This window comes from Leucoraja erinacea, chromosome 22 (assembly GCF_028641065.1).
Source record: "Leucoraja erinacea ecotype New England chromosome 22, Leri_hhj_1, whole genome shotgun sequence".
In the NCBI taxonomy this organism is placed as follows: domain Eukaryota; kingdom Metazoa; phylum Chordata; class Chondrichthyes; order Rajiformes; family Rajidae; genus Leucoraja; species Leucoraja erinaceus.
In genome coordinates this window covers 10968582-11112760 of record NC_073398.1, presented here as the reverse complement: position 1 = coordinate 11112760, position 144179 = coordinate 10968582, and the positions used below count along the sequence as shown (strand labels likewise).

At 42.9% G+C, this 144179-nt stretch overlaps 1 protein-coding gene across 1 annotated transcript; it reads left to right on the top strand.

The window, feature by feature from the left end:
- The first annotated feature begins 23450 nt into the window (after window positions 1–23450).
- On the top strand, window positions 23451–132792 carry LOC129708036 (potassium voltage-gated channel subfamily A member 3-like). Its single transcript, XM_055653578.1, has 4 exons — window positions 23451–26383; window positions 84275–84405; window positions 112275–112342; window positions 128238–132792. Exon 1 carries the CDS (start codon window positions 23451–23453, stop codon window positions 24975–24977), a length of 1527 nt encoding a protein of 508 aa, XP_055509553.1. The 3' UTR covers window positions 24978–26383; window positions 84275–84405; window positions 112275–112342; window positions 128238–132792.
- The last annotated feature ends 11387 nt before the right edge of the window (window positions 132793–144179 follow it).

The window sequence follows — 144179 nt, the reverse complement described above, 5'->3', positions numbered from 1 at the left end:
AAGATCCCATCGAGGGAAGGGAGTTAGTTAAACACCTCTGGCTCATCCTTGGTTCCATCACCATTGCTCCACCCTTTGACTGTTTGTGTGACTACTCCAATTCTAGACCTAGTGCTGACACTAGCACATTTCTAGAGCATCAAAAATAGGTGCTAATATGTAAGCATGTATATCTCTTAACTTATCATTTTTAGTGGCAATTAACGGCAGCAACATGTTAAAATGACACTTGCAAAGGGATGGACAATCGCCAATTTCTGTTGGCAGTTTTGACATATGTGTGTGGCTTGCTGTTTGGCGTGTGAAAATGTGAATCTAATGGATTGATGGTGATTGGATAATTTTTGGAGGTGCTCATTCTGAGGATAGTAACTGTCAAATTTCTACTTTTCAAGCCAAGTCTAGTTTATCGTACTGTGCACGGGCTCTGGCGAGGTACAGATACAACAAAAATCTTGCTCGCAGCAACATTACAAGCACATCAACTCAGACAGCACATAAGAGAGAAAGACTGTGTTAGAACAAGATATTAGTGCAAAACACAATTAGAAACACAAGTCCATGGTAGTGCATGGGTTGGTCCCTAGTGTTCCGTTGCCGAGGTTGGATTAGGGTGATGCAGGTTATTTCAAGAACCTGATGCTTGTTGGAAAGTTGCTATTCCTGAACCTGGTGGTGTGAGACTTCGCGCTTCTGTACCTTCTGCCCAAAAGTAGCAGTGAGAAGTACAGGATCTCCACCAGATGGTGGAGATCTTTGGCGATAGATGCTCCCTTCTTGATTGATAGAACCACTTAACTATACAAGTAGATTAACTGGAAATTGCTATGCATTTTTCACACAAATAATAGCAAATTACTTTAGAGCGGGGATAATTATTCTGGGCCTAACTTTCTTTCCCTCTTTTGTTGAACTCAAGTCCAAATGTTCTGAGACACTTCTGCAGGAGAGTCAAACTTCAAGCCAGATCACAAGCACTGAGTTTTTTTTTCGCAGTCAGGCCAATATGCTAACAGATGGCAGTGTGACTTACAGTCATTTCAATGAAGGACCCAAACTGAACACAACAAAAATGAATATTATCTTTAGGCTTTAAGACAGATATCAGGAAATATTAGCTCTTGGCCTTGGAGACTGCACCTTAAAAAAACGTGATAATAGCCAACTTTGCACGCAAAATCTTGGATTATTTCAATTCTCCAGGATTGTCGGGATAACAATAAGACTGGAATGGCACTTAATCCAACCCTGTTCATATCAGAAGCACAAGAAGACCCAAGGCCATGTTTAAACCCTCTGCATCTATCTATAAAATCCATACAGATGGCTGTCGTTGAGATTCAGAGGCACCTTCTTGCACAGTCATTTTCCTCTCAGACATTGTCATCTTCTGGCGCTGAAATGTAAGTGCGGATCTCATTCATTGGATTATATTCTGTGTGGCAATAGGAAATGAGTTCCCTGTTGACATTCTGCATAACTTGACAAGTTGCTGAATTTTTAGCAATCATTAACGCCAACTATTTGAGGCGTTAGTCTTTGTTACTATGCCTCTCACCATATCCTACGCCATCCAAAATCTGGGCCAAGCAGCCTGGCTACACGTACTTTCTCACGAACCAGAGGCAGTTTAAAAATATTTCAACAGCACTATTCCCATCCTCTCTCTCACTGAGTGGAAACTGTAACCATGGCAACTTCGTTACAGTGTGCATGGAATTTCAACAATACAAATAAAATGCAATGATGTTGCATAGCTGACCCCAGCAATCTATACAAGCCATTCAAATAACCCAGGTGTCATCCACACAACCGAGTGATTGCAATAATTCTCTCCACACATGCACTCACTCACACATCTTCATCACTGTACACCCACACATATTTATATACAGACATGACTTGAAATTCATAGAACCTCCAGACTCATGATATTTCTGAGGTGCTCAGCAGGAGGATGATCAAATGTTACAAAACGACAATTTTATGGAGGAAGACTGTTCAAGGAATTGAAAACCAGCACAATCAGGTTATAGTTGAGACCTTGTCATAGTAAATGTTGGTGTATGTTGGGCAAGATACAAGCACTATATACAGCAGATTTGTATGAGTACACACGCGTATATTCTAACTCACAGCACACAAAAACAAACCTGAATTTGAAAAGCACTAGAGGATACATATCTGACCATTCAGAACATGTACACACAGAAAGCACTAAAATGTCTGTGGCACGCATACTCAGGCACATGCCCGTGTATGCACACATGCATATGCATTCATAAATCTGTCACTTTAAAAATGAATGTTTTCGGTTTCATGTTTTTTGGACAGAAGGAAAAATAATAACGATGAGTTCATGGAAGGTGATTGAGCTGGGTGCAGAAAGCCTGCCTCTGGCAGCTGGTTGACTTTCCTCTCTGGCAGACCACTCTCTGCTGATGTTGACGGCAAGGTACAACTCACTGTATTATTCCAGTAAACTGCTGGAATTAACAGGTTCTGCAGTAAACTCGGATCTCATCAGCAGCAGTCAAATAATGCTCATTTGGCAATTGTAGATTCTGTCCTCAGCTGGATTGTCACACACCCAGGTCTCAGTCTAATAAACAGATGAATAAACTAGGAGGTTTAGGTGCCTTCAAAATAGTCTCTGTTGCTTTCTGGCCTGAAGTTTGCAAAAAAATGAACTGCAAAAATTAAGCTAGTGAATTGTTAAAATGCGCAAGCACCCAAATATTTAGCAATATTACAACTGGAAATATTCTAAATCCCATATTCGCCTTGTGATTTATTTATTTCAACTCAGACAGCTAATTTAGTTATAAAATTAGAAGTTAATCCTAACATCGAATTATATTTAGTGAAAACTTACAATATTACAATGTTGGACCTAACAGTAAAGGCAAGGTTATCATATTGCTGCTTAGCTGTTAACCTGAAGTCTGAATGAAGCTGAGTGGCCAGAATCAGAGGAGTTGTTCGTTTGTACGGTAATTATTTGCACCCTATTTGACATTGAACACCCATGTCAAGTGCTCCTTATTTGTGCATTACTACTCTGTGGGAAAATCAAACCTCCTTATCTTCTGCCACTAGATGGGGCTGCAGAGGCAATAGATGCCAATTCCCAGAACTACAATACAGAAGCTCCAATAATCTGGCAGACACTAGATGCTGGAATCTGCAGCAACAAACAACCTGCTGGAGGAGACAAAGCGTCGAACAGCATCAGTGTGCACTCCAACACACTGCGTTCCTCCAGCAGATAGTTGCTCCAATAACCTGGCACCCATGGGGTTTTGCTGATGCTGGAGTGGCAGATTTGCCAGACTATTGGATGTTATTCCTATTATTATTATTATTATTATTATTATTATTATTATTATTATTATTATTATTGAATGTGTACTGAGAGACAGACAACATTTTGCTTTGTGTGCTATCCAAGCAGACCATATCATACATGAGTACATCAGATAGTGCAAAAGAGAAAATAAACTAAGGGCAGAGTATGGTTTTAAAGCTACGGAGAAAGTGCATATTTTTTAAAAAACTGCAAGGGCTGCAACGAGGTAGATTGGAAGATCGGGAATTCATCCTTAGCATATGAGGTTCGTTTATAAGTCTGATAACACCGAGGAAGAAGCTGTTCTTTCAAGCCTTTGCATCTTCCCCCTGATGGAAGAGAAGAGGGTATGAGCAGAGTGTGAGTAGTCGTTCATCATATAGGCAGTTTTGCCCCGAGGCAGCGTGCAATGTAGATGAGTCCAAGGGAGGGGAAGGGGGCTGGGGGGAAGGGGGGGGGGCGGGCGGGGGATGGGGTTGGGGGGTGGAGGGAAGGGGAAGAAGGTTGGTCTCTGTGATGAATTGTGCTGATTCTTGCACAGGGAGTTTGATTAGTATGGGTGTCAGGGATTATGGGGAGAAGGCAGGAGAATACGGTTAGGAGGGAGAGATAGATCAGCTATGATTGAATGGCGGAGAAGACTTGATGGGCTGAATGGCCTAATTCTGCTCCTATCATTTATGAACTTGCGATTCCACAACTATTTGCAATTTCTTGTGGTCTTGGGCAGAACAGCATCTCGGTACATGTGACAATAAATAAACTAAACTAAACAGCTACCATACCAAGGTGTGAACATCCCAATAGGATGCTTTCAATTGTGCATCTGTAGAAATTAGTAAGATTCGCTGTAGACATGCCAAACTTCCTTAATCTTCTGAGGGAAGTGGAGGTGTTTGTGTGTAGTCCATGTGCTTGGACCAGGACAAATTGTGGTTAAGGAATTCCTTTTTTAAAATGTCATAATGCAATAGATTTTCCAACTGGTGAGTTTAAAGGGAGCTTGGGATAAGAACCCTCATGAAGTTAAAGGGAGTGACTTGTCAGCCAAGTGGTAAACTATCAGCGAACAATGGACCAGCCGTCCATCAGAGGTTTACTGTGTAATCGATGCACTATACACTTATCTTCAGACACACAGAGATTCCACCAGTTTATTCATTGTGAATCTGAATTTAATATGTCAAGAATAGTATAAACACTGTCATTTTAAAATAATGACAATTTTGACATCGCTGAATCCTTAAACCAATGGAAAGGAAGTGAAATGTAAATAAGGATGTGAGCAACCTGTGTTCCTGAGTTGTGGCAGTTCTCCGTTGCCCTGCACTGTTTTCCCCATGTACCTGTCCAAATGTCTTTGAGAGGCTGGTATAGTACCTGCCTTAACTACCTCCTCTGGCAGCTAATTCAATTTACCCTCAGAGCACAGGTTGGCCGCGTATGAAAAAGTTGCCCCTCAGGCTCCTATTAAGTCTTTCCCCTCTCCCCTTAAGTCTATGTCCTCCTGTTCTTGATCATCCTACTCTGTGTAAAAGACTCTGTGCATTTACACTATCTATTCCCCCCCCCCCCCCATGATTTTATGCACCTCTATAAGATCACCCCCTCAGCCTCCTGCACTCCAGGGAATAAAGTCCTAGCCTGCCCGACCTCTCCCTGTATCCAAGTTGTAATCCATCAGTAAGGAAATACAAATAGAAGTTGGTAATAGCATTTCAATAGTGAGCTGCTTAACACTGTGAAAGATAATGATTTTTTCTTTAAAGGTTCTCATAGGCTCTTTGCTGGAGGCTCCAATATTTTCAGAATGTGTATCGCTCTCCCTTATAAATCAAAAATAATGTAATCAGGTTCAACAACAACAACCCCTGAAGCAACCTGTTCTGGTTAGCTTCACCAGAGTCATCGGTTCTGGCATGCCTGTTGTTTTTTTGACTTATTAGGATATCTTATTTTTTCCACTTGACAAGAGTCTGGAAACAATGTGGTGGTGTTACACAGGGATGTCCTTAGAAGGGGGTTGCTAGGGAATTCCACCCAAACACAACCTACATTGTCCTAGAGACCAGGAGCTGGAGTTTCCCTGGTTTATAATTGCTCTGGTTCATCGGCTTGGCACGCATTGACGTGGAGATTAAATGGAAATCGCACAAACATGGAATGTTTCAGCCGACAGGGCAGAACAACTCTGCAAAATCTGCATTGTAGCCAGCAGACCACCCTTCCTTGATAATACACAGCTTTCCACCACCTTCAGGTTGGGTGCTTCCTCTGACTTGGGTAATGGTGCTGAAGGTTTCTGCGTATTGTATTGTGGTACTGTAAGGTTTAAGACCCTATGTCATGTCCAAGATTGGAGAGGGAAGATAGTCAGTATAGAGGGGAGAGGGAAGTGGGGGAGTAACGAGGCAGGGGGTAGTAGATGATGGTAGACCAATGGAGGATGATGAGAAGGAGGAGATGGGAGGGTTGGGAAACAGAGGGAGGTGAGTGTGAGGTGGAGACAGCCAAAAGCAAAGGCGGAGGCAAAGGAGGGTGAAGGGGGGGAGGGAGAGGAGACAGCTAGGGGGGTGATAGTGGGAACACGGGGGCTACCACTCCAGCTCCCACTCAGTACAGAGATTTTTGTGCCTAATATTTCTTTCATGCCTAATATTTATCTTCTTTTATGCAGTGACGGAGTAATAATTCAGTAAATTAAGCACATTGGCCCGCAGTAGGGAGAAGGAGCGGGGAACAATATACACTAGTATGGTCCACACAATATTGACCCAGTCACTGGTGAATCGGACAATAATAGTTTTCCTTGCCCTGAGGGGAAAAGTGTTTATTCCATTTCAAAATTCATTTTCTCACTTGTGATATTGCCAATCATTCCGGATAAAATGTATGTTTGTTCCCGTATATTGGAACGTGCCGGCAGTAAGCAATGTGGCCCCAGGAAATGCCTGGGATCTCGTTGTAAGATGACTAATGAGAGCATATGGATTTCCAGAAACATCCAAAGTGGCCTTAAACCAATAAGCTTACAAACAATGCCCTTGATATTTGCCTCTGAAGAGACTTCTTTGTATTTTTATTTTGCGTTTCTGTGTAGCAGAATGGAAATGGAACCGACAGAATGGAAATGGCAAGTGATGAGGCATCAGGCAGTATTGGAGGCCCTCGCAAGCCACTAACTGAGGAGGTTGTTGAAAGGACTGTGCTAACTCCAGAAGCCTCTCTGACTCCCAGGTAGAACCACTCTAACATTAAACCTTGCTTTTTGCTTTGTATTGGGTACAAGACCCATACATACGTGCGCTCTTCAAAATGTATGTAGATTATGCAATTATGCATGATTGTATTATTTATATCATTTGATCCTATGTTTGAAATTGCATCTGAGGTATATGTGAGTCTTAACGAGCTACGTGTAGCATGCCATACATTTTTTGAATTATACAGGGTACTGTATGCTTTTTACTGTCATATCAGAGGTGCAATGTTGGCAGTAGAAATAATATATTCTATTTAAAATAAATTTGGAAATATTACATAAACTACTTAACTTCAAAATTGATGCAACTCTCTCCCAGATAGACTGAATCTCCCTATTACCCAAAGTTGCCTCACAGCTTCAGTGACCTGAACTTCATTCCCATCCTCGGGTGCAGTCCTTGAAGAGTTTGCATATTCACCGTTGTAAATTCACTAGTTTCCCCCAGATGCTCGTTCCTTCACACATCCCAAAGATGCATTGACTGAAGTAAATTACTCTCAGCGTAGATGCTTTGTCAAAGGGAATTTCATGCGCATGTGACACAGAAAGTGCTACGGAAAATAAGTGGGGGAATTGCATTGATGCGATTGCTCTGAGAACCAGCATACACTCGAAGTGCTGAATGGTCTCCTATGTCATAAGGAAGCATGAGTCAGAGAGTCATACAGTGTGGCTGCCCAACTTGCCCACACCGACCAACATGTCTCATCTACACTAGTCCTACTTTCCTGCATGTGGCCCATATCCCTCTGAACCTGTCCTACCCATGTACCTGTCTTATTGCTTTGCGATAGTCCTTGCCTCAACTACCTCCTCATTCCATACACCCACCACCCTTTGCATGAAAAGGTTACCCCTCAGATTCCAATAAAGCCTTTCCCCCTTCACCTATAACCTATGCACTCTGGTTCTCGACTCACCCACTCTGGGCAAGAGACTCTATGCAACCACCTGATCTATTCTTCTCATGGTTTTATACACCTCACCTTATTATAGAACCCAGGCGGAGGTTCTGTTATATATATTTAATCATTCTATCAAAAGGAGATGTGCTGCCAGAGCAGATCACAAACTTCACATTCAATGTTTTGGTGGTGGATATATTCTAAACAACTTTGCACCCATGGTGTAATGTCACGGTGTAAATGTAATGGAATCTCTACTATGCAAGAGAATACAAAGCAGAATGTGAGTATAACCATGAATTGTCAGCTTGGAATTCAAAGAGGCTAGTCACACTTGACCAAAGACTGAATTGTGTAAAGAAGGAACAGTGAGTGCAGTCAAGGATTATGTGGTGATTTCCACAAGGTACTGTATAATAGAACAAGGAACAACATGAGTGCACGTAGCACTTAGGGAACAAGCAGCATAACTGGATTAAAAATGAAAGATATGGAAACACTCAGTTGGTCGGGCAGCATGTGTGGAAAGAGGAACAGTGTCAATATTTCAGTCAAAGAACCTTCCCCAGAACCCTCTGACAAAGTGCTGTGGACTGAACTATTAGCTGTTTCTTTCCCAAAGGATGCTGCTTGACTTGTTGAATGCTCCCAACATTGTTTTTTTTTTTAAATCTAGATTTCCAGCATCTACAGATTTTTGATTTTTAGCATGGCTGGATATTTGAGAGGCTGTTTGAACGAGAGAGGGTGGATTGTGGATGTAATGGTAGCGCATCAGGAGGGCCAGTGGTGAATGGCACCCACATGAATCAGTGCTAAAACCACACTTTCTGAAACTTATGTGTAGGAAGGAACTGCAGATACTAGTTTAAAGCAGATATAGACCCAAAAAGCTCGAGTAACTCAGCAGGATTGGCAGCATCTCTGGAGAGAAGTAATGGGTGACATTTCGGATCGAGACAATTCTTAAGGGTCTCGACCCGAAATGTTACCCATTCGTTCTCTCCAGAGATGCTGCCTGTCCTTTCTGAAACTTATATTACCATCTTAGAGGCTAGAAATTATCAAAATAAGATTGTTACCAAGAAATCAAAGATGAGATTTTAGAATAAACATCTCTGTCTAAAGCAAGTCAAGACTATTGGGTTTGGGTGTGCTTTCTCAAGTGGTAATCATTCAAGGAAAGCTGGATAAAACATAGTAAAGAGCAATGGCAGTAGGGTCAGGGGCAGGAGAGTGAGAGTGGTTTGAATGTTGCTTTGGACATTTAGGTCTGGATGTGTAATGTCTGATCTATATTGTAGTTGACCCCTAGTGATAACTCGGGGTGTGTCACATATCATTTGATGATTTATACAAGGTGGCTACAGGTTCGTTATGAATTATATATGGACTGCTGCATACCTGATTGAATTATACAGGAAGTGCTGCCTAATCTTACTAGGGCATGCTGTATACCGTTTGCCGTGTTGTTCAGAGTTTGCTCCATAACCTTTAATGGATTTTGGAGGATTTGCTGCTTAGCACACCTTCCTCCAGGCAGGGCGTATTTCATATGGCACACTGGAAAGCAGAGAGGTTACACATCTCACTGAATTAGAAGACACACTAACAGTGTTGATGACATACTAATTCTGGCAGCAGACTGATTGCGATGTTTTAACTTGCAAATGTTGTTTTCATTGTCATTGAAAAGCTGCTTATCAGGAGCTGGTTACTCTGTTGCTAATCAAGTGATTACAGACCATGAACAGCAATCTGTATGTCACTCTGGAATAATGTTCAGGGGAAATATATTTCTTTGGAAGGAGGCAAGACAAATGATTTATATTTTTAACCGTAAGTCTGCAATTCATTTGACGGGCTCCAAAAGTATTATAAGCTGTGAGAATAAAACACAAAGTGCTGGAGTAATTCAGCGGATCAGACAGCATCTCTGGAGGACACGGATAGGTGACGTTTGGGGCCGGGATCCTTCTTCAGACTCCAGAGATGTCTGACCCACTGGGTTACTCTTGCACTTTGCGTTTTATATGAGATTCCAGCTTCTACAGTTCCTTGTGTCCCCATAAGCTGTAAGAATTCTGTCTTTTACTTTATTTGTAATATTTTGTAATTTTGGAAAACTTATTCTTAAGTTGAATATGACTGCAGTTTTGTGGCCTTGTCCGCAATAGTCAGCAATGTGTTTCTCTATCACCGACGCAAATTTTATCTAAAGCCTACACTTGTAGATTTTTAATAGACACAAAAAGCTCGAGTAATGCCCCTGTCCCACATGCCGATTTTTTAGTATAGGCGACTAGGCTGTAACCACATGGTCACTGGGGTGTCGCCTGTATGGCCATGAGTCGTCTCCTCAGTCACCCAAAGAATCGTAGCATTTTTCTAGTCGCCGCTGGTTTTGAAATGTTCAAAACTTTTCGCCAACCGTGTGCTTGCCGTAGCTTGTCAACTCGTAGCTTGTCTTCTCCTGACGTAGGTGCTGTCGTAGGATGTTGCCAGGATGACATAGGTTGGCGCCAGGTGCCGACAGGGTCGTAGCTTGTGGAAGCTTGTCGAGGGTGCACCATCTCCACAATCATCTTCCGACTACAACCTCCAGCCCCCCATCCATTCATCTGACTAGCTTATTATGTCATTAGGGAAGCTCACTGTGCTGTCTACAATCTTCCCCCCCCCCCCCCCACCCCATTCCACCTCAACACCCAATTTAGGTTAGAGATACTGCACAGAAACAGGCCCTTCGGCCCCATCAAGTCCACACAGACCATAGATCACCCATTCACACTAGTTCTATGTTATCCTACTTTCTCATCAATTCCCTATACAATTTTACAGAGGCCAATTAACCTACAAACTTGCACATCTTTGGGATGTGGAAGGAAACTGGAGCACCTTGAGGAAACCCACATGGTCACAGGGAGAACATGCAAACTTCACACGGACAGCACCGAAGGTCCGAATCAAACCCGGATCTCTGTCGCTGTGAGGCAGCGGTTCTACCAGCTGCGCCATTGTTACTGATTGGCTCTCTTTCTGAGTTTTCTGCTCTCTGTAAAGGGGATATATAGGTGGAGAATTTTTTTTCATGTATTGAAGAATTTCCTACCTGATGTGATCAATATTTCAGGTTAATCAGAACTTTAGTTATGTCACAGGCAATTAAAAATAATAATATAATTCCCAGTTACAAAACTATGGACAATTTAGATGAATTTCGAATTGTAGGATATTTATTGTGAGGCAGTTTGTTCCAAGTTATTTCTACTGTAGAACACTCCTCTACTATTTCAGAGACTTATACAGAATGCTGAATAAGATATAAGGTCACACAGAAGCACACTCATTTGGTAGAAGTTCAGATACCAGATAATATGATACTATCCAATGAGTTTATAACCAAAGCTATATTGTGATGGTGTACAGCGTACAAGCACCTCTAAAAAGTTTTTTTTTTTTTTAATATCAAATATTTATTATTTTTTATATTGCAAAGGATTACTGAAGTTTAAAAAATAGAATTATGCAGTCAGTCCCTCACACAGCTTGTTAAACAACAATCTGCCATAGACACTGATTACAACAATCCTTTACTTCTGGATCTAGCAGATAACAGTTTACAAACGTTAGTAAGAGACAGAATAACAAATGTACACAAGGCGACACAAAATGCTGGAATAACTCATCGGCTCAGGCAGCATCTTTGGAGAACATGGATAGGTGATGTTTCGGGTGAGGACCCTCCCTGACCTGAAAAGTCACCTATCCATGTTCTCCAGGGATCCTGCCTGACCTGCTCAGCTACTCCAGCACTTTGTGTCATTTTGTGTAAACCAACATTTGCAATTCCTTGTTTCTACTAATTACAAATGTAAATAGATACAGGAAAATGAATACTCTCCATTTGTAGAAATTGGTTAAGATTTAAAATAGCTGGAAGTATTTAGATGCTGACAGTGAAAATTCAATGTATTTAGATTTAGCCTTAAAACTACTTGCAAAATTAAACCCAGGCGATTATTTGGAATGAAAGAATGCAATTCTGAGCATAAAGTATCTCAACGTGGGAAGAGTTACATGATCCTTTTAAGGTGTAAAGGCATAAGATGTGAAAAGACGCAGAGACCTGACAGCGTTTGTGGAAATAGAGTGAGCATTCCAGGTCAGAAATCCTTTATCGTCTCTCTGTTATGCATTCAACATTCCTACTCAGTGGCTAGAATAATAAGCAATGAACAGATTCATCAAGAATAAAACATCTCTTTCCCATGCACCTATCTTTAGACAAGTAAGGGTTGAATAACTACTCAGTAAGAAACTTCCATCGAGCTAAACATTTTGTAATCTAGTCTACGTTTTCACGTTTCCAGTCACAGATGGCGGTCATTAATCTAGTTTTTAACTCCAAGCAGACTCTATCCCCTATTCCCAATTCCTCTTGTCCTCACCTTCCAACCCATCACCCATCGCATACAGCATTTAATCCTCCAACATTTTCGACACCTCCAACGGGATCCCTCTACTGGCCACATCTACCCATCTCCACCCCTTTCTGATTTTTGCAGGGAACGTTTCCTCTGAAACTCCCTGGTCAACCCCCCCCCCCCCCCCCCCCCCCCCCCCAGGTACTTTCCCGTGCAACCGCAGGAGATGTAACTCCTGTCTCTTTACCTCCCCCCTCGACTCCATCCAAGGACCCAAACAGTCTTTCCAGGTGAGGCAGAGGTTCACTTGTGCCTCGTCCAATCTCATCTACTGTATCCTCAGTTCCAGGTGGCAACTTCTCTACATCGGCACGACCAAGCGCAGGCTCGGCGATCGTTTCGCTGAACACCTCCGCTCGGTCCGTCTTAACCTAACCAGTCCGTCATAGCCACCTCCCGGTTGCTCAGCACTTCAACTCCCCCTCCCATTCCCAATCTGACCTTTCTGCCCTGGGCCTCCTCCATTGTCAGAGTGAGGCCCAGCGCAAAGTGGAGGAACAGCACCTCATATTTCGCTTGGGTAGTTTACGCCCCAGCTGTAGGAACATTGACTTCTCTAACTTCAGGTAGCCCTTGCCTTCCCTCTCTATCCCCTCCCCCTTCCTAGTTCTCCCACTAGTCTTAATGTCTCCGACTACATTCTATCTTTGTCCCGCCCTCTCTCCTGACATCAGTCTGAAGAAGGGTCTCGAAAGGAAACGTCACCCATTCCTTCTCTCCACTGTTGCCTGACATGCTGAGTTATTCCAGTATTTTGCGTCTACCTATGCCAACCAAAAAGCCCAATCTACACTAGTCCCACCTGCCTGCATTTAGCCCATATCCCTCTAAATCATTCTTTTCCATGTACCTCTGCAAATGTCTTTTAAATGCTGTTATTAGACCCGTCTCAACGACCTCTTCTGGCATCATATTCCATATACCTACCACACTCAGTGTGAAAAAGTTGCCCCTCAGGTTCCTATTAAATCTTTCCCCTCCCATCTTCAACCTATGTCCTCTGGTTCTTGATTTCCAGATAAAAGATAAAAGAATAAAAAGGATAAAAAGAATCACCCATCTGTGATCTGCGCTCCAAGGAATAAAGTCCTTACCTGCCCAATGTTTCCCTATAGCTCAGGCACTCCAATCCTGGCAACACCCTTGTAAACATTCTCTGCACTCTAGTTTGTGTCTATAAACAGCCTAATAGCCCTGTCCCACTGTACGAGTTCATTCAAGAGTTCTCCTGAGTTTGCCCAGATTCAAACTCGGAGATTTACGGTAATTGTCGCTCATAAGTACTCGGGGCTCTCGTGGACATTTTTCAACGTTGAAAAATCTTCATGAGTCTTCCCGAGCTTACCACGTTTCCCGAGTACCTGCCGTTAGCGTTACGAGCCGCTAAGAGACGTCCCTGAGCTCCGACGTACCTGCTACGTTCATTCTACGTGCTCACCACGAGTTTATTTTTTTTTAAACTCGGGAGAGCACTTGAATGAACTCGTACAGTGGGACAGAGCTTTAACGCTGCAGATCAAGAGTGTTTTATTGTCATATGTCCCGCTATGGAACAATGAAATTCTTACTAGCAGCAGCAGCACAACAGATTTGTAAACATAGTACTCTGTAAACACCATAATAAACAACAAAATAGTTCAGTTTATATATATATATATTTATGCGCCCAAGTCTATGTAGTTCAGAGCTAATTGGAGGTTGTGGTGTTTAATAGCCTGATGGTTGTAGGGAAGAGGCTGCTCCTGAAACTGGAGCAGTTTTCAGTTTCTATACATTCTTCCCGATGATAGGAGTGAAATGAGAGCGTAGCCAGCAGGGTGACAAGTATTCCAAAGATCTCTTCAAAAATGGAACATGAAACCCTTGTTGGAGGAACTCAACCGGTCAAACAGCGTCTGTGGAGGCAAAAGGTGTAGGTGGAGACCTGATATCAGGACTGAGAGAGAACAGGAAAGATTGCCAGTTTTTGCCAGTTTATAGCAGTATAAAGGAGGATCAGATAGAGGTTACAGGTGGACCAGATGGGGAGGGGGGTACGGGCAGATGGAATGAGGGAGGGAGGGGATGGGAAAGGTGAACAAAGGGAGAAGAAAACTGGGCGGTCAGTTGAGTGTGTGTGGGAGAAGAGCACTGGAGGTGAAATTGGAAAATTAATTATTCATATTGTTGCGTTATGGGCTATAAAAGCAGAATATGAGACATTCTTCCAATTTGTATTTGGCTTTCCAATAAAAAATGATGAGGGTTGAGGAGAGACAGGTCGGTATGGGAGTGGGAAGAGAGTTAAAATGATATGCAGCTGGCCAAGCTAGGTGGCCTTTGTGGACAGAGCACAGGTCCTCTGCAAAACCGTTATATAGTCTGTGCCTGGTCTTGCCAATGTCCAGTAAGCTACACCGTGAGAACCAAATGCATGTAGACCAGGTTGGAAAAATACAGGTCAACCACTGCCTGACCTGGAAAGGCTGTATGGGTCCACGGAAGATAGTGAAGGATAGGCATGACATCTCTTACAGTTGCAGGGAGAGGCGCTGGGGTGGGTGGGAAAAGGCAAATGGAACAGAGAGTCCCGAAGAGAGCAGAAAGAGGAGAAGAGGGGAACATGTAACTGATGGTGGGATTGATTGGAGCTGGTGGAAATGATGGCAGATAAGTGTTGCATGCAGAGGCAAGTAGCTTCAAAGGCGAACACCAAGGAATGTCTATTAGATTAGTATTGTATTGTATTCAAATTTATTGTCATTGTCTCAATTAGAGGTAACAAAATGAATTTCCCTTTACAGTCAGTATCATAAAAATAAATAAATAATAAATAATAAAACATATTAAAAATAAAATAGAATTTAAAAAAAAGCACAACCACAGAAAGTCCACGACACAACATAACACAATGGCACCAAGGTGAGGAAGGCACCATAGTCCAGCCAGCCTCCCCTCCGATCTTCCCAGATGTTCACCCGTGGTTGGGGCCTTCTGAGCACCCGCAGTCGCCACCCCGGGCGGCCCGATGCTCAGGCCCTCTCGCCGGGCTGATGGAACGCCAACGCCGAACCCCGACGGTGAAAATCCTCCTCAGCGGCCCGGACCTCCTAATTAGATAGATCTAATCTAATCTAATCAGATTACATTCCTTTATTGTCATTCAGACCTATCGGTCTGAACGAAATTTCGCTGCCTGCAGTCATACATATAATAATAAATAACAAAACATACAATAAACACAAATTAAGATCCACCACAGTGAGTTCACCAAGCACCTCCTCACTGTGATGGAGGCAAAAGTCTTAGTCTCTGCTATTATGCTATTATTGCTATTATGTCAGGGGAAGGGGTTGGGGTGTGGTCAGAGCAGAGGTGCAGATAATGGAGGACATGTGTGTGATGGAGCCATCAAGCAGAGGATGGGGGGGGGGGGGGTCCATGTTCCGGAAGGGGGAAAGCATTTCAGAAGCTCTAAAGGAGAAGGCCTGGTCTTGAGAGCAGATGTAGTGGAGATGGAGAATTTGAGTGAAAAGCATCCTTAAAGGAGTCAGAATGGAGGCAGATTTCGTCAAAGCAGTTGTGGGAGGCAGTGGGTTTATAGAAAATGTCAGTGGCAAGTCTGTCTCCTGGGATGAGCCAGAGAGGTCCAGAAGAAGAAGTGAAGTGTACATGTATCCAGCATACAGGTATATTTCCATTTCCAGCCACGCGTATCCAGAAATTGTGACAGAGCATCAGAGAAACGGTGATCTACATCCAGACTTTAGAAAAGTAAAATAGTTTAATTCAAAAAACACGAACACAAACTAAAATATGAAATGCAAAGAAACTTTTACCTTTTTGGGTCAATTTCTTTACTTTGAGTTCCCTGGTGACTTCTGAGAGAACATGAGGCCACATACCACGTGGCCTGGGAGTTTACCATTAATAGCCCACTGTCCATTAGCCACAGCTGTTTATAACTGCAAGCTGTCCCATGAGAATGGTAACATTTACCATAAGAAGCTGCCTTCTCCAGGTTAACACTGTCTCGGGTCGGCGACAATGTTGAGAGACGTTTTTGGAGTTCAGCGGGGACAGATGAGCTTGCAGTGGAAGCATCATTCAATGAATAACACCAGCTGATCTCTGATTCTTACAGCCAACAAAACTAACGACAAGAAATTGACATTTAACTTTTGATGTTAGATTAGTGACAGAAAACTGAAGGTGCCTTGCTTTGCAAAAATGGTTATTTTACTATCACTATGGCCAATTTCATTTGTTCAATGAATTAAATGCCTTTTTTTGCATACAGATGGGTAAGATCATTGCTATACACCAGGACAATCTCACATTAAGTACCAAATGCAACAAAACAGCTCACCAAGTCCATATGCAAGAGTCGCCAGGTTTTTCTGCCATCTTCGTTATGGCTGGCCCTAATGGCTTGTTGCAGCAGTTGTCTCCATCCAGATCGCCAGCGAACCATCGTTGACCTTAGGATTATTATTGTCACGTCCACCGAAATGCAGTAAAAAGCTTTGTTTTGCATGTTATCCAAACAAATCAGATATACCACACATTGATAAAATCTGTTCAAACTCAAGTATAGTAGGTAGCGCAAAGTAGGAGATACAGAGTGCAGAATATAGTTCTCAGCATTGTAATGCATCAGTTCCTTAGACAAATTTCAATGTTCTCAATGGGGTATAAGTGAACCTAGCTAATGGAAGGACCATTCAGAAGCCTGAAAATAGAGGGGAAGAAGCTGTTCCTCAGTCTGTTGGTGCGCACTTTCTAGCTTCTGTACCTTCCGCAAGATGGGAGAAGGGAGATGAAGGAATGATTGTTGTGGGACAAGTCTTATCCTAGGCAGCATCCTGGGCAGCATGAAGTGTAGATGGAGACAACGGTGCAAAGAGTCGTCTGTGTAATGGACTTGGCCACGTCATCAATTCTCTGCTATTTTTTATGGTCTTGGCCAAAGATATTCCCGAATTAAGTTTTGATGCAACCTGACTGACGTGTGCTGCAACCTGCAGAAGTTTGTAAGATATGTTGCTCAAAGGTTTCCCTCCTTTGTGTCTACTTTGAAAGATGAAACAGGTGGGAAAATAAGAACTATACAATAACAGAAACAAAATACAAAGATAGAAAGCAAGTCTACAAACCAATCACGATTCAGATTTTACAATAGAGAAATTATTAGGATATAACATGTGATCTTTAGCTTCTCATGAATCTCCAGGCGCCCTAATAACTGGGACATAAATTATTCTTGAGTGACAATTTGTTGACATCATAGACAGACTTCCCCTCAGAATTGGTCCATATCACTCCAAACCTGTCCCATCCATGTACCTGCCTATCTGTCTCTTAAATATTGCGATAGTTACTGCCTCAACCATCTCCTCCGGCAGCTTGTTCCATACACCAACCACCCTTTGTGTGAAGAAGCTACCCCTCAGATTCCTATTAAATCTTTACCCCTTCACATTAAACCTATGTTGTCTGGTTCTTGATTCACCTATTCTGGGCATGAGATAATTTTAACCCTATTATGCGAGAAATGGGGAGGAGAACATGGGGAACTACGGAGATACAAGAAATAGCAGATGCTGGAATCATGAGAAAAATACAAAATGCTTGAGGAGCTCAGTGGGTCAGGCAGCAATATCTCCAATTAGGTAGATGGGAGGTCAGGACCATATTGCAGCTGATAAGAGGATAGTGCAATTACCTGATACTGCTGGGAAGAAATTGTCCCTGGAGATATACATTTTCAAACTTCTAGCCTAATGGGAGAGGGGAAAAGGGGGAGTGACTGAGTGAGACCGGTCCTTGATTACGCTGGTAGCCTTGCCGAGGCAGCAGGAAGTGTAGATGGAGTCAATGTAAGGGAGGTTGGTTTGCATGATGGACTGGGCTACGTCCACAACTCTCTGTAATTTCTCGTGGCCTTGGATGGAGCTGTTCCCAAACCAGACTATGATGCATCTCGATAAAATACTTTCTACAGCGCATCTGTAGAAGTCAGTGAGGGTTGTTGGGGACATACCCGATTTTCTAAGCCTTCTAAGGAAGTAGAAGCATTAGTGTGCTTTCTTGGCCATAGCTAATGTAGCTGGACCAGGATAAATCGCTGCTGATATTTATTCCCAGGAACTTGAAGCTTTCGACCATCTTTAATTCAGCACCAACAAAGTCTTGCGGGGATGTATACTGCTTTGCCTCCTGACGTCAATCATAATCTCTTTTGTCTTGCAGACATTGAGGGCGAGGTTGTAGCCTTGGCACCAGGTTATCAGGTTCTCAATCTCCTTTCTGTTTTCCGTCTCGTAATTGTTACAGTATTTGAAATCCAGCACTCTACGGTGGTGTCATCTGTGAACATAAATTTAGTCGGATTAGTATTTGGATTTATGAAAAGAAAATCATATTTGGAAAATCCAGTTGAGGTATATGTGGTGTATCTGTAGTTTATCTGAACAATCAGAAGGTCGTTGATAGGTGCTACACAAGACATTGGGGGCAATACCTTGCTTGAACTGAGGTTCGATTAGCAGATGAATATAGAATAGGAATAAATAGACCAGGAGTCTGCGAAAAGTCATCACTGCTGAGATTGGTGTTGGACCCCGGCTGTTTACACTCCATATCAACATATTCAATGAAGGCATCAAGTATAATATATCCAAGTTTACTCATTTTACAAAGCTGTGTAGCAGGATTGGCTGGGAGGAGAGTGCAGAGAGGCTGCAAGGGAATATAGACTGGAATAAGTGAACAGGTGAGGACATTGCAGATGGTATATAATGGTACTTTTTAAATGGTGAGAGATTCAAAGTTGTTGGTGTTCAGGGAGACCTGGGTGCCCTTGTACTTGTAGGATCAACAAACAATTAGGAATGCAAAGTTAGGTTAACTTTTATTGGAAGGGGATTTGAACACAAGACAAAGTCTTTCTGGAATTATATTGGGCCCTGGTGGGACCACATCAGGAATATTATGTACTTCTGGTCACCCCATTTAAGGAAGAAGATACTTATGATAGAAGGAAGGGAATGACGAGTCACTAGATTGATTGCTTGGATGAGGAAAGGTAAAGAAAGAATGGGAAATTATCTCATTCAAACATTCAAAAATAGAATTCCTAATAGAATAGATGCATGGATGATGCTTCACCTGGCTGGGCTATCTAGGACCTGGGATTATACTTAATAAGAGATTAATAAGGGATGACCCATTTATGAAAGAAGTGAGAAGGAAGTTCTTCATCGAAAGAGTAAGTGAAATTTTGGGATTCACTACTCAAGATATAGAAGAGGCTTGGACACTCAATATATTTAAGACAGATATGGGTGGATTTTTTTGGATGTTAAGGGAATTAAAACAGAAGATCAGTGCAGTAAATGATTATTCAGACTCTTATTGAATAGTGGAGTCAGCATGAAGAACCAAACTACCTTCTCTTCTATTTCTTGTGTTCCTTTGTAGTAAGGCAAGGTGTGCGGATTTACACATTCCGCGCCGGTAGTTCACAGCTTGCTGCACTGGTTTCCTTAAGTAAGTCAGAAGACTACTATGGAAACAGGCATTGGTTCCTTTGTTGGGTCCAGTAGGAAGCTGGCTCTTTGAATCTTCTTTCCCAATATTGTTTGTGACTGATTGAATGTGAAATAAATGCTGCTTATAGCAGACCAAGATTCAAGATTCAAGATTCAAGAAATTTATTGCCATGTCAACAAGTTGATAGGAATGTGTCTTGGTTCGCTCTCAGACAGATACAAAACAGTACAATACAACCACCACATACACCACAATAGATAATACAGACAATACCGTACGAAGGACAATATATACAGGAAGGACAGTACCCAGCAGCGTCATATTAAGCATAAGTGCAAGTGCAAAAGAAAGTGCAAAGTGATTAGTGCAAATTCAAATATCTGATGGCTTGGAGGTAGGTGCTGTCTCTGAAGCGAGATGTTTTACTTTTAATGCTTCTATATCTCCTTCCTGATGGGAGGAGATTAAAGAGGTAATGTGCCGGGTGAAAGTGATCTGCTATGATTTTTTTGGCCTTTCTGGTGAGTCTTGTTGAGTAAAGTGATGTCACTGAGGGAAGTCTGCTGCAACCGATGATCTTAGAAGCTCGGCGCACTATTCTCTCCAGCCGAATCTTATCTTGCGAGGTTGTGTGACCATACCTGACAAGCATAGAGAATGTGACTATGCTTTCTCTGGTAGACCTATAGAAGTGGGTCATGGCTGGTCGACTGACCCTGAATTTTTTAAGCTGCCGCAAGAAGTAGAGTCGCTGGTGGCAGCTAACAAACCCAGGAGCTGCTGAAAGCCACCTCATCTAAGATTATTATTTTTTGTATAACTTGTCTTATTAGTCTCTGTGAGTACTTCCCATCTGTGCTCTGTTCACTATCTCAGCCAGAATCCTACTTCTCTTCATTCACTTTTAAGTGATGAGGTACCTCTAGGCTGTAGCATGTTCTGCTCACTGATAGCAAGAATGATGCAGTGGACAGAACAGTTCTACTGATGTAGACACAAGGAATTGCAGATGCTGGTTTACCAAAGAAGACACAAAGTTCCGGAGGAACTCAGCCACAGGCAGCATCTCTGGAGAACATAGAGAAGCGACCATTTGGTCTGGACCCTTCTTCAGACTGATTGCTTTGGTGTAGAGAAAGCAGGAAGAGAGGTGGGGGAAGGACATTGCCCAGCGGGTGATAGGTGGATACAGGTGAGGGGGGTATATGTTTGGCAGATGGTTGGACAAAGGCCATCGACGAAAAGACAATAAGTGTAATGTATAGAATATGCATGATGTGCAAAGCCAGAGGAAGGAATTGGAAAGATGGGTCACGTCCAGGTGGGGCACAGGGAAGGGAGGTAAAGAAGGGTGCGGGGGTGATGACAGAAGTTGTTCACCTAATGTACACACCACTGGGTGGTAAGCTACCCAAGTAAAATATGAGGATCTGCCTGCTATTATGGGTTTCACCAATGATGTGTGTATGAAGAAGGACAAGGCAGCAGGATGATGGGGGGAGTGGGAGATAGTGGGAGTAATGTGTGTGCACTGAGTAGGAGCATGGGAAACAAAAGGTGCATAGGGGATGGTATTACTTGAATGTTTAGATGTTTATACTATTGGCTGTGAGTTACCCAGGTGGAATATGAGGTGCTGTTCCTCCAGCTTGTGTGTGGCCTCACTCTCACATTGTTGAGATGCCAGACAATGGGTATGAGTATGGGAATGGGAAACAGAGTTAAAATGGCTAGCATCCAGGAGATCCAGTTGCAGGTGGGAGGTGACATGAAAACAGGAGGAACAGCTCTTCATCTTCTGCTTGGGTAGCTTACAACATATTTTCCAACTAGCCCCCACCACCCCATCCTACCAACCTAGTCCAGTCCTGAAACATCATTAGTCTATTCCCTCTGCAGCTGCAGCCTGACCCATTTTGTTCCTCCTGCACTTTGCATTTCTGCTTAATATTCCAGCATCTGCAGTTTCTTGTGCTTTCCCTTCTCCACGTTGATCCTTGGTATCCTCGTCGTTATAAGGTATACCTATACTTCCATCTCAGGTGGTACTAGTCCTCCATTATAAGTTCACAAACTCCCAGGGTTCTCCCGGAAACAACTTCTCATTACTTACTTCCTGAAATGATTCCATTACATTCTCTTTGACTCCCTCAAATCCGTTCTGGCAACAACATCCTCCTATTTCAAAGTGTTTCTTGTTCCTTATGGATGGTTTCTCAGCCACCATCATTGACAGAGCTCTCACTCATAACTGTTCCAAATCCACTCCTCGGTTGCACTCCGTACTTGTTGGGTGAAGTCCTCCGCTAGCATGTTGGAAAAATCAGTAAAATCTGTCCATCATTTCCGGGTTATTTACTCTCTCCACTGGAAACGCGATGTTTACGAAAACGGTTCTTTATTCCACGAATGTCCTCAGTCTGATACGTTAATATTATTCATGCGATTGGTCGTTTTAGGAGGCTGATACATATTGCCTCGCAATAATGCACGGCGTCTGTGCCCTACAGAATAGAGAATGGAGGATCATTGGGTAACAATGTCTAAACCATACTGTGTGCGGATCTGGAGCGTGCCAGATAGCCTTTGAAGAATCTTTGCTGAGCCGGGGATGTAAGCAGGAATTTGCTCTGCAAAGCCAAGCCTGCAGCTTGTCGGAATCTCATGCCACATAGATTCTACTTTCTAAAGCCCCCAGGCTTAAAAGCTGTCAACTATGTAATCTTACCAGGAAGTAGCCGTGTTTATCTGTTTTCTGCAGAGGGGAAGGCTGGTTTGAACTGAACTGGTCCAGCGACAGTGTGCTTAGAAACACCTAGTGACATTATAAATAGCAGTGGGTCAGGGAATTGAGTATTTTGCTCCAGCTTTGGACAGTTCTGTTTCATGAATCATCACGAGACGGTGGCACATTAATAACAATCTACCCCCCCCCCCCCCCCCCCCCCCCCCCTTCAATCAGCGTGCTAAGCAAACACAGTAATAGTTTGGTGCGCAGGAAGGAATTGCAGGTGCCGGCTTAAACCGAAGATAGACACAAAAAGCTGGAGTAAGACAGGCAGCATCTCTGGAGTAAAGGAATGGGTGATGTTTCGGGTCGAGACCCTTCAGACTCGAGCTCGACCCGAAACGTCATTTCGTCCCTCTCTCCAGAGATGCTGTCTGACCCGCTGAGTTACTCGAGCGTTTTGTGTCTGACACAGTTTGATTCCTGGGTATTGCGGTCGGGCTGTTCGTGCTGTCATTTGAATTATTCCACACTGACAAGTAGCAGGAAGGTTGGCTCCTGGAAATGCAACGCTGCTGATTTTGCTCGTTGCTACTAGCAGGGTCCGGGATTTGGACAAGGGAGGCGAGGAGATTGGGGAGCTGGCGGGCTGATTGAAGTCGGGGTTAACAGCGAGCGGAGGTAGGGTTCGGGAGGAACAGGCTACAGGAACGGGGTGGCTTCAGCCAGGGAGCAAGTGCTGTGTTCAAGCTGCGGGAAGGGGGAGAGAGGCTGCACCTTGTGGGACGGGACAGGTGTCGTGTCGAGGAGAGGACGTGGACGTGGGGTGGATGATTGGCCGGGAGACAGTGAGAGAAGTGGACCAGGTTTCTGTCAAACTCATCTCGTGTGTTTACATCGCCGGGCACTGGGATAGCCCGTGAGTTTGTCTCGTCCTGGCTGGGAGCCGGTTCTCAATCCTCCGTCTCTCTCTCTCCCTGTCGCATCTCTCCACCTGTCTCCATCCCCTCCCTCTCTCCATCCCCCCCCCCCCCCCCCCTCTCCTCCCCTCCCCCTCCTCCTCTCCCTCCCCCCCCTCTCTCTCTCTACCCCTCTCACCCACCTCTCTCCTGCCTCTTGCCGACCATTCGCTGCGGCGGATTGAGCGAGGCGGCGCCGCCGATGAATATTTAATGTGTCGAGCATGGAGATCGCCTTGCTGAGGTTGGAGGAGGGCGAGGCGGCGGCGGCGGCGGCGGGCGGCAGGTGTGCGGGCAGCGGCGGAGGAGGAGGGATCTGGTGGGAGCAGGAGGGCGGCATGGGCGAGCCAGGGGCTGGGGCTGGGGCTGGGGGGCGGCCGGACGAGTGCAGCGAGCGGGTGGTGATTAACGTGGCGGGGCTGCGCTACGAGACCCGGCTCGCTACCCTCAGCCAGTTCCCGGACAGCCTCCTGGGCGACCCGCTGCAGCGGCTGCGCTACTTCGACCCGCTGCGCAACGAGTACTTCTTCGACCGCAGCCGTCCCTGCTTCGACGGCATCCTCTACTTCTACCAGTCGGGCGGCCGAGTCCGCAGACCCGTCAACGTCTCCATCGACATGTTCGCCGACGAGATCCGCTTCTACCGCCTGGGACCCGAGGCCATGGAGCGCTTCGGGGAGGACGAGGGCTTCATCAAGGAGAAGGAGCGGCAGCTTCCTCGCCGCGAGTTCCAGAAGCAGTTGTGGCTCCTGTTCGAGTATCCCGAGAGCTCCAACCCGGCCCGCTGCATCGCCATCGTGTCCGTGTTGGTCATCGTCATCTCCATCATCATCTTCTGCCTGGAGACCCTGCCCGAGTTCCGCGACGACAGGCACAACAACTACAACCGCACGGCCAACGGAACCAGGGGCTCGACGGGGGACAGCCTCAGCGACCCCTTCTTCATCGTGGAGACCACCTGCGTGGTGTGGTTCACCATGGAGCTGCTGGTGCGCTTCTTCTCCTGCCCCAGCAAGCCGGTCTTCGCCAGGGACATCATGAACATCATTGACATCGTGGCCATCATCCCCTACTTCATCACCCTGGGCACCGAGATGGCTGAGCAACAAGCCAACGGGCAACAAGCCATGTCCTTGGCCATCCTCAGGGTCATCCGGCTGGTCCGAGTGTTCCGCATCTTCAAGCTCTCCAGGCACTCCAAGGGTCTCCAGATCCTGGGCCAGACCCTCAAGGCCAGCATGAGGGAGCTGGGTCTTCTCATCTTCTTCCTCTTCATCGGGGTCATCCTCTTCTCCAGCGCTGTCTACTTCGCCGAGGCCGATGACCCCAGGTCAAATTTCTCCAGCATCCCCGACGCCTTCTGGTGGGCAGTGGTCACCATGACCACCGTGGGCTATGGGGACATGAAGCCCATCACCGTGGCGGGCAAAATCGTGGGGTCCATGTGCGCCATCGCCGGGGTGTTGACCATCGCGCTGCCCGTGCCCGTCATCGTGTCCAACTTCAACTACTTCTACCACCGGGAGAACGACAATGAAGAACAAGCCAAGTACCTTATCGACAAAGTCGAAGTTGAGAGCAGCATCTCAGAAGATCTGAAGAAGAGCAGAAACTCCATTGGCAACCATTTAGAGAACGGCGATGGGGTGAATCATGGCCCAGGGACACACTGCAAAGCCAACAGCACCCCGGACATCAGGAAGTCATTATACGCACTTTGTATGATTCCCAACACTGAAACAGACTTGTAGTCACAGCAAATTGTTTGAACATTACAGATTAGTTTTATCCATAGAAGGACTTATTTTGAATTAAAGACATATCATTTGTACAAACTACAAAAGTTAGGTTAGTTGGGTCGGAAGAGAAACTAATTTTATACAACATACTTTATTCTACAAAAGAAAATATCAAGAAGATTGGGTGTATGTCTTGGCACTACAGCCTTAACTTGGGGGGGAAGAGATTGATGGCCAGCTATTTTCTCCAGGAGCCCATCAATATTTGCATATTTAACAGTTCTGTGTTGCATTTGCAGTGTCTTCAAATAATAGAAAGCAAACGTGGTCTTCAAATTCCATAAGTATTTTTTGATTTGTTATTTCAGAAGGGAAGTGCGTGAAGTACTTTGTTTAACTTTGCAGTGAAGACAGAGGCTGTGGACTGTTTGTACTTGGGTTTTCTGCTTTATGTCCTCAAAGTATTCAAAACAATGTAGCAGGTGAAAGGGGAAGCTAGAAGATGGCGAAATGCAGAGTGATACATGCAGTGAAAGGGTTTTGCAGTAGTGTTTCTATTGTTTGTTTGTGAGCAACCGTTCTAGAATTGAGCAGGGAAACAATCTAGGTGTTCGTTTTATGAATCTGTTGGTAACGAAAACAAAAACGGGTTACGGATTTGGTCGATGTTACGGCATATACATCTATTTACAATATATTTTTTCAAACAAAGCATAAAATATTCATGCATTAATCACTGAACAGAATATTTAGATAATCATTTTGCTCCAGTGTACTGGAAACTGAGACCAGCAAATTTAGCTTTTTGTATAGAATATACTCAATCGGCGAAGCGCTAGACTGTCTTGTTCCTGGTAGAGTTGGAAAACAGTTTGTGGAAATACAAACCAATTTTATGTGCTACCCCCACGGAATTCAATGGACGATGTCCGTCCTACACATTTGTACAAAGACCTAAATGAACGCACTTTTACATTACTGCTGTAAGAAACTAATTTTAAGTCCGCCTATTCATCCTGAACATTAAATCAGAAAACTGGCTACAACAAATGAAGCTTGAGATAAAGTACCACTAACTGTTGAATGATAACAGTTGTCACAAAAAAAATGCATTGAATAAAGAAAAAAACTAAAAATTACCATTTCATCGTTGAACTGGAATGCTCCTTTTAGATAATCTCAGCAAAATATTCTGGATTGGTATTTACTGGGACTCCTCATTTACCTTTTGAAAATGCATTGAGAAAGTTGATTTTTGGACCACATGGTAAATCAGGGACTTCAGACTACCCATATCCATGAAACAAAAAGTCCTGAGATGGAAATGATTCTGAATCGATTACAAGAACATCTGTATCTTCAATTGGACAACATCCTAGACTTGTGCGAGTGACACAGTAACAAGCGAAGGATCAAAGGTGAGTCTTTCACATTATTTTTTGCTGGTGAGTTTACCTTTGTTTTAAGCAGATAAGTAGATAAAGCAATACAACTGATTCTGTTTAACAGATTACCCTAAAAGTGAATAGATCCGTTGAGCTACAGAATTTAGAAACTAATTTTATACAACATACTTTATTGTTAACATACAAAGTTAAAACATTTCTCACTACACTATTTACATGCATGACATCCACTGTATGCACAACCTTGCATTTGCAGCTGTTTTCTTGACATTTAAAGTGCAGATGATCACTGGATTTGTCATGAGAATCAGCAAAGAGCTACTGTGTAATGCCAACTTCACTGTGATCTCAATGTAGAGGGTATTCCTTTACTGAATGACATTCCTTTGATTTGCATGTAGCCCTCTGTTGATTAAAAAGGCATTGCATTGGGCCTGAAACACCTTTTTGTTATTTTCCAGTTTTGGTTACATGGTATGAATGGTTTTTCATGTCAAGTTCATAAATGGTTCATAATGCCTTTGAGTCTGATATTAACTTTTGAAATTTTCTGCAGCCATATGTACAGAAATGGGATTGATGATTTTTGTTAACTGGTCCGTGACAACATCTTAAAACCTATTTGGGAACGACTTACAAACACACGTGTGATATAGAATGAATATCCAATTACTACCAGTAATAACTTTCTTAGTGTTCAGAAAGTCAAACTTTGGAACATTGTCTTAACCTGAACTGAAATTCACCAAACATCAAAGCTCCTAGTTGTTGGAGTTTCTTTCTAATTATATGAGCCAAATACATGGTTCATAATAAAGATTTTCTCTGGATTTCACCAACTCTAATCCCTGTATGTACCCTTAAATCCCATTTGGCTTGCAGCAATGTATTAATATAAATGTCCACTCTGCACCAAGCTCAGATCCGTTACCTCAGCTTTCATATCGATCCAGGTTACTTAAACATTGCAGGACAAAGCTGCTTTGAACCTGATGAGATTGTAATATCATTGTCACAGCATGAACAGATTTTCTGTCCTTCACTGAAACCATACATCAACTTTAAAATAACGCACCTCACATTTTGTTTGGAATATTAATCAAAAGAAGATAAGATAAGATAAGATATAATTTATTGCCACACAACCAGGGTCGGTGGAAATTTGGGTTGTCAGCAGCAGTACAATAATAAAGAACACACAACCACAATAAAACTAACACAAACATCCACCACAGCATTCATCACTGTGGTGGAAGGCACAACATTTGGCCAGTCCTCCTCCATTTCCCCCCCGTGGGCAGGACCAGAGTCCAGAGTCAGTCCAGGATCGGCTCTTCCTCACCGGAGACCGCGGCTTTAAGATGGTGTAGGCCGATCGGTCGAGATTTAAAGACTCTGCCGCAGCCAGAAGCACCGTAGACTGCAGGGCCGGCGGTCGAAGCTCCCCTCCAGGGGTGATGGTGAGTCCATGCCGGACCCGCGGTAGAAGTTGGCCGCGGGCCGGCAGTGATGGCTTCTTCTTCCCCCGGGTCCCCCACGAGGGATCCCGGGCTGTAGACGCCGCGCCAGCTGGAACTCTGCAGACCGCGGCTTCAGGCTGCCGGCAGCCCCGGGCCAGCGATACGGAGCGCTGCCCTCCAGCGAGCCCCAGCGAGGGCTCACCCGCTCCACAACGAGAGTCCACGCTGCGCCCGCCGCTGAAGCCCCGGGCGTGTCTCCGGGAAAGGCCGCGCCGATCCTTGATGTTAGGCCACGGGGGAGGCGACCTGGAAAAACTCGCCTCTCCATGGAGGAGGCGACCAAAGCGGTTTCCCCCTTACCCCCCCACACCACCCCCCACACAAAACACACGAAGGAACATTAAATACATACTTTAAAACATACTAAAAAATAAAAAAAGGTTGAAAAAAACTGACGCACTGCTGACATGGCTGCTGCCAGAGCAATGTTGTAATTTCTTTATGATTTGGAAGTTATATCCCAATTTCCAGTCAATCTAGATTGTAAGTTTGTGTTCCGTTGTTACATATTCCAGACACATTTATTAAATATACTTTTCATTACTGATGTGCTGAATTCAACTGGATTTCATTATTTGTCAATATTTGTCTTTAAAATGTTGCTGATGGTTTATTAATTGATACAATTTATTTATTTAGAGCAATTGATGTGTTTTATCCCCCAAATTAAATTTTAATTCAAAACAAAATTATATGTAGAATGTTCCATGTCAACATATAGCTTCAAAATATTTGTTAACAAGTAGATCAAGTACCTAGATGGTGTTAGAAACACAAAAACATAGAAAAATAGGTGCAGGAGTAGGCCATTCTGCCCTTCGAGCCAGCATCGCCATTCAGTATGGTCATGGCTGATCATCTAAAATCAGTACCCCACTCCTGTTTTTTCCCCATATCTCATAATTCCTTTAGCCCTAAGAGCTAAATCTAACTCTCCCTTGAAAACATCCAGTGAATTGGTCTACTCTGCCTTCTGTGGCAGATAATTCCACAGATTCACAACTCTCTCGGTGAAGAAGATTTTGCTCATATCAGTCCATCAGATCAATTGGCTAGATGGTGTTGTTGCCCGTTCAATTCATGCATCCCAAACCCAGCTCAGACATCTTTGGTTACAAGGGTCACAATTTTGGACCTTTTTAATGCAACTTCTGAATCTTCAGATTTTCCGTTAATCATGGGGAGTTTATGAATGAACAATCTGTAATACGACAATCAAATCTCTGTTATCATTAAACAGAAACAATTAGAGCCTATCTCTTACCTACCTTCCCCCAATTCACCCCCAAGGTTAAAGTCCGCAGCGCAAACAGTCTGAGTCTGTTACTAAACTTGCATTTGCTCTGCAGTAGATGGAGAAATTTACTGTGTGAGATATTAACAGAAAGTGTGTAATAACACAAAGCATACTGATGTTAAGGCCTGCTCAGGAAGTAGGCTAAATGGGCTAATGTATGCACTAGTGAATCATATTGGTAACTTTGGGAATGTTCGATGATGCTTTTGGATACCTAAACCGGAAAATGTGTTCCATTTTCCAGCACTGAAACCTTTGACAGTCAAGGCTTCTTTAAAATAACATTTCATCAGACTCACAGGGAAATGCCATAATCTCACAGCAGGGTGGTCCATTGAAAAAGCTATACATGCAATGCCTACCATATTATGACTAGTACTGATTGTGTAAAGTCATTCATTGTAATCTGGACAGCGCTTTCCTTGTTTGCTTTTGCTTTTATACTTATCTCTAAGGCATAAAGATTATAGCATTTCATAATGCAATTGACATTCTGCTAGATTGCTGCTAAAGTGAAAATATGGTATTAAAAGATGACAGTGTTAAATTACTATTAAGTAAACATTGGGTTCAATATATTGGCTAAGATCAGACTATACATAGTATTCAGAGTACATTTCATTACTTTAACTCTTGCTAATTGCTTTAGTAAACCCAGTGGGAGTTTATTAAGATTCTGGTTTCTGTATTTGGTAAACAACCAACTCGGTTGGATTATACTTCCTGTATAAATTCTTTTTAAAGAGATTGCCTTTTTATAGGCTTACAGAAAATGTGATCAGGATGTGCAGATGTGTGGTGGATATGAATTCTACAGGGATGTGTAGCACTGTTTCAGATGGCAGAATGTATTATGAAGAAGTTATTCTAACCGGAAAGTAATTGCCGAATGAAACCATTTGGCATGTTAAAATTCTGTGTAAAAAAAACAACAAATTACTGATCAGAGGAATAAAAAGCCCAATACCAGTGAACAAGACAGAAAGACTGCAGATTATACCTAAAATTCTGAGGCTGTAATTGTCCAGGTGAAGCATTCTACACTCACTGCTCTCTGGCCACTGATTCTAAGCCTCCTCTAGTTGCTACTGGAAGTTGAATCAGACTATTTACAACTTTAGTAATACTTGATTCTGAGGTGAACATATAACTGTGTATTTTCACAATCAGTACAACTGCTTATTTTCTCCTTCAATGTATGCCAGGCTCCAACCTACTTTTTATCATTAGCTGGTGAAACCCTAGTCCGCATGTTATCTCCAGACCTGATCTTGGTAAAACCCTCCTGGCTGGTCTTGCTGACTTACTCTGTGTGAGTGTTTCGGATTGGGACCCTTCAGACTGTTTCGCTAGTCTAAAGAAGGGTACTGACCCAAAGCATCACCTATCCATGTCTTGCAGAGATGCTGCCTGACCTGCTGAGTTACTCCAGTGCTTTGTACCTTCTTTTGTAAACCTGCATCTGCAGTTCCTTGTTTCTACACTGGAATTACCTCCCTAAACTTCTCGTTTTTAGAGGTTTACCTCTTTGACCAATGTGTGGCTATCTGCCCTAATGTGGTTTTATGTGACTGGTTGTTTGATAAACAAACTTTGTGGGTGCCTTGGGGTGATTATATATAAAGGTGTCATAGAACCAAAAAAAATGTTTTATTTTGTTGTAAAATATGAAAGCCAAACAAAACATTAGCTCCACATGCAGCTGAAGTCTCGCCGCAGGGGCAATCTCATTCTTCTAAACTAAAGACAGTTTGGGCCAGTATTCACAGACTGTTGGAATTTGCTGTAATTGATCCCACTAACAAACCCCTTGGGCTTCTAGTCCTTGTCTTATCGACTCTGCAATCTTCTCTGTAACACCTGTTGATGGCCAATGCCTGTTTCAAAGTAGCCAAGTAAGGTTGCAAGCTATGATTTATGTCTTTTTCCACATCTCGCTCCCAGGAATTTTAGCCATACTCGTCAGGTGGAACAAATGGCCAGCCAGAATTCCTACTGTGAATTCCCCTTCCAGCAACCTCCACAGTGGGCTGGTATACTGTCTTGAGTTTAGATAAATGGGGGCCGACCTCATTTAAACATACAAAATTCTTCTTAAATTGAGACAGTGTTTCACCTGGCAGTAGTGGGAATCTCACAATAAGCGATTCAGGACTAAAACAAAATGAGTTTAAGAAGGAATTGCAGATGCTGGAAAATCTTAGGTACACAAAAAAGCTGAAGAAACTCAGCGGATGCAGCAGCATCTATGGAGCAAAGGAAATAGGCAACGTTTCGGGCCGAAACGTTGCCTATTTCCTTCGCTCCATAGATGTTGCTGCACCCGCTGAGTTTCTCCAGCTTTTTTGTGTACCTAAAACAGAAAGAAATGTCCTCACTCAGAGGGTGGTGAATCTTTGAAACTTTGGTACAAAGAAAGAGCTGTCAGCAGAGGTAGTTGAGGCAGGTATAATAAATAACAACATGTATATGACATAAGTCAGGTGCATGGATAGGAAAGGTTTCAAGGGATATTGGAAAATGCAGGCACATGGGTCGTGTATAGATGGGGCATCGTGTTAGGCTTGGATGAGTTGGGGCTGAATGATCTGTTTCCGTGCTGTGTGACTGATTATGAAAAGGGATTTGTTTAGCAGGTGCAGAACTGCAGCTCATTTACCATTCTCAGATCAGACGTTGTTTTCAAGTACTTTAAATTCCTATATCTGCCTACTCCTCTAATTGAAATTGCCATTACAAATGTGTCATTTGATGCAATCGCTGCTTTGGCAAGATGATTTATTTGAAGATTTTACCAACGATAGGAAAAGGAGCAAGCTGAACGCTGCTCCAATGCCTAGACTGAGGATTAAAACAGAAGTCAAAGATGTGAGCTGAAGCAGTGGGCAGAAATAGGTAAAAGATGAAAAGTTGAAAGTGAAATGGAGATAGCTCTCCAACGAACTGATATTCATCCTCACAAAGATTAGGAGATTGTTAGACACAAATAGCTGGAATAACTCAGTAGATCAGGCAGCATCTCATGCAAAAAGGAATAGGTGACATTTCGGGTCTCCAGAGATGCTGCCTGACCCGCTGAGTTACTCCAGTTTTTTCTATCTATCTTTGGTATAAATCTGCAGTTCCTTCCTACACATTTTGGGAGATTGGTACATGCCTTTGTCTTTGCCATCACTTTTACCACCATGATTATTCTTCCAACATTAGTGTACTCTAGCACATTCAATGGGAGTTAGTTGCACTGCAAAAATTATAAACAGGCTATCTTCATTGAAAACTCATGTAAATATTTAGAGCAAAAAGGTGTTGAACATGAATGAGCAATGCAAGTTTCAAATATTATCAGATTTTCATTTTGTTTAATTTTTCCCTCATCTATTTATAATATACTATTTATTTTTCTTCCTTTCCTATTTTTCTTAAGTTTGACAATTACATTCTTGCATTTGTTTTGCTAAACATTTTTATTATTTTGTTTTTCGCCTGGATGGTTCCTGTATTTGCTCATATTCTCCATTCCTCTCCCTTCCTGCTTTCTCAGCCCCTGACATCTGGTCATTGCCATCACAAGGAGATGTCCCATGAGTGTTACTGCTGTATATTTATACAGTGAGTGCTTCTGGTTATATTGAAGGATGAAGTCATATTTGTATTATCCTCGGCTGAGTTCACAACTCGTGTAAATTCTATATCACATTGTGTTCTTTATTTACAACTTTGAATTGATGAACATTTTTAAATGAAGTGAATACATTAACATTTTGATCATCTGCTCTATATGCAAAACGATATATTGAAATATAATATGAGTGCTTTATGTATAATGAGCTGTTCAGATTATGAAGGGAATCATGAGCTAGCATATGCAAGCATAATTCACAGGAACTTCTCCATTGATAAGTTGATAAGTCTCTGAAGGACAATATTAGGTCAGTACTTACGGTCAGACCCCGAATGGAACTTTACTTTATTTACTTTAGATTTCCAGCACTATTTTTGTGCCAATAAGTAGCTGTAACCAGGAGTTGTAGCTGATTGTTCTCCTGCACGGATACAGGCAAGCAGCATCTGAGCTCTCCGTGGGGAATATGGTGCATGATGTATAAGGCAATATAAAGCTTTGATCAGTGGAACATTCTTCTTTTGGCTTTTATTGTTTTTAAGATAACAAGACTAGAATGTGTTAATAGTTTATTGTTTTAGTTTTAGAGATACAGCACGGAAACAGGCCCTTCGGCCCACTGGGTCCGCTCCAACCCACGATCCCCGCACATTAATATACCAACTAGGGACAATTTTTACATTTACCAAGCCAATTAACCTACAAACCTGTACGTCTTCGGAGAAAACCCACGAAGGTCACGAGGGGGAACGTACAAACCCGCACGGGATCGAACCCGGGTTCTCTGGCACTGCTTTATTACCGTTGCGCCACCGTGACCCTTGTTGAATACTATTGGGGACTAAGCAAGATAAATTAATAAAATAAACCTACTTTTACATTTCAGGCCAATAGCCAATAGAGGAATAACCTTCAACTGATCTGGTACGTCATCCTCATCGGATGAACAAAACCATCACGGTAAAGGGGAACGTAATAATCACTAAAAAACTCCGTATCCATTTATAATATTCTTCATCCTATTTAAATCGGGATCGAACTACTCAGGGTCTCTGGTGGCTGCTGTGGCATGGCTGTATTAGGCAGCAACCTCAAAGGGATCCTGCATTTGCGCCATTCCAACCGTGGGGAAAAAAAAAAAAACTTTAGTCTTGTTCATAGATACTGCAAAAATGTATTGGTCACAATTTAAAACCTTGCAATTCTAAGCAAGATAAATTAATAAATAAACCTACTTTTGCACTAATTTATCAGGCGTTATAATAGCGAATAGAGGAATATCATTCGAAATGCAGATGATCTGGTTACCAAAATGCTAACAGCGGCTCAGGCAGCATCGAGGTGGCGTTTCTGGTCGTGACCCTTCTTCAGAATGATGCTGGGGTGGGAGGAACTCCTCAAGCTTTCTTTCCCCCCCATCTCTGCCTGACCCGCTGAGTTACTCCAGCACTATGTGCCTGTCCATTCTAATATTTGTACTTCATTGTAAACTCGCTTGCTGCTGCAAATACACATAACATTTTCAGTCGATCTTGCAGTGAAAGTAGTTTCCAAATCCCTACACGTCTTGTTAGTCACTGAATTCTTTTGATTACACTGGGAAAGATGTGGGGAGACACTGAGTTGCTTGCCGAATATTTGGGAATTGCCCGGATCCTAAATCCAAAGTCTTTATCGTTTCTTGATGTAACATTGACGGAGGCGGGCAGTTCCAAGGTCATTAACAAGCATATAATGAGGCCCCAATTAAACAGTAAAATCCTTGGCTTGGTGGCCTCAAGTGAGTGTGGGAAATGATCCACCATACTGAGATACCATTCCAGAGTAATAGAATGGAATAGTCCTTCAGGACCTGGGGACAAGGAACGTGCATTTCTGATAGTATGCTCAGCACCACTTCCTTGGTGAATCTCTCCACCCCTTCCAATTTTTAATTTACAATTGTTTATGGGATACTACATATTTCCTCTGAGGTGAGGACTGATGTGAAATACCTGCTTAATTTATCTACCATCTCCTTCCCTGCCAGCATTAATTCCCCAGAACTCACTGTCTACCACAACCCACTTTGCTGTCTCCCGAAACTGTTACTCTCTGTTTAACAGGCTGGTTTTGTCTTGTGCTCTGATTTTTACATCCATATTAATCATATATTCAGCTTTGCTTTTAGATTTTAATTTTAATTTGATTTGAAACAGCAATCAAACAAATGAAAGGATGTTGATTTTGGTTATTGTTGAGGATCTTATAATTTGTTCTGTAGAATATTCAAATAGTTCATTTTAATTGGGGTGTTTAGAATAACTGTACAAGAAATGTTAATTTAACAATTTAATGTTCACTCTATACTTTGCTTTCGTTCTGTTGTTAACTCCTGGATTGGTTTGGGTGCTGGACACTAAACATAAGGAGTAAGCTGAGGTTAGTTTAGTCCAGGCTTTGGTAGCACACGGACCTTTGGTTTTTCAATGTTGCTCTAGGATAAGCAGGTTTTGGGAAATTAGGTTATTGGGTTGAAAGTTCTAAAAGTTGGATGCTTCCAAAATCAAATATTCAGTTCTTATGTTTTAGGATATCATTTGTGCATATCAAAAATCATTGGTGCAGGATGCTGGTTTAAATTGAAGATAGACGCAAAATGCTGGAGTAACTCAGCGGGCCAGGCAGCATCTCTGGAGAGTAGGAATGGGTGACATTTCGGGTCGAGACCCTTCAGACTGAAGAAGTGTCTCGATCTGAAACGTCACCTTTTCTTCTCTCCGGAGATGCTGCCTGTCCCACTGAGTTACTCCAGCATTTTTCGTCTATCTTCAAAAATCATTGGTATCCTTTAGAGTTTTCACCTTGTTTACTGATGCATTTAATTGTAAAATTCCTTTGATAGAATGATCTGACTACACCCAATGTCCTGCTCTATCTCTAAAGCCTTGCTTTGTTTCCCCCTACAAATGCTAGTTCTCTTTGAAAATTATAATGACTTCTGCCCCCACACCCAATTAAAGAGTTAAATGGAGAACACTCTCATAAAGTAGCACAGTAGTTTCCTCATTTCTCTCAGATTATTTGAATGATATCCATAAATGTGATTCCTTTGGTGGTGACCAATCTGATCTTGAAAATTATTTTGCTTTACGTCTGAGGAAGGGTCCCCTTCCTAAAATGTCACCGGCCTATGTTCTCCGGAGATGCTCCCTGATCCATTGAGTTACTCCAGGACTGTGTCATTTTTTTGTAAACCAGCATCTGCAATTCCTTATTTCTACATTCTGCTTCATGTACACGCTCAAAGATGTTCATGCTTTGAACCAGTCGCGCAGTGGTAGAGCTGCTGCCTTACAGCACTAGAGATGCAGGTTTGATCCTGACTACAAGTGCTGTCTTTACAGAGTTTACATGGTCTCCCTGTGACCGTGTGGGTTTTCTCTGGGTGTTCCGGTTTGCTGCACACTCCAACGATGTACAGGTTTGCAGGTTATTGACACTGGTAAAAATTGTAAATTGTCCCTCATGTGTATGATTGTATTTGTGTTTGGGATGATCGCTGGTCGGCGCAGACTCTGTGGGCCGAAGGGCCTGTTTCCACACTGCATCTCTAACGTTTAAGGTCCAAAGCTAGTTTAAGGCCGTTATGCACATTACAAAAAAGAGCAATAAGAATTATCAATAACGTTGGATATCTTGAACATACCAATTTATTATTCTTAAAGTCACATACACTGAAGTTCACTGATCTGGTTAAATTTAAGACTACGCAAATCATATGCAAAGCAAGAAATAATTTACTTCCAAGAAATATACAAAAACTGTTTATGGAAAGACAGGGTGGGTATAATTTGAGAGGGGAACATAATTAAAAAAAACTCAATGTCAGAACAACTCTTAAAAGTATGTGCATAGCAATCTGTGGTGTGAATTTGTGGAATGGTCTGGAACAGGAGATACAATTTAGCACAAGCATAATTCAGTTTAAAAAGATGTACAAAAACACTTGTTTAAAAGGATATTGGGATGAGGATAGGTGATTGTGAGTGGGATATTTGTTATACTGATTGTATTGGGAAGGGTGATTATAGAGTGGGGTTGTATGTATATAGTATATGAGGGTTTTTTTCTTTTCTGTATGGCTTTGTAAATATTTGATTAGTGTTTAAATGTAAATAATTTGGTGTACATATAGTGGCTGGTGTACATATGGTGTACATATAGCTGCTAAATTTGTATAAGATAATTACAAGCAGTTGAATAAGGGGTGGGAATTAATAAGCTTTGGCTTCTTCCTGCTCCTTTTCGGACACATACGATTTAATTTATTTATAGATATTGTTTATGACACTTTATAAATATTTTTGTTTCCTTTTTTGTATGCTGTTTCACACTTGCTTTTTATTCTTTTATTTTGTTCAAAATAAATAATAAAATTAAAATAAAATAAAAAGGTCTAACTTGAACAAAAAACAGCCTCTGATCTTTCCACATAACCAGCCTTTCATTCTTAGTATTGCTGCAATGTGTCTTGAAACATGTAATATTGCAGTATACAATATACCTAGTCAGTCCTTTAAAAGCTCTGAACCTGAGTGTGAGCAACTGGAGGTATTCCTACTTTTTGGTCATTCAGATGCAGGAAGAATCTTGGAGTAACTACACAACACAGGCTGTAGGTCTCAGTTGTCCCATCATTATATTTTATTTACATATATGTTTTAGTATGGCCTTCTATCTGTTGCTCAATTAGTTATCACGATAATATTGTAATACAAGAACATCCTTTTCATCAATGTTAAATTCCCAGTGTCACCAATTTCAGTCACGACTATCTCCCTGCACTCTCTTTTAAGCACAGTCTATTAAATGTAGACCTCACAGTGAAGGACAAACTTCAGCTGCCCATTATACATAAGTACCATGAAAGCAGCCAAGGTTTTGCCCTACTTAAATTATCATTTAAATGAACACATAAGTGGCCCTTTTAATGAAGGCATAGTCAGTAAAAAAAATAAAGGCATGATTCATGTAGATACATTAAAAGGGAATATATAAAATAACTCTCATTGCCTGTTATTTTGGATGATTTTGAGATATTGGTGTGGATCTATGCTAAACTCCATGAGTACATTCAGTCCCAATGGCTTCAAAAGACTAATTATCAACCAGGTTGTTTGACAGGTGACTGCACAATAATGATTACTGTATTTGGTGCTGTCCCCATGGGCACATTTCTTTCTCTTTTTATTCTTTATGGTGCAGTGAGGGTTGGACCTTCTCTTGCTGTCGCCAACCTTAGTGATGGTGAGTTAATGCCCCTGTCCCACTTAGGAAACCTGAACGGAAACCTCTGGAGACTTTGCGCCCCACCCAAGGTTTCCGTGCGGTTCCCGGAGCTTGCAGGTGGTTGCCGGAGGTTGCAGGTAGTGGAAGCAGGTAGGGAGACTGACAAAAACCTCCGGGAACCTCCGGGAACTGCACGGAAACCTTGGGTGGGACGCAAAGTCTCCAGAGGTTTCCATTCAGGTTTCCTAAGTGGGACAGGGGCATTACAGAACAAAGCAGCCTGTACCTTAACCCAAACAGATTTCCAGGACCCATTCTCAGGAGCAGAGTTTTACATAATCTGCCATAATTTTACATCATGAATCATTCTTAAAATTGAGTTATAAGCATTCATTGTCCATCAGGGAATGCACGTTGTATCTCATCTAAGTGCTCAATCTTAATCTTTGTACCTTTAACGTATGTAAATCTTTCTAGAACTTTGGGCCAATGTAGACCTATTCTGAAAGGGTTGTTAATCATATTGTATGAATTTTCCCTTCTGTGTTACAAATGATCAAATGTAGATACAAATGATCAAATGTAGTCGAGACCAGTTCATTGGCTTCATTGGCTATATTTAAGAGGGAGTTAGATGTGGCTAAGGGGATCAGAGGGTATGGAGAGAAGGCAGGTACGGGATACTGAGTTGGATGATCAGCCATGATCATATTGAATGGCGGTGCAGGCTCGAAGGGCCGAATGGCCTACTCCTGCACCTAATTTCTATGTTTCTATGATACAAATCCCCCAATTTAGTGCTTTGAGGACCTTGTATCTCACCCATTGTAGAAAAGTGTTTGCCTGGAATATTTGGAATTGTCTGGTAGTAATAACAAGCATCAGTGCTCACTGTTGCCTTTTCTTCAGTTAATACTCATAGTTTCTTTGTGAAACATCAACATTCACTGATTTTGACTCGTGCTTTAGCAGTGGGATCAAGCGTAAAAATTATTTGTTGATGTTTTTGTATTTATTGCACCTTCTTGATGTATTACTTTCTCTGCAAAAGCATTATATTCATTCTCCTTACCTTGCGCCTGCTTGCTATTGTTCACTCTCAGTCTAGTAATCAATTCTCATTGCTATTGTGCTATGCTCAACATCTTGGTGCTTTATCCTCCTTACTAATTTATTGCATTTGTATAATTGGTTTTAGTGTCCATCGTACCCGCATAATAATAGCAATTACAATTCTCAAACGGTGCATGGTTTTACCAGATGATATTGAATGATAATACTTCAATATAAACACGTTGCTTATTATTGAAATTTGAGAATGACTGAATCAATGGTTAAGGTTATGACTTTTAAAACAAATGTTGAATAATAATAATGCAGCAGTTGTCTTCATGTCTAAATCAAATTCTCACACATTAGGAAATGAGAACATTATTTCTGGAAATGAAAGCTGAAGTCTAAATTGTGGTAACTTTAAAGATTACTCATTCCAAGGTCACTGTATCATCTCCATAGTAACCAAATAAAAGTAATGGAAAATCATGATACAAGTTAATTATGCTTTCTTTTGATAAATGTATTCACATATTTATTACTGCCCAATTAAATTTAATTGAAACCATCTAGCTACTTAGGCATTAATTATTACAAATGTTAATTCTCCCATTTATTACAATTTTAGTTTGTCAATAATTAATTTGAAATTCCTGGAAATCCATTACTATAGGCTATTCCAGATTTGAATGTTAATATTTTTTTAAATGGGGATATCTCTTCCGTAATTTGGTGGGATGCAGAAATGAATGCCATCATTTTACCCATGTAAAGTAGACCACATGAGCGGAATTTGGTACAATAGTGTAAAACAGATTGACCAACCGATGGCCCCTTTCATATCTGCTCAACTCAAGTCAGAGGAAACAAAGATCCACAAAGATGTAAAACTAGCGGCCGGTGTTTCTGCACGCTATCATCAAAAATCAAAAGCCAGCCCTGACTCATAATACAAAACATTTTGAATCCGTTTCATGCCTAAGCTTTGCCTCTTGCCTGAATAATAGATGCTGTTTAAAGAGTAAAAAGGTCTCTTCACAAGGCTTGTCGACTGGCCAACATGCTGGGGCCAATTCTTCACATCTGTTTATCATGGGAAATAATACAACCATTCATGTCTATATGGAGGAATTAAGTGATGTTTCAGCGAGCTCCCTGGCAAGGGGTGGCGCAGTAGCACACCAGTACGGTTGCTGCCTTCCAGCACTTGCAGCGCCGGTGACCCGGGTTCAATCCTGGCTACGGAGCTTGCACATTCTTCCCGTGACCTGCGTGGATTTTTCAGAGATCTGCGGTTTCCTCCCACACTCCAAAGATGTACAGGTTTGCAGGTTAATTGGCTTGGTAAATGTAAAAATTGTCCCTAGTGTGTGTAGGATATTTGCTAATATGCGGGATCGCTGGTCGGCAAGGACCCAGGGGGCCGAAGGGGCTATTTCTGCGCTATATCTCTAAACTAAACTAAAATAAAATATGCAGTCCAGAAATGCCATACATAACCTTGCAACAAGAGATGTCGCTCAATGTTCATCAGGTGAGAAATGACCAAGAACCAGTAGAACGATATCTGGTAAAAGCAGTGGTTCTAAAACCCTTCTTCACCCCGGTTTCACAGGAAGCCACACTCCAATCAAGTGTAGAAGAAATAACTAACTGAGCTATCCTGAGACCATTGCAAAGCTCAAGTAGAATCCAAAATAATGACTGTGCTGCCCTCAAACTCAGGACCACCCGCTGTCTCTGAACCCTGCCCTCAAACTCAGTACCATTCTTGCCCTCTGAACTCTGCTCTCAAGCTCACTACCAACCGCACCCTCACCCTCTGATCTCTTGCTTCAATGTCCCTGCAGACTGTATTTACAGATGTATGAAGCAAGGCCTGGGATACGCCAGCCATCGTCTTACTGAATGATGGGACTGACCAAGTAACCATCTCCTGCTGCTATTATCTTATGTCCGTAAGCTGCAATCCTCAGGAAGTATTGTGATCAAACTGATGTTGTTCCATAGCAATGAAGAATTAAATATAGAAAATAATGTTTTAACTGATTTAAAATTTATCCTACAATTTCCTGTATCAAATAATTGGTGGCAAACTATGACATGTTGCAAATACCACCAGGTTCATGCTAGAATTCCTGGAGTAGGACATATATCCAAATGTTATTTCTCATTAAGGTTCCAGAAACTAGAATTGCTTCTTGAACATCTGTATCCATCGTATCTGTATCTGTTTCTGCATTGTATCTAAATTACTTGCCAGGCTTTGTCCCGCTCCACACCTTTCTTCTGGGTTTCTCCCCCCTGCTACAGTGTCCAAACCCAAAACATCACCTATCCATGTATAGGAAGGAACTACAGATGCTGGTTTACACTGAAGCTAGACACAAAAGCTGGAGTAACTCAGCGGGTCAGGCAGAAACTCTAGAAAAAAGGAATAGATTCTTCAAACTCATGAAGTAGGGTCTCGACCCGAAACATCCATGTTCTCCAGTCCTAACCATGTTCTCCAGAAATGGTGGACCCGCTGAGTTACCCCATCTCTTGAACTCGCTGGGATGAGTGTGGCATCCTTCCCAGTGGTCCTATCTGTGCCCCGTTGCCTGGGGCTCCTGCTCTGCCTTCCTTCTCCTTATTTTCCCAGTCATGCCATTGGTCAAGTAATTGTCCTCTTATACACTCATGTCTGGAAGCAACTGGTCTGTGCAGTAACCTGGATGATGGATATCTGTCAGTATCTGACACATGCTTCCCTGTAGAGAAGCAATTTCAAAGAACTTCAGAAGACAACTTATCGCATTGCTACCCTTTTTCACACAAAGGGTGGTGGATGTATGGAATAAGCTGCCAGAGGAGGTAGTTGAGGCATGGACTATCCCAACATTTAAGAAGCAGTTAGACAGGTATATATACAAGAAAGGTTTGGAGGGATATGGACCAAATGCTAGTGTAGCTGGCACATGTTGGCCGGTGTGGGCAAATTGGGCCGAAGAGCCTGTTTCCACACTGTATCATTCTATGACTATGGCTCTAATAGCCGCTAGAAATCTATCAAGAACTATCCTGAAAATAGCTGATGATCACCCTACTTGCTGTTAAGAGTCCTTCAAGCAGCTAAGTGCAAATTCAGCTGTACAAATGTATCGGATAATGTCGGCTGTAGCAGGGAGCCTTACTTTAGCACCATTGAACTTAATACCACACTAGATAATGAATGTCAGCATTATCTGCTTACTTTAGGGGTGCATAAGTGCTAAATGCATAAATATCCTTCACAACATGTTGCCAGAACACCTCGGGCTGTATGTGAGCTTCAGTCGAGCATTGTTTGGCTCCCACATGGAGTGATTTCCTCATGAACTGGTGAATGATTTAAAAGTAAAGCAGTTTTTTTTAAAGGGCAGCTGATGCGGGCTATATTCACAGATTGACCATTCCATTATTGTAAGTTATTTAGGAACTTCTTGATCTTCTTGATTAGTACAGGCGTCAGGGACAATGTGGAGGAGGCAGGAGAATGGCGTTGGGAGGGCGTTAGATCAGCCGTGATTGAATGGAGGAGTAGACTTGATGGACCGAATGGCCTAATTCTAACCCTATCTCTTATGATTTTATGAAGACTGAAGGAAGTTAGCATATTTGGTTATTTTTAAGTAGAAAGTTATTAGGAATTAAAGGTTGCTGAGGTAAGATCTGTAACATCATTTCACAACCAATTGTTGCACTATATGAAGCTGAGAAGTGCGGGGGACAGTACTGGTGGACAGGAGTGAATGAACATTTCCGATTCGAGGTAATGCTGGCACTGGTTCAATGCCCAGTGGCCTACTTGGGTGCTCTAATTTTATGATCTAGTAAGCAAACAGGAAATTAAACCAAAGTTCCTATTTCTATCCTATAAATAGACTCATGGTCGCATCATTCCATGCTGCAGAATCATGACATTATTAGAAATATCCTCTTTTTTAATCCTGTTCCTTCCTGGTTTTCCTGCTTTTTCCTTGGCCATCTTGTTTGTGGTTACATCCCCCCCCCCCCACCCGTCCCTGTCCAGGGTTGGTGAGTCTGTGTGTGGGTACCAGCTGTCCTGCACCATCATCACAGTGGCCATTTCTCTCACTTTAGGCCTGACAAAGGGCATTAATGAGTCGTTCAGATGTGGATGGAGGGTGTTACATGCCAGCTCGGTCCTGCTCTCATTGGAGGTCCAATTTCACCATTTGGTAGCAGCCACTTTCCAAGATTGGGGTTGGATGGCTGACTTTCCCATCACCGCAGAGCCAAGGATATTAGTTGTAACAGGATATCAGCCACTGAAAGTAAGCATGCAGGTACAGCAGGCAGCGAAGAAAGCAAATGGCATGTCGGCCTTCATACCAAGAAGAGTTGAGTTTAGGAGCAAAGAGGTCCTTCTGCAGTTGTACAGGGCCCTAGTGAGACCACACCTGGAGTATTGTGTGCAGTTTTGGTCTCCAAATTTGAGGAAGGACATTCTTGCTATTGAGGGAGTGCAGCCTACTCCTGCACCTATTGGCTATTGTCTATTGTAAGTAGATTCCTTTTTCCAGGCGGCACAGTTCTGCACATTCTCTCTGTGACCATGTGGGTTTTCCCCGGGTGCTCCTGTTTCCTCATACATTCCAAAGACGCAGAGGTTTGTAGGTTAATTGGCTTCTGGAAATTATAAACTGTACCTGGTATGTAGGATTGTGCTAGTGTACGGGGCGATCGCTGGTCGGCGCAGACACATTGGGCCAAAGGACATTTTCCACCACTGTACCTTTAACGTTTAAAGTCTAGCTTCTTTTTACTAGGTGAGATAACTAATTCAGCTATAAACCTTCCATTGAGCATAAACAATTTAGACCATGTACAGAAACATCCATCATTTCTCACCTCCTACTCTTTTCACTCCTCTGTCCTACCTTCTGAGTTCATATGGCTACTAAGGTGATTGCACAGTGAAGAATGAATTATCTTGTTCAGAACATGCTACACAGTACATGTGCCAGGTTTCTGTAGCTTCTTATCATTATCAAATGCTGTTAGATATTTGAGGTGGATTTTATGTCTATATCCTCCAGCTTGCTATGACCTTGTCTTGTCTGTTGAATTAATGGTGAGTATATATCCGTAGCAGGCTCCTAATGATGGTTTTAATCAGCAGTGGTGTGCCTACTGGTGATTCTGAGTGTTTGGGGAGATGGGAGCCAAAGATAGTACCCACAGATTCATGCAAAGCTCCATTGCAGGCAACAGCTCTATTGAGGAAGGTAGACGAAAATGTTGGGAGAAACTCAGCCGGTGCGGCAGCATCTATGGAGCGAAGGAAATAGGCGACCTTTCGGGTCGAGACCCTTCTTCGGAAAGACGCACAGGTTCGCAGGAGATCCTTTGGAAGAAGGGTCTCGACCCGAAACATCGCCTATTTCTTTTGCTCCATAGATGTTGCCTCACCCGCTGAGTTTCTCCAGCATTTTTGTCTACCTTCGATTTTCCAGCACCTGCAGTTCCTTCTTAAACAGCTCAATTGAGGAGGCTAGCATTGAAGGGAAGCATTGAGATAAAGCCCCTCAGGGGTCATTAGGTCCTTCCCGTTGCTATATGTGGGAGGCTACCATGTTCGGCCAATGGGAATGTAATTTATTGATTCGTGGGGATCTGACAAAGAGGGATTCATTTGACCGCTACCATCCTGCAGGTTTCAGGAAATATCGGTGAGGAGGGGGGTTTAGAAGACATGGGAGAGGACAATGAGGCCCTTATATTAGTCGTTAATTCGGGAGATGATATATGTGCACCTGATCAGATGTAGGATGCAGCTCGAACTGCTCTGAATCCAAGTGCATTGCCCTCAAGCTCTGATCTAACAACATCACCGAGAACCTTTCTTCATTTTGCATAATGACAGTTGTGTACACCTCTCTGACAATTGTTAACGTTGCATCAATTTGCCCAAACTTCATACTTCATATGTCCAAAGTACTGTTCCAATAGTGAATATAGTTTTCAGAGTCTGAAGTGAATTCACATAGAGATCAATGAATAACATATATTCCATTGCAATTTTGTTTTCATATGAATGATTCAATGATTCAACGATACTTTATTGTCACATGTACCTACTGTAGGTACAGTGAAATGCTTTGTTTTGCACAGAACCCGGTAAAATCATGTTTCTGCGGAATAGCCTTGTCAATATAGAATAAATCAAAGCTGCATATACATATAGTTCACAGGCACTCCTTAGGTTACGAATGACCCAACTTCTGGAAAGCCAATGATGCAAATTGCTCTGTACATTTTTGAAGTATTTTTAAGCTAGTAATAGCAATAATAAAATATTGGCACAAAGAACTACAGATAATGGAGTTTGAGCAAAACACAAAATGCCAGAATAATTCAGCAGGTCAGGCAGCATCTGTGGAAGAAATGGATAGATGTTCTTTTGGATCAGGACCCTTCTTCAAACCGATTGGACTGAATTGATCTGAAGAAAGGTCCCGACTTGAAAAGTTGCCTATCTATTCCCTCCATAGATGGTGCCTTACCGCCAAGTTGGCACCTGGATAGACTTGGTTTACTGGATAGACTTGGTTTATACTCTCTAGAATTTAGGAGATTGAGAGGGGATCTTATAGAAACTTACAAAATTCTTAAGGGGTTGGACAGGCTAGATGCAGGAAGATTGTTCCCGATGTTTGGGAAGTCCAGGACAAGGGGTCACAGCTTAAGGATAAGGGGGAAATCCTTTAAAACCGAGATGAGGAGAACTTTTTTCACACAGAGAGTGGTGAATCTCTGGAACTCTCTGCCACAGAGGGTAGTTGAGGCCAGTTCATTGGCTATATTTAAGAGGGAGTTAGATGTGGCCCTTGTGGCTAAGGGGATCAGAGGGTATGGAGAGAAGGCAGGTACGGGATACTGAGTTGGATGATCAGCCATGATCATATTAAATGGCGGTGCAGGCTCGAAGGGCCGAATGGCCTACTCCTGCACCTAATTTCTATGTTTCTATGTTTCTAAGTTACCCCAGCACTTTGTATTTTGCTCAGTAATAAATTGTTTTGTGGTATTCATTAATGACTGGATACAGTATCACTTCCAGTAGTTTAATTTACACATAGTTTTCGGGTGAGTAATGAATGAAATGGAAAGTTCCAGCAAGTGTATGTAGAGTGATACAACATGGATCACAGTAGAAAATAGACTTTCGTGAACTGGGGAGAACTAAGCTCATAGACAGCTCTCAGAAACAGTACTCTTCCATAACATGGGGTCTGTGTATATACTTATGACATTAGTTTAGTTTTAGTTTCATTTAGAGATGTTGCACAAATACAGGCCGTGCCGATCAGCGATGCCCGCACATTAATGCTATCCTACACACTAGGGACAATTTACAATTTTTATTGAAGCCAATTAACCTACAAACCTGTACATCTTTGGTGTGTGGGAGGAATCCGGAGATCCCAGAGAAAACCCATGCAGGTCACTTGGAGAGCGTACAAACTCCGCACTCCAGATAGTACGGTCCCTGGCTCTATAAGGCAGCAACTCTACCGCTGCGCCAGTGTGCTGCCCATACATAAAAGCTCTATCAAGGGATGCAGTGGGGAAGGGTTAAAATTGCATTAATTACATGCCCTGGGAGATTCTATCCTGCATTTGCCTTGGCCATTAATATTGTCTGTGACCTCCATGCTGTCAGACATGATGGGTGTGCATTTTTTATTTGTTGATGGAACTCCGTTGGTGTATCTGTCCAGAAAATGTCTCCCCTAGCTGTGATGTGCTGCCAGTTCTGAAACTCACTTCAGCTGACACCATAACTTGTCAAGGAAGTATTTTGCTAAGCATAAAACACATACCAAACTAAAATTTATTGTTCACACAATGTGGTGTGCTGAAATCTATTTTAGTTTATGGTTTCTTGGAAACTCTGATTTTTTTTTTTTGTGCAGTAATTTGCAACATTTCTCATCTTAAAACACAGTTAGCTGTAATTAGCTGACTAGATGGTTTTGCAGTGTTAAATTAATGGAATAATATCCATTAAGGAGACAATTTTTCACTCTTGTCAAATGTAGATCTAGTCTTACATATACGAGCTGTTTGCATAATGAAAAGTTTCAAATAGGCCGGAGTAATCTGGTCGCTCCAATATCACAGTGTCAACTTCTAGAATAAATGGGTGGCTGATTTTTCCAGCCTATTTGTTGCCATGAGAAGTTGGTTTGCAGCAATGCTTTTATTCTGACTGCAGTGGTAACCGGTTAACCGGCCTGGGCATGTATGGCTGCTGAAGTCACCAATTCACACCAGTCATAGTTACAATGGTAAACTGTATCAATGAAAGTGTCACAAAGTGCTGTGTTCCATCGTTAGATGTGATCTTTTTTGCTGTATCATTGATTATTTGAGTTGGCAGGTAAGAAGTCTAATTGCTTCACCCATTAGTTTCAGCATAAAGCCAATTACTATAAAGCCCAAGAAAAAGAGTTGCATACAGCGGTGCAGATATTATAACTTGCTAAACCTACATTCATATTCACCGAAGAAAGACACAAAATGCTGGAGTAACTCAGCGGGACAGGCAGCATCTCTGGAGAGAAGGAATTCAGATTCCTTCAGATTCACCAGTTTGAAAATGAATATGATGGCTAAGTCAAATCTTTATATCCAATGTGGTAAGGAAGATCAGTAGGATCATTTCCAAAATAACTTGTGGAAAAAGTAAGAAATTAGACGTTAGCTTCTATTGCAATGATTTTTGTGCCACTGTTTTTAAATATGCATTACAATGTCAACGTTAGTCAGTGTTGTCTGCCAAGCATCAGAGTGGTTGAAGTTTGAAGTTGCTCAGGTCAATGTGAGGCGTACTGGCTATTTCTGTGGGTTCATAGTAACGTCAAGAGTCAAGAGTGTTTAATTGTTGCATGCACTGGGAACATTGCAATAACACCTTGACGTGCTACAGCTTTCGAGGCACATGAGTGCAACAACACAACAAATAGATAGGCAACGATCAATAATCTGTAATGCTAGGTACGTACATCAAAACAGTACAAGCCAACGCATGCAGTGCAATCTACATAAAATCCAGAGTAGAACAGTGCGGAGGTAGGGTTGTGCAGTGTGGTTTAAGATCCTGATTGTTGAAGTTCGTGAACCTGGTTATTTGACTTAGAACAGGTTTGAACAGCAGGACGATTAAATCGTAAATGACATTACTATTTCACGTCATGTACAATGTATGTTTTTGAGATATTGAGCAAATTAAGTAATTGGAAGAAGTAACCATGTTGGTCAAATAATGAGCCTAATCGTACACTTGATTCACCATCTGTTCCTGCTTCAGCTTCTGAGTAGAGCCTGGTGCATCAGTGCTTCAAACAATTGTTCACCAAACTCTTGCAGAGAACAGGAGGGGGATGGAGCAAGGTTTACCCATTTATTAATGTGGTTAACGTCACGCTGTTCTTAAATTATTGAATTATTGTAACTTCAATGTATTGTTTCTGAAAAATTGATTCAAAGTTTTTTGACAGTGAAAAACTCATCTCACCGAGGAACAAGTAAACTGAAGGTTCTTGCACTTACTCTCTACTAAGACAATTCGTTTTTCCTCGTTTCCATTCGGCCCATCAAATCTATGCTGGCTCTCGGGACAATCCCATTCTCCTCCCCACCCCCTCACATAATTTTCCATGTAACCCATTCTTGTCCCATTCACATTAATTCCCACCATATTCTACCACTCACCTACATACTGGGGGTAATTTACAGCAGCCAATTAACTTACCAACTTTTGTGTCTTTAGTTTAGTTTAGTCTAGAGCCACAGCGTGGAAAAAGGCCCTTCGACCCAGCAAGTCCACGCTGATCAGCGATCCCTGTGCACTAACACTATCCTACACACACTTCGGACAATTTACAATTTGACAAAGCAGATTAACTTATAAACCTGTATGCAGTATCCTTGGAGTGTGAGAGGAGGCCGTAAAACTCGGAGAAAACCCACGCAGATCACGGGGAGAATGTACAAACTCTGTACGGACAGCACCAGTAGACAGAATCGAACCCTGGTCTCTGACGTTTTGCTACCGTTACGCCATGCTAATGGGATATTTCACACAGCACATTAGTGACAGAATTAACGTTCATTCTTATTTAATAGCATTTCCCTGACACTAATCATCACATTCCAAACTGATCTGATCTGGATATCGAGGGCCGGTCTTACTGCTCTGAATCCAGAGACAACCTGTGAACAGCTCAGGGACTCTGGTGATGCGAGGAGGAGCCCTGGCCCTGGAAATACCCGAGAAACGGTGTCAGAAACATAAAAAAAATAATCAAAAATTGAAATGAAGAATATAGGTCACAACATGTAAAAACCAGCCAACAAAGCAGTTTCTCTCCTCCAGTCCCTCCCCCACCTTTATCCAAAATTCTGTAGGAGGTTTCCGTCCTGAGACGTCACCTCCTCCTTTTCTCCAGGGATGCTGCCTGACCCGCTGAGTTACTCCAGCATTTTGTGTTTACCCTCAGAAATGTTTAAAGAATATTACAGTGCAATAATGGAATAACCAAACAAGGTAGAGTTAAGAGTGTGTGGCAGCACCTTTAGGAGCAGGTGATTGGTTCAGGTGTCTGAGAGCAGTGGGCAAGAAGAAGCTGTTCTTAAGACTTGACATCCGAGTTTTCAAGCTTCTGCACCTTCTCCCCAGAATATAGAAGGGAAAAAAGGGAATGACCAGGGTGGTTGGCATTCTTGACTATACCTGTCTCCCCTCCTTTCCTCTCAATGACTATCTTCCCTCTACACTCAGTCTTGATACAAGGTCTCGACCAAAATGTCAACTATCTGCTTTCCCCACTGAGTTTCTCCAGCTGCGCCACCATGCCATCTGTGTGTCCCACAGGTGGTAAATCAAATGGAAATTAAAATAGGAAAAGGTTCACAAACTTGGCTTATTTACCATTCTAACCCGGGTTGTTGAGCTGGCCCTTGTGCCTTCAATCAACTAACTCTGCCACAAAGGACTGTGGAGGTCCGACTGGAATAGCACAGGTATACAGCAGGTATAAAAGCTGGAGTAGCTCAGCGGGTCAAACAGCATCTTTGTAGAAAAGGAATAAGTAACATTTCGAGTCGAGGCCCTTCCTTTTCTCCAGAGATGCTGTCTGACCCGCTGAGTAACTCCAGCTTTTTGTGTTTATCTTTGGTTTAAACCAGCATCTGCAGTTCCTTCCGACACACAGTTGGTGCTGAGTAAGGCACGGCAGTCAGATCTTTTGGACACTAACTTACATCATAGTAAAATGCCCATCTTTAGGTATTTCTTACTTTATTAATATTTATTTATTTTTGAAGGGCAGGTGTTATTAACAACGCTTTTGGTGATAAATGTAACATTAATCAGTTTCTCTATAAATATCTTCCTGTTAAATAAGTATGATTACTGTGAAAATGACAGAGAACTTTTTTGTCTATTTCCTCTTCTGCCCAAATCATTTTGAGAATCAGGAGTGGATTAATGTCACTCGGCTGGTCATTTGAAGGCAGTACTCTCCAATTCAATTTATGGAAAGTAACCAAACACTGAATTATTTGATTACAGAAGTGCTTGTGTGAATAATTTTTTTTGTCTGTTTTATAATTTCTGTTTTTCCTTCTCATTATTTTTCCTTCCGTCTCAAAACCAACAGGAGCAGGAGGAACAATGATTCTCGTCCTCCTCCAAATTAAGCAGGACAAAATGAATCATGAAATTGGCGCGGCCTTTCCTGCCGGGATCGACGGGAGCTCCAGCAGCGGCGGGACAGCCTCGCGGGGGCTGGCGGCCTTATGACCAGTGAGAATGTAATACCGTCCTTCAGCCGCTTCCTGGTGAGGGCGCGACTATTATTCGAGTCGCGTCCTCGCCCGTTCCTTCCCCCCCCCCCCCCCCCCTCCTCCACCCACAGCTACCTGTAAGCCTTTGCTCTACACTTGTATATTCTGAGCTTTTCCCTACGTGCAGATCAAGGATCTGATGGTGGTCAGTTCCCCCCTGAATCTTTCCCTCTAATCATGTTTGATATGTTTGACTTTCAGAAAAGTTGTTGTCCACACTCTAGCCATTAGCGGCGGTTTCGGAAGGCCCCGACAGGGAGAGATTGGAGAGGCTTAGACTATGTTTTCTCTGTGCCAATGTCATGTTGTGTCGTGGACTTTCTGTGGGAGGCTTAATATTTCAAAGTATTTCTAAAATTATGTAAGTCATTTTTTTTGTGATAGGGTAGACAGCCTGGAGGGCCTTTCGTTGTCTCAAAGACAATAAATTTGGATACAATACAATACAATTAATAGAAGTATCTAAAATTATGCAAGTCATAGATAGGGTAGACAGTTGGAGCCTTTCTCCAAGGATGGAAATATCCAACATAGCTATAAGGTGAGAGGGCAAACATTCAATGGAGACGTGCGGGGCAAATTTCTTTACACAAATGATGGTTGGGGCCTGGAATGTATTGCAAAATGGCGATACTATAGACGCAAAAGTGGCGTTTAAGAGGCATTTAGATAGATACATGGAAGTGCAGAGAATAGAGGGATATGGATCATGTACAGGCAGATGAGATCAGTTTAACTCGGCGTAAGCATTGTGGGCCGAAGGGCCTCTTCATGTGCTGTGCTGTTCTGTGTTCTATGCTTAGCTCAGTTCTTTTTTAGGCCAGAGTTTTGTTTCAAATCTTCCCTGAGGAACAAGGTTAAAGTCAACCCAAAAACACAACAGCAACACAACAGTTGATAGTTGCTCTCACAAACATCTCAAATAGTAGTCATGTTGTCCAAGTACAGACTGCATATAATAAATGTAAGAGCATAGACTCTTGATGGTCATATTGCCCCAGAGAACACACTACTGATATCATTTAGAGAGGGGAACATGCACTGCGAGTAATAAATGAAACTATAAAATGAGTCTTGAATGAATTTTCCCTTTTAAGGCTTAAAATTAATAAATGCAGCTTATTGGAATATTTCAGAAATTTGGGCACTCTTTTTACTATAAATATTCATTAAATCCACGTGTTCTTTTTAAAAAAAATAAATTGACAAATTTACGGGACTTGTGACAAGTTTTTGTTGAATGTAAGTTTGCAGCTGCTCATTTTAAAAAGAGTATTTGGGAGAGGTGAAGGCCATTGTTGGTGTTTGTGCAGTTTTGGAGGCATGAGGGGAAGAGGAAATAAATGTACAACACTTAAGAAATATGACTTTGGTATTGATCCAAACGTGTCATTTTGATTTTGTTTTAATCTTTATGGAGAGTGTCTGCAATATATTCATAATATTCATCTTGAATCAATGCAATCGACGAGGCGGGCAACTGGTGTGGACTTTCACCGACATATCTGGATACACCAAATATATTACTCTGGTGCCTGCCCCTCAGAAACTAGTTGCTTACCATTCCAAGCATGAACTTGGCTGTTTTTCACAACTCGTTCTACCCCTCCACCGACACCTTTAAAAAAAATACTATAGACTTCATGGCATCTTGCTCATTGACATTGAGGCTTGCTGATTACATACCTAGCTGCCTCTCTTTCTCTCTCTGCACCCCCCCCCCCCCCCCCTCCCATCCTATGGATCCCCCTGGCTGAGCAGTGCTCACACTTTGCTGCTGTATCTTTCCTCTTCCTCCCATGCCTTCTGCAACATGACATAGTTGCCCCTCTCAAAAGTAAACAACCTCCTTGTTGCTGCCAACCTGTTCAGGATAACAGCTTGTTTTAATCCTTCCTCTCAGGGTTCTGCCTGCTCATTGTATATGATACGATAAAACTTTATTCTTCCCCGGAGGGAAATTGGTCTGTCAACAGTCACAACACACAACAAGCTACACGAAAAACTTGAAATTAAAAGTGAGAAAATAGACAAGTGACTGTTGGCTGTCTGCCATGTGCACAGCGCCTTAACCGGAACGAACAAACAAACAAACAAACCCAGATTTATCCCCTGGGCAGAGGATTCCAAAACTAGAGTGCCCCCCTCTCCCCCACACAGGGTCTCCCTTTGTTCTCCCACTGTCCCTCACAACAGTCCCCCGCCATGGCGGTCCCCTCCATTGTTCTTCAGGGTGGCTCCCCCACACTGGATCCCCATTGTCCACCCCTCCCCCCCCCACGCTCATCGACCACTGTGGCCCCGGTGTCGCCAAGGCTCCCGCTGCCACAGAGGCCCCACCGCCGCCAAGGCCTCATCACCGGCGAGGCTCCCATCGCCACCGCCGCTGAGGCTCCCTCAGCCCAGACAGGCCTCGCCGCCCAGCTTCTCCACAGTCTCCTGGGGTTGCCTGTGGGGTGAGTCAGGCACGTTCCGGTCAGTGCCATGTTGGCAGCTCTGATCATAATCACTAATGTCATCCTTCACAATGTGTTAAAAATAGCATATCTTGTAGTGTCCTTTTTGATCAATGTGCAGCATTTGTTCAGGTAGACACGTCACCCTCTGCAATGCCGAGGTGCTTCTTGGAGATCAGTTTGAGGGTTGACATCATTGATGGCGAGTGGATGTTACCCCTGGCTGAACAATCTTGAACCCGGGAATGACAGACACAAAGTGCTGGAGTAACCCAGTGGGTCAGACAGTATCTGTGGGGAAAAAGGAATAGGTCATTTCGGGTAAACAGCCTTCTTCAGGCACCGGGGAATGGAATCTCGGGAAAAGGAATTGATAATTTTGAGTTTAGTTTCAGTTTGAGTTTAGTTTATTGTCACGTGTACCAAGGTACAGTGAAAAGCTTATGTTATGTGCTACGCCGCCAGCATAAAGACAATAAATGATTACAAACATGAGGAAAAATGACAAAATATTTGGAATTCTCCACCTTGGAGAATCGAGGATGCTCCATCTCTGAATATATTTGAGATGAGCGGATTTTTGGGCTTTAAGGAGCTCAGGGGATCTATAAGTAGGACAGAAACATATACCTGGCGCAGATGTTTAGCTATGATAGTGAATGGCAGAACAGGCACAAAGGGTTGTGTACCCTCATGAAGCACCTCCCCATATTGTGATGTTGAGGATGGAATTGTACTGACAGGGTGACCTTGACATTCTGGTAGTTTTCACATTGATGAATTCAAGTTGCCTTCACTTTTTCAGAAATGTATGTCTTATAGCTTGGCAATTAACATCTGTATGCTTCCTCTAGCGTGGAGATGGGAGCAAATCATTTACAAATATTGTGAAAATAACTGAAGCAAGATCAAACCACTTGAGGGGCTTTGAATTTCTAGCCTTTATTATTACTGATTCCTTGGCATAAGTTTTGCTATTTCACTAGAAACTGACCAATATTTTAAGTCACTGCGCATGATGGTTGAAGACCAAATATAGCCTGGAAGCAAAGTACAGTTATTAGGATGCAAAATAATTAGGCCAGTACATGTTATAAAAATTCTCTCCATTTTTTGAGCCTGTAATATGCATATTATGGATGAATTGCTCCAGGTGTATGTTGTTATCAATGCAGATGCTGGAGATACATACTCAAACCCCCACATTTTCAGTTGCAGGTTACTATTATATAGGGCACATATAAATTGGGCCACATTTGGTTTTGTCAGCAACTTGATTCGGAAACACTTTACCCATGAATTTTATCTGCGATGCACTCATTTCCTTGCGGCAATTCAGATGAATATGTTTCAGTAGTTTCTTCGGCATTTCTAGATTGCCTCTAGACCTCTTCCTTCCAGACTGAGATGTCCTGTGATGACTAATTACTTGTGATCCGATTCAGAGTTCAGTAGATGCATCTCATCATTCGTGATTCAGAATTAACACAATATTATTCTTGCCCAGTGGGCCACCTCATCATAAACAAGAGATTTTGGGACATTTACACTCACTTTTTTCTTTGAATAATTCTCAGAGACAGGGACTATCGCAACGTTTAAGCAACAGTTAGACAGGTACATAGATAGGACAGGTATAGAGGGATATAGGTAAAACGCAGGAAGGTGGGACTAGTGTTGGCTGGTGTAAGCAAGTTAGGCCGAAGGGTCTGTTTCCACGCTGTATGACTCCATGACTCTATAAACATAGAGGATATATGGGATCAGGGGATATAGAAACATAGAAAATAGGTGCAGGGAGAGGCTATTCGGCCCTTCGAGCCAGCGCTGCCATTCATTATAATCATGGCTGACCGTCCCCTACCAATAACCCGTGCCTGCCTTCTCCCCATATCCCTTGACTCCACTAGCCCCTAGAGCTCTATCTAACTCTCTCTTAAATGGTAAGATGGTGAGAAGGCAAGAACAGAGTATTGAATGGGGATGATCAGCCATGATCACAGTGAATGGCGGTGCTGGCTCGAAGGGCTGAATGGCCTACGCCTGCACCTATTATGTATTGCCTATTGTCTAACTCCATTTCAGGAACCTTTGTTGCACAGCTTGTATTGCAAGAAAACCTTTACTTCTGTTGGGAGACCCAACCTGCACATAGTGTTCAGTGGCGAAAGACATTTTCTACTCAAATCTTCCCGCAATGAAGGTCAACTCACTATTGGCCTTCTTAATTCCTTACTCTACCTGCATGTTAACTTCCTGTGTTTTGTGTGGAAGTGTCGCAAGGTTGATCTGAACACCAACATCTTTCAATGACTAACCATGTTCATTTCTCTATCCTAATAAATATTCCATCTAACCTACAGTAGTTCATTCATTTAATCTGCCCACATCCACCTGAGGCCTCTCTGTATCCACCTCACAAGCTGGCCACCTTGGTATCATTAGCCAACTTGGATATATTGTACTCGGTCCCGTCATTCAAACATCTCCAGTTCAATCTCGGCAGCACCCACCAAGTGCAGCTTCCCAACCTAATGTAATGTGTTTATTCCTGCTGCCTGCGGTCTGCCTATGAACCAACCCTCAGTCCCTGGCACTGGCTTACCCTCAATCCCATGGCTCCAATTTTGTTTACTGTGTGTAGTGTATATAATGAAGGCCTTCTGGAAGTTCAAATATACACATCTGTTATTTCTCTTACATCTAATCTGCCAGCTTCTACTTCCAAAAACTCCACCAGATTATTAGTCCTGATTACCTGTGGTAGACCCATGCCGAATCTGCCCCCATCTTATTATTGTTTACAGAGTGCTCTGATACTATTTCCTTTATCATTGGTCCCAGCATTCTCCTCACTACCGAGGTTGTGCTGACATTTCTATTCTCTAATTTCATTCTCCCTGCTTTCTTAAACAGGAGCTGGTGTATCCTCCTCCGCATAGCCCATTCCCTCTGTACGCTTGGGTGCAGATCACCAAGTCCTGGAGACCTATTGACAGCAAGTCGCGTTAATTCATCTCAAGCAATTCCTTTCCCTCCCACTGACTTCTTTCAGCTTTTCATTCACCTGACCAGTTCTCTGCTATTTCCTGGGCTTTGCATTGTCCTCTTCCATGAAGACAAACACGCACCATCTCTCCTTATTCCCCACTCTACCCACCCTGCCTCAGACTGAAGGACATGCATTGGCTTTAGCTGGTGTTTCCCGCTTATGTGTGTGCATAATCTTTTATATTCTGTGTCTATGCTTTTTATAGGATTACTCCCGCATTCTATTTTAGCATCATTATCTATGTTTACTGAAATCTGAAATCATCCGATCAGATTCACTGCTCTTTCTGGCAACATGATATCATTTTGTTTGATCTAACTTATCAGCCATGAGCAGACTGCTTTTCTTGTTTGGTTTTGTACCTAAAAATGAAACCGAACTGTTGGAAACAATGTATTGATTCTTTTAATGTTAACCTTTGCTTGCCTTTGTTCATGCCTCATCATTGTAGTCTACTATGTTTGGACCTTTGGATTCAACTAAATCTTAACATTAAATTCTATCATACTATTTTTGCAATTATTTTTGCACTATTGTGCAATGAGGGTTTATTAATATCCCAATTAAGGGCTTTTATGTAAGAATGATCATTGATCAGTGAGCAGTTATCAATGATCATTCTCACATAAAGGTCCCTTAACGGTGATATTATTAATCCTTTCTTATCGCACAATAATGGATCTAAAATAGCCTCTTGTCTGTTTGGTTCCACAATGCACTAGAATATAGAACAGCACAGAACAGGAACGGGCCCTTTGGCATATAATGTGCTGAAAATGATGGCAAGTTGAACCGGTTTCATCTGTCTGTACGTGATCCACATCCCTCTATTCCCTGCACTTCCATGTGCCAATCAAAAAGCCTCTTAAACACCACAATCGTATCTGCCTCCACCTCCACCCCTGGTAATGCGTTTCCACCATTCTCTGTTTAAAAAAACTTGCCATGCACATCTCCAATAAACTTTCCCCCTTTACCTTATCGTCAGGCCCTCTAGAGTTGGACATTTCCACTCTGGGAAAAACGTTCTGACTGTCTACCCTGTCTATGCCTCTCATCATTTTACATATCTATTGTCTCCCTTCAACATTCGACGTTGCAAAGAATGACTGATCTAAAAACCCCTTTCTTAGGCACTTCATGAATCTGTTCTGCACTCTGTTACTGTTGATTTGCCAATTGAGATGTGGGTTGGAATCCCTCTTGATTCTTGTATTGCTGTTATTAGGTGAATGTCAAATTTCCTGATTTACATGATGGCCACATTACCAACAACTTGGGAGCCGATGACCAGGTCCCGGCAATGTTTTCTGTCCCTGGCTGTTCCTTAACTCTGTTTAAACTAACTCCACTGCTTGATTTACAAACTGACTTCCTCTCCTTCTGCCACCCTTATCCTCTCTTACCCAGCCTACCCGTTCTCTCATTCCATTTTGCTAATCTCTTCCAAATTTAAAATCACTCGAATATTTAATTCTCGACCATGGTTTCTTCACATCCGTTAATAACAATGAGATCGTACCCATTCTGTGCTGCTTGTGTGATTATTTGTCCATCCTGTTCCAATGTTGCCTTCATTTAAATAAAGAGACTTTATTTAAATAAAGAGACTTTGATTTTACCTTCTTTGACCATTTTTCTGACTAATTGGAAATATTTATAGCCATTTTAAGCTCCATTCCTTACTGACACGGTGAGTATCACTTCCCGATTTGCTACCCTGTATTTTTGAAATCTTTATCATTCTCAATGTCCCCTCACCTGGAACTCCCACACATCCATGTCAACAGCCCACTATTTTGTTTTAAAGCCTTGATGGTGCGTTTCCTTAATTGATTTTGAGGGCACTGATCCCATCAGAATACTCCTCCTATCCCCAGTCTGATGCCAGTACTCATCATTTGAGATCCATTTCTCCCATGCCAGTCTTTGAGCCAAGATTTCTACTTTGTGGCCTGATTGGCCTTATGCCAAATGAGGATCAGCTAGTGATTCAGAGGTTATTAACTTTGTGGTTTTGACGTTGAGCCCTAGCTGCCTGAATTCCTTCAGTAGAATCTGCTTTTTGGTCTTGTTTATATCATTGCTTTACAAATGGACCATGATAACTGGATCTGTCCCTTCAAGTTTCCTTTCCAGTCCTGACACAGCAGGGCAGGCAACTCAGCCTTCAGCTACACAGATCAGCACCTAACTAATCTGTTCACTACTACATTGCTTTAAACCCCACTATCTTCAATAACCACATATTGACAATTTGTCAGTTTGGCTACCTCCTCTGGGGTCTCATGCATACAGGATACAAGAAATTCATAACTGTTGAACAAATGTGAAGACTGGGGCTCATCCGATGTAAATCACTCCTTGATATTCAATTCATCGTTATATTCCTCCCATCGCTCTGTTGACAAATTCTTCAGTATTTTAATATTTAAGTCTGCGACTGCATCCCAGAACTAAGTTTCCAATTGACCTTCTTCCACAGGCCTGTGTCCAAATATCAGACTCAAGCTTCCTTAAAAAAGAAACATGTCCTTTAAAAGTAATGTACTTTTGAAACGCGGTCTTTTTTAAACAAGCCCGCACTAAATCACTCACCATCTGTTGGACACACGTCAGGAATGCCCAGCTCAATGCAACTTTAACAATTCTCAAGGAACTCAATACCATCCACTGATGTAAACGTTAACTTTTACCAATAGTAGCACATGTTGTGCATTGGGTGTAATACCTAAAAAATGGATTGCAACTCATTTCAATAGTAGACTTGTGTTCTACTGTGTACGATGATATGGTCATCAGATGCTTGCAATTATCACGTAAATATACCCCCAACCTTTGGCAATGTTTTATTCATGTCATGCACTATCCTCACTTGGAAATATATTTCTATAATTAAATCATCAGTAGGTCCAAATCTTGCACCTTCTGATCCAGCAGTTCCAGAAGGCAGCTCATCGCTTTGTCTTGGATAGGGGGTGATTAATAAATATTGCCCTTGCTTGTGACACCCAAGACGGACTATTTAGCCTTTTGTGGCACTAAGTGTAGGGCTTGCCAAGGAACTGATTTGTATATTATTCTGTTATTTGACACCCTGTTAATAATAGCTGGTGAGCATTGAAATTAATTCACCCTTTAGATATGATCATAGCCACAACAAAATCAATTACCATTTTCCTACTGAGATGCTTTTGTTTTGCTTTGGTCATTTAATGTGCTTTCCAGGGTGAATAATGTTTATTCTCATCAATAAAACTGTATATTCACAAAAAACAAAGCAATGGGAAAATTATACATATTCTCTCCATACAATGAAGGAGTTGCCATGGTTACAACTGTTGTTTAAAGCTTCTCAGGTTATTAATGCACAAAAAGACACCATGTTCTTCTTTTCTCCTGAAAACTGCTGCCAGGAATGATTTCTGCCATTGGTTTCATTGGTTTCAATACCATGGTTTCTACCACTGTCACCATTTTTGATATTGTCCAAACAACTCCAAGTAGAAGAACAAAATCAAGTTTGTAGGTTAATTAGCTTCGGTAAAATTAAAAGGAAAGCGTATAATTTTCCCCATTGCTTCGTAAAATGATAAATTGCCCCTAGTATGTAGGGTTGTGTTAGTGTACCAGGTGATTGCTGGTTGGCGTGGACTCGATGGGCTGAAGAGCCTGTTTCCGTGCTGTATCTCTAAAGTCTGAAAGTTGCTACTTGCTATGTCATTGTAAAGACTACAAGGTAGAACCCTGTGCTGGGGGAAATGGTTTCCTTGGGTGTTGAAGAAAGAAAGTGGGTTTGAGTCCCATCATGGCAAGACCACTCTCACTACTTGGCTCTGGGATTTCTGGAAGCTTCTCCCAGATGTATTTGGATGCTTGCACTTGGCCTTATACACAGGATTTAATTAGGCAAAATGGCACATTCTCAAACCTCATGCCCAATGGAACACATAGAATCATAGAAACATAGAAAATAGGTGCAGGAGTAGGCTATTCGGCCCTTCGAGCCTGCACCGCCATTCAATATGATCATGGTTGATCATTCAACTCAGTATCCTGTACCTGCCTTCTCTCCATACCCCCTAATCCCTTTAGCCACAAGGGCCACATCTAACTCCCTCTTAAATATTGCCAATGAACTGGCCTCAACTACCTTCTGTGGCAGAGAATTCCAGAGAATCACCACTCTCTGTGTGAAAAATGTTTTCCTCATCTCGGTCCTATAAGATTTCCCCCTTATCCTTAAACTGTGACCCCTTGTTCTGGACTTCCCCAACATCGGGAACAATCTTCCTGCATCTAGCCTGTCCAACCCCTTAAGAATTTTGTAAGTTTCTATAAGATCCCCCCTCAATCTTCTAAATTCTAGCGAGTACAAACCTAGTCTATCCAGTCTTTCTTCATATGAAAGTCCTGACATCCCAGGAATCAGTCTGGTGAACCTTCTCTGTACTCCCTCTATGGCAAGAATGTATTTCCTCAACACAATCGTTCTCAGACTCAAAGCCCAATAGGGATGTAGACCTGGGCATGGATCTGAACTTTTTCTGATCTTCTGTGCAAGATAAAGGTTTGAGGTTGAAAACCATGAGCAATCACTGATTCAGAAACATGCCAGGTGTCATAAGATCCTATGGGGCTCTACTGCCAAGGTAGGCAGTAGTGATGGGGGATGGGTGGGTTGTCTCTGCCCATCGTATCACATGGAAGGTTTGTGGCTGCAATGCCCACAAGACCCTTTGTCTGTGTGGATCTGTGTAGTTCAGCCGTGGGGCTGGCACAGCCTGGAATCACCCAAAACCCAGCACCATACAGTTTTATTTTCACCAGCACCAGCGATAATTCATCGCTGGCAAGTGTAGTCGCAGCAGGTGAAGTGCGGACACGAATGGATTAGAGTCAGAGACTAAAGGGCCTGTCCCACTTGGCCATCATTTGCGCGTCACACATATGGCCGCAAAGATTTTGTCTATCCCAAAATCCTGGGGTGCAGCGCGCGACCACGCATGACTGCCTATGTCACCACGCACCATGTGCGACACGACACGCACGTCATGCGTCGTGACGCGTAAATGATGTTGCGTAAATTACGGCCAAGTTGGGCAGGCCCTTTAGCAATGGAACTTAAAGTGAGGGCTGAATGTAACATCTCTGGTGTTCCCAACAGTTAAAGGTAAAATGAGCTGAAGAATTGGTGATAATGTGTTGTAATGCTGGAGAGTGTACCTCTGCGCTGTAAGAGGTTTGATTGATGAATGCTCTGTCTAATTACAGTGTTATTCCAAAGTTATTTATAGTTCTGAGTGTGAACTAGATAAACATTTGTAGCGTTAAGAAAACTGCAAAGAGCTGAGAACATCCGTGCTCTGCTTCCAATCTCTAGTTCATAAAAGCAAGTTGACCATGACAATGTGATCAAATAGTTTGACGTGGTTATAGGTAATTATATTTAAATTAAATGTTTTCCACATATGAATCAATGCTGAGTACTTGCTTTAACTTTGCACTAATTTCCCATCAGAGTAAGAATGCCGGGCTTTGAATACATAATTTTAAGATTTGCTAATCATCATCTAGGTGCGTAAAATAAGTCGTATCTAAAGTAATTTTGTTTTCAGTGACCATTTGGAGAGGTACATGGATAAGAAAGATTTAGAGTGATATGGGGCAAATGCAGGGAAATGGGACCACCTCAGGAAGACCCTTGGGCAGCATAGACTAGTCATAGAGAGTCATTGAGTCTTACAGAGACATAGAGCTGTACAACACTGAATCAGGCCTTCGGCCTACCTTGTTCGTGCCGACCAAGTTGTCTTATTGGGCTAATCCCATTTGCCTGCATTTGGCCCGTATCCCTCAAATTCCTTCCGATAGACTAAGGGTTGGATCAAAGGGCCTGTTTCTGTGCTGTAAAACTCTCTAACTCTAATTGGTGATATTGTTTTGTAATGCAGGAGTGTGTACCTCCCGAATGGAAGAGGCTTGATGGATGAATGTTCTGTTGAATAGCGAAAGGACATTAAGTTCTAACGAGTTACATGCAACTAAACTGCCATATATGTCGTTGTGCTGTAAAGCAGCTTTGGCTCTGTCAGTAGACTGTGTGTTCCTGCCCTACTCCAGTGACTTGATTCCACTACAATACTATGAGAGAGCTATAGTGTCAGAGATACACCCTTAAAGCTGAGAAGTTAAACCAAGCTTCTATCTGAGAAGGGTCCCAACCCAGAAATGTCACCTAGCCACGTTCTTCAGAGACGTTGTCTGACCCACTGAGTTCCTCCAGCACTTTGTCTTCTTTCTTCAATCCAACCAAATTTGATTTACAGCTTTACAGATTTGTATTAGCCTCTTTCCTGATAAATGTATTGAGAGTCGATATCGAAGTAACGGCGATCTAACTTTCATGCCTGGAGATCACAGTCCGAACCTGCAGCACTTCATTATATTACATTTATCCTACATGTAAATACTCGCAACAACATGGCTTTGCTCACCAGATGGACTAAAGAACCTCAGGACCCTGTGCAATCCGATCTAGAAATGATGAATAATAAAAGCTGCCCTTGTATTTACCATATTTCATTATTTGGATGGAAGTGATCGCTGACACCTGATCCTCACTGAAATGGAATCACATCTTGGCCTTGATCTGTTTGTACAGCCTTATGGAGATACGGCAGGTGTGACCCAGCTGATCAAGTGGCAACAGATTCACAGAGAAGCACTTGCTTGGTGCTTGCTGTCTAATTAATATTCCTCCTGTACAGTGCTCCTTGTTTTAGAGATACAGCGCAGAAACAGGCCCTTCGGCCCACCTAGTCTACCCTGACCAACAATCACCCTGTACACTAACACTATCCTACACACTAGGGACAATTTACAATTTTACCGAAGCCAATTAACCTACAAGCCTGTACATTATGCAGTGTGGGAGGAAACAAGAGCATGTAGAGGTAACCCACAAGGTCACAGGGAGAACGTACAAACTCATGAAAAGACAGCATCCATAGTCAGGATTGAGCCTGGGTCTCTGGCGCTGTAAGGCAACTACCGCTGCGCAACTGTGCCACCCTGCGCTTCCAATGTTGTGTGGAAAGTTAGCACGGTTGCTGAGAGTTTGTTGAAAGCCTCTGATCACGGCAGAATACCAGAAAGCTTCCACCAGGAACCAGAGCAAACGCTGTACCCAGGCCCACACTTTGTCTGCACTGCATCTGGAGTGTGGGAATCATTGAATTCATCCTCAGGCATGCACCGATTCATAAACCCTTTGTAACTGATTACAATGCCATCACTTAGTGTCATCTTGCAATGTCAATACTTGTCAACTAATATAGGGGGAAAATGGATAGCAGGAGGAAAGACCTGTGGATTAGAAATTCATCTGGTTAGTGGCCATCAAAACAACAGCATTGTGCAGCCAACAGGGCATTGCTTTTGTGTTGAAGAGCTTTGTGAACATTTCTGGGCTGTTAGCAAGCGTGGACTTCTTAGCTTTAGAAATTCATTGCCCAGTGCTATTATGCTGGCATCCAGAGCTCCCAGATATTGTCAATGGGAAGGTAGCATCCAAACTGCATTCCTGGTGAGATTTTCAATCACATTGATCTGAAGTATGAATGGTGCTGCTCATTCTCAGTATGTTCAACATTTAATAGCACTGAAGACACAGACTGAGCATTGTGTTAAGGCTTGTACACATATTGCTGTCTGCTGTCATTGGGTTCACAATGGTCGGCCGAACAATCCCCAGGTAGATGCATCCAAACTGAGATCATGCCTGAGGCATTCCCCAGAGAGGAATCTGCTGAAAGGAGCGAGTGTATGGAGGACAAAAATGCCAGAAGAAATACTGTAAAAAAGAGGAAGCTGAAGTTGTTCCGTGCTCCTCAGATCAGGAATATTGGAAAAGCTGGAGAAAGACAACCGACAAAACGGATACTACTAAAGACACAGTTTGCAAAGGCTCTCGAGAATGGTGGGCTTCTGATGCTCCACTTTGACATTGAGAGTGGTGTAGCCACTTTGATCAGGATGCCTTGTGCCCCTACAGACCATCTCAGAGATGCATTTTCCTTCTCAGAGAATGAAGACATGGGTTTGGATTGCCCTGTCTGAGAAGCCTCAGTGGTATATTCTTTATGCTACATACTACACAAATGATGCATCTGCAGTGGAAGGAATGCACATTTATTGTGTGACCAACTCAAACTAATTGTCCAGGGTGATGCCAAGTATATGTTTAGAGTAGTTATCTAATCACACATCTGACATGTCTTGTCCATGGTGGAAAAGGGTTTGAGAAGGTAAGAGGTGAGTTACTTGGTGCAGGGCCCAATCTGTAACCTGCTCTTGTAGCCAACTTGATTAAATGGCTGGTCCAGTTACATTTCTGGGTTTCTACAGCACATCTGTAGAAGTTGGTAAAAGTTGTAGGGGACATGCCAAACTTCCGATGCCTTCTAAAGAAGCAGAGGCATCGGTGTGCATGCTTGGTCATTGTTTCGATATGGGCAGTCCAGGCCAAGTGGTGGTGATATTTATTCCTAGGAACTTGAAGCTTTCAACCATCTCTACTTTGGCACCGTCAGTATATACCCGGACATGTGTAGTGCTTCGCTTCCTGAACTCAATCACTACCTCCTCTACCTAGCCCACGTTGTTGTCCCGACATAAGGTTATGAGATTCTCAATCTCCTTCCTTATCATTGTTTGATATCCGACCCATTATGGTGGTGTCGTCCGTAAATTTGTAAATGGAGTTGGCTTTGTACTTGGCTGCACAGTCGTGGGTGAGGTGGATAAATAAGGGGGCTGAGAAATCATCCATGCAGAGCACAAGTGTTTTGGATTATTGTGGAGAATGATTTGTCCCCTATACATTTATAAATGATTTATACATTTGAAAACATACATTCACAACCCCCAGTGCTGGGGGCCAAGTGACAGAAACAAGTGGAGGATTTTGCCATTGTGTGATAATTTGAACAGCAAAGAACCGTCACGTGGTAACTGGGCAAGTTCTGATTTTGGGCTGTGCAATGGATGGGTGGTGAATAATTAACTATCGAGCCCAAGAAATGTGAATGTGGAGCGTGTCAGGAAGCATCACAGCTTGGTTTGGGAACACTGCAGCAAAATGTGGATGCTGCCCAGACCATCACACAAACCAACCTCCCTTGCATTGACACCTCATGCTGCCTCGGCAAGGCCAGCAGCATATTCAACGATGAGTCGCACCCTAGCATCTCCTTCTTCTCCCCTCTCCCATCGGGCAAAAGGTATAGAAGTGTGAAGATGCACACTTCCAGATTCAGGGACAGTTTCTTCCCAGTTATTATCAGGCAACTGAATCACCCTATGACAACTAGTGAGCAGTCCTGAACTACTATCTACCTCATGGTGACTCTTGGCTATCTTGATAGGACTTTACTGGTTTTACCTTGCACTAAACGTTATTCCCTTATTACGTATCTGTACACTCTGGATGGCTCGAATGTAATTTTGTATTGTCTTTCCACTGACTGGTTAGCATGCAACAAAAACTTTTTAACTGTACCTCGGTACACGTGACAATAAACTAACGTATAAATGTTGTTTCAGAAGAGGAGGCTAGGTCAGATCATTTGAGAAACAGAGATGCAGTCTGGTGTTTACAGTAACAGCTGGGGAGACTCAGCAGTGCGTGACAGACGGGCTTTAATTTTATGAATGTGTTACATCAAAATTGATCACAAGGTAAAATCAGCTGTGGCCCTTGAGTCAAAGCTGGAGACTCACAGGATGTTTTCTACTTCAGGGTGAGAGTAGGAAACTACCTACTGACACACCTCCCGTTCTACTGGAGAGAGCGTTGAGGAAAAAAGGTGAGTAGGACTAGAACAGTGAATACTCCACACATCACACGGAGGGACTGGCATAGCTAACATCCTAAACAGGCTCCAGCACAGTTCTGCTTATTTTTAGTTTAATTTAGTTTCAAGATATTTCATCGTAGGAGGGGGGGCAGTTGGGAAGGGAAGATTGTATTGTCCCGCAAAGCAATGTTAAGCACCTTTTGCAGCGCTGATTGTTGGATTTCATAGGATGACATTTTGCATTTGAAATTTGAAAGGGCATATATAATGAGGGTGTACATCTGTGGTATCTTTGTTGCCCAGGAGGAAATGTCCATACACATAGTGGGGCATAGTTTTATAAGTTGCCGAGGGGGTAAGCGTTTAATGTCGATGTGAGAGGTGATGGCAAGTTTTTTTTACTACAGATGTAGTGGATTTGAGTAGTCTGAATCTGCTGCGGGCCTGATAGGGGGCATAGGCTGGAGGCGAGATTACCATTGTGAGCATTTAGAGATCTTTTAGATAAGGTCGATGGGTGGCTAGTGCAGACATAGGGAACGGCATATGGATCATGGTACGAGTGCATTTTAACAACTTGGGGCTATCTATGTCAGAGCTTAAAAACACACATGTTAGCGGAGCTGAAGGGCCTGATTGCGCCTAAGGTGTTGTAGCTTTCTATCTTTTATGAGGTGTGGAAGTGATAATGGTAAAAATACATGGTTGAATTACATGGAGTCGACCAAATACAGAAAAAGGATGATAAGAATCATATGAATGTCTGTTCGGTTGTATGTCATAAGAGGAAAGGCTTGCGTTCTTGGTTCCAACGCTTCGCAAGCGCCTTGATGTAAGGAAATAAAGCTAATGCTTAAATGGTATCCGATCAAACTCGATCAATATAGTTGGTATTGGATGATCTGCAAACGCTGGTTAATTAGCTGTAGTTCTCATACCTCTGATGTATGGAGAAAACCATAAATAATAGAGCGCTATTGTGGACAGTAAAATATTTATAATATAACAACCAAAACAATATTTTTTAGTTCTGCTGCTTTCTACTGGTAGGTCTTATTTTATTATTGCTTGGCATTGAATGAACTTGCATAGCCTGTTAGCACTCCTTTATACAATGGGGCTCAATGTCACACTCTCTAAAAAGATGGCCATCACCCGGATGTGCCTTCTTCTAAATAAATGTCTTGTCAATTGGCGTATAATTGTTTGGCAGACGAAGAGATGTTATACTGATCAGAATTTCAAGAGTTCATAGTCTGCCCGATTCTGCTTTTGGTTACGTTTATTGGTTGTCATCTCTGGCTCAACGTTAACTACGGGGGCCGTCCTGGCACTACCTTGGCAGTGAGTACATTGATTTGCACCTATAGATCAATAATTAGGGGTATTTTCAGGGGTTTGATGGAAGGAGTGCTTTGCAGCAACTCATCCATGATTTATGTACATAGTGTCCATGCTGTCTCGTATAGCTTCTCTTAGCAATCATTGTCCTCAGTTACTGAGCGCGGGCTTCACTGCCGATGGTATCAACACTTGGTTTGACACTTGGGCCTGTATTAAAAAAACATACATATTATCATATATGATATAGATAGGCGCCACAAAAGGGCAGTTTAATACCAGCGGTTGCATGCCTGGTACCTTGACATGTGGGTGCAGCATCGACAATAAATAAAACCTCGAACCTAACATGATTAGGCTAAATAGAAAAGAACTAAAGTGCTGGATTTCACTCAGCAAAGACGCCTATGGTGGCAGGCGCATCTATTGATTATTAGTGGGCTATGGATAGGTGGACAGTTTGACCTCAGGATCACTTCTTCAGAGTCTGAATGTTAAGGTCGGGGGGGTAGGGGAGGGGTAAGACAATCTGGCACTGACAATTGACATGTTACATCCATCTGTTTTGTATATTTCTTTGGTTATAGATACGCAGCTCATTATCTGCAGTTTGCTTGTTTATTTATACCCCATAAGATGGACTGTCAGAACTTCCTATCAGTAGTATGATTGTCATATCTGTGGATCTATCATCAAGCCCCCAGAATTAGTACACGCAAAAGACCGCGTGCTAGACTAGGCATTTGGCTATAACGTTAGGTACTTGGCCAATGGAGGTAGAAAATGGTTGGGCATCTGACCGGCACCGCAATCTGCTTTGAGCTGTGAGTTAGCGATCAGATTAATTGCGGCTTAGTACGTACCGAATGGAAGCATAATACTGTTCTGCTCTGAACCTAGGAGCTAGTGGCTGTTTCAACGGTTCTTCTTACTGTTGTGGCCCTCCGCCTTTGGGTATTTTTACGGGTCGAAGTATGCAGAGTGAACGGCTGCCTGGTCAATTGATTATGCTGGAGTTACGCTACTGAGCGCATAACAGTGCACAGTGTAGTGGAGGCTTGATTATTATTATGATTATTATGGAATTATGTAATAATTGGGCAGGAGTCATATGATCAATATATGTCCTATTGGATTATCTAATCTTATCAGGGTCTATAAGAATACCTAGGCCTGATATATTCTTGCTCATAATCTGCTGCTCAAGGAGTTGATGGCTAGTTTATAAGGTAGAACTTATACGCCAGGTATGTTAGTTTGGTAAGGTGATAGTGTTCCTAGCGAGCCAGTAGTTTCGGGTAGAGGGCATGGGGATGGATACGTCGGCTTACTCGGCCGATATCCTTTGCGAGCTAAAGGTGTGTATACGAGTAGTCGGATTTCAGTAGGCAGAGTACCTGGTATGCATGAAGAGTGGGTTGAAGGTATAGATTCATGCATAGGCCAATGTCCTTCGGGCACCACGAGAATTAATCTTTGCAGTAGCAAGCAGATATATTGTCATCGGCAATCTGGGGTTCGTGGGTACAATGGGGCAAGCACTGGAGACATGCCTTTGTATCTAACGGGGGCTCCCTTTCTGGTAATCCGCATGGGCATGCCATCTGCAATGAGTGAAACTAGGGGGGGCAGAGGTCCATCCTTATCATTGAGAAAGTTCGAGGGCAGGGAAAGGGGTGCTACTGGCTCAACACTTACAGGGCGGCAGGGCTGTGGGCAGCGGTGGTCACATCTGGTTCTGAATGACTATGCTCACCAAAGTGCTTCCTAGGCGCCGTCTTGGATCTTGCACATTCTGAGCGGGTCTCCTGAGTCAACGCATCATCTTGCCTTGGCGCCAGGTTTGGAGAATACCGTGGTGATAGCGTCAAATGGGTGCTGGAGTGATCTTGATATATCAGGGGCATCATTCGATGAGCTTGAAATCATGACATCGAGGACAGGTCAAGGAGTGAATATCTATCTAGCACCATTAAGAGAAAAGAAGCAGTGTACCATTGTAGGCATGTTGGCTACGGCTGACCAAGGCTTCTAGCGCTTAAATTGCCGCATATCTTGGCAAATTAGTTAGTAACCACCTTATTTTATTTAGGTTGCTAAGCACATTTTTTAGTGGTGTATTATCATATATATAGGCTCCGTCTTTATACATACGAGTCTGGGCAATATACAGTGCGGTAGGGCCCTGTCGTGGGCAACAGTTGAGTCCCGGGTCTGGGTTATAAAGCGAGGACATATAGTGTGCTCAATTCATATACTGTGAGGTGGCAATGTGCTGGCAATTTACATCTTCTGAATAGGAATGAATAGTACAAATTACGTGCTCTTGAACGCTTCTAATAGTGTACAGTTAGGAGGCGTGTCTGACTGGTTTCACGAGCTTTGCTATTGCCTGTTTCTTCTGTACAAGCAGGCTGAACTACTATCGAGGAAGGGTAAAGGAGGGTTACAAAATGTGGTAGGGGCACAGGAATGCGGAGTAATCTCAGTGGGTAGCCACAGGCTAGGCTTATCATCTGGATAGTGAAGAATGGGTGACTATTGGTCATAGTCGAGATCAAATTCTTTCTAGAAAACGTAGCTTGCAGTAGTGTTTTATTGTCATTAATGTCGGCTCGGATGAGGAAAATGAGATTTCTTGGCTTTGCTGCAGGGTCACACAGTATAAAGGGGGGAGACAGAATTATGTGAATATGTAAAGAGACTATACGTACATAACAGGGAGAGATAAAAAAAAAGGGGGGGGTGAACAGGTGCTGCTTGGTTCTCATTCACGGGACTAGACCTCCTTCACGCATCAAGGGATTCTATATGAGGAAACAAAAAGAGGTGCGAGCATGTCTTCATAATAAGCAGCGGCGGTCGATCAGAGACGGCCGCACGATTGCATAGCCTGGCCAACCGATTTGCACTCATTTCAAAGTCGGTAAGCTGTCTCACTTTACTGCGATTTCATTCTAAGTAGTCTTCCACGAGGCTGTCTGGCGGCGCTTGAATGAATCGCACATACAACGTATCACGATCTTTGGTGAGTAGGCCGTCTTTATCAGTATGGGTAGACCTTCGGTCTTCTGCGCTTCAACGGACATTTTATTGCAACATAGTGTATAAATAGTCCTGTCGACGTACGTCTTGCGTTTCGCTGAGTCCTGGCCGTTTTAGCAAACGTGCTACGAGCTGTCCATGTCTTATAGTGTGACGTCTCGTGGCGCACGAGCCTCTCGGGCGTTACTCCACGTACTGTTTCATTTGTCCACTTATTGTGATTGGTTTTTTTGGAAAAAAAAATCACACTCGAGTAGAGTGCTTTGTGCACTATTGAATGAATCGATTTCTATATGCCAGTAGAGCTATGCTATGGTGGCTATATACTCTTGCGCAGCTCAGGTAAGAAAGTCCTGAATATATTGTACACAGCACTCAGGTTCGACATAGGAAAACTTAGCCTACTCGATCCGGCAACGTCCACTTCTATATCTTTTGAATAGGCATTCTGATATTCGCAACCCTATACTTTAGCCTTTAAGCAGTAGTCTCTTAAACATGGCTCTGTTCGGCAGCAGTTGCTTCTGGGGTGGCTTCTTGTGCCTTTCATCTTTTTGCATTTTATTACGTCTGAGGTATTTTATTTATCTGTAACAGTTTTAATTATTGTTTGGATATGATTTGATGGACAAGAAGACCGATAATCGGAGTGAATCCCTGACTTTCTACTAACCGTCTCCCATTCCTAGTGTGGGTCGGCTTGCCCTTGGCTGTAATGTGATATTCAATTGTCTTGTGTCCGGCAAATGGAGACACAAGAGACTGCAGATGCTTGAAGCTTGAGAAATAAAACAAAGTGCTGGAGGAACTCAAAGTTTCACCAGCAGTTTGTGTTTTGCTTAAAGAGGAGTTGATGGTCATAGGGGAAGGGTAATGAACTGCAGGGTAGAGGGAATTAAGGATGCGGCAGTGGGAATAATTGGATAGTTCATTGAGAACCAGCATTGACCTAGTCGACTGAATGACCTCCTGTGTTCTGACTATAAGGTGAGATAAAACCTGGGAGCAACATTAATGCATTTGATTAATGTGGCTGTTGTATATTCACAGCAGGCTGTAGGTCATGAGTGTTAAACTTGTACCACTATAACATGTAGAAAGGTAGAGTGAAGCATTTGAAGTTATGAACATGCCCTTATTAATCGTGATTGTTGGTGGTTGAGTGATGAGACCTGGTGTACTGAGTGGTGCCGGATAAATGTGCTATCTGTATTGGGTTCATGGTGCGTAGAAAGGAACTGCAGATGCTAGTTTATACTGTGGATAGAAGCGAAATGTTGGAGTAACTCAGTGGGTCAGGCAGCATCTCTGGAGACAAAGGAAGGGTGACATTTTGGTTTGGGACCCTTCTTCAGACTGGTTCAGAATGCTGTGCATCGTATTTCCAAAGACCATTTCTGGGGATCCCTGAGAGATGACAACTAGATCTGCCAAATATGGACTGTAAATTGTCCAAGCTCGAGGCCCAGTGTAGCCCGTGGAAAATCTCCTCTTTGATGGGTCTACTCCTTCAGACCAACACCCACTGCCCGGAATAGTGGTTAAACTGAACCATATCCCAAATGTTTGGTGCAGTTTTATGGTAAAGCTCTGAATTAGTGTATTACAGGAGCAACACTTGATTAGTACGGGTGTCAGGGGTTATGGGGAGAAGACAGGAGAATGGGGTTAAGAGGGAGAGATAGATCAGCTATGACTGAATGGCAGAGTAGACTTGATGGACAGAATGGCCTAATTCCGCTCCTATCACATGAACGTATCACATTACCCATATATGAACATCAGGAGTATTGGGAACATTAGCTTCGTTGGAGTATTTATGAAATTCATCTTGTTCATTGATTCTGGAAAAAGCCTGTTCTAAGTAATCCTAATGTGTATAAGAAGGAACTGCAAAAAGCTGGGTTAAATCGAAGATAGACACAAGTTTATCCAAGTAATCCTAATATAGGCCTTACATGGAATTTATAAAGATTCGAGTTACTTAGACTAGTCGGTCAAGAGTCACAGAGTCAGGATTAAGATGATGAAAACAGATTGTTGGCAGTGGAACAGAATTTATTTTTTCCAATTCATTGACCTGACAAATATGTGATGAGGCTGCAGCTGTTTAAAATGGCCATTGATATCTGGAGGGTAAACTGACTACAATTCATGTTGGATGTTTCATAAAAGAATCCATAGGTTGACAATCCATAGGATAGTCTACATCACTTTTTGATCAACATTTTAATCAGAATATAAACATTGACAATGTTAAGTGTTATGTCAACCATACATTGCACATTGCTATGACTGAATGTACCCTAACCATTCATCAAAATATCTTGAGAATCTGTGTTACTGGGAAGTTTAGAGTTTTGGAATAGGTGACGTTTCAGTTCGACCCGAAACATCACCTATTACATTTCTCCAGAGATGCTGTCTGACCCGCTGAGTTACTCCAGCTTTTTTTGCTCTATTTTCGGTTCAAACCAGCATCTGCCATTCCTTCCAACACAAATTTAGAGTTTGGTTGTTCCTAAGACTTTTCTTGCTTGTGATACTCTCAGTGCTTCTTTGAAGACTTTCTGCCCTGTCTGTGCACCCATCTGTGATAGACCTCCGACTGCAGCCATTGTATGTACAATCACCATTTATTCTTTCTTGTCAGCTCATGGTGATAAATAATGCAAGCTACAACATCCTGTAAATTGTTCATACAGACATGCTATTATAAAATCTGTGGTGCCAATGTCGGTCTATTTTATCTGTAGCTGTGCGCTGTTGTAATTACTCCTGCGGAGCCAAAGTAGGCTAGTGCTTATGATTGCCTTTGGCCATTGAATGATTATTAAATTAACATAAGCAATTTGGTACTTTAAACCTCAAATGATTGTTGTCTAATCCTCAATCATCTCTGAGAATATAGTTTAGTGTAGCAATATATTAGGTGCCTGTCAGAAAAGGCCAGGAAAAAGGCAAAACGACAGATACGCAAGATGACTAGGCAAACCTCTACTACAACCAGTCTCGAGAAAGATCCTGGCCTGAAACATCACCTGACTGTTCCTTCAACAGATGCTGCCTGACCTGTTGAGTTTCTCCAGCACATTATACAGAAGGTTCGGCAGGATGAGCAAGGACACTGGTGTCCACCGTAATTTTCCATTCATCCTACTCCTTTCAATGGGCCCTCAAATCCCATCCCAAAATATCACCCGTCCATGTTCTCCAGAGATGCTGCCTGAACCGAGTTACTCCAGCACTCTGTCCTTTTTTGTCAAGCAGCATCTGCAGTTTCATTTGTCCCTGTTTGTTGGATGCCTTATTGCCCAACACTGTTCGATCAGCTGAGAAGGCTGTTGGCTGCAACCTTCCCCCCATTGACGAACTGGTCACTGCAAGGGCCAGAAAGCAGCGGGCAAGATCATCTCGGACCCCTCTCACCCTGGCCACAAACTCTTTGCAGCACTTTCCTCTGGAAGGCGAGTCCAGACCATCAAAGCCAGACATAAAAGCAGCTTTTTTCCCCACGAGCAGTAACTCTACTCAACAGCCAAAAGTCTTTAGCCTCTTTTTGCTCTGGTATTTTATTTTCATAATTTTAAGTAATAATGTTTTATTTTTAATTGTCTACTGTATATTGTGTTTTTATCCATGTGAGCAAAGCACCAAGGCAAATTCCTTGTATGTATACATACTTGGCTAATGAAATGTATTCAATTTATTCAACACCACTTCTGGCAATGCAACACAAACTAACTCATCAATCTGCATTTAGTTCCAGGATGCTTAGTTTAGTGAAAGGGCACGGAAACAGGCCCTTCGGTCCACCGAGCCCATGCCGACCATCGATCCCCACACACTTACACTATCCTACACACACTAGGGGCAATTTACAATTTTACCAAAGCCAATTAAGCTGCAAACCTGTGCGTCTTTGGAGTATGGGAGGAAATCAGAGATCCCGGAGAATACCCACGCAGCTCACGGGGAGAACATACAAACTCCGTACAGACAGCGCCCGTAGTCAGGATCAAACCCAGATCTCTGGCACTGTAAGGCAGAAACTTTACTGCTATGCCACTGTGCTGCCCAGCAGGAATATTATCCCAGAAACTATCTTTCCCTTGCTCTATATTTATCATTGAGCAGAGGAATGCAAACTTCCAAGATTATTAATGATTTCTGTCCACAAAGTGCAGTCTGGATGCTATTTTCACACCATTATTAATTTTAATTTCAAAACTGTTAAGTAATCATTTGGGAGATTTGTCACCGGAATGTGCAAGTTATAAGTAAAATAAATTCTTGAGACCAAAATAGCTTTTCCTAAAGGCAGATTGTGAAGCTACAGTGAGTAGTTTGAAGCCTTGTTTTCATCACAACTATCAATTCAGGAAGGTTCCAAGCAAAGTGTTGCTTGAAATGGAAGCACACCATGTAAATGGTGAAATACTTCATCACTAAAGCTTCCAATTTTGGTTTCCCGTGTCAATTTTGTAAGTAAAATGATATTTTCAGCTTTAAAAATAGACCCTTTAGCTGTCACATGCTATCTGCAACAACTATTTTTGCAGTTATGAAAGGCTCATTTTAAGAAGTGTGGAGAAATGGACAGCACCATAAAATGGGGGCAATACACCAACCTAACTCCCTCCATTTGTGACTTGCCCTCACAACTACCAGTCAATTAATTTAACGGTTCATTTAACTTGGAAACCATCACTCGCTAAGAATGCCATCCAGCACTAAAATACTGCAAATATTAGCAATCTGATATTGTACAGAAAATGCTGGCAATGTGCAACAGGTCAGGCAGCAGATGTATAGAGAGAAATAAAGTTCATTATATTCAGGTTGGGAAAGAAGATAGCTCTGAAAACATTTTGTCTGTTTCTTTCCCCATGGATGCTGCCTGACCTGCTGAGCAGTCCAGTATTTTTTGTCTGACTCTCGCTTACAAGTGCAAGCTGGCTGTGCTCCTAATACAGAACCTCTATTGGAGGCAGTGCAGAAGCTGACTATGGAACTGGTATTGCAGCCTCTGACTTCATCAGCTGGAATAAGCCTCATATCAAGAGATGAGAAGACCCAAGCACAGAGAAGACAAGTAAGTTACTCAAACATCTTTTTACTAGACTCCTGATAAACAAGAGTACAAGGCTCAGCATGGGACAATCCAAGACTGAGCAATGACAGACAAATGTCAGCACTTAAATAGGGAACTAACTCAACAGGTAACACAAAAGATAATGACACACAAGTGAAAATACTTGAGCACAACACAACACAGACTATGCCACCCTCAGTGGTCCACAGTGGGATCAGCAGGCACTGTGATAGCCGCTGCATGGATTTACCACTTTTTACCATTTTCATGATCGGGGCCACCCTGGCAACGCTAGCATTCAGTGTTCACCCCTATCTATCTCTAGGAATATGGCAGACATTTAATGCCTTTGCATACTGAGTTCCAGAGATGACACAGAATGGCGACAGATTTCCAAATCAGGATGGTGCGTGACCTGCAGGGCAACCTGTGAGTGATGGTGTTCCCATCGAACTGCTGCCTTTAGCTCTGTACTTGGTAGCGGTTGTTGGTGGGGAGTTCACGGAGTCATACAGCACGGAAACAGGCCATTCGGTCCAACTCATCCATGCAGACCACACTAGTCCCCCCCCCTGCCTGCATTTGGTCCATATCTGACTAAACCTTTCCTATCCATGTACCTGTCCAAATGTATTTTAAATGTTGTTATAGTACCTGCCTCAACTACCTTATTTGGCAGCCCATTCCATATACCCACCACCTTGTGTGAAAAAGTTACCCCTCAGGTTCCTAATAAATATTTCCTCTCTCACCTTAAACATATTACCAGAGTGGCCTGGATGAGCCACTGCAATGCTTCTGTACACATTCACACAGTTCACACTGCAGGCATGGGGCTCTGGTGGAGAGGAAATGAATGAGGTTACAGATGGGGTGTCCTTTAGGGTAATTGCCTGGTTCTGGGAAGTGTTGAACCCTTTCAGTATTGTTTGATCTTCTGTTATCTAGACGAGTGAAGCATGTTGCCTCATGACTTGTACCGTGTATATGGTCTTGGTTGTGGGGTGTCAGGAGGACTATACTTGCTTGCACAGCCACTGACCAGGTCCTTCAGCCACGGCACAGATGTATGGCTAGCTCAGTTGGGATTTTGACCAATTGTGAAATCCAGCATGTTTTCTTTCTTTAAGAAGGAGCTTTTATCACAAAGTCCTGCAGAGATCAAACTGCTTGTGCAGTCCGCAAACATCAGCCATCAAATGACAACATTGTCAGCCATATCCATGACGTACCCAAGTCCCCGTAGTGATCTGTGTTGGTGGAAAGTGTTTCTCCAAAGTCCCCATGACCACAACATTCTCCCTCTCCAGGGGCATGCGGGCATGGATATAGTCATGGAAGAGGGGCGGGCAGTCGACTCGGGCAGAACCCTAGACTGTCCGCTACCTGGACCCGTGAATGGCCATCTTGGCCAGGTCCTGGGGCAAACCGACAGGGAGATCTCCCACCAAACCCCAGGATGTTGATGGAGGGGCAGGCTGTGACTCAACTGTGAAGCCATGGACATCACGGACATTTGTACGGACAGCGTCGTAGGGACATGCTCTCTCAGTGTGTACGCAACGCTGTATCAGTGTGTACACACAGCTCTGTATCAGCGTGTACGCACCACTGTGTCAGTGTACACACCCCTGCATCAGTGTGTACACACAGTCCTATAACAGTGTGTACACAACGCTCTCTCAGTGTGTACGCACCCCTCTCAGTGTGTACATACTGCTGTCTCAGTGTACACACCCATGTATCAGTGTGTACACAACGCTCTCTCAGTGTGTACACAACCCTGTATCAGTATGTACACACCTCTGTTTCAGTGTGTACACACCCCTGTGTTAGTGTGTACACACCCCTGTATCAGTGTGTACGCACCCCTCTCAGTGTGTACACACTGCTGTCTCAGTGTACACACCCATGTATGAGTGTGTACACAATGCCCTCTCAGTGTGTACACATCCCTGTCTCAGTGTAAACATAACCTGTCTGAACAGTTATTGACATCCAGGTGACACAAAACCCCCTGCCCACCCCTGACAACCACACACAGTGACTGTTATCTGGAGAATATGTAAGAGTTGTAACGTACAGTCATCTTTATTTTGATGTGATACTGCTAAACTCCTCCCTTGTGGTACGTAATATTAGCTGAATAGTGAAAGGAAATATATACAGTGCAAATTGATTTTCTGCTTGTGGCAAAATTCGGAAACTATCTTCCTCCATCTGTCTATGTATCAATCCCAGTTCATCTTTTTGTCTATATTTATCTCTTGATCTTGATCTCCTGTTCTAATATATCTCTATCTCTGTTTCTCGTGTTATTTCATGTATTGATCATTATACCTGTCCTGACCTTTTACAGAATGTTTTTGCCATCATTTCCTAAACCGTTCGTATTTCCTTCTCTGTCCCAGGACTGGATTTGGTGGAGAAGGTGTACTTTAGTTTTTTCCACAGGTTAACATTTCAGTAGAACCCTCTCATGCCACACACACAAGTGGGAATCTTGCCTCAACGTGGCTGGTCTCTGTGGCCTTATTGATCAACAAACTGTGCTCTGTTTTGTTTCTGCAAGCAATTTTCTCCAACTAGAACCAATACCTGGAAATTCTATCTTGTGGCCATTGGTGGTACCTCAATCGAAATGCCATTTGTGACTAAAAATGGCTCCTTATGCAATGTTGCAGTGGTCACACCAGTGCTTCTAGATCAAGGGGGACCATGTCATGTCTGCCTAGCCTCTCGACAGAGGTGGGTCTCATCAGGACCATGGAATGCAAATTGTATCTCATTGGAAGAGAAGTCAGATGATGCTTGCCTCCAAAGCTTCAATGCGAGGCAATGATAAATATGGGATGTAAATTCCTTGAAATTCCTCTGGAATTTAGAGTGTCGAATCAGCCAACAACTGTCAAATTGGGCATGGTGCAACATCAACTGCACTGTTGCTCACACGTTGCAGCCTCACAGGACTAGAGACCCGGGTTCGACCCTAACTGCGGGTGCTGTCTGTACGGCGTTTGTACGTTCTCACTGTGACCGCACGGGTTTTCTCCGGGCGCTCCAGTTTCGTCCCACATTCAAAAGATGTGCAGGTTTTTAGGTTAATAGGCTTCTGTCAACATTTCCCTAGTATGTAGGATAGAACTAAGGTGTGGGTGATGGCTGTTTGGCGTGGACTCGGTGGGCCAAAGGTCCTGTTTCCACACTGTATCCCTAAAACTAAAACTAAAACTGAAACCGATTGATTAAGAAATGTACAACTTTTAACATTTTATTAAAACAAAGCAACAATGATTACTTTTAAAATAAAATAATAAAAGGCACCTAATCACATGGAATTTACTTTATAGACTCAGTCATACAGCATAGATACAGGCCTGTCAGCCCAACCCGCCCATGCTGACCAAGGTGCCACTGTTTGGTCCATATCCTTCTAAATTGTTCCTATCCATATGCCTGTCATAATGTCTTTTAAATTGTGTGATAATCTGTGAGAGGGGAAAGATTTAATAGGCATCTGTGGTGCAACTTTTTCACACAAAGGGTGGTAAGTACATGGAACGAGTTGCCAGAGGAGGTAGTTGTGGCAGGTATTATCACAACATTTAAAATACATTTGGGTAGGTACGTGGATAGGGAAGGTTTAGAGGGATATGGACCAAACACAGGTAGGTGGAACTAGTGGAAACGGGGTGTATTGGTCGGCATGGGCAAGTTGGGCCAAAAGGCATGTTTCCATGATGTATAACTCTGTGACTATGACTCCATAATTTAAAGATTTAATCAGAAACTACATTTGGAACACACTCAATTATGAGCACCATGAGGAATGAAGTTTATACAAACTGAACTAATTTTAAGTCACAATACCCTATCCTGAATTATTAGAATGAGTGAGTCACTGTTGCCAGAGAAATACCTCTACTTTGGGTCCATCACACTCTCACTGTGGAGTCACCTCAAGGTGTGGAGCCTAGAACGGACACCAGGGGTTACTGGGTATACAACATCAGTTTAAAATTTGATTGCATTATTTTAATAATCCAGCGTTGGTTGTTCATTTGCCTGATTGCAGTGTCCAAAGCTGTTCGTTATAAACAGAAAATGGATGACTACAGAGAGAAAGGGATAAAGAAGGTGTGTGGTGCTCTGAATTGACTCGAGCTGATGACTTGATTTAGTTTCTAATTGTCGCATCAGTCAGAGAGCTCAGACCTGGGAGATGTTTGTTAAAATATCTGCAGTGCCTGCAGCTGACAGGTCCATGCGACAACATTGCCATGTATTGGTAACCTTAGCAACTGGAGTGAATTGAATTCAGCAGCTTTGGTCTCTGGAGGCACAGGAGTTTGCAAAACTGCCCAACATCATTTTATATAAAAGGGAATGTTACTTTTTAAAAACATAAATAGCATATCGTTGAGTGACTTCATGATAAAGTTCCAAGTGTGCCAACATCTTAAAGGCCAAAATTCTGTCTTTTTTTCAATATCACAAGAATAACATGATATAAGCACTGCTTAATATCACTTACCTACTTCATTATTAAACCTCAGCAGGGTCTCCTGTCTCAGTCCCATCCATCAATCCCACTTTCAGGCACTTAATCTACCAACTTCCTTCCTCAGATTCCTCACCAACTCTTCCACGCCCGTCCCTCTGACTTTTCCAAACACTCTGTCCATTATTCCCACCCTCTGACCCACAAGATTCATCACTTAAATGTATTTCGTCATTCAGTAAGACTCCAAACCACAACTCCAGCAAATCAATATGTAGGAAGGAACTGTAGATGCGGGAGTAACTTAGGGGGACTGGCAGCATCGCTGGAGAACAGGGAATATGTGATGTTTTAGGTCGAGATCCTTCAGTCTGAAGAAGGGCCTCCACCTGAAAAGTCACCTATTCCTTTTCTCCAGAGATACTGCCTGACCCGCTGAGTTACTCAAGCATTTTATGTCTATCTTTTGCAAAATCAATAATGGCTTCATTTAGCATTGTACATAGTGATGCATTCAAAAGTCAACTTCAACAATTAGCAACTAATTAGCAATCCACAAACCACTCTGTAAAATATTTCATTCGTACCTGGAAAAAGTAGAAAGCCAAGAAATTGGATTATAGAGCAATTTTACTTGTAGCACAATACACTTAAACATTGAATTTACTCAGGACGGCTACATGAGCAGTCACTGCCAGCTGAAAATGTACCAGACGTGAAAATGAACTGAGCAATTCTGTGCCTGGTCCATGCTAGTGACTGACCATTTCCTGACATCAGATACATGTATAATAGTATCATTATCCAGATATCACACTTTGCCACTTGCACTGATGGAGATTGGAGCTGAGAGCTCCACACTAAGCCTAGCATGGAACAGTCTAACTGCATGCCTCAGTGAAAGGGCTGTTCTGCTGATATTGGGACATCTGCCTTGGTAGCTTCAGGACTCAATGATTAGCTCAGCTCAAAATGATGGGGACAATACCATCCATTGTAGGACATCCTGTAGTTTGTGGAAGATGTGTGGACAGCAGGCTACAGAATGCCCCACAACTGTGGTTACCCTGTAATTATCAGCTGATTTACTCACTTTCTGGTGCTTCAGTGGTGATACCTCAGGCAATAACCCTTTCTTGACGATGTGTTAATGATCACGACTTTGTGGCACAAGCCACTCTTTCTGAAGTTACTAATGACACACGACTTGGCAGCATTGTGAACTGTGAGGAGGATGGTGGTAGATGGTGGTAGATGGTGGCAGGTGCCAGCCAGGCTGGTGGAATGGGCAGACGCAGGGCAGGTGGAGTTACGTCTGTTGGAAAGTGAGGTGTTGCATCTTGATAGAAATATTGAGGACTGATCATCCAGTACAAATAATGTTGTTTACAATGGTACTGGAGCAGGAAGGCACAGGTCATCACTTTTATTTCCTTAACGAGGAGCTTTCATTACAAATTCACAGTTTACAAAATACTGCATTAATCAAAGCTGCCATCCATGCAGTTTACAAACATCGACCTTCAGATTACAGCATTGTAATCCATGATGCACTCGAGCCCCTGGTAGTGTAGGGTAACGTTAATGTGCGGGATTGCTGGTTGGAGTGGGCTCGGTGGACCGAAGGGCCTGTTTCCGCGCTGTATCTCTAAACTAAACGGAATGAAACTAAACTGCAGTCCTTCATGCAACTATTAGACGGGAATGGGGAATTACCCAAGGCTGGTGAGGGATTCGGACAGTTTGGTCTTCAGACAGAAAGTGTACTTGGCTTCATGATGGCCACAATTGCTCGAGACGTGTAACAGAAGTATATTTCATGCCTCACTATTCCTGCCCCACACCTTCAACATTGAATACAGTGGCATCTGCTTGGCACACAGTCGGAGCTACATTTTAAATATTAATCATCTGTGATTATTGCTGTTCACTAATCACTCAGCCGTGTAAAAAGGCATTGCAGAAATCTTGTTCCAGTGATGAGGTCAGTTTTTTCCATTCTTGCTCGGATACTATTCTTCCATTCTTTCATTAACTCTGAACACTATTCCATCGATGAATGAGAAGACTGTTTTTTTCATGTCCTGTAGACTGGCGTACAGGTGGACAGCTCATTTCACCTGCAAAACTTTGGTAAATCATTCCAGCTTGGACAGCTTCCAACCCAGCAGAATTAATATTGACTTCTCTAACTTCAAGTAACCCTTGCTTTCTCTCTTTCTCCATCCCTCCCCATCCCTAGTTCTCCGACCAGTCTGACTGTCCTCCTTATTAAATTGTATCTTTACATGCCTTGTTGTCAGCTTCCCCTAGCTAACAATGATCTATTCTACATTTTCCTTGACTTTGTCCCCTTTGATAACTTGTTTTCACACACTTTACCCTTCCATTCAGACTAAGTCTGAAAACGGGTCTCGACCCGAAATGTCACCCACTCCTTCTATCCAGAGATGCTGCCTGTCCTGCTGAGTTGGTCCAACATTTTGTGTCTGCTTTCTCTGGTGTACACGCACAGAGGACTTTTGCTCTCCCTTCAACTCTCTGGACATCATTCCACACTGATTATTTCTGACTATAGAAATTTCTCCTCATCTCCTTCATAAAGGAAAGTCCTTTAATTCTGAAGCTATGACATCTAGTCCAAGACTCTCCCACTACTGGAAAGATCCTCTCCACATCCACTCTATCTAAGCCTTTCACTATTCGGTGAGTTTCAATGAGGTTTCCCCTCATCCTTCTAAACTCCAGCGAGTACAGGCCCAGTGCCATCAAACACTCATCATATGTTAACCCACTCATTCCTGGGATTATTCTAGTAAACTTCCTCTGGATCTTCCAATGCCAGCATATCCTTCCTCAGATATGGGGCCCAAAACTGCTCACAGTACCCTAAATACGGCCTGATCAGTGCCTGATAAAGCATCAGCATTACATCCCTGTTTTTATATTCTAGTCCTTTCAAAATAAATGCTATATTGCATTTGCCTTCCTTACGATCAATTCAACTTGCAAATTAACCTATTGGGAATCGTGCACTAGCACTCCTAAGTCCCCTTGCACCTCCGATTTCAGAATCCTCTCCGCAATTTCTGAATCCTCTCCCCAATTGATGCCTTAATTGGCACAATCAGCGTATCGTATTGCTGTAGGTTAATTACCAAATTAGGGTCTTCACTCTGAATCTATTCCTGGTGGAAATGTAGAGCACTAAGACCACTTACTGAGAAATTAAACGTTAGTCCCGTCTTCCTCTTGGTCACTTGCTACCTGAAACGTGCCTATTAATACCCATGTATAATTTAACAGTGTTTGGCTGTTGCACAGTGTTGAAAATTAGTCACCTTGTCACAGGGCTTGACATGAAGGAGGTCATATTGGGGCCGGGCTGCCTTGGGCACAGCACCTGATGCAGCCCAGGGATGTTGTGGTCACTACATGTACAGCTCGCCTCGAGGTCTCTTCATCATTGCGATATGACAACATTGGGGAAGTTCTGCATAGAAACATAGAAACATAAATAGGTGGAGGAGTAGGCTATTCAGCCCTTCGAGCCATTCAATATGATCATGGCTGATCATCTAAAATCAGTACCCCATTCCTACTTTCTCCCCATATCCTTTCATTCCATTAGCCCGAAGAGCTATATCTAACTTGAAAACATCCAGTGAATTGGCCTCCACTGCCTCCTATGGCAGAGAATTCCACAGATTCACAACTCCCTGGGTGAAAACCACAGATTCACAACTCTGGGTCTTTGGGCATACGAGTAATTCATTATTAAGATACATTTTCCTAGATATTTTAAGGACGGGATTTCAAATCAAGACAATTAAGTGCAATCAGATGGAGGGAGATTAATGTCTATTTCTCACGCTTTGTAATCTTTCAGAATTTAAGATGATGTGAAAAGTTGGGAGGAAGATTGCACCTTGAATTTAAAGATTTGCTGCCTTATCCGCCTCGTCCTCATCCGCACGGGAGAATGAAGATCAGTGAGTCACAGCAAGCAGCCACACTCAGGTAATGCAAGAGGGGGCATGGCTTGACATTTAATCACGGGTTTATGTTACAGGGATATTCCTGGAAGGATAGATTGCAGCACTGCAAAATAAACTAGAAACAGCCAGGGGAAGTTCATGCTTAGGAAAGGAGTCAAAACTTCCTTTGAAAACTATTTTCACTGCTCTAGACAAGAAGTAGATTTGACTATGTTATTGATCAAAGTGGAAGGTGTAGGTGTGAAATGCAGTAAATGTTGAATGATGCCACTCCTAAAGCATTTGAATCAATGTTATTGTTACTGGAAGAGGGTATCTCTCTGTGGAGTGCATGCACAATCTTCTCCCTGGGATGAACCGTATGTCCGTGCTGTTATGGTAGGTGCTGATTGTATCAAGACTGTTTGCTGCCTTGGAACTCTTTGAATGAATGTTCTGAAGCTGCTCTTTGCAACAAATGTTAAAGACAGAGGAAACTAACACTTAGGAGCACCAAAGGGGAACTCAAATCTTTTTTTAGTGATACAGCGCAGATACAGAACCTTCGGCCCACCGAATCCGCACCGACCAGTAACCCCAGCATATCAACACTATCCTACACACACTAGGGACAATTTACACTTGTATAATTGGCTTGGTATAAGCCAATTACCCTACAAACCTGTTCGTCTTGGGAGTGTGGGAGGAAACCAAGGATCTATGAGAAAACCCTCGTGGTCACTGGGGAGAACGTACAAACTCTGTACAGACAGCACCCGTAGTCAGGATCGAACCCGGGTCTCTGGCGCTGTAAGGGGCGTAAGGCAGCACCTCTACCGCTGCGCAACCGTGCCACCCATAAATCTCTTTTCCAGGTGGTGTTGGCAGTGCTTTTCTCATCGGGGTCCAGATGAAGGGCACTGAGCACGACGGGGATTGAAGTCGTGTCTCAACTTTGGGAAATAAATGTGTTTGCGGAAGGGAAAGAGAGACAGAGAGTGACCTGTTCTGGGCCTGCGGTCACCTTATTGAGACACATCATGAATTTTATATTGAATGGGCATTGATATCTTAAAGATCATACGAATTAAGAATGCAAGAAATTAAAGCAGGAGTAGAATTTTTATCCATTGTACCTGCTGCTTCATTGGATATAAACACAAAATGCTGGAGTAACTGTCGAGACCCTTCTTCAGACCCGAAACGTCACACATTCCATCTCTCCAGAGATGCTGCCTGTCCCGCTGAGTTACTCCAGCACTTTGTGTCTACCTTTGAATTAACCCAGCATCTGCATTTCTTTCTTACACATGCTTCATTGGACATTGTGGCCAATCTCCAACCTCCTTGTTCTAGTCAATCTCAGAGTCTGTAGCGGACGCGGAGTTGTCCGTTAAAGAACGAGGCGGACACGAAGTTTGTCCGAAAATACTGTCCTTTATTGCTACACTAATTCTCCTCACTCACCAACCCCACGCGTGTGGATTAACCCCTTAAATACTCCCCAGGGGCACCCGTGACCCACGTGACCCCCTCCAAGAGCTGAAGGTTATGTAAAGTGCGTGGTCCACCAACCGGTGCTGCCACAAGTCCACTGATTCGCTTAATGCCCCAAAATCCATCATTATTAGTAACTGAGCACGCATAGAATTCTGGACTAGAGGCTTGTGACGATTTACCACTTTGCAAAAGATCCATCACTAAATTAATATATTACTTTTATCAGCGCATATGGCCTGTCCCAATGGACAAATAATTATTTTCCAACCTAGAGCTATCAATGACCTGAGGCCTAACAGGAGATAAACTGAGTTTCTCTGGCAACATCAAAGCCAAGGCTAAAAAGGACTTTGACCCCTAGACAGTGGTGATGTGGGAGGGACAAGTCCAATGGCTCATGGCAACTCCCTCGGTCCCTCGGTCCCTCGGTCCAGGCGTTACACGGGTGGATTACACGACCATTTGAACGAGGGCACACAAGGTGCCAGCATCAACACTAGGATCCACAGTGCCGTGATGGGAGTAGACAACAGCTGATCATTGTCCAATGCATCTAGTTGTCTCCATCAACCTGCCCTCGATATAACAATATCAGTTCTATTGATTCTTTGTCAATACTATTGATGAAGTATCAATATAAAGACCCAGCAAAGAAACACTGCTTTGCCTTAGCCTCAGAGCAAACTGTGTTTGCATGTTCTCATAATAGTTATTGATTAAACACCTGTATGTCTAGTTGTCCCATTGATTGGCCACTTTGTGCATTCAGATTAAGTCACTTTTATCTTTGACCTTTATCATTTTCCCTGATTTGAACATTCACTGAGAGACTTCCACCATTGTTGCCCCCTGCTACAAACCTGCAGCCCTGCTATTACAAATACTTCTTTGCTCCATAGCTTTCACTTGACACCTCATACAGAAACCTCCCTTCTCATTTACTTTAAAGTCTTAACTCCAGCCAGCTAAACGTTATCAGAACTTGTATGAATAGAGTCCTAGCCTGTCCAATGTCTCCCTATAGCTCAGGCCCTCAAGTCATGGCAGCATCCTCGTAAATCTTCCCTGCACTTTTTCCAGCTTAATTTCATCTTCTGCTCTCACTGTTGTTTCTTGCTTCCCTCCCCTGAAGATGGAAAAATATTCTTCTGCCCCCCCCCCGCCCCCCCGCCCTTACCATTCACCCCACCAGTCACATCCAACACCTTATTCTCCAACAATTCCTCAGCAATTGCAGCATCTGCCGTTCTGCCATGTGCCTCCAGCCCCCTCCTCAGGTCCCTGTAATCTGTTGTCTCTCACAGCAATGGCTTGCTATTTGTCATGCCCCCCCCCCCCCTCCCCCAACATTAGAGTCAATTAATTTACCTCCTTAAGGAGGGGGAAGAGCATTTTACACCCCAGGGGAGTCCAAGGTCATACAGATAACATGCAAACTCCCCACGGACGGCATTGGACATCCACTCCAAACCCAGATTGTGGAGCTGTGAAACAGCAGCACGAAGTACTAAAACACATAACGTTTGCATCCAAACCATTGGGTAGGCTCATTGCATCACAGCATTTTAGGTGTCACGGTGGCACAGCGGTAATGTTGCTGCCTCACAGTGCCAGAGACCCGGGTTTGTTCCTGACTACGGGTACTGTCTGTACAGAGTTTGCACGTTCTCCCTGTGACCACGTGGGTCTTCTCTGGGTGCTCCAGTTTTCTCCCACACTCCAAAGACATACAGATTTGTTGCTTAATTGGTTTCGGTAAAGATGATAAATTGTCTGTACCTAGTGTGTAAGATAGTACTTGTTTTATGGGGATTGCTGGTCGACGCAGACTTGGTGGGCCGAAGGGCCAGTCTCCAAACTGTATCTGTAAACTAAACTAAACTAAACTAAACTAAATTTATTTTCCTCCCCTTGCATTAGTTTGAATTATTTGCTTGATTATTTTGAAATGCAGAGATTTAGTCGTGTGGTTTTGGCCAATGCCAATCGACTGTAGGTGAGATTGATATTGAAGCCAGGAATTCAGCCCCCTTTAGACATTTGCATTATTTGTTTTCTGATATGTATCAATATAACCCGCCAGTTGTATCTCAAGTGAATACCTTAATACAAGGTTCCTCCAGGAGTTATTTTAAAGAAACGTTTTACACCAAATCAGTACTCAACTAAATTTTTATCACAAAAGAGTACAGATGCTGAAACATAAGTAAAACACAAACTGCTGAAGGAGCTCAGTGGGTTAGGCAGTTTGTGGGGTGTAAATGGACAGACCATGTTTGGGTCAGCACCCTTCTTCAGACTGATGAGTTTACAATTTATTTTGGACGAGTTAACCTTTCAGCCCTGTTGATTACTGTTAGCTGAAGAGTGAGCTGATGTATAGCCTCAGAGAAAAGGAACAGATTTGCATGATGTCTGAATGTCCAAAAGCACTTTATCATCTTTTTAGTGATTTTGGAATGTTATTACTGTTTCAGTGTAGGAAGTTTTAGTTTTGGAGATACAGGCCCATCGAGTCCGCACCGACCAATGATCCACGCACATTAACATTATCCTACACACACAAGGGACAATTTATACCGAGCCAATTAACCTATAAATCGGTACGTTTTTGGAGTGTGGGAGGAAACTGTAGATCTAGGAGAAAACCTATGGGTCACGGGAAAACGTATAAACACGGTACAGACAGCACCCGTAGTCAGGATCAAACCCGCGTCTCTAGCGCTGAAAGCACTGTAAGGCAGCAACTCTACCGCTGCGCCACTGTGCCGCCCTGCAGCCTGGCAGTACAGTCTTAAAAACAGTGTGATCACGACAGATGATCCTTTTTCATAGCGTAAATAACAGGGAATGTTTGGCAGAGGAATTTCCCTCTTTGCTGTTGAAAGGAAACCCACGATGTTATTTTACACCTTGAGAAGACAGACTGAATCGTTGATCAATGTCTGTTCTGAAAGATGACATTTCCAATGGAACTGAATTTTGTTTCATATTGAGTATTCAAGTCCATGGGGGTATCAAAAACCATGATCCTCTGATTCAAGGCTAACATTGTGACAAAGTTGATCCCATTCTTGTTTGGCACAAGTCTTCCAGCTGGATACTTTTCAGGCTGCATCAAAACATTGTAAAAATCTCAGTGAGTTCATATTCTTGATGTTCAGTGCAATGTTGGCAAAAATACTTTTAGAATGACCAGGCATCAGAGAACAGAGAAACTGGGGAAAAAGGGAAAGAGTATCCAGAGTACGTTTATGAGAAGAATCCCTGGGATGATTGGCTTAATAATCGATGAGCGTTTAACGGCACTGGACATGTACTCGCTGGAGTTTAGAAGAATGAGAGGGGACCTCATGGAAACCTGCCGAATAGTGAAAGACCTAGATATAGTAGATGTGGAGAGGATGTTTCCACTAGTGGGAGAGTCTGGGACCAGAGGCCATAGCCTCAGAATAAAAGGACGTGCCTTTAGAAATGATATAAGGAGGAATTTCCTTAGTCAGAGGATTGTGAATCTGTGGAATTCATTGCCACAGAAGGCTGTGGAGGCCAAGTCAGTGAATATTTTAAATGCAGAGATTGATAGATTGTTGATTATTAAGGGGTTATAGGGAGAAGGCAGGAGAATGAGGTTGGGAGGGAAAGATAGATGATTGAATGTCAAAGACTTGATGGGCCGAATGGCCTAATTCTGCTCATCAATTATGAGCTTATGAAATTGTGCATGAGGTGATGCTGAGGGATCAGTACCCACACCACTGATTTGGGGATTGTCACAAAACATAGACAGCTTTGCCACAATGTTAAATGTGTCCATGAGCTAAGATTTGGTTCACATTGAAACCATGAAAGCAGAACGGTAAAAGAGGTGATTTAAACACAGGAGAAGCTAGTTTTGTTCAGGTGTTAAGGCGGTGTATGTACAGAGAGAAGCAGCTGGCACTGCCAATCGGTGATCAGATCTTCCAGCATTTTCTGTTTAAATTATCAACATCTGCAGGATGTTGCTTATAGAAAAGAGACAATTGATCAACTGCCACAAATGAGTGAAATCAGTAGTTTGCAGAATCTAGAATCGTGCAGCGTAGAGGTTTACTCAGGCCACCTTGCCTGACTCTGTTGAAAAGACTGGTTGTGGTCATCATAGGCAAATAATCCCAGCCGCAGAAACCGCATGAGATTTGCTCATCAGCTCCTTCATCCCAGGCATTGCCAGCAAGCAGCAAATAAAGTGTCTCACTATACACAGGACAATAAACTAAACCAAACCAACCCATGCTAAACCAAACCAAACTAAACTGAACTGAGCTAAAGTAAACAAAGCTGTCACATCCATCTTGTCAGTTACCGAAATATTCGCTGATGATTGCAGTAGGATTGGTAGCCCCTCAAGTAATGAAGCAATTCATGTCTGCAGGCAACAAACCTGGTCACAACATTCAGGAATGAATCAATTTATGAAGTAACTATCATGCACACCCATGTCAGACCATGACAGTCTCTAACGAGAGACAATCTAAACACTTCTTGACACACAGACAATCAAATCCTGCATCAAGGATGGACCTTAAAATGCTGGAGCAACTCGGTGAAACAGGCAGCAGCTCTGAAAATAAAGAATGGGTGGCGTTTCAGTGTGAGACCCTTCTTCAGACCAATGGGTGATGTTTCGGGTCGAGACCGTTCTTCAGACCTGATATGTCACCCATTCCTACTCTGCAGAGATGCTGCCTGCCCGCTGAGATACACCAACATTTAGCGTCTATCTTCAGTGTAGTCATAGTGACACATTGTGGCAACAGGCCCTTCGGCCCAACTTGTCCCACCTACCTGCATTTGGTCAATATCCCGCCAAGCCTGTCATATCCATGTACCTGTCTAACTGTTAATTAAACGTTGAGATAGTCACAGTGAGATAGCCACGGCGTGAACTACCTCCTCTGGCAGCTCGTTCCATACACCCACAGCCACTCTTTGTTCTATACATCTATTCCTCTCTTTAATCCTCTCTCCAAATCACACGCATTTTCACCTGGATATTTATCGGCAAATCTTCACAGCGACTCTGTTAAAATCCTGGATCTCAGCCGCATTGCAGGCACGAATATACCGTGTGAACTAGGGAGATTCTAAACGGAAGCTCATCACTAAGATCATAAGATCATAAGAGATAGGAGTAGAATTAGGCCATTCGGCCCATCAAGTCAACTCCGCCATTCAATCAAGGCCGACCTATCTCCTCCTAACACCATTCTCCTGCCTTCTCCCCATAACCTCTGACACCCATACTAATCAAGCTTCGGGAGGACACTCAGGGATGGCATCAAATGCTGATCTTGCCTCTCACACCCCTATTACACAATGAGTTGTCTAATTAGTCCCTTACCTCTTTGTAGTCTTTCAGATATCTCCTTCCGAACCAGCACTCTGTTGCTGAGAACACAAAGTGCTGGCATAACACAACGGGTCAGGCAGCATCTCTGGAGGACAAGGAAAGGCAATGTCACCTCGCCATGGTCTCCAGAGATGCTGCCTCCAGCACTTTGTGTTCCGTGCAAGATTCCAGCATCTGCAGTTCCTTGTGTCCCCATTCTGTTGCTGACACCGATAACTTGTTTTGTTCCCTAGCTTGTATACTGACGGCTTGGCTTCATGTTCACATTAAATTAGTTTAATCATTGGAATACCAATCTCAGTAACGAGAGAAATCTCTTCTGCAAAAACTTGTGAACACTTTCGACATTAATGTAAAACATTAAATAGGCAATTATTGTTGCAGAAAGTTGCTGTGATGAGATTTTATGTTGATGAATCTGAATATATATCGGGTGATTAGTGTAGTGTGGAAGGATGCCTAATCCGTTTCATTAGAATCAGCTTTAGACCTACGCCCCAATCCCAAGCATTGACAAAGAGTAGCTGTGATGAAGCTTAAAGTTGTTTCTGTGGAGGCTCACTGTTGATGCACCATCAGTGGCTGTGCCTGGCTCAGGGACGGGCCATCACCCATCAAAGTCTGTCTGTCATAGTTTACATTGTTGGTGATTGTCTAGTCTGCAGCATCAATTGTTAACAAACTCCATTCACATCCAAATCTGAACGTGTACACTCTTGTCACATATCATCTAGGTTGACAGTTCTGTGCTATTATAAGGGAGTGCTGAATTGTTAGACAAACTGCTTCTGATGTGCAACATTTAACTGTCAACCCCATAGAGTCACTCAGCACGGAAACAGGCCCTTCACCCCAATTCATCCATTCCGATGAACATGCCCCATCTACACTAGTCCCACCTGTCCGGATTTGACCAATATCCTTCTAAACTTTCCTACCCATGAACCTGTCCTGATGGCTTTTAAATGTTGTTATTGCACCAGCCTCAACTACTTTGTCTGGCAGCTCAATCCATATGCCCACCACCCTCCATGTGAAAAAACTGCCATTCAGGTTCCCATTAAATCTTTCCCCTCTCACCTTAAACCTATGTCCTCTGATTCTTGACTCCACTACCTTGGGGAAAAAGACTGTATGCATTCTGCACGGGGAAGGCTGAGTGGACCTAACGATGGCCAACAAGAAAAGATTGCAGCTGGTGAGAGGGGAGGGACCCCCATGGTGACCGAACACGTCCGGTCGGATATCTGCCGTCTGGAGAAAGCGCTGGCCCCAGGGGTAACAACGTGAGCCGCAACAATAGCTCGGTCAACTGGACCATGCGGTGGGTGAAGAAAGGCTCGCTGGGGTGGAATTGGCAGTTCTGTCCGCTATAACCAAAATCTGTTATAAAGGGGTCCATTAAAATGAGGGTTTACTGTATTATAAACAAACAACAAAAGTTCAATAAATAAAAATCACAATAGAGTGCAAAACAAAGCAAAGCCTGAAGTCCCCAGTGCACCAAGATAGTTCTTTCAATCTGAAGAAGGGTTTCGGCCCGAAACGTTGCCAATCTCCTTCGCTCCATAGATGCTGCTGCACCCGCTGAGTTTCTCCAGCATTTTTGTGTACCTTCCAGCTCATTTACATTATTTATTCCCCTCATGATTTTGTACACCTCTGTAAGATCACCCCTCAGTCTCCTGCGCTCCATGGAATAAAGTCCGAGGCTGCCCCACCTCTCCCTGTAGCCGAGGCCTGGCAAAGCAGTTGAATGTGACTGATCCCATGGGTGTATAGTGGTTGGTGTTGGTCTGGTATACAGGACACCAGCTATGCCTCAGCCCTGCTACCGACCCTATACAGTGATTGCACGAAGTGATAATGCACACCTTCCATCTCGCAAATGATTGACATTCTCGGTAATGTATTACCTGGATTCTCCTAGGGTGTCCGAGGGACTTAATAGTGTCTATTTCCTTTCCTATCCAATCCAAACATTGGGCTCAGTTTGATGGTCTCATTAGATAATTACCCTGTTTCCAACTGCACTGACCTTTGTCTCTGACACCTTCATTGAAACAATTCACCCTGAAAGTACGTCTGAACAAAGTGCTGTATTCATGGAGGTGAGACGACTAAATCATACAGATCACTGTAAGTCTATACCTGATGGAAAATTAATTTAGACGGTTGAGGCCATTACTAAGAAATGAAATTTTAGTCATGACTCTGTACTGGTCATTTGCTACCTGAAACTGCTTTTGTTAGTACCCATCAACATCTCTGATATGTATAATTTAACACTGTTTGGCTCTTATCCACTGTCTGTATAAAAGTGAACTTATCGGGCAAGAGGACAAACAACAAATGAGACGTGTCTGCTAAAGTTCACGTGGTATAAAATGGGAGCAAGTTTTGTCCTCATTTAGCTCAATGTCACTCAAAAGTCAACATGGCCAAGCATTATTTTTAGAGATATGACAAGGAAATTTAGCAACCTTGTCATTGACCTAAACACGTTGCCAATTCATATCGGAATTCTGATCCAATCGATCCTGCACCTGATTTAAATCTTGCTGATATATTTGGATCATGCCCAGTAATGACTGGAGACAGTCACAGGACATCTGACTTCCCGATGTGACCAGAATGGGGGATGTTTTCACAGGGCTGATTGATTCTGAAGATATATTTTTCAAGGTATTTTAAGAAATGAGTGGATCGATGAAGGGTTCATATTTTATCATATTTCTCATATTTATCATACTTCTCCAGAGCCTATGAAAAATTGTTTGGAAGAAAACACCACGACTTTAAGACGTAACCTCAACGAATACCATCCACATCCAGAATGATAAGACAGGTTCTCATTGGGTGTGGGAAAGAACTGCAGATGCTGGTTTAAATCGAAAGTAGACACAAAATGCTGGAGTAACTCAGCGGGATAGGCAGCATCTCTGGAGAGAAGGAATGGGTGACATTTTGGGTCGAGTACCTTCTTTAGACTGATTGGGGATCTGTTCACCAGGGGATCACCATCATCAAACGCAAGAGAGAAACCAGTTTGACATTTAGCAATGAGGTATATGTTTCAACTATCGCATTAGCTCTTCCAGACGTAATTCAATTATAAGGTTTATTTTATCCATTTACAATGCCCCATACTTTAGTTCTTTTTTCAAGAAAACTGATCGCCATCTAATGTTCAGACAGTTGAGTAAAAATATCTACGAAGACGCAGGATACATCAATCCACAGATCCTAACACAGCACGCTGTGTGACATCCAACAGCAAACCTGTTTTGGACAGCAGATTTATCAGATGGTATCCAACACGTTACTGAAGAAGCCATCACACTCAGGGATAGGCTGCTTGTCATGAGGTCAAGATAAACTCTTCTTATTTTGAAGAAGTGATGAAAATATATTAAAACATAGTACAGTACAGCACAGGAACGGGTCTTTCAACCCATAATATTTGTTGCCAACATGATCCTGATCTTCTGCCTGCACATGATCCATATCCCTCCATTCCCTGCACATCCATGATGTGCTTTTCTAGATGCCTCGTAACTCCTGGTAGCTCGTTCTAGACACACCCGCCACCCCCTGTGTAAAAGACTTGCCCCACACATCTTTAAATTTTACCCCTCTCACTTTAAAGCTATGACCTCTAGTCATTGACATTTCCACCCCTGGAAAAAGATTCTGACTGTCTACCCTATCTATGCCTCTCATAATTGTATATACTTCTATCAGTTCTTCCCTCAACCTCCATCATTGCAGAGAAAGCTGTGCAAGTGTGTCCAACCTGGGGCCTATATATTTGTAGTCATTACTTGGACACCATGCCAGACAAAGTAAACCATTTTGCAGAAAATATTGTTTGCTGCTGAGTGTCATTCGAGTCAGAAATTAAAACTCCATTATTCAAACAGGGCCATCAGATCTCACTGATGCTTGGCATATAATCCCATGATCACACGACAGGCAGGTGTATGTCGGTGGGCTTCGTGATGTCTACACTGTTGCGTGAAGCAGGACTCGAGGAGGCCTTCAAGGACAGATTCTTGAACTCCTTGACCATCTGTGGCTCTACATCCTCGTGACCTGCAGTTTGACTCGTGAGCCATGAGCTAGGGCTCAGGCACTGGAGTTGGTGCGACAGATACTTACCAAGTGCCATTCATGTCAGGAAAGCAATCTACAGCCACCCTGTAAACGAGGCCACTCAGATTTGTAAAAGGAAATCGCCCCACCAGCTTGGCCAACCTTGTGGACTGTGTCTATCTGTTGGTTGCTTGGTAAGCCTGTCTCCGCAGAGATAGCAACACTAACTGGCGGCTGTGATCAAACAAGGAGCTAAGGCACATGAATGTGTTGTGAGTCTATGATTTTCCTTTGTGAATACAATTTGATGAAAAGGAACAGACCATGTAGGCTTAGATAGACACAATATGCTGGAGTAACTCAATGGGTCAGGCAGAAGAATCTCTGAGAGAAGCAATGGGTGACTTTTGCCTTGACCTGAAATGCTCTCTCCAGAGATGCTGCCTGTCCCGCTGAGTTACTCCAGCTTTTTGTGCCTATCTACTGGGTTAAACTAGCTAACTCTCCTTGCCCATGTTGACCCCGTTTACCACAGTTTAATTTATTATTGTCACGTGTGCTGAGGTTACTCCAGCACTTTGTGTCCTTGTTAGTAACCCAGCACCTGCAGTTCCTTGTGTCTGCAACATGGATATTAATGCTGGTGTTTAGTTTATTATTGTCCAGTGTACCGAGGTACAGTGATAAGTGTTGCGTGCTAGTCAGTCAGCGAAAGGTCTACACATGATTACAATCAAGCCGTCCAAGGTGCACAGATACAGGATAAAGGCAGTAATGTTTAGTGCAAGATTAAGTGCATAAAAGTCAAATTAAAGACGGTTTGTGGGTCTTTAATGAGATAGATGGGAGATCAGGTGCACACTCTAGTTGGTGAGAGGATGGTTCAGTCGCACGATAACAGCTGGGAAGAAACTGAGCTCATACTGAAGAAAGGATGGTAGAAACCTTGGACATTCCTGTTCTCTGTGCCTGCCTCATATTCCCTTTTCTGCCTTAATCTCTGGGCATGTACCCTTGCATCTCCTATGGAGAGTGACCTTGTGGACAGGGAATAGCTGCTGCTGCCTAGGACAGAAGCCCCAAATCATCACAAGTACCTGAGCCGTGCAGAGTTGAGCACCTCAGGTCCACTGTCAGACCGTACTCCAGTCACTATCCAACAAGCCTTCTGTTAGAAGCACACTACTCGTGGAAGGAACTCAGTATAGATTTGCCATTGGAATCCAGAGTGCAGGTACTTAAGGGGCTGTCCCACTTGGGCGACCTAATTGGCGAGTTTAGAAGAATTTAGGAGAGTTTGAAAAAATGTAATGTTGAAGACCTCCTTCGACTATGTAGAAGACCTCCTCCAACCTCCTTCGACTATGTTGAAGACTAGCTTTGACTAGCTACGATTAACTTCTGGAAAATTGGACACCGAATAGTGGAGAGTGAAGATGACTTCCTTCAATCTCCTTCAATCTCCATTCGACCTCCCTTCGACTATGATGAAGACTACCTTCGACAACCTTCGATTACCCTCGATTACCTACGACTAACATGCCGACCTGCTACGACTAAACCTAGGTGTAAAAAAAGTATTGATTTTTTCCATGGCGACCTTTTTTTACTCGCCGAGATTTTTCAACATGTTGAAAAATACACCACGACCTAGCTGAGGCCTCGAGTACACGGGGACCACTCTCGAGCATGAAGGAGAATCACAAAGATCTCCTTAGAATCTCGTGTCGACCATGCTGTGAGTATGAGTCAAGGGCAAACTCACCAGAACTCGTGGATTAGGTTGCCCAAGTGGGACAGCCCCTTTAGTTCTCTTTGGTCCTGCTTGCCATCAGGTGACTTGACAAAGTGCGCTATCGACGGAGTGTGCAGCCCGGGGAAGGATCAGTTGACACAAATGCAGAGTGCGTTGGGGCTCAGCTGCAAAGGCAGTGCTTCCCTGATAATGAAGCGTGCAGTAATTCAACCCTGAGGATCTGTGACAGGAGGAAGTATCAGGCAATCCATGCAGTCAGCAAAAATAAACCCACCACAGCTTGCATTACAAATAATCAGCAGGCGCCTACTATCTGGGACATGTTCATTCAACTTTTATTTCAGAGAGAGAATTAACAGAAGGGCAGAGGTGTATTATTTATATTGGCTCCATATTTCTGAATATTTTAGTAGCCACTATTCCATTTCCACCTGAGTACCCAGATCATAAAATGATCCATGCAACACAGTTCTCCTAACTTTTATTGCAGCTTAATTGGATATCAGCAGCGAAGCTCTTTTTACAATGGCAGTTCTTTATTTGATTAATTTTCTTTGCATATGTTAATTATTTTTGTTATTTTTTTTAATTTTGTAATTTTAAATAGGAAATCTACTTTAGTTTACTTTGGAGATACAGCGAGGAAACCGACCAGCGATCCACGTGCACTGACACTATCCGACACACACTGGGGACAATTTACAACTATACCAAAGCCAATTAACCTACAAACCTGTATGGTTTTGTAGTGTGGGAGGAAACCGGAGATCTCGGAGAAAACCCACGCGGTCACGGGGAGAATGTACAAACTCCGCACAGACAGCACCCGTGGTCAGGGTCGAACCCGGGTCTCTGGTGCTATAAGGCAGCAACTCTACCGCTGCTTCACCATGCCGCCTGAATCAATAAATTAGGTAAAAAAATACGTCAGGTACTTGTACGAATTTCCTCAATACTATTTGAGCTTTTCTTGTTCGACCAGAACCCTTGGCAGACGTCTTCAAGTCCAGATCACTTCATGTAAACCCCTCAAGTTTGCCGCCATATTTAGAACAATGACCCTTCTTTGAGGAAGTGCAAAATTATTGGCAATTAACTAAGTTACAGAGATAGGTTGAATAAGTTAGGTCTTTATTCTCTGGAGCGCAGAAGGTTAAGGGGGGACCTGATAGAGGTCTTTAAAATGATGAGAGGGATAGACAGAGTTGATGTGGACAAGCTTTTCCCTTTGAGAATAGGGAAGATTCAAACAAGAGGACATGACTTCAGAATTAAGGGACAGAAGTTTAGGGGTAATATGAGGGGGAACTTCTTTACTCAGAGAGTGGTAGCGGTGTGGAATGAGCTTCCAGTGGAAGTGGTGGAGGCAGGTTCATTGGTATCATTTAAAAATAAATTGGATAGGCATATGGATGAGAAGGGAATGGAGGGTTATGGTATGAGTGCAGGCAGGTGTGACTAAGGGGAAAAAAAATTTGTTCGGCACGGACTTGTAGGGCCGAGATGGCCTGTTTCCGTGCTGTAATTGTTATATGTTATATATATGTTATATGTTAATTATTCAAGCTGAATTAACCACAAGTAACTTTTAATTTAGTACGCTATGGTGATTTTGTTTTTTTTTTTGTTTACTCATTAGTTCAGCTTTCCTGCATCTCAGACTCTATTTTCCCTGAAGCCTCTCCCTTATATAAAGTCACTAACTCTCACCGTTCAAACAAATACATTCAAAACAAACTCATGTTTGTAGTGTAAGAAAAATAGAAAAGATGCAAGTAATGGCTGTGAGGTTTCATTTTTAAAGCAAAAAGAAGTCAAGTACGAGCTATAAAGTGCACGCGTTAAACACTCTCCAATTTCCCAAGGCCCATGCAGAAGTAACTCTGGGAAAGCACAATGAAGAATCGAGGCTAGTGATTCCACACTTCAATAGAGAGGAACATCTGTGAGGGAGAGTAGGGGCAAGAATAAAATAAATAGATTTTATTTTATCTGAGTTTTCACCAATAGTTTTAATTGCTTTTAAATCTTTTATTTGTATTTAAATTATTTTTATTTATAATTATTATTAAAGCATATTCACACCGTTTTTATAAATTAAACCTTTTTAAACAAAATTAAATATCTTTTAGAAAATGTTTTTGTCATTTGGTCTCCAAATCTGAGGAAAGACATTCTTGCCATAGGGGGAGTACAGAGAAGGTTCACCAGACAGATTCCTGGGATGTCAGGACTTTCATATGAAGAAAGACTGGATAGACTCGGCTTGTACTCGCTAGAATTTAGAAGATTGAGGGGGGATCTTATAGAAACTTACAAAATTCTTACGGGGTTGTACAGGCTAGATGCAGGAAGATTGTTTCCGATGTTGGGCCTGTCCAGGACAAGGGGTTACAGTTCAAGGATAAAGGGGAAATCCTTTAGGACCGAGATGAGAAAAAAAAAATTCACACAGAGAGTGGTGAATCTCTGGAACTCTCTGCCACAGAAGGTAGTTGAGGCCAGTTCATTGGCTATATTTAAGAGGGAGTTAGATGTGCCCCTTGTGGCTAAAGGGATCAGGGGGTATGGAGAGAAGGCAGGTACAGGATACTCAGTTGGATGATCAGCCATGATCATATTGAATGGTGGTGCAGGCTCGAAGGACCGAATGGCCTACTCCTGCACCTATTTTCTATGTTTCTATACCTGTAGATACATAAAGTTGGACAGATTTGATAGTATGTTGAGTTGGACAATGGGCCTGTTTCCGTGCTGCATAACTTTAGCTCTTTGTGACTTTGTATCAAACCGTCAGCCTACGTGATTTTGTAACATTAGAAGATTATGGAAGATAAATATTTTTGATGCATCCTGGAGCTTTAAACTAGACCATTCCTGTCCCATGTTGCTGCCCTCTCCCAGTATCATATACATCATTCATTATAAATACATCACAGTTGATTTTCATTTCCTTTGAAGGAAACTATGAGAGGTGTATATTGGGAAGCAAGTTTAAAATTTCATGCCATGCAATCTGACTGAGACATAGTGTAGCTGTCTCACACACACTTTTATTTATGTGCATCCAAATGAATGTGTGTCTTATGTGCAGCATGATGTATCCCTTTATATTAATAATGGTAATTTAACACAGGTCAGGCAACAATCAAAAGACTAAGGCTGTTTTTGTCATTTGATAGATATTTAAGAATTGTATGTTTCTGACGTTGTTATGATGACATTGAAAATTATGCTGCTGTAAAAGTAACGTGAGGAGAAAGGTATGACAGGAAATGACTGCCATCTACAGAGATTGTGCAGTGCAATAACAATAACAGTATCAATAACTTTCAAATAGTTAGGAAAGAGAAAAGTGAGGCCATGACATTTTTGGAACTCCAGCGGACAGTCCATTGCAGTGCACAGTGTCCTTTGGTGTTCTTCTGGTTTCCTGTTCATGCTAGCTGTGCTAATATAGCTCTCATCAGAATATTTATAGCTATCTCAAAGTTTGCTTTGGCATGTTGTTAAATTGACACACCATAAATATCACAATGGAGACACAGGAGAGTGGTGTTGTTGGCATCTGGAGCAACAAAAAAAACACACTGCTGGAGGAATGGTGCAGGCCAGGAAACTAACTGTGGGGGGAATGGGCAATCGATGTATCAGGTGGAGATCCTTACTTACGACAGGTCCAGATGAAGAGACACAACCCAAAATGTTGACCCAAAACCCATTCCCTCCATAGATATGACCTAGCCTGCACTGCTCCTGTATTTATTTGTTTTTGGTCACTAGTATCACAGCCCTGCAGGCACTGCCTCATTTCAGACTAACAAATGCAATCCTGAAATATTACTAAATGTTAAGAAAATACATGTGCTGGAAATCAGAACTAACAGCTGAAAAAGGTGGAAAGATGTTATGGGTGAGGTGACGTCTATGGGAAGGGAAACAAAATTAACATTTCCTGACAGAACCCTTTCATCACAAGTATTAATTTCTTATTTATCAATAAATTGTTTTAATTGTAAATTTAATTTCAATTTCATAGGAAAGAGATATTAATTTCTCTGGAAGTACAGTAATGTAGATAGTCAGTGGCTAACCAGTGAGATTTCATTGTTTACATTGGCCTTTGATTTTGAAGTTTGATTTGAAACCTATGTCTGAGATTCACATTTGTTCCCAGCTTATCTTCCGTTCTTCCAGACATAAGTCATGCTGACCTGGCTCCTGCAGCTGCTTTGTCAAATGATAAAACAACACGAGATCCCCAGCGAGCTGTGAATAATTATGAAGTACTGTAATGATGTTGCCACAATGTATTATAATGTCTCTTTTTAATCATTGTAAAAAAAAAATCTAATCTTCTAAAGAATGAACAGTGGGTGAAGGAATGCAAGATATTCATGGAAGACAGACACAAAATGCTGGAGTAACTCAGCGGGGCAGGCAGCATCTCTGGAGAGACGGAACAGGTGACATTTCAGGTCGAGACCCTTCTTCAGACTCGTCTGAAGAGCCAAGAGTGCTTAATTGTCATATGTACCGAAATGGGACAATGAAATAGAAACCATATTGTAAGTCTCATCTTTCAATTACCCAGGATGGAGAGGGGAGAAGGTTGAAGGAACCTTTGGTGATGGAGGGTTAATTGAAGAGAAGTTTAGTGGGAATCCAAAAATGGAACAAGAGGTCAGAGAGAAGAGATGTAAAAGATTAGAGGGAGAAATCTGAAAAATAAATGAAGGAGGGATGTGGTCGGAGAGCGCAGTGGTGAAGAGGGTAGTGGATGTACAATGGGCTGGGGGCAGGTAGGATACAGTAGGTGGGAGACCTGGGGATTGAGCAGATGCTGATGGCATTGGAAGGAAGCAAAATCAAATGGAAGTGAAGGGAGCAAGGAATGCGCTTGGAAAAAAATATCTTTGGGAAGAAACGCAAGCTTCCAAAATCTTCAGTCACATTCCCCTTACATATCTTTGTGTGGCTTTGGGCCACTTTAAGTAACAAAAATATAGGTTTTAATCTACTGGGAAAGGACGGCATGGTGGTGCACCAGTAGAGCTGCTGCCTTACAGCGACAGAGACCAGGGTTTGATCCTGACTACGGGTGGTGTCTGTACAGAGTTTGTACATTCTCCCGGGAGCTGCGTAGGTTTTCTCCGAGTGCTCCGATTTCCTCCCACACTCCAAAGATGTACAGGTTTGTAGATTAATTGGCTTGGTATAATTGTAAATTGTCCCTAGTGTGTGTAGGATAGTGTAAGTGTGAGGGTTACACTGGTCGGTGCGGACTCAGTGGGACGAAGAGCCTGTTTCTGCGCTGTATCTCGAAACTAAACTATACTAATCTAAAGCTAAACTAGAATGTTCAAGACCAATATCTTGACAGTGAAGTTCTTCATGTGTCATCTACCCATTGCCATCATTGTGGGTAGTCAGCAGCCTCTGTGCATATGCACACTGTACACATGGAAGGTACCTCATAAAACTATCAGCGGGTGAGGCAGCATCTATGGAGCGAAGGAAATAGGCAACGTTTCGGGTCGAGACCCTTCTTCAAACTGAATTACGGTCTCGACACAAAACGTTGCCTATTTACGTTTGCTCCATAGATGCTGCCTCACCCGTTGAGTTTCTCCAGCATTTTTGTCTACCTTCAATTTTCCAGCATCTGCAGTTCCTTCTTAAACAGCTCTAGATTTGAAATCCCTCTCATAATAATTCCTTTCATAAATTGCCCACAAATTGGCTCCTGGGACCTAGTTAATGGGCTTCCTACAGTTATCGCCATGCCAACTATCTACTACCCATAAATAAGCTAAATATAGGACACAACAATTTCTTAGGTACCCCAGAGACATGTGTGCAAGCATTGTAGGATTAGAATTCCCAGAACTTAATCTGCCATTCTGGTGCCAAGTAATGGCGTGTGATGTTTGCAGCTTCCCAGTACAAGCACGTTGACCAGCAAGATCGGGATGCATGAAGCAGGTTGGTACTTGTTACTTATGATGGTCCTTGCAGTCAATACCCTCACTCCTCCAAACACAGTGTAAACGGGCAATGGGAACATTGACAGATTCTTTGACAGTATAATGTCCATTGCTGTCTAACCTTGGACTTGGCCCTCATGGCATATTCCATCTTTGATCCTGGTCTGGTGACCCACTGCATGGATGACACCAGAAATACCACTGAGGCATCATTTGTTCCATCATTCTCAGTGCCAAATGTCAGAACTATTTGACTGCTCTACCCCTGTAGCGACTGGCAGAAGAGGGTAGAGGAAAGGCACTGGGTAGGTAACTGAAAGCTAAGGATAGGGACACAGTTGGGAAAGTACAACTTTACAATAATTTGCAGTCCTGTGCACAGTTCCGCTCATCACTCGATAAGAAGGATGTGATTGACTGGAGAGGGTGCTGAGCACATTTATCACAATGTTGCCTTGGCTGGAAGTTTCAACCAAGAGGTGGGGATTAGGCAGGCTGGGTTTATTGTCCTTGGTTTGAGGAAATTGAGGAGGGATCTGATTGAGAAATACAAAACTATGAGGGGGTTCATCAGCTGGATAATTAGATATGTTTCCCCTTAACATTTCCTGCTGAAATATGTCCCTTTCGAGACATCGAAAGTCAAAGGCCAGTGGTTTAAAATGAGGCGTGGGAGGTTCTGAGGAGAGCATCCAGTTGATGGTTGCAATAGGGAATGGACTGCCTGAGGAAGTGGATGAGGTCAGAATTTTTAACAATTATCTGGACAAGAACATTTGATTGCTGGGGCATGGAAAGCCTCGTGGCTAATGCTGGATATGATTAGATAGTTGATTAAGGGTTAACATGGACATTGTGGGCTGAATAACCTGTTTCTGTGCTCTGTGCACCTTTCTTTTCTCCTTTGGTCTCCCCTTACATCGACCAACTGTTCTGCGACCTGTATTCAGAAGGTATTTGCCTGCACAATTCCTGGCTGGGCTATTTTTAATCAGTGCAATTGTAGAGGTACAAGTATTTAGGACGAAGACCAAAAATGTCCTGATCCCCATGTAGTGAGTCTCCCATTCCAACCGCACCAACACAGGAGTGATGAGTTGGGGAATTTAAGCATCTTGTCCATGTGAAGCTAATAATCCAATATAATCCTTGGCAGATTGACGAGGAACTGATGGAAGGGTTCTGGGAAGGATGTTACATGTCCACAATCTGATGGTGTGACTCAGACAGTGTGAAGTTTAGAAATAGAGGTTAACGTTTGCAAAACCAAAAATAGCAGATGACTCCTCTGCAGAGAACACTAAGTGCTGGAGTAACTCGGCAGGTCAGGCAGCATCTCTGGAGGACATCGACTGCTCTGTGAAATCACACTGCTGTAATGTTAGGTCCATGGCAGCCAAGGGGAGGAGTGATGGCCGCCAGTGGAGTTGAGATCAGTACAAGTCCTCCCCAGGTCGCGGTGAGATCTGTTCCTGACAACGGTCCGTAACCCAAATAGTTTTGCAAGTCGGAAATGCGGCCGCAAACCGAGTTCCCACATGGCACGAGTTGGCTGCAGCCCCACAGCAGCCAGCAAATCCCTCCCGCCCAGCTCCCAAACACTCATCTGTATGTGCGGGCTGTACACAGGTCGGGCTTTCAGAAGCTGGAGAATACGAAGCTGGGTATTCGTATTCATATTGCGGATGACACTAAGCTGGGGGGCAGTGTTAGCTGTGAGGAGGATGCTAGGAGGCTGCAAGGTGACTTGGATAGGCTGGTTGAGTGGGCAAATGCATGGCAGATGCAGGATAATGTGGATAAATGTGAAGTTATCCACTTTGGTGGCAAAAACAGGAAAGTAGACTATTATCTAAATGGTGGCCGATTAGGAAAAGGGGAGATGCACCAAGACCTGGGTGTCATGGTACACCAGTCATTGAAAGTTGGCATGCAGGTGCAGCAGGCAGTGAAGAAAGTGAATGATATGTTAGCATTCATAGCAAAAGGATTTGAGTATAGGAGCAGGAAGCTTCTACTGCAGTTGTACAGGGTCTTGGTGAGACCACTCCTGGAGTATTGCATACAGTTTTGGTCTCCAAATCTGAGGAAAGACATTCTTGCCATAGAGGGAGTACAGAGAAGGTTCACCAGACTGATTCCTGGGATGTCAGGACTTTCATATGAAGAAAGACTGGATAGACTCGGCTTGTACTCGCTAGAATTTAGAAGATTGAGGGGGGATCTTATAGAAACTTACAAAATTCTTAAGGGGTTGGACAGGCTAGATGCAGGAAGATTGTTCCCGATGTTGGGCCTGTCCAGGACAAGGGGTTACAGTTCAAGGATAAAGGGGAAATCCTTTAGGACTGAGATGAGAAAAAAAAAATTCACACAGAGAGTGGTGGATCTCTGGAACTCTCTGCCACAGAAGGTAGTTGAGGCCAATTCATTGGCTATATTTAAGAGGGAGTTAAATGTGGCCCTTGTGGCTAAAGGGATCAGGGGGTATGGAGAGAAGGCAGGTATAGGATACTGAGTTGGATGATCGGCCATGATCATATTGAATGGTGGTGCAGGCTCGAAGGACCGAATGGTCTACTCCTGCACCTATTTTCTATTTTTCTATACCTGTAGATACATAAAGTTGGACAGATTTGATCATAGTATGTTGAGTTGGATAATGGGCCTGTTTCCGTGCTGCATAACTTTAGCTCTTTGTGACTGTATGTATCAAACCGTCAGCCTACGTGATTTTATAACATTAGAAGATTATGGAAGATAAATATTTTTAATGCATCCTGGAGCTTTAAACTAGACCATTCCTGTCCCATGTTGCTGCCCTCTCCCAGTATCATATACATCATACATTATAAATACATCATAGTTGATTTTCATTTCCTTTGAAGGAAACTATGAGAGGTGTATATTGGGAAGCAAGTTTAAAATTTCATGCCATGCAATCTGACTGAGACATAGTGTAGCTGTCTCACACACACTTGTATTTATGTGCATCCAAATGAATGTGTGTCTTATGTGCAGCATGATGTATCCCTTTATATTAATAATGGTAATTTAACACAGGTCAGGCAACAATCAAAAGACTAAGGGAAATCTAGAAACAAAGAACTGCAGATGTTGGTTCATACCAAATCCATGACTTGCTTGCTGGGCATTGCGGGCTCTTGATCTAGGACAGTGTCGGACTTGTTTACAGGGCCGTGTACCTCGGACAATGTAGGACCTGTTTGCTGGTCACTACCTAGAAGAGTGTAGGACTTGTTTACACGGCAATATATTGGCATTGGTCATGAGTCAATACCAGGCATATTCAATTGAGAATACAGCAAGTTTACCTTGGCAATGGGAGTCTGGGATTGGCATCAGACGTTGGCCAAATGTAGAAAGAAACACAGTGCAGGTTTAAATCACACTCAGAACATTTTGTTGACTGGCACAAATCTAACTTATTCCAGATTTTTAATCGGCGACAGCAACAAGCCAGTAAGACAACAGCCTTGATCCTAAATCTGTTGGCTGATCAGCTAAATCATGGCTTTCTGAACATGGGTTAACAGTTCTCCCTACATTCTGTGGATTACTTGTTCCATTTGGGGGGCACAGTGGCGCAGCGGTAGAGTTGCTGCCTTACAGTGCCAGAGGCCCGGGTTTGATCCTGACTACGGGTGCTGTCTATACGTACAGCCCCTTGACCATGTGGGTTTTCTCCGGGTGCTCCGGTTTCCTCCCACACTCCAAAGACGTACAAGTTTGTAGGCTGATTGGTGTGATAAAATCGTAAATTGTCCCTAGTGTATGTAGTGTGCGGGGATGTGTTAGTGTGCGGGGATCGCTGGTGGGCCGGAAAGGCCTGTTTCCGTGCTGTATCTCTAAACTAAACTAAACTGAAATAAACTAAATCAGAACAAATATTCTAGTGCAATAGTGCATCTTTTCACTTCATCAGCAGCGTCCCGTTCCACATGTGTTTGTTATAGGCACAGCAGGTTTCAGTACATCCCCATCAGCACGTCTACATTATGGGACCGGGAAAACATAAAAAAGCACAGCACAGGAACAGGCCCTTTGGCCCATAATGTCCGTGCCGAACATGATGGCGAGTTAAACTAATCTCTTCTGCCTGCACGTGATCCATTTCCCTCCATCCCTTGCATATCCATCACCAAATCAATACGTTGAGAGGAAGACTGACTGTCGATGAGTAATATGAAATAAATAAAATCCTTAAAATTTAACAACGTTCTTTATTCATGTGTCTGTGCTGTCTAAGCTGGTGTGTTTCATTCACCTTTTGAGAAGGAGTTGGTGAGCCTCAATCCTCGACAAAAGCAGATGCTTAGAGCATTGTTTAACAAGGGATTCTCAGTTTTGAACCGTTGATGTTGTTGAGGAAAGGGAAAGAGCTACTGCGTTACACATAGTAACTTTCACTCTCTGCACTGATGGTATCTGGGGAGAGATTGACCATGTAAGGAAGTGAATGCAATGTGAATCAAGTGGGCTACATGGTTCTGAATGGTGTCAACTTTATTGATTGTTTTTGGAGCTGTGCTCATTTAAACAAGTGGATGGTGGACTGTTGCACTCTTACGTGTGACATGTGATGGAAAAAGCTTTGCAGAGTTAAGGCATAAATCACTGGGTGCACTAAGTGCAGGCCAAATATTTAATGTACTTGGTTCAGCTAAATTTGAAGATTATTGCAACCACATGGGAAAAAAAGACACAAAGTGCTGGAGTAACTCCACTAACATTTTGGGTCAGAAACGTGACCTATGCTGTTGACCCACTGAGTTACTACAGCACTTTGTGTCTTTTTTAGTAAACCAGCATCTGCAGTTCCTTGTGTCTGTAACCCCTGGGATTTTGATGGTGGGAGTTCTACTTATGATTCTCATGTGTACCGTGTTACAATAAAAAGCTTTTCATTGCATGCTTTCCAGTCAGTGAAAAAACTATATCTAATTACATTCAAGCCATCCACAATGTACATTAGATAAAGGTATATTGTTTAGTGCAAGATAAAGCCTAATAAATTTGATTAAAGATATTTTAAAAGTCTCCAATGAGGTAGATGGGAGGTCAGGACCCTCTCTAGTTGGTGAGAGGATGGTTCAGTTGCCTGATAACAGCTGGGACGAAACTGTCCCTGAACTTGGTGGGATGCATTTTCAACCTGTAATTCTTGCCTCATGGGAGAGGGGAGAAGAGGGAGTGACTGGGACGAGACTGGTCCTTCATTATGCTGGCGGCTTTGCCGAGGCAGGAGGTGTAGATGGAGTCCATGGAAGGGAGGTTTGTTTGAGTCATGGTTTGGGCTACCTCCAGAACACTCTGTAATTTATTGTGGTCTTGGATGGAGTTGGTCCCAAACCATACCGTGATGCATCCCATTATAATGCTCTCTACGTCGCATCGGTAGAAGTGGGTGTGGGTTGTTGGGGACATGCCAAGCTTCCTAAGCCATCTAAGGATGTAGGGGCATTGGTGTGCTTTCTTGGCCTTTGCTTCAATGTGGTTGATCCAGGATACATTTCTGGAGATATTTATTCTTAAGAACTCAAAGCTTTTGACCAATTCTACATCAGCACCGTCAATGCATACTGGGGTGTGTGTACCACTTCACTTTCTGTAGTCTGAATATTACTGCTACTGTTCGATAATAATGCCTACTATTTGATAACTGTAATGTTATTGAATGGCGAAGGGTGTGGTTCATCTCCCTTGTTTGAGATGGTCATTATCTAGCACTTGTATCGACCCTTGTACATACTGTCCAAACCAGGAGAAGGGATAGGCCACTTAAGACTGATTTGCAGTTCAACATGATTATGGCTGATCTGAACCTCAGGCCATATTCTCGCCAACCACCAAACCCCACCTCCCCACCTCACATTTTAATCATTGACATTTTTTATCTACCTCTGCCTTGAAAACACCCGAAGGCTGAATCCACTGCCCTTTGAGGAAGAGCGTTACAAAAAATTGCCTTGTCACTGCTTTAGGTGGGAGACCGCTGTTTCCCTACTCTTCCACAAGCGAAAACATTCCTTTCCTGATTGAGACCAGATCAAGACTGCAAGAACCTTACTTTCAATCAACTTACCCCTCACTTTCCTGTGGTCCTGTGCAGACAAAGCTAGCCATGGCCTCTCCTCCGGGGCATCCCACCCATTCTGAATTAAGAATGATGTATTTTGTTGCTGGTGAAGGTCCATGCAACGTGGAATTGCAGTCACATTAAACAATAATGAATGATAAAATAATTACTGGAAATTAGCAGTTATCAGATGATAATGGGAACAATATGAGTGTCAGACTATGATAAAACAGTACAGACTTCATACCAGCACTGACATGTGTTGTTCGTTCCAGTCATCTGTGCAACATCTTACTGTATGTATTAAAAGAATTTAAGTAAAATTAATGTCAAAAGTGTAGGTGGCAATTGGTAACTCCTTCTCGAGTCTTAAGTGTATTCAATTATGTTTTGGACCAACCAGACATGTTTCCCATAGTGATAGCTCTTCACAGCAGGTCTCTCTGATATCACCATGGCGACTGTGGAGAGTTTACAGCAAAGGGTTTGATAACATATATAGTTAATGAATATGCTTCAATGTGAGCACTCCTGTTGTACTTATGAGGCAATCTGAAATGTTTCAACACTTGGACAGCATCAGTTACAATTGCTGGTAACAGGGAAGAGAGCTTGTCAAGGTTTCTTCCACCCAAACCACCCCTCCTTGCCAAAGGTCGGATAAAGAGAGCAGGTGTGAATACCACCAGCTCAGGCCCCTCTGAGTTATGCAAGTCCTGGCTGTTCCCTCATCATTGTTGAGAATGAATCCTGAACTGCTTCCTAAAGCACCACAGACTTTCCTTCACCCACAGCTTACAGCAGTTCATGAAGGTGGCATCTCACAACATTCTCGAAGGTCATGGTTAATTTAGTTTAGTTTAGAATTGTCACGTGTACAGTGAAAATGATTTTATTGCAATTCTATCCAGTCAATAAAAAGACTGGTCCGAAGAAGGGTCTCAACCGGAAATGTCACCTATTCCTTTAATTGTCCTCAGAATTTGAGATCCTCAAAGCCTGGTGCCATCTCTCTCCAGAGATGCTACCTGACCTGCTGAGCTACTCCAGCATTTGTGTCTATCTTCAACTAAAAGACTACACATGGTTACAACCAAGCCGTCCACAGTGTACAGACGCAGGATAAAGGGAATATCAATTAGTGCAAGATAAAATCTGATAAAGTTCGATTAAAGATAGTTCAAAGGTCTCTGGAAACCTGAGGGAGAGTTTGGTGTTTTGGCACCAGGCTATAAAATTACTGGTGACATCCACATCCACATCCTGGGAGCGAAGGAGAAAAACAAATATAGTACCTAAACATTACTGAAGTTCCAAAACATCGACCTGGTCCACTTGATCTAACACTAACTTCACCTCTCTTGATAGGACATCTTTGACCTATCTACAATCTTCCTTCTTTCAGTCTAAAAATGTGAGTTTTCTGATAATGCTGATGATATTTGCCTGAAATGAGGATAACATAAAGTGCTGGAGGAACTCATCTGGCCAGGCAGCATCTGTGGAGGGAAATGAACAATTTATATTTTGTCGAGATCCTTTTTCAGACGAATATAAATCTCCCATAAATTAGCCATCTCTTTTCTTCAGATGGCTTGACCTGCCTGACCTGCTGAGTTACTCCAGCGCTTTGTGTCTATCTTTGGTATTAACCAGCATCTACAGTTCCTTCCTGCACATAAATCTGCCTGATCTGAGTATGAATTCCATAAATATAGCAGTGCCGTCTAATGTGCTATAGAAAAGCCACTCGATGGGCAGAGAAAGCAACTGAATGTTGATATGCAACCTCATCAAAGTTAGTTTCTCGGTATTAAATTATTATTTATATGTAATACTCATAATTGATTTGTTAATTTTATGTAGATTAGCACACAAGTCCTGAGGATGTGATTTTTCTTCTCACTTGACCAGTTTCATCGGGCCTGGGCACATGTTCATGACCTAAAGGCATCCTGGAGCATACCCTGTGTGGATATGTTACTCAGTCATATAGATCAGAAACCGCCAACCCTGCTGTCATTTGCATTCCACACATCCAGGCTTAAAACAAGAACCTACTAATTAAAAACTATCTTGAAGGATTCTTCCTTCATATTCCACAGCTGTTTCAACAAACGATTGGGAAATTGAACTCTTTTATTCTTTCTCTTTAATTCAAATATTTATCTGCCAACGAGTGCCTGTGAATTCAAAGCATTCTTGGGCAGCAATTGTCCACTTGTTTGTGAACACAGAACATAAAGTCAAACTTCTGGGCACTATATGGAGTATGTGAATCATGTACATCTCAGCACAGTGATGTGCATTTCAACACAGTGTAACAACATACACCCAACATATCTCAGGAGAGCGGGTGCACCGATGTATTCCTGAACACAGTGATAGGTATCTGAACACATATCTTACACTTCAACACTTTCATACATGGGACATAATTCAACATAGTGATCATACATGCATTTCAACACAAATTTTAGCTGTCAAGATAGTGATACGTAAGTTAATAATGGCATTTGCATTTGGTCGGAGAGGTGGATCTTAATTGATGCCTCTTTTAATGACAAGATAATGCACTCCAGATATATCAGGTTGGGGATCTTCATTTCTCAGCTAATATTCATCTTGAATCAGATTCAGATTCAGGGATAGTTTCTTCCCAGCTGTTATCAGGAACTGAACCATTCTACCAACAACCTGAGCTACTATGTACTTCATTGAAAACTCTCGGACTATCTTTGATCGGAATTTACCTCACTTTATCTTGCACTAAATGTTATTCCCTTTATCTTGTATCTGTAAACTGTGGCTGGCTCGATTGTAATCATGTATTGTCTTTCCGCTGACTGGTTAGAACGCAACAAAAGATTTTCACTGTACCGCAGTATAATTGACAATAAACTAAATTCAAAATCATATTGAGCACCTGTAATATGAAAGGCTTTATGGTTTATACCTTTTAGATGTTTCTTCAGGGTCATTTCATATTTTGTGCAAATTGTTCCCACTTATGAATGACCATGTTGCATGACTGGGATGCTTTAAACAGCTTTATCTTTCTTTTGATGTCCATCGTTAGGTGACCTCCAACCCATCAAGGCATCCAAGATGGTCTTCAGGATTCATTCACGCCATGTTACCAGACAGGTACAGCTGTGCTTTCAAGAATCAATAATTGGCATGTCAGCTATTTATGAATTTCCGCATCAAAAATCTTGCCCTGCCATCTGGCTTTGTTAATTGTGTTAAACAAGAGTAGGTGAAAATGAATCAGGTGGTTCACCGCTGTTCTCATTATGCAGGGCACTGTGCCAGTTTAACCATTCCACCTACGCCAGGGGATGAGAACAGATGACTCCTTTTGGACCACGAGGAGCAATTTATTAAATCAGTGCCATTCAAACACATCTATTTCTTTGGTAGGTGTTAATAGTTATAGAAATACTGCTTAAAAAATCTTAACTGGAACTGAGGAGAAGTTTCCTAAGGGTGCTATTTCAAGTCAAGTGTAATTGGTTTCTCGTTTGCTTGTTGATACAATTTGCTGGGAATAGGAAATGTGTTAAACTCCCTCAGCACCTTTCCTGCAGATTAATAGGAGAGGCTGCAGTGATCTGGCACGTAGTTATTTAAGGCAAGACACTAAATATCTGGTGAGTTTATGACAAGTGTTTGTTTACCCTGTCCACACAGAGTCAAGTGTCAACATAATGTTATTTTTCATTTAGCCAACAAAGACATCTGGAATAAATACCATAATAGAATTTAACAAGACTTTTGAGACTAATCACTGCTCCCAAAGATCCACCCCAGAGATGATTTGCATGGGCCGATGGATGTTTAGTACAAGGGCCCATCAATAGAGCATAATGCCCCTGTCCCACTTAGGAAACCTGAACAGAAACCTCTGGAGACTTTGCGCCCCACACAAGGTTTTCGTGCGGTTCCCGGAGGTTTTTGTCAGTCTCCCTACCTGCTTCCACTACCTGCAACCACCAGCAACCACCTGCAACCTCCGGGAACCGCACGGAAACCTTGGGTGGGGCGCAAAGTCTCCAGAGGTTTCCGTTCAGGTTTCCTAAGTGGGACAGGGCCAAAATAAATGCAGGTAAACCTGATCAGTCCCAGGACTGGGTTGTTCCAGGAGATTGAAGGAGGGATAAGGGAGGGCCACAGATCAGAAGGAATCAGCAGGGTTCGGGGGTGGGGGGGGATCAAGGTTTTTCTGAAGTCTGCTGTGTGTAGGAAGATGAGCTTGTTTTGGATGTTGGTGGAGTGGTATTGGTTTGCTAGTTTGGAGTCTGTTTAATGGGCACAGGGTAGATGTGGACGTAAGGAGAGTGATTTGAGAATGCCAGGAGTGTTGGTGCTCAGTGTTTGGAAGGTCAACTTCACGGGCATGAGGGCTTGGAATGGAGGCTGGTGACATGGGTGAGGTTAGACACAAAATGCCGACGTAACTCAGCAGGGCAGGCAGCATCTCTGGACAGAAGGAATGGGTGACGTTTCGGGTCGAGACCCTTCTTCAGACTGTGCGTCGAGGGAGTTAGAGAGATAAGGAAGTGTAAGGTTCCTGGTGGAGTCAGGAGATTGTAAGGTGGAGGGGTGAAGGGCTGTTGACGTCAGGTGGGTATCAAGAGATGGTGCCAGTCATTCTAGGATTAGGTGGAGGTGGGGGTGAGGAGGCTGGTGTTTGCTGAAGGGCAGCATGGAAACCGTACCCATTGAGTCACACTGGCAGCCTGCTTCTCTATAAATGGGCACCATCAAAGGTTAGATGGAAATGGCATTCAGAGTGTGTTGCATGCATTTGGAAGTCCCTGTGTGGGCTGCAATAGTCACAACTCTTTTCCAGACACATTAGTGGCATTTGTGCTACCCATCTGACCATCAGTATTGAAGAAGGGTCCCAACCTGAAACTTGGCTAATTCCATGACCTTCAGAGATGCTGCTGGACCTGCTGAGTTAATCCAGCACTTTGTGACCGACCATCAGTACTGATGGTGCAGGGAGCAGCAGGAAGAAAAAATACATCCTATTATGTAACTTTCACCAAGTTCCTCATTTTCAGTTATGGTTTATTATCATAGAAATTATCCCTCATGTCTCACAATGGTATCAGAATTCTTGGACATATCTAAATATGTTGTACGCACAACATGACGGGCCAACATTTTTCATGTGCTGAATATGAATATGAAGCCATGAAAGCTACATGGGTTAGCTTCTATGGAATAATGAAACACCTATTAGAACCTATCCCTAAAAACGTTGAGTCGTCACTTAGAGATAAGGCTATACAGCACAGAAACTGGTCCTTCGGCCCACCTTGTCCATGCTGGCCATGTTGGCATTCTAGACTGTTCTCATTTACCTGTATTTGGCCCATAGCCTTCTCAACCCTTCCTCTTCATACATCTGTCCAAATGTATTTTGGAAGTCGTGATAGTGCCCACTTCTCCAGTTCTTCTATAATGGCCAGGGTTAACATTTGATCCGGTGCACCTTCAGATGCATTTACTATTTAAATACATTACTGAAGTTCAAGTTGTTGTTGTCATCTCCATGTTTAAGTACGGATAAACTCAAACCCTTGCTCGTGTTGATAACCATCAAATCATCCATTATTAATCAAGCCAAGATGTGTTACGTTGAGAGCAGCATTTAAAACTTTTAAATAACTCAATACATCAAACAAAGTCAAGATGTTGTCAGGACTTGAGGGCTTGAGCCATAGGGAGAATTTGGGCGGTGTGGGACTTTATTCCTTGGAGCACAGGAGGATAAGGGATGATCTTATAGAGGTGTATAAAATCATGAGGGGAATAGATAGGGTAAATGCACAGAGTCTAATACCCAGGGTAGAGAAATCAAGAACTAGAGGAAATAGGTTTAAGATGAGAAGGGAAAGATTTAATAGGAACCTGAGGGGCAACTTTTTCACAAAGAGGAAGGTGGGTATATAGAACTAGCTGTCAGAAGAGGTAGTTGAGGCAGGTACTATAACAACATTTAAAAGACATTTGGACGGGTACGTGGATAGGAAAGGTTTAGTGGGATATGGGCCAAACACGGGCAAGTGGGACTCGTGTAAATGAAGCATCTTGGTTGGCATGAGCAAGTAGGACCAAAGGGCCTGTTTCTGCGCTGTATATGACTGACTCTAATTGCTGCAGGAACGTAGCGGATCAGGCAGCATCTGTGGATGGAATAAATAGATACTATTTTGGGTCGGGACCCTTCTTCGGTCTGAAGTACCTCAGTAAAATGGAGCACCTTGTCCCAAGTCCTGGGACCTGGAGACGGGAGATTTGATGCCAATGGTGGCACCCAAGGACGAGGTCTGCACTAACACTCTGACCTCCAGCGTGTGGAAATCACAAACTTGGCAGCAGCTGATATGGTAGAAGATTTGTTTAGAATTGAAGAAATTTGCCAGAAATTCCAAGCAATTGCTCTTTAAAATAGATATTTGTTATTCTGTTAAATATTTTCAGCCCAGACCATCACACAAACCAAACTCCATTCCATCGACTCCACTTACACTTCACATTGCCTCGGAAGGGCCAGCAGCATAATCAAGGACAAGTTGCACCCCGGCCACTCCCTCTTCTTCCCTCTCCCATCGGTAAAGGGTGTAGAAGTGTGAAAACGCACACCACCAGATTCAGGGATAGTTTCTTCCCAACTGTTATCAGGCAACTGAACCATCCTACGATCAACTAGAGAGTGGTCCTGATTTACTATCTCCTTCATTGGAGTTCTTTGATCAGACTTTACTGGCTTTACCTTGCACTAAGCATTATTCATGTTATTCCCTTTATTGTGTATCTGTACGCTGTGGATGACTCGATTGTAATCATCTATTGTCTTTTCGCTGACTGGTTAGCATGCACGAAAAGCTTTTCACTGTACCTTTGTACACATGACAATAAACTAAACTCAATATTCTGTTACTATTCCTGTTGTCATCCATTGCACCCAGTAAGTGGTGCTAAACTTTCCACCCTAAAATGCCCGCGGTACATTCACACCCATCATCCATGGGCTTTGACAAATCAGCTGATATGTTGCAGCTGGCAGTGAGCGACATTCCATCTCAGTGTTCCGTGCACTTTGAATCTAGTTCAACTCCCAACCTCATTACTGTGCTCCCGAAGCATGCCGTCTCTGAACACTGGAAGCTGATCAAACCTGATGTGTGCAGTCTGCTTTCTGAACTAGTCCTGTACACTGTGTTCTTACACTTAATTAATTCACCAGAACACCCTGTGAATGAATGGGGACTGTGGTTCAGGTGAGGGTGCATCTTCCAGCCAGTTCATTATGTGCTTGCCGGGGCAGATTTAGTAGTTGCGTTGTTTTGGAGAGAGGTTTTAGCGGTCCACACTGAATCGGTGTTTTGTGTGATGCAAGGCTGAGAGGCAGCACATCGCGGTCATCAGATGTAACTGCACGACCTAAAACAGTGCCGAGTGTTGTACTCGCAGCCCCGTCGATCACTCCCCCCCCCCCATCGACTTCATCTACATTTCAAAGCAGCCCATATAATCGTGGACCATTCATACCTGTTCATCCCCTCTTCTCTCTTACATCGGGCAGTAGATCTATGAAAGTTTGAAAGCACGAACCACTAGATTCAGGAGCAAGCTTCTTCCCTGCTGTTATCAGAGTCTTGAATGGACTCTCCTCACCTGCTAGGGATGTATTCCTGGTCTCCCAGTTTACTTTGTTGCAGCCCGTGTACTTTATAACTGCACTCTCCCTGTAGCAGTAAATTCTGCATTCTGTTTGCTTCCTCTTTTTCATTACCTGTTGTCCCTACATATGATGTGATTATACACAAGCATGGATGGTATGATATGCTTGGATAGCACGCACACACATTTGTTGACTGTACCTTGGTGCACGTGACAATAATAAACAAATACCAATTAACATTTGTGGCACCATTTTGCTGGTTCACAAAATATTAACATTTGGATGTGATAAATAGTTAGCTTTTCATGTAGCAGCTAACACAATTCTTGAAGATATCTTGAACTTGTTCAAGTATAATTTGAAGATAGATTCAAAATGCTGGAGTAACTCAGCGGGACAGGCAGCATCTCTGGATAGAAGGAATGGGTGACGTTTCGGGTCAAGACCCTTCTTCAGTTTAATTTGTGATATTAAAATTCTTCACCTTGACCTCAGCCATTTAAAATTCTGACTGATTGAGGATTCTTCCAACAGTCCAACCTTTATCTGATCAAGTGCAGTCCTGTTCTCAAGTGCCCCCATCTGGTTAGACGAGGAACTGTTGTTATCAGTCAAGAACTTGAGCACATATGAAATATTGGTACAAATCTGACAACACAATCTGTTGGACTTGCCTGGTTCGATGTTTTCCATGTTCCATGTTTTCTATGTTTTTTTTCACTGGAATTCCACAGCATTCTTACTTTGTAGATGATTATGAGAACTTTATTGTAATTTCATGATGCCAGTATTATTTATTAATGAAATTATATGCGCGATGGAAAGACACTCAAATACAGTCCCAGTGAGCAGCAACACTGATTTTCAGCTCAATACTGAATATTGAAATCCATTTAAAATGAAGCGTTTGTTAACACCAGTGCGATTAGTGCTTAATTGCATCAGTAATTGCTAATATCATTCAAAGTGAACTTTCACCAGAGATGGCCTATTTGACCTCTTCCCACCCATCCAATCTTTCAATTATTCCATATTCTGTGAGAATCTCAAGATTAATGTTCTCCTCACACCCCCCATTTTTGTGATTCCCAAATTACAGGTTGACCTTACTTTATGTTATGGAAGTGTATGGAGTCTTATTTTTGTTTTTTAGTTTTATTTTTAGAGATACAGCGCGAAACCGGCCATATTCGGGCCACCGGGTCCACGCCGACCAGCGATCCCCATGCATTAACATTATCCTATACCCACTAGGGACATTTTTTTTTACATTTACCAAGTCAATTAACCTACATACCTGTACGTCTTTGGAGTCCAAAGGGATGCGTTCAGGGCTTATCTATATCCAAAGATCCCTATAATGTAGACTTTAGACTTTAGACTATAAACGTTAGACTTTATAGATATAGCATGGAAACGGGACCACCGAGACTGTGCTGACCAGCGATCACCCCATAGACAATTCTATCCTACACACTAGGGACAATTTTACCAAAGCCAATTAACCTACAAACCCGTACATCTTTGGAACGTGGGAGGAAACTGGAGCACCCAGAGAAAACCAACGCAGGGAGAATGTGTAATCTCTGCACAAACAATGGTCGAGGTCAGGATCGAACCAGGGTCTTTGGTGCTGTAAGACAGCAACACTACCACTGCGTCACTGTGCCGCCCCTAACAACGTCCTCTCTACATTAACATGCCAGTTCAGAACCCAGTTCCTCAACATGTTTGCATCAAAGATCTTTTCTGAAAAAACAAGCGACTAATAACTTTCTGAAACACAAGGACACAAGAAAGTAGGAGCAGGGGAAGGGGGAGGGGTAGACCCCTCGTCTGCCCCCCCCCCATTCAATGTCAACACAGCTGATCAACACTGGCCCCAACTCATCCTGTGCTCAAGTTCCCCAAAACCATTATTTCATTGATCTCCCAAATATTTATCCATCACAATGAAGCTGGGTGTGGGGGAGACTGGGGAAGAGAGGGAGCAGGTGGGTGCTAACCCTGAGCCTTCTCCCTAACAGTGTCTTCAATTGAAAAATCTGAGTACAACTCGTCAAAGAGTGACGTGGATTCTTTCACCACACTGCCCTCTCATGGCTGTTGTGAGAAATTGTGAATGAAATGAAAGGCTTCACAAATACATCACGGCTCACAGAGATGTACAATTGCTTCCATTTGAAATGCTCCTTTCTGTGGTTGTAGCAGAAGCCATTTAATTTTCTGTCTATGTGGTGATTTTAATTGGTCCAGAGAGTGATTTTAGCCACCACAATAAGCACGTGTGTGTTCATATCTCACTGGCATTTCAGGTACAGTTGAGATATGAATCTCATTGTTAATTAAATAATACCCTGAATCCATCGTAAGATTGGCATTAATAAAAAGTTCAGAGATAAATGGGTTGTGTTAATTAAATTAATTCAGATCTGTCTGGAGATCTGGTTTAAATTGAGGTTTAATTTAATACAGCAAATCCCATCCAGAGACAGAGGCTGAGCTTTAATTTGTGGTATCGGATATACAGTAGCTCAGATGGGAGCGTTCTACTGGGTTGTGAGTTTGATTCATGTTGTTGAGACTTAGACCATTACCTGGGCTGACATATGGACATAGGACAGAGAGTGTTGGAGATGCCAATCTTCAAATGCCCTGACCTCCTGTATACTGTTTACCCCCACGTGTATACCCTCTCACATCACCAGTCAACTAAAGACAGGGAAGTCTACATCTTCCCATCGCTTGTCTTTCAGCTGCTGCCAGTATCTTCTTGCTGTTGCTGGATCTATACCATATGCAGATTGCCCTGGTGTTCTTGTGTACACGTCTGAAGCTGCCTCATTGGATGTAACTAATTGGGGCATCTAGATGACAGGAAAGACACAAAATGAATTAAAGGTTTTGCCATTTGTAATTAAATCACCCACGAACGTGAGCTGCCCTTTCGCAGGTTCACTTTATTTTACAAAATTAGATTAACCTTGTTAATAAGTAAGGGGAAAACTCCTTGCAAGGATAAAGTTTAGTTTATTGTCACGTGTACCGAGGCACAGTGAAAAGCTTTTGTTGTGCGCTAACCAGCCAGCGGAAAGACTACATCATTACAATCGTGCCATCCACAGTGTACAGATACAAGATAAAGAGAATAACGTTTAGTGCAGGATGAAGTGCAATAAAGTCCGATTAAAGATAGGGCTGCACAGTGGCGCAGCGGTAGAGTTGCTGGCTTACAGCGCCGGAGACCTGGGTTTGATCCTGTCTATGGTTGCTGTCTGGACATAGTTCGTATGTTCTCCCCGTGACTGCGTGGGTTTTCCCTGGCTGATCCGGTTTCCTCCCACAATCCAAAGACGTACAGGTTTGTCGGCTAATTGGCTTCAATAAAATGTTTAAATTGTCCCTAGCATCTCTAGTGTTGCCCTGGACCTGTGATATGACTGTGCACATACCCAGCACCCAAGGGTGAAGGCTCCTAGTTATGATCATTGGATCACGGGGCATGTTTCATTGCTGCCCAGTGCTCTGCACATGCACAGATTCTCCTTTGACCGCAACCAGGGTTAAACCTTTCTGTCACCAAACTGCGTGGCAGGATAGCGTGGCGGGTAGAAATGCTACCTCACAGCTTCAGTGTGCATCTTGTGTGGAGTTTGCATGTTCTTCCCGAAATATGCAGTAGTTTTCTCAGGATACTCCTGGTTTCTCCCTGTAACGTAGCCCTGGTGTGTAGGTGAGGGTAGAGCTCGGGCAGTGTTGATGGGAGTGTGTGGAGAATAAAATACGTTTATTGATGTCCCACATAACACCATTTGGCCAATATATCCCCAAACCTCTTTTGTCCATGTACCTGCCCAAGTTAAATGTTGTTTTAGTACCTGCCATCAGCTACCTCCTCTGGCTTATTAATTTATGACAAAGGCAGACATCTGTGGATAAATAAGAGACGTCTTTATCTACAGGGGCGGCATGGTGGAACAGTGGTAGAGTTGCTGCTTTACATCGTCACAGACCCGGTTTGATCCTGACTTACAAGTTCTATCTGTACAGAGTTTGTACATTCTCCCTGTGACCGCGTGGGTTTTCTCCAGGTGCTCTGGTTTCCTCCCACATTCCAAAGAAGTACTGGCATGTAGGTTAATTGGCCTCGGTAATGATTATAAATTTTCGAAGTGTGCAGGATATTGCAGGTGTACGGGGTGATCGCTGGTTGGCGTAGACTAGGTGGGCCAAAGGGCCTGTATCTCTAAACTAAACTAAACTAAAGTTTGGACTGAGATTTTATAACAGGCAATGATTGATCATGTTCTCCAAAAAAAAACTTTGAGGACTGCTGTTCACCTTCTGTTCACGGGCAGACCCGGCCCTTTAGTGGATGACACAGCTCTAGGACTGTGGCCCAACGAAAAGTAATCCTCTGCGCCAGGAGCCGATAGCCTTCAGCCAGTGTGCAAGTCTATTAACTGGGTCTGGTAACAGTGTGAACTTTAGTGGACCCAGTGGTTGCTCCAAGCAACAACTTCAGCACTTTACTCCAGCACAGTGGTTGTAATGTCCAGACCATGCCCCCACAGCCATCAGTCCGTACACATTCCTCGCGCTGTGATGCAGGTTCACTGCTCTGGGCATCTGAGTTGATAACAAGCCAAGCCATTGCATGAGGCTGTATACCAACAGACCAAAATCACCTACATTTATACTTCCTCTACAAAATTGCATTGGGCGACAGGCAGCGAATTTACATCAATGTTCATTTCCCAATGCACATTCGAGCTGAGAGATGCTAAACTCTTCAAATAAAAGTGCACATGATATGTGCATATTATACACTGCATGTTATGAAGCCATGCATATTTAAATACTTTTGGAAACAGAATTAAACATTCATGACACATGAAGAAAAAAGGAATAAGCTGTATCACTTTCCATGGCAGTTTTCCGGATTCCACCGCTTGTTTCCCACTTGTATTATGTGTCCGGTTTAATATTCCACTTTCATTATTTCACCGAGTCCAGTGTTCATTTCAATTGTTAATAAAGAATTGAGGATTTAGGCAAGAGCTTTTTAAATAGAACTGGCAGGAGCACAAGAGGTCAGAGTGCATGTTAGGATAACACAGCAAATCAATTAATATTTTCCTCGTCCGTTCAATAGAATGTATTCAATTTGTGGTGACTGAGTCGCTGGCTTCATTCATTCTCAAAAATAATCTTCAATAAATTCTACACTTTAAAAAAAATAATGCTTTGAACATGATTTCCAGTCTAATATTCATAACAGTTACAGAAGGCATAATAGACACAAAATGCTGTAGTAACTCAGCGGGTCAGGCAGCATCTCTGGAGAAAAGGAATAGGTGACGTTTTGGGTTGGAACCCTTAATGCTTTATTTAAAAAGTTTGAAGAAGTGTTCTGATCCGAAACATCACCTATTCCTTTTCTCCATAGATGCTGTGTTACTCCAGCTTATTGTGTCTACCTTCAGTATAAAACAGCATCTGCAGTTCATTCCCACACAAAATACATCATGTTCCTGGAGTTCTCGATTCAAAATGCAGGTCAAGATATCAGCAACAGCATCTGGCATTTATTGCGGCTTCATGTAGTAAGGTATCCCTCTTCTCCTCAGAGAAATGCTATCACACAATATTTGACAAATAAAAGCACATCGAATATTATGATGGTGACCAAAAATACAGGTTACAGAGGCAAGATACAAAGATCACATTAAGAGGAAGGAGATAGAGACAGGGGGAGGGACATAATGTTTTATTTAAATAATTCTAGTGCTTTTGGGGTTGACAACTGAAACTATGGCTACAATGGAGAGGCGGTTATGGTTTCAAAAGAGGATGTAAACGAGGATGTTGCTAGTCATAGAAACATAGAAAATAGGCGCAGGAGAAGGCCATTTGACCCTTCGAGCCTGCACCACCATTCAATATGATCAAGGCTGATCATCCAATTCAGTATCCCGTACCAGCCTTCTCTCCATACCCCCCTGATCCCCTTAGCCACAAGGGCCACATCTAACTCCCTCTTAAATATAGCCAATGAACTGGCCTCAACTACCTTCTGTGGCAGAGAATTCCAGAGATTCACCACTCTCTGTGTGAAAAATGTTTTCCTCATCTTGGTCCTAAAAGATTTCCCCCTTATCCTTAAACTGTGACCCCTTGTTCTGGACTTCCCCAACATCGGGAACAATCTTCCTGCATCTAGCCTGTCCAACCCCTAAAGAATTTTGTAAGTTTCTATAAGATCCCCCCTCAATCTTCTAAATTCTAGCAAATACAAGTCATGTAGGGTGGGGGGGAGTTCACAGTTGGAGAAGGAGAAGAGTGACCAAAGGATAAGATTATAAATTCAAGGCTCCGTATGCACAGATATATGTGCTAATGATCCCAAAATATTCCCAGCAACATGTGATTCCAACATTGTCTGGCCCCAGAACGTGATGTCTTTTGATCATCTTTTCCCTCAACTACCACCATTAATTGGCCCAGCATCTGCCTCTCTGGGCTTTCAAATTGCACCCCCTCAAACGTCAGTAAATGAGAAATGGAACAATGCTTTCCTCATGGTCTACTTCAGCAAGTGGTTTAGACGAAGAGCAGCCTGCCATCGGGAAGAAGGTGCAGGAGCCTGAAAACTGTAACGTCCAGATTCAGGACCAGCTTCTTCCCGACTGCCCTTAAACACCACAACCATGTGTATGTATGCGTGTGCATATACACAAAGAGTGAACTTTTTTTTTTCTCATTTATTATATTGTTTACAGTGTACTATATTTATATATTCTGATGTGCTGCTACCAGTATGAATTTCATTGTTCTATCTGGGACATATGACAATAAAACACTCCTGACTCTTGAGGAGAGACATGGTATCCTGCCCAATATTCAACATGAACAAGACAAATAATACAGTCATTATCAAATCACTGCCTGTGGGAGCGAACTGTGAACAGGCTGGCTGTAATTCCCATATCATAACTGTGACTACATTTCAAAACTAGTTGCCGGGCTTTAAAGTACCTTGGGATGTCGTGAAAGATACTAAATTAATGCAGAATCTTTTTATTTTAATGACTTTGCTCTGAGTGTATTTCATTTGAGGACCTTGGTGAATAAATTAATTTTCAAAAATGCCACATCAGAGATTCCATCTGCCCCTTCAGGTCACACTGACTTCCCATGTCAGGCGAGGACAAGCAAGTCATCTTTAAAAATGGGAAAGGGCAACATGTCTCTAATTATAGGTTGGGCTGCAAGCTACAGTATGAACTGCAGAGAGGCTTGACTCTGCTTGTGGGAGGGCAGCTTTACACTGACAACAATGTTATAGCGATGCTCAGTAGTTTAGTTTAGTTTAGAGATACAGCACAGAAACAGGCCCTTCAGCCCACAGAGTCCATGCAGACCAGCCATGCCTGCAGAGTAATACCATCCTACACACACTGGGGACAATTATACCAATCCAATTTACCTACAAACCTGCATGTTTTTGGAGTATGAAGAAATGGGAGTACTCTGAGAAAACCCACGCGGTCACGGGGAGAAGGAGCAAACTCTGTACAGACAAGCACCTGTTGTCAGGGTCTAACCTCGGTCTCTGGCACTGTAAGGCAGCGACTCCACCGCTGTGCCACTGTGTCAGCAATAATAATAATAATAATAATAATAATATTTTATTGTCATTGCACATAAGCGCAACAAGATTTGGTATGCAGCTTCCATCCGATGTCATAACATAAATAACTAATACAATTTAGATTTAGATACCCCGAGAACATGGATTGTAAAAAGAACAGTAAAATAGTCAAAACAGTTCAACAGACTAAAGTGCAGATGTGTCTGTGCGACGTGACCATCCGAGGGAGACAGTCCAGGGGGGTGGGGGGCACTCAGCAGGGCCGGTTCAGAGCCGCTATAGCTCTGGGAATGAAGCTGTTCCTGAGTCTGGAGGTTCGAGCATAGAAGGCCTTGTAATGTCTGCCAGAGGGAAGTAGTTCGAACAGCCCATTACAAGGGTGTGAGGAGTCTTTATTGATGCTGACGGCCTTCCTCAGGCACCGTGTGTGGTAGATGCTCTCCAATGTGTCCCAATAATCTTCTGCGCTCTGTGGAAGACGCGCTGAAGAGCTTTCCTCTCCACCTCCGTGCAACTGATATACCACAGAGATGCCATACGTTAATATGCTCTCTGTGGTGCAGCGGTAGAAAGTTGTCCGTAGCTGTTGGGGCAGACCAGTCTTTTTTAATGTCCTCAGGAAGAACAGTCGTTGCTGTGCCTTCTTGACCAGCGCAGCGGTGTTGGTGGACCATGTGAGGTCCTCTGAAATGTGAGTGCCCAGAAACTTAAAGCTGGACACTCTCTCCACACTGTCCCCTTAGATGGAGATTGGGGCATATTCTCCATTATATGACCTCCTGAAGTCAATAATCACTTGATTATTTAAGTCAATTTCAGAAAATGTGATGTTCCTACACAATTAGCAAAGCTTAGATATACTGTAGGTTATGGGGCTTTTCTGCAGTCAGTGGATTTCACCAAACAAACACTTCAGTTGTTGTACATTTGTGCATCTTACTTCATTCACAAAGCACTGTACCACTTCCTCACCAGTGTAATGGTGCTCAAAGGGATGAGAAGATCAGTTGATTCACCTCAAGTTCCATCGTGGCACTGTTGGGATCAATGCTCGGAGCTAATTTGCAATGTATCAATCAATATATTGATGCTTAATTTACAAGGTCTTATACGTTATTGGCTTTTTCATTAAATAGCAAAAACAAATTTACGGAAGAGCTTCTACTTCATTATTTGCACAGTTCTCCCAAAGTAATTACAGTTATTGACAGCTTTTATGGTGCTATATAATCTCCGAGGCACTGACTGCAGGACACAGTGGTCAACAACAATCAACATAATCATGTAACTTAATACCGTGTTCCAGGCATAAACTCTAACCCATTTAAATTTAATTTTACTCCAGCAATTACTTGTTACCACCGGGTGGCGCTGTACGATGGCAGCCTCGCCAACAGTCTGTCTCGTCCTTTTCTTCTTTTGTTATTTTTAGTCAATTGGTGAATGTATGTTTTAGTGTGACTTTAGCTTTGGATTATGTAGGGGGTGGGGGACACTTTTTAAAATCTCTTTCCATGATGGAGATGCGATTTTTCCGTATCGTATCTCCGTCCGCACTGCGGCCTAACATCGTGGAGCTGACGGCCCCTTTGCTCAGGACCACCGGAGAAAAGGAGGGAAGAAGATAATATGTTGTTGCCTTCTATCACAGTGCGCTGTGGTGGATGTTTATGTTAATTTGTATGTAACTGTGTGTTGTTGCTTTTTTGATATGACTGTATGGCAAATCAAATTCCTTGTATATTTTTTTACATACTTGGCTAATAAATTCATTGCATTTACAATTACAATTAACTGCTGAACTTAGATTGATGCTGGAAGGATGGGCTTGATGGGCAGGGTGACAATTGTCTGGAATGTTTGATGTGACTGTGTATCAGGGCAAAGGGCAGATGCATGTGTCTCAGGGCAAAGGGCAGATGCCCATCAGCTGACTAATCATGGCCAGATTACAGAGCAATGTTGATCAGAAGCTGCAGGTTTCAGCCGAGTCCACTGCTACCAGGGCAGGCTGGACGAGAAAGTTGTGTAGGAAGAATCTGCAGATGCTGGTTTAAACTGAAGATAGACACAAAATGCCGGAGTAACTCAGCGGGTCAAGCAGCATCTCTGGAGAAAAGGAATAGGTAACGTTTTGTGTCGAGACCCTTCTTTGGCGTCTGAAGAAGGGTCTCGACCCGAAACGTCATCCATTTCTTTTCTCAAGAGAGGCTGCCTGACCCACTGAGTTACTCCAGCATTTTGTGCCTATCCTTGGACGAAAACATCGTCAGCTGTGTTAAATATACAATGTCATAGAACATGGAACAGTACAGCTCTAGAAAAGGTCATTTGGCCCACAATATCTGTGCTGAACATGATGCCAAGTTGAACTCATATCCGGCTACACATAATCCATTCTTTGCATATCCATATGCATATCCATAAGTCTTCTAAATGCAACTATTGTATTTGCCTCCATCACCACCCTTGGCAGCACGTTCCAGGCACCCACCTCTGTGTATAAAAAAACCTGCCTCACGCATCTCCTTTAAACTTTGGCCCTTTTCACCTTAAAGCAGTGCTCTCTAGTCTTTGACATTTCCATCCTTGGGAAAAAGATTCTATCCTATCTATGCATCTCATAATGTTATAAACATCTATCAGGCCTCCCCTCAACCTCCAGCATTCCAGGGAAAATTGTCCAGGTTTGCCCAACCTCTCCCTGAGTCCGGGCAGTTTCATCGTGATGATCCCTGAAATGACCCTTGTTCCAGGGCAATCCCGGCGTACAATTGGTGAATGGGAATAGATGGGAATTACTCAGGTACATCCCTGCACCATTCCCATTGTCACGGTAACCTTTTGGGTCCTTGCAGCTTTACTTTAGGCTTTAGAAATACAGCGTGGAGACAGGCCCTTCGGCCCACCTAGTCTGCGCCAACCAGCGATCTCCCCTTACACTAGCACCATCCTACACACTGGGGGCAATTTACAGAAACAAATTAACCTACAAACTTGCCAACTGAGAAGTTGCCAACGCCCTCAAGATCTGTCTGCTATAGCACGGAGTGTTCCATGTTCTGTGTGAATATAAATACTGGAAGATCATTCTATTTTAGTTTAATCTTGTTGGGAAGGTCTTTGAGATCAGACTATTATATGAAGTGGGTACACAAAATTGCTAGAGAAACTCAGCAGGTGCAGCAGCATTTATGGAGCGAAGGAAATAGATCGAAGGTACACAAAATTGCTGGAGAAACTCAGCGGGGACACATTATATGAAGTGTATGTATTAGTATTTGTATATGGTATTCCAATCATTCAGATGGAGAAGACACAAAGTGCTAAAGTAACTCGGTAGGTTAGGCCGCATCTATGGAGATATTAGTTGTATCAGACAGTAAATGAACAATAATTCATCCTCAAAATTCACAATCACACAGTGTCTGTGTTAAGGAAGTTTAAAGTTAAAAGTTTAGAGAATTGTGACAGTCAGATTGGGTTTGACATTAACATAGATCTAACGTTAAATTCTATTACATTTTTAAGTAGGAAAGTGGGCTTTAAATGATCACGAATAAAATAATCCTATGCAAGATGTCAGTTTTTATGAAAGAAACCGGTAGAGTTCCTGCTGAAACAGACATTTGATGTCACTCTCCAAATGGTAAATTAATCTCTCTTTATCTCTCGCTGTTTTTCAGTACTCAAGGCTGTGCGCAAACCGACTTGTTACCAACATCTGAATTCATCAACTTCATGGAAGTCATGAGTCCATTCTGCTGCACTCAGGAAGAAGGGTCTCAATCCGAAACGTCACCTACCTATCCATGTTCTCCAGAGGTGCTGCCTGATCCGCTGAGTTATTCCCGCACTTTGCCACACCCAGTCCTCTCCCTTCCAGAGTTCTGCCTTCTGGGATTGGAATTCATGGAAATGTAACTGGCCTTTCTTGCAACATCTGGATCTGTGACATATATGCAATTAACATCTGATGGGCATCTCACTTCAGAGTGAAACAGAAAAGAGGAAAAATGCAACTGGGACAATTGCTACCCACTCAACCCATCTCATTCACCTGCAATCTGATGTTGACAGCGCTACCAAGCATCCTCCCCACTCATCAGTAATTAGTTTCACCAAGGACACTCAGATACAGATCTCATTACAGTCTTTGTCCAACCTTTAGCAAAATAGTTTGATTCGAGGAATGAGGTGAGAGTTACAGTTTCTGATGACTAACCGCTACTCAACCAACTGTGGCTTCAGGACAGTTGTTGTTCTTCTTCTTGTAGGGGGTTGATCACCATAACCCCGTGTCAAAGGTTGTGGAATGCTCAGGCCAGTGTTAGGGTCCAGCTTACTCAGCAGCTTCAGCAGTGACCCTTTCTCCATCACGCCAGAAGTCGGGATCTGTGCTGATGGTCAACGGAGGTTCAGTTCCATCTTCCTCTGTTGGAACAGTCAGGCTGAAAACATGAATATGATTGTGAAGTTTCTTCATTTTATTCTATGGCTATTTAATTTTAAACGTTTCTGTTCTATGCAGCAGGGGATTTGTCCAGGTTCTCTGTCCTGTACTGTACTAACACCAATCATTTGTGTCTACAAGCCCCATTGAAAGTTATAGTCTCTGTTGTCCTGACTAATGGCAAAGATTTAAAGACCGCATGGATGAACTCCAAAAATTGTCATCCCTGTCTGGTGAAAAAATAAAATGGGGAAGGCGGCTCAACCGTGGCTAATGAGGGAAATCAAGGATAGTGTTAAATCCATGGAAAAAGCATATAAATTGGCCAGAGGAAACAGCAAACCGGAAGACTGGGAGAAATTTAGAATTTAACAAAGGAGGACAAAGGGGTTAATTTAGAAGGGGGGGAAAAGAGCATGGAAGAAGACTTGTGTGGAATATAAAAACTGACTAAAACCTCTTTAGATATGTTAAGAGGAAAAGAGTGAAGACAAATGTAGGTCCCTTACAATCAGATACAGGTGAATTTATAATGGGAAACAGAGAAATGGCAGAACAGTTAAACAAGTACTTTGGTTCTGTCTTCACTAAGGAACCCCAGTTATTTATAATATATATTAACAATTTAGATGTGGAATTAAATGTGATATTTCCAAGCTCGCGGATGACACAAAGCTTGGTGGCAGTGTGGTCTGCGATAAGGATGCTATGAGGCTACAGGGTGACTTGGATAGGTTGGGTGTGTGGGCAGGCATGGAAGATGCAGTATAATGCGGATAAATGTGAGGTTATCCACTTTGGTGGCAAGAACAGGAGGGCAGATTATTGCTGTCAGATAAGGATAAAGGGATTTGCAAAGGGACATGGCTGTGCTTGTTTATCAGGCACTGAAAGTAAGCATGCAGGTACAGCAGGCAGCGAAGAAAGCCTTCATTGCCATGGCCTTCATTGCGAGAGGATTTGAGTTTAGGAGCAAGGAGGTCCTACTGCAATTGTCCTACTGCAATTCTACAGGGCCCTGTTGAGACCGCACATGGAGTATTGTGTGCAATTTTGGTCTCCTAATTTGAGGGAGGCCATTATTGCTATTGTGGGAGTGCAGAGTAGTTTCATCAAGTTAATTCCCAGAATGGCGGGACTGACATATGATGAAATAAGGGGTCGACTGGGCTTGTATTCACTGGAATTTAGGATGAGAGGGGATATTAGAGAAATATGTAAAATTCTTAAAGGATTGGACAGGGTAGATGCAGGAAAAATGTTCCCGATGTTGGGTGAGTCCAGAACCAGGGGTCACAGTTTAAGAATAAGGGGTAGGCCTTTTATGACTGAGATGAGGAAAAACATCTTCACTCAGGGAGTTGTGAATCTTTGGAATTCTCTGCCAGTGGAGGCCAATTCACTGGGTTTTTACAAGAGAGAGTTAGATTTAGCACTTTGAGATAAAAAGAATCAAGGGATATGGGAAAAAGCAGGAACAGGGTACTGATTTTGGATCATCAGCCATGATCATATTAAATGGTGGAGCTGGCTCGAAGGGCCGAATGGCCTACTCCTGCACCTATTTTTCTATGTTTCTAAACATGAACAGCAGCTCCACGTCCGTTCAAATGGGAGGGAAATATTGTTACCAAGAAGCTTCAAAGTAATTGCGTTGTCCTTTGTTCACTGTGATATTTATTCTACAACTTTTCGGTTTGACTCACGACCGATTTTTAGGTTCAGAATTTGGTTTATTATAGCCACGTATACCAAGCACCATCTTTGTCAGTGTAAACGCATGTTTTATTGTACAGGTGATCTTCAGATACCCTGCAGCTTGTCTTCTGCCCAACCACTCCCCATCAACCTTCAGTCTGATCCCACACCACTAATTGTCTTCACAAGAACCTGCCTCAATCCTCCTTCCTATTATTTGCCCAGGCCGGTTCCTCTACATCAGTGGCAAGCAGGGCGCCTTCTCTTCAACCACGTCACCTTGCAAGGTGCACCATATACAGTTGAATACTGGAGACCCTGTGGAGTCAGTAGCCATGGTTCGTACGCCCCTGCCTCGCCGAAGCTGACAGTGTCAGTGGGTCAGAATGTGATACTAAGTTCATATGATTAACACCATATCCATCATTTGATGCACACACTCTATTTGTAAGCATGAGCAGGTGAGAGTGTCAAAATAAGTCAGATGGAAAACAAATGTCACACTGGTCCAGTGGAAATATTTATTTTAGCTAATGTCTTTTCATATGGATAAAGTCATAGAGCACCTTAATACATTCTTCAGCCGAACTCATACATGCTGCCCAATATGCCCCATCTAAACTGGACCCATTTCCCTTCACTTGGCCCATATCCCTCTAAACGTTTCCTATCTAGGTTCCCATCCATGTGTTTTTTAAATGTTCTTGGAAAGGTTCTTACTGTTATAGTTCTTATTATTTTATTCTCATCATCTCTTTTATCTATTGACTTAACTATCCATTTCTGATTCTCAAATGTTTCCACCTGTCTAGTCAGCCACTGGTGCTTTTTTTCCTTCAGTTTGATACGATTCAGAGAGAAACTTTTCTGGGACTGTCTGACCAGAAATTTGACTGACCATGGCGCTATTTTAGGACTGGTTTGAAAGGGGTGCCAGGTAAAGGTTGTTGGCTGAAGATTGCTTGAAAATAAATAGCATCCATCTACTAGCAGAAAAATATTGATATTATATTTAGATATATGCTATACAGATGTCGGTTACAATAAACAAAACAAATGCTGGAGTAAGTCAGCGGGTCAGGCAGCATCTCTGGAGAACATGGTTGGGTGACGTTTCAGGTTGGGTTAGAAAGTTCCTGACCCTAAACGGCACCTGCCCATCCCCTCCATAGTTGCTGCCTGAGTTCCTCCAGCACATTGTGGTTTTTTACATCCTCCTGCTTCTCCTCTCAGTGGTCAGGTCTCCTATTGTCAGCAATGGGCACTCCCGGGCACTCTTGCTAAAAACCCACAAGATTCTTGCTTAATTGTGTGAAAGTGACAACATTTTCAATAGCCACTATAATTTTCCTATATAGCAATGATATGTATCCCATTTTCCTAATCTGGTTTATGATCCTGCTTTGAAAAAAATCAGTATTATAATATCAATATTTAATTGAAAATCCAATTCTTAGTTTTGTACTGGGGGGAATTTCCCTTTTCAGGCTATGATAAATGATTTATTGACGTTTGAACTGGAAAGTGTAAGAGGTGTTTTTATCCGTCTGGGGGCACGTACTATAAACAACTTTACATTTCAATTAATTCAAAACTGCTGTGTACTTACAATCGTTTTCCTGCTTTTTTGCTGCAAATGTTAGTCCTATCGATAGGATTTAAAAAATAGCTGAGATGCATCTGATGTAAGGTTGAAATGTCCATGGTTCCACAACATGAATTGTTTTGCTTCAAGTCTCTGCATTCACAGATTGCAATAAATCCTAAGCAACTGGTTTCCTGCCTGCAGTACAAATACAGTATGTACATAGACAACAATTTTAATAAAAACTAATCCAGTGTTCCAAGTGGGCCCATTGAAATGTTATTACCAACATGTTATTTCCAACTTGGACAGTGGCTTCAGACCTGTCTCAGTTGAACGCCGCGGTCCGTCACTGTACAAGTCTGCACTGTCCACACCTCTCCTGCTACAGACCACTGTCCCCGACAGTGTGGCTATAAACCATTGTGATGAATAACTAAATGAATATGATCAAAGTTTGCTCTGTTCATAACACCTGCCTCAAATAAAGCTAAGTCAACATTGATGCTCTGTTGGGTTGACTTTCATTACATATATCAAATGTGGCATTGGTTTGATCAACACTTTCCTTTCCACACTATATCGGCTCAGCTGCTATCTTCCCCAGACTGGTGAATGTGGCAAGTTGGCTGCACTACACTGAGGGGAATTGGCAACCCATTTAATATTTTTCTTCTTTTCTCTGAACCCAGGTCCACGGGCCAAATGCATGTTGTGGTACAGAATAGGGACCTGCGATCTAATGCCACACACAGCTTTTAACACAATCCTCTTCCTCCTTCGGTGGTATGTACAAACAGCAGGGAACAATCTCACAGAGTCTCAGACTTGTAGCTTGCCTGCAAGGGTTCATAAAGTGGAGCACATTTTCTCAAGTTTCTGTGAATTAGCCGTCCCCTGGGGACTGACCAGGCCGTTACATCGACTGCAACTTGTTTCAATTGCCTCAGGTGCTCCAGCTCGGCAAAGCCATTTACCTCTTAAACATGTCAGTTGCCTTCTTCAGACAAGTGCATGCTGAATTATAGAATGTAGAATACAGATGCTAGTAATACACAAAAGTACAACGCTGGATCTAGTATTGGGAAATTGGGAAGGGCAAGTTAATAAAGTGTGTGTGGAGGAGTCTTTTGGGAACAGTGACCACAGTTCTGCACGGAAAATGCTGGGAACAATAGACCGGTGAGATTAACATCTGTAGTTGGTAAGTTGCTGGATAGTATTCTGAGGGATAAGATTTGGATTTACATTTGCATTTGGATGGGCAAGGGCTGATTAGGGAGAGTCAGCATGGTTTTGTATGTGGGAGGTCGTGTCTCACAAATCTGACTGATTTTTTTTGAAGATGTGACCAAAAAGGTTGATGAGGGCAGAGCTGCAAATGTTGTGTACATGGACTTCAGTTAAGCGTTCGACAAGGTTCCGCATGGTGGGCTGCTCTGGAAGGTTGGATCGCATGGGATCCAAGAAGAGATAGGTGAATGGATGGCAAATTGGCTCCATGGAAGGAAGCAGAGGGTAATGGTGGAAGGTTGCTTCTCAGACTGGATACTTGTGACTAATGGTGTGCCTCCGGGTTCGGTGCTGGGTCTGTTACTGTTTTTCATCTACATCAGTGATTTATATGAGAACATACAGGGCAAGATTTGCTGATGATAAAAAAGTTAGTGGTTTTGCAGACAGTGAAGATGGTTGTGAATGATTGCAGCAGGATCTAGATCGATTGACCAGGTGGGCGGAGGAATGGTTGATGAAATTGAATACAGAGAAGTGTGAGGTGTTGCATGTTGGGATGTGAATAAGGGCTGGACCTACAGAGCAAATGGTAGGCTTCTGGGCAGTGTTGTAGAGCAGAGACATCTAGGAGTACAGGATAAGGATAAGGGGTGATCTTATTGAGGTGCATAAGATTATGAGGGTAATAGATTGGGTAGATGCACAGAGTCTTTTGCCCAGAGTAGGGGAATCGAGGACCAGAGGACATATGTTCAAGGTGAAGGGGAAAGATTTAACAGGGATCTGAGGGGTAACCTTTTTCACACAAAGGGTGGTGGGTGTATGGAACAAGCTTCCAGAGGAGGTAGTTGAGGCTGGGACTATCCCATCGTGTAAGAAACAGTTAGACAGGTACATGGACAGAACAGGTTTGGAGGGATATGAACCAAGTGCAGGCAAGTGGGACTAGTGTAACTGGGACATTGTTGGCCGGTGTGGGCGTGTTGGGCCGAAGGGCCTGTTTCCACACTGTATCACTCTATGACACAAATTTTGTAGGAAGGAATTGCAGATGCTGGTTTACACCGAAGATAGACACAAAATGCTGGAGTAACTCATTGGGACAGCAGCATCTATGGATAGAAGGACTGGGTGACCTTTCAGGTCAAGACGTTTTTCCAGGGTGAGAGTCAGGGAAGAGGGAAACGAGATATGGAAAGGTATGGTGTGGAAACGATAGATCAAAGGGGACGAAGGTCAAGGGAAATGTAGAATAGATCTGAATGAAAGGTGTTTTTATTGAGAGAGGGTTGTGTAGGTTTGTTAGTGGCAGCTGATCTACCTGGGTAGATGTAAATTGAGGAAATATGCTGAATCTGTGTGATTATGTTGTAATGTAGAAACAAGCAACTGCAGATGACGGTTTGCAAAAAAAGACTGAATTTCTGATTATGTTTCATTAAATTGTGCCGCTTTGTAATAGCAAGTTTAATTGTATTAATTTTCAAAAGTCTTCTCTCCCATTTTATATTAAATAATATGGTCTTGCACAAATCAAAATTCAAGTCTTCTCCCCCTTTGACAGATTGAATGTCTGAAAGGAACAAAGCAATTTATTTGTGAGACTTAAAATAAGCTGCTCCAGTGATGCAGGACTGAGCGCATCTGACAAACGGCTGCCGTTAAGGGGAGACTGGCTCTGCTCTTTCATTGTAATAATCTCACATCTTTGGTGGGGCTGCATTTCAGATGGTTCCGAGAACACCCTGTTAGCAACTTGGTGGTATTCTTGGTGCCCCGAGCATCATGTGCCGCCACTGTGTTGCAGTAGATACACACCACCTACTGATCTGTATTAACGTTAAGCTGAATTATCATGATCTCACATTCATGAGCTAATTGCGTTGTTCATACTTACTCGTCCAAGTGATCTTCAGCAGGCAAAGTCTGCATAGAGTTAGCAGGAACCCGTACTGAGAGTAGTTTAGCTTTTTCCACAATTGTTTGGGCAAGTAAGCTGTCAACAAAGTGTAAAGTTTCAGGAGGGGCAAACCAACGTTGAAAAGGGTTTTTCTGTTCCCTTGCCATGAAAAGGATTTCAGAAATTAAATTATTAACTGTTGCGGTTTTGATTGAGTTATTTTTTCACAGATGTTGGTGGGTGTGTGGTATAGGTGTATGTGTATACAGTGGGGTGCATACACATACTCTGGTATCCTCCCACATTCCAAGGACGTGCAAGGTTGTAGATTAATTAGCTTGGTATAAATGTAAATTGTTCCTAGTATGTGTGCAGGATAGTGTTAATGTGCGGGGATCACTGGTCGATGTGGACTCGGTGGGGTGAAGGGGTGTTTCCGTGCTGTATCTCTAAACTAAACTAAACTAAACTCGATGAACAAACTATAATGCAGAACCTCACAAAGCAGACATTTTATTCTGGAGGTACAGATATTTTACAAATATGCAGCTGATTTTCAGAAAAGGGTTACGAGTTCTTAAAAATAGTCATCTAGATAAAGTAAACTGGGATTTCTGCTTACGAATATTTTCCAATTAAAACTCAGCACCTGGTAGTATAAAAAGCAAAGGTATATTGAGTGTGAATGATCAAATTTAGTTTAGTTTAGTTTAGTTTAGAGATACAGCATGCAACTATATTTCAGCCATCACCATGGAAACGGGCACTTTGGCCCACCGAGTCCGCAGCAACCAACCCAGTTTTGCATCGTACACTCGGTGCAATTTACAGAGGACCAATCAACCTACAACCCCGCACATCTTTGGAAAGTGCGACATCTGAGCACCCGGAGGAAACCCTTGTGGTCACTCAAGGACCCAAACTCCACACAGACAGCAGCCGTAGTCAGGATTTTTTTTGTTGAAAGCAAAACTAGTTTGAAACAAAGCTTAACATACATTAATTCGACCCAAGGTAGAAAGTGTGCAACTACGCAGTTTGGTATTTATAAATGATTGTTTTCCTCTGCAAAATATTATTACTATCATGATTTTGCATCATTTTATCAACGTTGGGGATATTCTCTTATCCAGGTGAGTCAAAAGCAACGGTTGCCCCTGTGCAATGTTCCCAAATGCTCTCCCATTTGCTTCATGGAGTCTATATTCAAAGCATGGCAAGCAATGCATAATGGATGCATTCATTTAATATTGAATTAAAACGGAAGACGCTGGAAGTAATCAGATGGTCAGGCCATGCAGAAGGAAAACAAAGTTAACATCTCAGGTCGATGACCTTCCGTTAGAATGTTTGAATGTCTGTTCCAATTCCTGCAAAAGACTATCCAGAAATTAAAGCACAAATCTTTGTGGGATTGAGTAGGTCCCTGGCAATCAATATGATGGCTGAAATATAGACATACATTGCACATTAATAGTTTTCAACTACTATACCAGTCATCTAATCTACTAGTACTACTAGTAAATCTAGTAAACTAATACCAGTATTCATAACTGTTACGTTGCATATTATTTTCTCAGGCAGCAGTGAAACCATCGTTGTGATCAGAGAGACAAGAAGGTAATAATCATGGTATTACTCACAGAATGAGTCCATTTGTGGAGTGCAGGAAGTAGCGGGGTAATTTTATGGGTGACATTTGAGTTGTAGTTTTTTCATTGGTGGAATCGCTTAAGGTGAAGGCCGACTGTAAACAATTGTCATTTCTGATGGAGCGGTTTTGAAACATGAGGGTCAGGGCAACTAGTGAACCGTTGCAGCAGTTTAGCAGGGACTGGGAGGTTTGATTACTTCATCATGGAATTAAGTGAGATAATCAGCCTGTTGCTTATTTTGAGAAAGTCAGCAAAGGCATTTACTACAAAATTACTCCCAGCATCGTTCACCTTCTTGATGGTGAGGTATCGGCCCCAACTACATCTTGCTGCACTTACGCAGGACAACATTTCAAAACTCACGTCAATGTGAATAACATTTATCTAAAGGTTAGGCTCTATCCTACAACATACATGACTTGGATCTTGAGGAGGAATGTTGCAATCTCCTGAAGATACTGTCAGCTACTTGAGGATCCCCACATGAGTCCCCACTCCCTCATCTTTATTATAGACTTTCAGTCACTCTACACCTCCATCCTCCACCAGTAAGCCCTTAAAGCCCTCCATTTCTTCCTCAACTGCAGAACTATTCAATTTCCCTCAACTAACACTCTACTCTGCCTAACGGAGCAGGTCCTCACCCTCAACAACTTCTCCTTTGACTCCTCCCACTGCCTCCAAGGCGTAGCTATGGCCACCCGCATGGGCCCCAGCTGAGTCTGCCTCTTTGTGGGGTAGGTTGAGCAATCCCGACGTACACTGGCCCTATCCCCGAACTCTATCTCCGTTACATTGATGACTGCATTACTGCTACCTCCTGCACCCCATGCCGATCTCATGGACTTCATCAACTACACCACTCATTTTCATCCTGCACTCAAATTTACTTGGACCATCTCCGACACCTCCCTCCTCTTTCTTGATCTCACAGTCTCCAGAGCAGGAAATAGACTATCGACTGACGTCTATTACTAACCCACTGACTCCCACAACTATCTCAACTATACTTCTTCCCACCCTGCTTCCTACAAAGATGCTATCCCCAACTCCCAATTCCTCCGTCTAAGCTGCACCTGTGCCCAAGATGAGGTGGTTGCATACTAGAACATCCGACATGTCCTCATTCTTTAGGGACCTCAGTGGGTCAAGGGAGCATCTCTGGAGGTGAATTTTCGGGTCAAGATTCTCCTTCAGACTGAGAGTCAGGGGATAGAGGAAACGAGAGATAGATGGTATTTAGGACAAATGAATGGAAGATGTGCAGAAACATGGTCGTAGAGCGAGAGAGCAGGAAGAATCACAGAGGGTCGATGGTTCATGTGGGCAAGTCTAACAGCAGACGTGGAGGGCTGGGCGGTCCTGTCAAGACTGCTGCAATACGTATGTGGATGAGAAATTGAATTTAGGCTTTGATTACGTCAGATGGGGTAAGCATCATATTGGAAAGTTTATTGTTCACAGATAGCAGGAATACCAAATTAAATCCTGACCCTCTCTGTAAGTGAGAAGGAAAGATTTAATACAAACTCAAGAGGCAACTATTTTACGCAGAGGGTGGGTGGGTATATGGAACGATATGCCAGAGGAGGTAATTGAGACAGGTACATTTCACTTGGAAAGGTGTATGGATAGGAAAGGTTTAGAGCGATGTGGGTCAAACATGGGCAAATGGGACTAGCTTTGATGGAACATCTTTGGTGGCATGGGCAAGTAGGGCTGAAGGGCCTATTTCTGTGCTGTATGACTCTATGACACTCTTCTCAGTATTCACCCTTCAGTTCTTTTTCGTGCTGTCTCATTAAAACCCAAACTAAGTCCTAAGCCTGATGAAGTGTAGCTGTTCTTCCTGTGCGTGAAGAAACATTTTGAGGTGTTTCTCACAATGAAGAGCACTCCAGAAATTAAAAACGGTTCCGTTGTCATTCTTCATAAGGGAAACAATGTGTTTTTCCTCCACAGTTGACTAAAGTAACGGTTCCTTCATCCTCTGCTTGTCTTGACAGCAGAATGATCATGTCATTCTGTGAATGAAAACCAACACCCCTTCATGACAGTAAACAGCTCATAAACATGTTAACTCACTTAATTAAAAGTGCCACACACGCATGCTACGGCTACCTATCAAGACAACATGTTGCTAAACTCACTGATTGCTCAAATGAAGTGTTGGAGAGAAATTAAGCACGAAGAACAGGAAGCAGCCGAGAGCTCAGATTTACAGCAGCTGAACCATTCCGCAAGAAGCAGAATTCTCTCATTCAATTTGTGGTCCAGTGTTTGTATTGATCCAAACAACCAAACGTCAGTCGGTGATATTTAGATGGGCTGCTTTACAATATTCTGTGCAAAGAGTTTGGCAACTCCACACCATCGTATCTGCCTGCGCACAAATCCGAGCATGATTTAAAAACCAGAAGTTATTCTGTTTAGGTTGTGATTAAATGGCGGAACAGTAGTACCACCTTGCAGAATTTGATCCATGATCGGGGCATGATACATGTATTTTTCAGGATAAAAGGAATGGATGATCTTTTCCAGTCGAGACTCTTCTTTTCACCCAAAAAGTGACCCATTCATTCCTTCTATACAGAGATGCTGCTTGTCCCACTGAGTTGCTCCAGCGTATTGTATCTATCTTCAGTGTAAACCAGCATCTGCAGTTCCTTCACACACACATGATACTTTACTAATGCCACAAACTGCTGAATGTCAGGAGGAGATGCCTGAAGAAAGTGTGAGAAAGTAGTTAAAGGAGCATGGATCTTGCTGCCTGTGAAGACTAGCAGATCCATTTATCAGGGGCCGTGGTTGCCCCTGGGGTGCCTTGTCTCTGCGTCAAGGGATGAATGTAACCACATGTCACAGGAATTGGGTGCACCCTGCAAGAAATAGTTTCACTCAATCCAAGGATCTAATTTCCAACCAGCAGATGATCAGGCGTGTTTAAACCGCCTGCCTCCACCCTTTGCTTCAGTCACATGTGTGACGTGGATGGGACAGTCAGTCCATACCTTCTCCAACTGGTGGAGTGGGCTGCCCCATGTTACAGTAATGCACATCAGGAGAACTGTATTTAATGGAGATACCATTAACAAGAACCATTAAGTCATCTTGTTTCGGCATGCTGTTACTCAATCTTAACAATGGGATATTATGTGTTTTTAGTGATGTCAGTGAATGTAGTAACAGTCAGTTTGCTAAGTTACTGGGTTTTAAATATCTTCATGCCGTGATCATTCTGATCCCCACTACAATCAGTCTGAAGAACCGTCCCAACCCAAAACGTCACCTATCCATGTCCCCCTCCAGAGATGCTGCCTGACCAGCTGAGTTACTCCAGCACTCTGTGTTTTACTGTCTTCAATCTTTATTGCTGCAATTCCTATTGTCATCAATAGATGGAGCCAGGGGAACATGGTTTCTCTTCCTAATTATAGACACAAAAAGCTGGAGTAACTCTGCAGGCCAGGCAGCATCTCTGGAACGAAGGAATGGGTGAAGTTTCAGGTCGAGACCCTGTTGGATATGTGAAGACAGACACAAAGTGCTGGAGTAACTCAGTGGGTCAGGTAGCAACTCTTGAGAAAATGAATAGGTGACTTTTTGGGTCAAGACCATTCTTCAGGTCATGTCAAGCATGAATGTAATAGATTGTTGTACAAGCCCATTCCCTTCACTTCCCCCAGGTACTCCAGCATTTTGTTGTATCAGGTGCATCAACCTGTAGGTTTTCATTCTTTGAATTAGGTTTTATTTATACTCGAACTAATTCACAAATAATATAGTGTGAGTTCAGATAAAATTGTGCCGCCACATGTGGCCGGAGTTAAGGAAGACTAACTGGGAGGAAAGTTGCAAAAGAAAGAAATAGGTTCACACTTGGCAATCCATGGAAGGTGGTCAAGAGATTTTGGGGAAAATGTATTTCCCCCGAAAGCCAGAAGCTGGGAGTGTGGAGCGGAGCAAGAATGGTTTCACGTAAAGAAAGCCAAAGAATATCCATAGATATGGGTATGAGCTTCAAGAGATTGATGAAGATAGAACAGAGAGATGCAAGCAGTTTACGTTCGACAACACCCCAGCTCTCCACCCAGAGACACATTAGAAAATGTGGTAGCGACAACAGGTGCACTCATCCATCTGTAGAGGAGGGGCCACCTCATGTTCGCTGTCTGGAGTTTGCACGTTCTCCCCGTGACCGCGTGGGTTTTCTCCAGGTGCTCCAGTTTCCTCCCACATTCCAAAGACGTACAGGTTTGTAGGTTAATTGGCTTCTGGATATTAGAAATTGTCCCTAGTGTGTAAAATAGTGCCAGTGTACAGGGTGATCGCTGGCCGGCATGGACTCGGTGGGACGAAGGGCCCGTTTCCATGCTGTGTCTCTAAAGTCTAAGGTAAAATGACAATTTAAAAACTGTGCTGATAATTAAAGTTTGTGACTGAGATGGGCAGCTGATAGTTCAGGAAAGGGAGTTGGAAAAGTATACGTAGGCAGCATGGCACTGGGTGCAGTCCGTGGGTCCTTCTGCCCAATGGAATGCATGGTCTCACATGGACAGGTTCCACATCTCCCCTCCCCTCCCCTCAATCACCTCCCTCCTCCTACACACCACCACACCCACCCCTCCCCTCCCACACCACCCCTCCCAAACCAGACCACACCTGCCAAACATGACCACCCACCCCTCCCATCCTCTCACACACCTCCCAACACCTCCCCCCCTCACCGTCCCCACTCACACACCTCCCCCCCCCCTCACACACCTCCCCCCCCCCCCCCACACACCTCCCCCCCCCACACACACCCACACCTCCCCCCCCACAAACCCACACACCTCCCCCCCCTACCCTTCCCACCCCTCACTACCCTTCCCCCTCACACCCCTCCCCTTCCCACACACACCACACTTCCCCGGCCCTCGTTAACAGCAGTGATAGCTCGGTCTTTGGGAACCGGAACTTCAGGGACCCCCCCCCCACCCACCCCACACACACACACACACACACACACACACACACGCACGCACACACACACACACACACACACACACACACACGGAGCAGGGTGCTCTGTGTAACACAAGCCCCTGTGCTGTGGCAGTGCATTGAGTCACATTCCGGGATGGAAGATTGCAACCTTCATGTGGTCCGCCCTGTTTCGACGAATGCAATCAACTCGGCATGCACAATCAAATAAGATCAAATAGAACAAGGTGTACTCCAACTTTAGGCTGTGCATGCCATATGCAAGAAGAAGAAGAAGACACATTCCCAGCCATGCTTGTGGTAAAATGTGAAAAGCCCTGGAAGGTTTGTTAAGGTATTTAACACTCCCCAGCATTGGAAACTTAAATTCTTCTCAAGATCACTCATACTTTTAAAGCAAAAACATTAACATGTTCAAAGTAACAAAAAATAATTAAAATGTCTAAACATTAAAGAAAGCATAAACAGTTAAATGCATGTGTGAGCAATTAAATCCATTTGATTTGGGTTTATGTAAGTTGGTGGTCATGTTACTAAGCTATTCCTGCACAATCGATCCAGAGATATCAGGCCAAATCATCTGAAATTGAAAATAATTTTACAAACGATGATGGTGATAACCATGAACGTAACAGATTATTGCACAAACCTATCCCCTTCGCTTCCCCCAGATACTCCAGCAATTTGTGTCCTTTTCTGCAAACCAGCGTCTGCAGTTCCTTGCATCCACTATCACAGTCACAATCACAATAATACTTTATTAGCCAAGTATGTTTTGCAACATATGAGGAATTTCATTTGCCAAGTCAGTCATACAAATAAATAGCAACGGAACACACAAAATACATTTTGACATAGACATCCACCACAGTGTCTCCTCTGCTTTCCTCACTGTGATGGTAAGTGTTAGGTATGTGATAATTAGCATATGTAATTAGTGTCTTGTGATATGTTGTGCAAGTACGCATGTGCAGGGAAGATGCAAGGTGGCGTCCTGCAGTAAAGAAGCTTGTAAGATCACTCCCGTGTCCGAGCCTTATTTCAAGTGTTCAAAGTATCCGAATACACAATAGTAGGCGGAAAAACTTTCAAATCTCTCACCTTGGCTCCCCCAAGGTCGGGGGCCTCAACCCTCCATTGACGGGACGATCTTGACTCCAGTAGCTGGTGGTCGGGCCCTCCGCATTAGGGCGATCAGCTCCTGCATCGGGGGGATGTCAGCTCCCCCGCGCCGGAGATCGGACCCCGGGTCGGGGTCCGATCGAGCCAATGCGTCGTTTCCCGACTCGGCCTCTCCCAAGACTGGTACGTCCGCAGGCCGCGGTTGGAGCGATCCCAGGCAAGGGATCGGCTTCGATGTTAAGTCCACGCCCCGCGGTGAGGCCCAAAGTCAGTCCAAGGAGGCCTCCAGCCCCATCGATGGTAGGCCGCACAGCGACCGGAGATGCAATCCGAAAATTAATCTCCGTCAAGGTAAGAAACTGAAAAAAAAAAGTTTCCCCCTCTCCCCCCTCCCTCCCCCTCCCCCCACCCCCCCACCCCTCCCCCTCCCCCTCCCCCCCCTCCCCCTCCCCCCCCCCCCCCCCCCCTCCCCCGCCCCCCCCCCCCCACATAAAACAAACCAGAGAACATTTACGTAGACTTTTAACACCCACTAAAAATAAAAAAATACAAAAAAACAGGCTGTTGGCGAGGCTGCCAATCATGCAGAGTCCCTGATGGTGGCTAGGTGCAATGTTTGCCAGTCCCATACTGTACCTCATCTCAGGCTGAAAGAAAAGCTGTTCACTAATGCTTTCTAAAATTCAAACCAGAATTGTACATTTTAAAAAGAAAGTAAAAAGTCAGATTTTTATACACAATTATCTTGTGTTTAGTTAAGGTCAGCTTGGTTATTGACAAATGGGTAACAGGGAATAAGGGGAACAGAAAGTTAGAAATACACCCGAGAGAAACTATCCCAGCACTCCAGTATCATATTCACATTATAAACTAGGACATTTTCAAATCATGTCCTTTGTTCAGTCCTTTGGTTGTTTATTTCAACATAATCAATTTAACTTCATGTATGTTACCCAGTAAAAATATATTAATTAAATCTTACTCAGAAAA

Bases quoted from the DNA above. Each gene is read 5' to 3' on its own strand.
- LOC129708036 (XM_055653578.1), top strand. From the start codon at position 23,451: ATGGAGATCGCCTTGCTGAGGTTGGAGGAGGGCGAGGCGGCGGCGGCG.